The 144,179-nt window shown below is 41.8% G+C and overlaps 1 protein-coding gene across 1 annotated transcript; it reads left to right on the top strand.

Moving 5' to 3' along the window:
* Positions 1-1,611: 1,611 nt before the first annotated feature.
* Positions 1,612-103,222, top strand: LOC124721706 (RNA-binding protein 12-like). The gene is made up of 5 exons (XM_047246792.1): positions 1,612-1,742; positions 66,270-66,388; positions 89,038-89,181; positions 94,769-94,991; positions 100,821-103,222. Exons 3-5 carry the CDS (start codon positions 89,049-89,051, stop codon positions 101,185-101,187), a joined length of 723 nt encoding a protein of 240 aa, XP_047102748.1. The 5' UTR covers positions 1,612-1,742; positions 66,270-66,388; positions 89,038-89,048; the 3' UTR covers positions 101,188-103,222.
* Positions 103,223-144,179: the final 40,957 nt, after the last annotated feature.

The following is a 144,179-nucleotide window of genomic DNA, read 5'->3' on the forward strand; positions in this document are numbered from 1 at the left end:
TGGTCTCGGTTCAGCTGTGGTTGTTCCCTCGATTTTCACTTCACGATCATATCACATCACATCACTTGGGCAGGTTTAGAGGGGATTTGTTTCTCAGGTGACATTCAAAGTCCAGTCCGAATTCAAAGTAGCAGAGCTCTACTGACTGATCCATTCACCTGTTCTGATTGTGACAAATTTTACATTGGTCAGTCAGGCAGAAACATATCAGCTAGGCTGGCTGAGCATGAACGCAGCTGGAGGTTGCAGAATTCAGACTGCATTTGCTGAGCATGTACTGAGTGAGGGTCACAACTACCAGCCAGTGTCCCATGTACTTCACTTAGCAAACAAAGGCGATAAACTCAACCTGCTCGAAGCCCTGGAAATTAACAAACATCCTGCTCACAGTCCAGATCTCATCCTAAATTACCAGACACAGCTCAACACTTGCCCTCTCCTAAACTTCATATAATCATCTTCGTTGTTCATTACTTCCCATACGCTTTCTTCCTACATATTCCCATTTTCTTGTATTCATTAAGTGGTTTTGTTTTGTTGAAGCTGTCTTTGTATTCCACATAGACTGTAGTTTCAATAGTTAAGGCTTTCTTTTAGCTGGTACTTGTATTACTGTCCATGTTTAACACCCCTTGTAGTTGTCCAATCAAATACTGTTCATATTTTACTTTGCTCATTTATTTAATGAAAACTGTTACACAGCCACTGCTTTGATTGTAATGTTAATGTTAAAACGTAGTACCACCACAGTCTTAGACTGTAGGTTCCCTCAAACACCTCCATTTTCCTGCATTTATTTATTTCTGTTTATCTTATTGATATTGCTTAAGTTCCTTATGTATTCTGTATTTACACTGATAACTGTCTCTTTAATTGGTTGTGTATCACTCTCCATGTTTCATACCTCCTGATGAAGCCTTTTCTAGTACTAATTTTATTTTATCTTATTAGTTTTGTTTATTAATAGAAACTGTTATGTAGGCATGCTATTCCTATTTTGTGCTAAACGTTTTCCTGTCTACTCCATTGTTATTCATGTACAGTTCAGTTTTTACTTTTTTATTGCAAAGATGTTACTTACTGTATGTTTCTACGTCAGTCTAGATGTGTTACTTCTCTTCCAATGTTGTCTGCTAACATTTAACTTCTTTGGTGATAATACTCAGTAAATGTCTGAAGATGGCCTTGTAAGCCGAAAACCGGTTTACAATAAAAGTAATATTGTAGAACAAAACCAAACTCGTGCTTTTCATTTATTATAATGTTGTTCTACAAAGAACCGACGGAAGTTTCTGTTAATTTGATAAGTAGTGTATGTAAAAATGTAAACGTTTCCACATTTTTTTTTCGGGGAGGGTCACGACCTCCTTGCCCCTTCTTTCAATCCGCGTCTGTCTCAGCTGTGCACTAGTCCAGAGAGGTACAAGAAGATAGCTCTGAATTACAGAAGCCCAACTGTGGGCACACTTTTTCGGGACAAGGTGGTGCGCAATGTGACCTCGTGAGTGCAGCAGAGGAACTGCTTCCGCGGAAAAAAGAGAAATCATATGGCCCGACCGGCGTCGGATGCGAAGCGAGGCGTCGAGCGGAGAGCGGAGTGTCCGCTCTCATGCGGCGAGCGCAGGCTGGGAGCGCTGGAGGAATGTGTAGAGGGGAGGGCGGTCGCGTAACGGTGCCGCCGCCGCCGCCGCCGCCGTCGCTGCCGCCGTGGCCCCAGTGCAAGCCCGCGGCCACAGCAGCCGGTAAGTCGCCACTCCTACTGCCTAACTAAACCCGCTAACTCTGTGTCTCCGTTCGCAGACATTTCCCCAATGACTTCTCTCCTTGCTCATTCATCCACATACCAAACCGTGACATGTAAATATCTACGATCTCCGTGCTCGTGTTTCGGTTCTATCGAGTTTGTGGATAAAACCACACCAGCTCTACAAAATCCTATTACATCAAACGTCATTTACAAAGACATCGGACTTCTTTTTCATCATAGATATGAAGATCTTCTTCTTCATCTTTTGCTCTCCAGTGTGGCTCTTAAATAATGAAATCTATTATTTCTGGAACCAGATACTTTGTGGTTTTGATGTGAAGGGTATCGTTGCTTATTTTTTTCGGCACTGGTCATAATTTTTTCACATTTTGCTTCTCTAATATCCCAGACAAATCCTTTATTCGGAATAAATACGGTGTTGTTACTCACTTTCATCCAAATATGCGACAGTATAGCAGTATTAGTTCCTTTTTCTCACCTGCTCGCATATCGGACTTTAGCTGTTCGTAGCTGGTAGACAGTCGAAATACTACCCATCCGTGTCTCAGAATTATAGTACTTAATCTTTTTAAAGTCTTGTAACACTTTATACGGTCGGAAGTTTTGTCAGGTCAACAAACGTTCGGATGTGTCAGGTTTGTTTGTTTTGTTCTCCCGATATTTCCTGGAATATCCATGTTTCTTCTGAATTCTAAGCAATCGGTATCTCTCTTTCTGTTATGCTGGAATAAAAATTTTGCTGATGATGTTACGATAAAAAATGTTGCGTTTAGTAATGCAAAAGCAGATCACTTCCACAATTCCTATGTTGTGCTTCCATGTCGTAGGTTGTGTATAAGTGCTGAAATCAATTTGCGGCCCACTCCTCGTTGATCTTTCGTGTAGAAATTCAGAATTTCTGCTTTGTTAACCGTTACTACCACCGAATTTATGACCTTTAGTCATTCAGAACGCTTTACAATTCAGATTAACGTAGTGGATCATTACCTCCAACAACAATACCAACAATACTTCTAAAATCTTCATATGTTCTGGAACTTTTGCTATATAGGTCTGTGGCGTACTTTCTCCGTACATTAGTTCTTTGCTTAGTTAGTATCATAAATCATTTTGCACGATAAATCGTAATGACGTGCCATGAGTCATTTTAAATTCACATCAAAAATGAATTTGTAGATATGGTTACATGTTGGACATTTCTAAGTTTTTATGTTTTTTTTTTAAGAAAAAAGAAAAACGATATACAAATGTGCGTTACTAGTTCCTATCAACCACCAATTACACATTACAATAATAGAAATTCTTCTACGGAATAGAAAAAGAGCTGTCAAGCAGAAACTTTCTCAGTTTGTCTTCAAATTTTACTTTGCCGTCTGTCAAGACATTCTATATCAGTGGGTAAGTGATCAAAAAGTTTTGTTGCAGCATTGTGCAACACCTTTCCTGCTATAGACAATGTTAATGTGAAATAATGAATATCATTTTCCTGCTGGTATTGTAATTATGTACGTTATTGTTCCTTTTGAGCTGTAGTGGATTATTTATATAAAAATTCATGAGGGAATAAATATACTTTGAAGCAGTAGTCAGAATGCCCAACTCCTTAAACAGATGTCTACAAGATGATCGTGAGTGAGCACCACATTTTATACTTGCAGCACATTTTTTGAGCAATAAAGACCCTTTTTTTGAAGATGAGTTCCCCCAGAACGTTATTCCATATGACATCATTAAATGAAAACATGCAAAATATGTCAACTTACTGATTTTTCTCTCCCAAAAAACTGCAATGGTTCTAAGTGAAAACGTGACAGAATTAAGTTGTTTTAGGAATTCCAAAGTGTGCTATTTCCAGTTTAAATTCTCACTGATATGGTCATCTAAGAATTTTTAAGTTTCCTCATTACTTATAAATTCCCCATCATATGTTACACTTTTCGTTGGTGTAGTACCTGTAGATCTGCAGAACTGAATATGTTGTGTCTTTTTAAAACTGAGGGTGAGACCAATTGTAGAAAACCAGTCAATGATACTTTTAAGAGCTTTGTTTACCATTCCTTCTGTTTTTGTATGAATGTTTGAATTGATTACAATAGTAGCGCCATCTGCAAAAAAAAAAAAAAACTAACTCTGATTGTTGTATATTGGATGGAAGATTGTTTATATACATGAGGAATAATAGTGGACTTAAGATTGGGCTGTGAGTAACTTCATACATGATTTCCCCCAAGTCAAAATTATGTCCCCAGACTGTATTGGTTGAATTAATAAGTACAACTTCCTGCATTCTTTTGTTAGGTATGGCATTATCCATTGGTTGGCTATATCATCAATCCTACAAAACTTCAATTTATTAGGAGAATAGTGTGATTCACACAGTGAATAAGAAAGGCTTTTGCCCATAACTGTTTTCTAACAGTTATCTTCAATATGTTAATCAAGTCTTGAAAAAACGTTTTTGAATAGAAATTGTTAAAGTAAACAGACAAGATGTACTCATAACATTCATGTACAGAAATATTTATAGTCTAGTAAATTTCACTGTGACATTTTAAAGACATTTTATAGGGATAATGCGTTTTTGTTGATGCTATTAAGTTATTTTAGTGCCACATACAGAACATTTCCTAGGTTTGTAGGAATTATCTAAATAGAAACCCTGGCTTCTTTGACATTACTTTTAATAAACAAACATATTATTGGTAACTTAATGAACAATTTGTTCACTGATAGAAAATAGATAGCCTCACATTTACTAGGCAAGATTAATGTTGGATGTACTGGACCTAGGTTTATTCTGGACAGGTCTACAATTGCGTTTGAATTAGGCATCTTTCATGGAAATATTTATCTCTACTGTCTTGGACCATGAAAACATAGCCTTCTGCTGTTTAATAAAACATGCTATTCAAATAAAGCTCACCCAGTAACTTTACAAAAGCTGTCCATACCAAGAAGGAAAAAAATCAAATTAATTTATTTAAAAAAAGTTTGATTGTATTTCAAATACTTTATGTGACTCGTTTAGTACATGGTCTACTAGCATTACAAAATATTTCCTGTCGTCGTTGGTATATGTGAACTGTAAGCTATTCAAATATGTAAAATACGGAATTCTCATAAGCTCAATTTGATTGGTGTTTTCCATTCTCTTTTCATATAATAGTATTCCTAGTAAGTATGCCGTGTAAGTCACGAACTTGTATTGCACTTGTAATAGCAAATTAAGCTTGTCAATTAAATTAAGAACCGAACCAGAATCTTGCCATTCTAGACGACAACGCCTCGTAAAAGAGATTTCACAATAGCTCCTCCCAAGGCTCAGGCATTTCGCTGCGTGGGAGGAGCGCCGTTCCTAGTTAGGTCACTGCTAGAGCCGAATGACGTAGAGTCTTTAAGACCTCAGCCATTACTGGCTGGGGTACAGGTTTGACGACGCCAACAATTTCGACTTGGACTGGCCATCGCCGCTAGGCTGCCAACACACACCGTAAGCTCTGGGCTTGTTTTACTGCCATTAGGCACTACGATAGTCACAAAGGGTAGTGTTCGATGCTTTCTTGCGTGATTTACGACTAATAGCACTATAAAGCCTGTATAAAAACGCTACGTCGCCAGAGGGGTCAGGTCTGTATAGAAATCGTTGTCCAGGAGGGAAGCAGATTATCCGTTTTACATCGGAACTTCTGTATGCACTCATGTCCACGAGATTTGATGTTTACAATAAAAAAAAGAGCCATTGCACTTGATGCTTGAGAAAGATCCTATATTAGCTTGTGGCTGGCACCTATCACTCGACTCGCTTGAAATGTCAAATTAAAAATGGCTCTAAGCACTATGGGACTTAACATCTGAGGTCATCAGTCCCCTAGAACTTAGAACTACTTAAACCTAACTAACCTAAGGACATCACTTACATTCATTCCCGAGGCAGGATTCGAACCTGCAACCGTAGCGGTCACGCGGTTCCAGACTGAAGCGCCTAGAACCGCTCGGCCACAACGGCCGGCCGTCTCGGATCGCAGTGGACTGGAGTTGTACCCGCACAAAGGCTGTATTAAAAAAAATTGTGGTGTGAACTTGAAGGTATGCTTGGACATCTTGTACAGCGAGGTGGCGCAGTGGTTAGACACTGGACTCGCATTCGGGAGGACGACGGTTCAATCCCGCGTCCGGCCATTCTGATTTAGGTTTTCCGTGATTTCCCTAAATCGCTCCAGGCAAATGCCGGGATGGTTCCTTTCAAAGGGCACGGCCGACTTCCTTCCCCGTCCTTCCCTAATCCGATGAGACCGATGACCTCACTGTCTGGTCGCCTTCCCCAAAACAACCAACCAACCAACCAACCGTAGCAGCCGCTTGGTTCCGGACTGAAGCGCCTAAAACCGCTCGACCACAGCGGCCGGCCTTGAAATGTCGATAACAAAATTATTTTAATCGAAATATAGTGTATATTTTATAGATAAAAGTCCGCCGGCTGAGTGTATTTCGTTTTTATTTTTCATTTTTATTTTCGATACTTTTTCGGAGCGAATATGCGGATAACTTGTAGCGCCGTAGTTTGCTTTTCATTAGCGTCCATGTGTTTCTTCCTTTCATCTAATAATGTAACAACTCTCATGTGCGACAGCTTGACGAGGTCATGACAAAAAGCCTCAAATAAAAACGAAAAAAAAGAAATACAGAGAGCCACCGGATTTTTATTCATAAAGAGTATCTTTCACTGTCTCTGTACACCTCGTGAATCCATTATGGATTCGTTAGAAAAGATACTGCGTGGGCAGAGGTCTTACGACATAGCAGTTATGACGCCGTAATATCCAAGTTGTGGGGAAGCAGGGTGACATACATGGATGGCGTTACACGCGGTTAGAGCCTTGGAACATTAGAGGCTGGCTGCAGCCAGTGCGAGGTAAGCTGGCAGTTGAACGTCGCATGTAGAGGCAGTCGAGATGATTCCAAGAGGGAGGAAAAATTAAACAGCAGTACAGGCAACCCCGAGCATATGTAACAACCCAAGGATAGGACGGTTATCTTACCTCAATCCTGTGGTGCGCATGTCCTCTGCAGTGGACAACTGTTAGTGCCGCTTCTTTGGCGTTTTCAGTCAGTCCTGAGGCTACAAATGCACACAATCTACTCCAGTGGGTACTCCCTGCTTGTGCTGTGCCGTGTGCATTTGCAGCCTCAGGACTGACTGAAAACGCCAAAGAAGCGACGTTAACAGCTGTCCGCCGCAGTGGAATGTGTACCACAAGGGCCGGCCGGTGTGGCCGAGCGATTCTAGGCGCTTCAGTCCGGAACCGCGCGCCCGCTACGGTCGCAGGTTCGAATTCTGCCTCGGGATGTGTGTGATGTCCTTAGGTTAGTTAGGTTTAAGTAGTTCTAAGTTCTAGGGGACTGATGACCACAGATGTTTAGTCCCATAGTGCTCAGAGCCATTTGTGTACCACAGGGTTAAATGCCCTGAACGTCCAACGAGCACAGAACTATCTCTGACTAGAGAAGGAGAAGTAATGGATAAGGATATCAGCCATGTCCTCTTCAAGTGAACCAATCCAACATTCGCCGTTGTCGATCTAGGGAAGTCATCGAGAATTTAAATCTAGATGATCAGACAGGGATTTGAACCCTGCTCCTCCTGACTGTGAGTTTGGTCTGCTAACTACTGCGCCAGCGCATTCTGGCTAGGTATCTCGTAGCAGCCTGGCTCACGCTTACACCATCGAACTGTTTCTCGTCGCCTTCCAGAGATCGTTCTATATGCTTGGCAGCCCACAAAGTGCATTCACCTCACCAAAACGTACCACGTGATTGGACTCATGACAGGTGGATAACGTCCTGACAGCGGATTAGCCCAGTGAGTGATTCGCTCATGGTACACGTTAAAATGCAGCCAACGGTAAGTGGGCGTTACTGCGATAACACTTCGTAGTGGTCAGTACCATATTAGGCCACCGCAGCATGTGTTCAGCGGTCTATGGAGATGGAATCCTGCAAAGGTGTGTGTGGCATATGAGCCTGGCTGTTGTATGGTGCACAGAAATATCCTACCTGGTGGACGAGAACACCACACAACTAAATTAGGCAGCTCGTTCTCCTTACTTGAATGTGTTGGACAAGTATGAGGCACTGCAGACCCAAGGACTGTAGATCAAACAGCACCACCACAGACATGTACTGACTTCTAGATAACAGCTGTAAGTGCGTTACAAACCGTGCTGGATGGGCAGGACCTCGGTGTGGCGAGCTGCCATGCTTACAATATTGCCGTTAGAAGGCACCACATCCCGCACTGACGTTCTGAACACAACTGACGGAGGCGCACCACACACAGTAAATGTGGCTGGTTTTCCGAGATGAAGTGCGGTTCACGATTACCAAGGCATCTTCAATACTACGGATATAAGCAACAATGTTGACCTGCTGCGTATACGAGAGCAAAGAATGGGCAGCAAAACTCTGAAACATTTGAAGTGCGTCTGTAATTGGGTTGCCAACGGCCTTGCCGCAGTGGTAACACCGGTTTCCGTCAGATCACCGAAGTTAAGCGCTGTCAGGCTGGGCTAGCGCTTGGAGGGGTGACCATCCGGTCTGCCGAGGGCTGTTGGGAAACAGGGTACACTCAGCCCTTGTGGAGCAAACTGAAGAGCTACTTGCTTGAGAAGTAGCGGCTCCGGTCTCGTAAACTGACATACGGCAGGGAGAGCGGTGTCATGCCCCTCCATATCCGCATCCAGTGAGATCTGTGGGCTGAGGATGACACGGCGGCCTGTCGGTACCGTTGGGCCTTCCAAGGCCTGTTCGGACGGAGTTGTAATTGCGTTCCCCTTGTTAAAACAGTTATTGCAACTCAGAGTGAATGTCACGCGAAGTACATGTACCATAACAGGGTCAAGAAGGCATAAATCATTCCAGCTGTCTACGTCTAAAATATAAGTTTCAAAAGTGAGATGCAAACTAGTAATGCGTAGTTAAGGACTAGTACGTGCAAGTAGAGTTGGGTAAATTTCCTTTATAGTACGTCTGTCACATACAGCTTAGAAATGATGAATGCTGAAGTGACGAGTGTCAATTCTTTAGCAAGAAACAAATGTGAATCGCTATTGTATTGAAAATTTGGAGCGCAAGTTCAGTATAGAACTTTAACCAAGTACTGCTAAACCAACAGAACATTATCAAAGTCGTAACGCATTTTAGTGATGCCTGGTGACCGCCAACTTAAAATATTGATTTTGATATCGGAGAAACCCAACGATTCTATCAGCTAGTCACCAAGTTACCACAGCCATCCGCACATATTTTGTTGCAACCATCTTTTTCAGCACTCATTTTACCACAGGAAATCGCTGCGTCAGCCACCTGTGTAATGGAGGCAAAGATAAACCTACATCCTCTGTGCAGTTCGCTGTGTCTCCAGTCGTGAACGGGACATGGCGGCTTGTGTGCGGTGTTCAGCTTATCAACATGCCTCAAGCCTCGACTTTGGGTGCGTTCTCATTTTACGGCAAGAACAATTGTTAGCACGGGATGTTGTCCTCCGAATTATCGTAAAGCGACATTATTCCAACACTCAGCTGCTATCGTTAAACACAAAACATTGAAGACTTTCCTCGTTGTGGTCTCCCGCTCTTAAGAATACCAGCTAATGACCGCTCGTAGCTACTCCAAATAGAACGCGACATTAAGAGGCAATTGCGAGGGCTTGACAGTACGCATGAGTCACCACACGGGCAGGTGAGTCTGTGCCTTCTCATAAACAAGAGTAAAAACCTTCCATCACCGAGATACCCAAAGAAGGTGGGCAAATGAGTGAGCACCTGGAATGGGACCTGGTGGATTATTTTCACTGACTAGTGCAGGATTTTTCTGACGCCTGGTATCATCGTACAGGGTGGGGGCACAAAGTTACCGATTTGCGTCTCGGGCATGCTGTCCCATGCGTTTAGCACAGGTGGATGAGTCATACTGTAGGCTAGTTCATGTACAAAGGAAGGGCGTCTCTCATCGCTGTCGAGGGTAAGTAAGGGCTGTGCACTACCAAGAAAGGATCCTCCAATTCTTGCCATCCCTACGGCCAACATAGCGGTGATGGGTTCGTCTTTCGAAAGTATCAGCGATCAATTCACCTTGCAAGATGATAATGACCGAGCACACTGAACCCATATCATGTATGCCTCCCTCCAATAGGAAGGAATGAAGCAATGAAGAAAACAGAGCGGTTTGTGCTGACATTGAAGCGAAGAAACATAGTGTTGAGCATTAGTCAGTAGCACATTTTAATTTCACAAATGCACAAAGTTGTGCATTTTTGAAGAGTGTGGCTTTATTTTGGCTAATGTTTTTATCTCTCAGCAAAGTTTGTTTTTCACGGTCCAGTCACATTAATGTGACCACCGTCAACGTTAGACGTCATTGTGCAATAATCACTCACGGACGGCAGGTGGCAGCACTAATAGTGGAGGATATATACAGTGTGTCGAGTGGGGGTTGGGTTGTTTGGGGAAGGAGACCAGACAGCGAGGTCATCGGTCTCATCGGATTAGGGAAGGACGGGGAAGGAATTCGGCCGTGCCCTTTCAAAGGAACCATCCCGGCATTTGCCTGGAGCGATTTAGGGAAATCACGGAAAACCTAAATCAGGATGGCCGGACGCGGGATTGAACCATCGTCCTCCCGAATGCGAGTCCAGTGTCTAACCACTGCGCCACCTCGCTCGGTGTGTCGAGTGGCCCGGGAGGTGGGGAGGGGGGGGGACGCGGAAAAAGCGCGGTCGTTGTTGTATTTGGGGAACAAAGCGATATATTTGACGTCCAAAAAGGCATGATCATTGGCTTTCGAGGCAACGATGGAAGCATTGCCGAAACGGCTAAGTTTGTAAACTGATTGCGTGCCACCATGGTTAAAGCGTGCCGTGAATGGCAAAATGGCACTATCCAAAATCGACGCCGAAGCAACTGTGGCGCACCACGCTCATAGATGACAGGGGCGGACGACAGCTGCGGCGACGTGTACGGGCGAATAGACGTGCAACTGTTGAGCAGCTGACCTCCAGATGAACCAAGGGGCCACCAACAGTGTCTCCCCAACAATCGTTCAGCGAATGTTGCTGCGAATGAGCCTCTGCAGCAGACACCTGGTTCGTGCACCCATGTTGCCTGCTGTTCATTGACGACGAAACTGAAATTTGAACGCCAATACTGCAATTGAACTTTCACTGAATGGCGACAGGCGACCTTTTCAGATGAATCACGTTTTATGCCCCATCGGACAGATGGGCATTGGCGTGTACGGCCGCGCGACAATCGTCGGAATGGTCCAGGCAGGAGGAAGCATTATGGTCGGAAGAATATTTTTGTGGCGTTCCCCGGATGATCTCATCATCCTGATAGGTACAATGGATCAACGCAGGTACGCATCTAGCTTTGGGGACATGTCCATCCATACGTGCAGTTTGTTTTCCCTCGACGCGATTGCATCTACCAGGAGGAAAACGCAACGTGTCACACTACTCGCACTGTGCGTGCGTGGTTAGGAGAGCACCAAGATGAGTTCATCATACTACCCTGGTCACTAAACGCACCGGATTTAAATCCAATCGAGAATCTATTGGAATACTTCGATCGGGCTGTTCGCACCATCGATCCTCAGGAGTGAAGACTAACACAGCTGGCCACGGCACTGGAGTCGATACCTCCAAGAACCTCACTGTCACTCTACCAGTGCACCCAAGCTGTAAAAGGTGGTTATTCAGACTTTTGACAAGTGTTCACATTAATGTGTATTGTTTCGTAAGGCTTATTTTTTTTTCATCTTCTACTATCCATGAATGTAAGCCCGCATGCGTTCACGGATACGCAAGTGGTATAAAACGTTTTCTGAGCAGTTCATATTGGAATCTAAAGGGGTATAGAACACGTGGAAAAACCGGATGTTTCAGTATAGCAAAGGCCTCCATGCATCTGCTAATGTGACGCATTTTAAATGCCATGGTACCCAAATGCTTAGAGGCTGCATTTTTCACTGAAAGGAAAAATTTGAAAACTTGTGGTAAGACCTTATGGGACCAAACTGCTGAGGTTAGCCGGCCGGAGTGGCCGAGCGGTTAAAGGCGCTACAGTCTGGAACCGCACGACCGCTACGGTCGCAGGTTCGAATCCTGCCTCGGGCATGAATGTGTGTGATGTCCTTAGGTTAGTTAGGTTTAAGTAGTTCTAAGTTCTAGGGGACTGATGACCACAGCAGTTAAGTCCCATAGTGCTCAGAGCCATTTGAACCTTTTTTTTTTTTTTTTGCTGAGGTTATCGGTCCCTAAGCTTACACACTATTTAATCTAACTTAAACTAACTTACGCTAAAGACGACACACACATCCATGCCCGAGGGAGGACTCGAACCTCCGGCGGGGGGAGCTGAGCGGACCGTGACAGGACGCCCAAGACCGCGCGACTACACCGCGCGCCGCATTGAAAGGAATATTTCAGCGTTGTTGAACCTAAGAGCCTACCATTCCCAGTGTCAGTACATAAGTATTTGCTGCACAATTCGCGACCTTCCCATTTTCACAACACGTTTCACTTTACCTGCCTTCCCCAATGAGGTGCCATAGTGGTCGAAGTGTTCGGTACCAGCGAGACTCAAATCCCCGCCCAGCCACCCCTGTTTAGGTTTCCCTTGGCCTTTCTACATCATTTAAAGCGGATGCCGAGTTGAATATCCCAATAAGACCACGGCCAAAATCGTCCTCTATCGTTTTAAAACTGTCAGCTATAAATCGTCATTACGATTTTTGGTTCAAGTGGTCAGTGAAACACATAATTGAGCTAATCCCTCTTCAAGAACTACGACGTTGGCAGGACGTTCGACGCAAACCTTCATCCTTTCGTCTCCCGCCACTGTCAGGTTTTTTTCTGTGGGAAACTAACAGTGCTCGACAATTTAGCAAATGCTTTCTTGTCTGGGTCCACATATTTTGGAAGGAAGACGTTGAAGGATGGCTGCCAAAATGGATTGCGAGCAAGACTGATAGGTTACTGTACAATCAGTGGTTGTCTCCATCGTAGAGATAGTCTCCAGTATGTTGTCGATCACACATGTACATTGCACGAAACACGTGAGACATTAGTTTGACAGCCCTTACAGCAACTAAGAACCTAAGATGTGACAGTTCACCTACAACGGAACTTCCACTCTTTCGGAAGTAGGGGGTGCAGTGTCGTTGCTTGACCGAGAACAGAAGACCAGAATCGTCAAGAAGATTCCAGTATTCAATTTTTTGTCCCACAGGCTCCGCAAAATTAACTTTAGAAATGAGATCGTGTAACAACGTAACCTGCTGTTAAAAAGTGTTCTTTAATAAACGACCAGTTTCGGTATTTGACGTTTTCCAGCACAGCTTGGGTGAAGAGCAAAACTTACACTGGAATAAAAATTCGCCTGGGAACGGCCTAGGGAGTAAACATACTTATTTAATACTGAATGCTTTTAATAGCAACTTACGTTATACATGATATTAGAAGTTTGGAATATAATCAATATAAAATATTTTTCACGAAATAAATAGGTCTGTAGATTGATTTGGGTCGTGACACATTGCCAAGAAACACAGTAGTAAAGCAATGATTTTTCGTAGCATCGCCAGGCAGGGTGTAAATTTCTTCCGGCATTGTATTAGCCTACCCTGAAGAAAGACGCTAGTGAATTCAGTTTCATCTCCATTCATAGAACTCATCTCTCTACATACGCATATTTAGCATTGCCTGAGACAAGTTGTAGTACACGAAGACCCTCTTAAGGGTTGTTAGAACATCTCGTTATACACTCCTGGAAATTGAAATAAGAACACCGTGAATTCATTGTCCCAGGAAGGGGAAACTTTATTGACACATTCCTGGGGTCAGATACATCACATGATCACACTGACAGAACCAGAGGCACATAGACACAGGCAACAGAGCATGCACAATGTCGGCACTAGTACAGTGTATATCCACATTTCGCAGCAATGCAGGCTGCTTTTCTCCCATGGAGGCGATCGTAGAGATGCTGGATGTAGTCCTGTGGAACGGCTTGCCATGCCATTTCCACCTGGCGCCTCAGTTGGACCAGCGTTCGTGCTGGACGTGCAGACCGCGTGAGACGACGCTTCATCCAGTCCCAAACATGCTCAATGGGGGACAGATCCGGAGATCTTGCTGGCCAGGGTAGTTGACTTACACCTTCTAGAGCACGTTGGGTGGCACGGGATACATGCGGACGTGCATTGTCCTGTTGGAACAGCAAGTTCCCTTGCCGGTCTAGGAACGGTAGAACGATGGGTTCGATGACGGTTTGGATGTACCGTGCACTATTCAGTGTCCCCTCGACGATCACCAGTGGTGTACGGCCAGTGTAGGAGATCGCTCCCCACACCATGATGCCGGGTGTTGGCCCTGTGTGCCTCGGTCGTATGCAGTCCTGACTGTGGCGCTCACCTGCACGGCGCCAAACACGCATACGACCATCATTGGCACCAAGGCAGAAGCGACTCTCATCGCTGAAGACGACACGTCTCCATTCGTCCCTCCATTCACGCCTGTCGCGACACCACTGGAGGCGGGCTGCACAATGTTGGGGCGTGAGCGGAAGACGGCCTAACGGTGTGCGGGACCGTAGCCCAGCTTCATGGAGACGGTTGCGAATGGTCCTCGCCGATACCCCAGGAGCAACAGTGTCCCTAATTTGCTGGGAAGTGGCGGTGCGGTCCCCTACGGCACTGCGTAGGATCCTACGGTCTTGGCGTGCATCCGTGCGTCGCTGCGGTCCGGTCCCAGGTCGACGGGCACGTGCACCTTCCGCCGACCACTGGCGACAACATCGATGTACTGTGGAGACCTCACGCCCCACGTGTTGAGCAATTCGGCGGTACGTCCACCCGGCCTCCCGCATGCCCACTATACGCCCTCGCTCAAAGTCCGTCAACTGCACATACGGTTCACGTCCACGCTGTCGCGGCATGGTACCAGTGTTAAAGACTGCTGTGGAGCTCCGTATGCCACGGCAAACTGGCTGACACTGACGGCGGCGGTGCACAAATGCTGCGCAGCTAGCGCCATTCGACGGCCAACACCGCGGTTCCTGGTGCGTCCGCTGTGCCGTGCGTGTGATCATTGCTTGTACAGCCCTCTCGCAGTGTCCGGAGCAAGTATGGTGGGTCTGACACACCGGTGTCAATGTGTTCTTTTTTCCATTTCCAGGAGTGTATTATCAGAATCAGTTCACCTGTAATACTTTCAGTGAAATGATGTTGTTGGGAGACTTTTCTCGCTTTTGAAGAAGAATTCTCTGGAATGGAAGTACCTGGATGTTCACCTTGAGTATTCGAACGCTGAGGCAGCCATACACAGCGACGTACTTCACGCGTCACGCTGTGATTAATATGCTCAGTTCTGAAGATGGCCGATAAAATCCGAAACCGCAACTGTGACCGAAGTAAATAAGCATGTATAACTATCCATTCTGTTAAACTGATCTTCAATGTTCTTTTCCATCTCTGACACAATTACCAAGTCATCGGGTAACCTCAAAGTTAATTTTTTTCCTCCCTTATCTTCAATTTTCTTTCTTAAGTCGTCATTAGTTTTCTGTACTGCCTTACATATTCCCAGATTTAAAAACATAAGGGATAGACTACAAACCTGCCTCACTCCTCTCACAAGCACAGCCTCCTTTCCACGACCGTAGACTCTTTCGCTATCTAGTTAAAAGGGACGTATCGTCGCTTTTGTGTTAGTCTCCTATCCTTTTCATGACAATTCATTTGTTTTAGCTGACAATTGGGAGTCTATAAACTTAGGGAAATAACATATTCTCGTCCTCTGAGAAGATTTTATGTGCTGATTTTTACTTTACAGTCCAAACTGCAGGTCAGGAACACTTTCTCAATTATTTAAGCAACTGGTGAGTTTTCAGGATTTCATATTTGGTGGTAACCTGAAATGGCTGCCACGCTAAAGTGGACTAAGAGCGAATACCTCGTAGCATTAAACAACTTACGTGATTCCATCGTGTATCGTGGACTGCATACAGAATAAATTCGCTCTAGCTTTTAAAAGGCCTTGCTTCCCTCTTCTGTGATGACATGATACACAGATCAGCAAGATCTACGCATATGAAAAAGCAAGACGCATCCAACATGCGGGGACAGATCCGCCCACGGAGACATTCGGAAGTAACCTTTTACCTATCGTCTGCGCCAAGGCTCGTAAGCTGCTCGTAGTCATATCATGGCAACTTTTTGTGATGAGGAAGGAGCATAGGTTCTTGTCTGTTTCACAATCCCCACCAGACTGATTCGCTCTTCGCCCAATGATATAACGAATTTTTATAAGTCGATGGGAAACGACGAGTCTTTTGTTCGTCTGTTTCAAAGCGTGACCTACTGGTATTTTGTGGGACTAAGGTTATTGTCTCCAGCCTGGACTGGATCCGATTGACGTCTTGATCTATTTGTGAGATAAAGCTTATCTTAGATCTTATAGTGTACAAGAAAGACTTATCAGAGAACGTATTTTTATATCGATACATTAACTTAATTTATACGGTTATTACAGCTAGACGGTCGTCTTCACGTGGGTGCTACCTCTACTAAGAACATTTTGTCAGAAATAAGGTCCCTAATAAATTATCCGTGTTTGATGTAATATTTAATGTGACCTTGGGCGCAATGGAGCAGGTCTGATGTTGGCTGTACTTTCTTTTATGCTCTGATTCACTAAGTGCTCTTCAGTTTGTGTGATGCCAGTACAGAAAGTTGTTCAGAGTCCTCAAGATTCCCTATGAGGGCTACAAAAGCAGGGAACCGAGCTGTCGTGCTTTAATTAGTAGGTCACATAGACAGAAAGGAACTGCGCTGTGTTACGCTGCAGCCAAGCACAGCTGGGACTCTCTCTGTTGTTCCGCTGGCTGCTCCCAGCAGCCGAGAAACAGCCCCGTCTTAGCTGGAGAGGGGATGGCTGTAAGCGAGCAACACTACCAGGCCCGTATGTATGTGTCGTGCTTGCCGACGAGAAAAAGTGAATCAAAGCGACTGCAGCATAGGGTATTGTCTTGTGATTCAGGGATTCCTGTTGTGACAAGAAGCCTTTACTGGGGCAGCGTGCTAGCGTCAATGTGCCGCGTTTTATTTGAGTGTGTTATATTTGCTGCATAGAGTGCAGCCATACCACGCCTGGGGACATGGCAGTATCTTGCCTATAAAAGTCGTGGGGCTACATGCCTGGTACCAGCTTTTCAATTTGACACTGCTTCGGCAGCTAGCTGTCATTTTTGTCCCTGATTAAATCGAGCGGTTTTCCATTTGGCATTACGAACCTTTTTGAAGCCCAATCTATATCTTCCCTCTTAAGAAAAATCCGAGGTGTTCACCTGAAATCGAATCTGGGACCTCCTCGTAAGTAACCTGCGACGCTACACACTCAACTACGGTACAATTTTGTGTGGCACGAAGGAAAACAGGAAGATAAGGTTCTAACGTCCCGTCGGGGTCGTTAGAAACGGAACACAAGCTTGGAGTGAGAACACAAGCTTGGAGTGAGGACGTGTAGGGAAAAAAATCGGTGTGCGCTTCTCGAAGGAGCGGAGACAAGGTGCCCCATGGAAGTGCGATAGGACCGCCGTTGTTCTCTATATACATAAATGATTTGGCGGACAGGGTGGGCAGCAATCTGCGGTGGTTTTCTGATATCGCCGTGGTGTACGGCAAGGTGTCGAAGCTGAGTGACTGTAGGAAGATGCAAGACAACTTAGACAAAATTTCTAGTTGGTGCCATGAATGCAAGTTAATGCGGATGAGTAGGAAGAACAAATCTGTAATGTTTGGATACAGTATTACTAGTGTCCTACTTGACACAGTCAACACGTTTAAATACCTGGGCGTAACGTTGCAAAGCAATATAAAGTGGAACGAGCATGTGGGAACTGTGGTAGGGAAGGCGAATGGTCGACCTCGGTTTATTGGGAGAATTTTAGGGAAAAGTGGTTCACCTATGAAGGAGACCGCATACAGGTCGCTGGTACGACCTATTCTTGAGTACTGCTCAAGTGTTTGGGGTCCGTACCAGGTCAGATTGAAGGAAGATATCGAAGCAATTCAGAGCCGCGCTGCTAGATTTGTTATCAGTAGGTTCGAACAACGCGTAAGTGTTATGGAGATGCTTCGGGAACTCAAATGGAAATTCCTGGAGGGAAGGTGACGTTCTTTTCGAGAAACACTATTGAGAAAATTGATAGAACCGGTGTTTGAACCCGACTGCCGAACGATTCTACTGCGCGAACGATTCTACTGCCGCCATCATACAGCGCGCGTAAGGCCCACGAAGGTAAGATACGAGAAATTCGGGCGCATACGGAGGCGTACAGACAGTCGTTTTTCCCTCGCTTTATTTGTGAGTGGAAAATACAAGTAGTGGTATAGGGTACCCTCCGCCAAGCACCATGCGGTGGCTTGTGGAGTGTCTATGTGGATGTAAAATCTCGACATCTTCCTTAAGTAAATTATGGAAATAATGGAAAGCCAGCTGCTGCAGATTATGGATTTAAGAAGACTGAACATCTAAGGCCATCAGTCACCAGGACAGAGTCCATGTACCCAATCTGTCTGCGTATAGAGTAAATTCTATGTTCAAGTGTCAGAAAGTTTTCCAAATGTTTGAGTAACATGTATGTGAGGCTGTAAATGGGTACCAGCCCAGTATTCACGTAATGGGGTGTGGAAAACCGCCTAAAAACCACACTCAGGTTGGCCGGCACGCTGGCCCTCGTCGGAAACCCGCCAGGCGGATTCGAACTGGGGCTAGCTCGTCCCATCCTGGAAGGGGACACTTTAACGTGCATAGATATCTGGACGGGAGAAATAACGGAAAACCAATCTGGATTGTCAGATGGGTATTTGCTCTCTAATGCGGAGTATCTGCGGCACCACTCTTCGTTGGAAATTTGGAAATTTGTGGTAAGGTCTTATGGGACCAAACTGCTGAGGTCATCGGTCCCTATGCTTACCCACCATTTAATGTAATTTAAACTAACTTACACCAAGGACGTCACACACACCCATGCCCGAGGGAGGACTCGATCCTCCGACGGGGGGAGCTGCGCGGACTCTTGGTTGTCTGTATTTTATCTGATGATGAGATAATGGCGGCAAAAATTTATATGTCGTTGAACATCTCCTTATACACTCCTGGAAATGGAAAAAAGAACACATTGACACCGGTGTGTCAGACCCACCATACTTGCTCCGGACACTGCGAGAGGGCTGTACAAGCAATGATCACACGCACGGCACAGCGGACACACCAGGAACCGCGGTGTTGGCCGTCGAATGGCGCTAGCTGCGCAGCATTTGTGCACCGCCGCCGTCAGTGTCAGCCAGTTTGCCGTGGCATACGGAGCTCCATCGCAGTCTTTAACACTGGTAGCATGCCGCGACAGCGTGGACGTGAACCGTATGTGCAGTTGACGGACTTTGAGCGAGGGCGTATAGTGGGCATGCGGGAGGCCGGGTGGACGTTCCGCCGAATTGCTCAACACGTGGGGCGTGAGGTCTCCACAGTACATCGATGTTGTCGCCAGTGGTCGGCGGAAGGTGCACGTGCCCGTCGACCTGGGACCGGACCGCAGCGACGCACGGATGCACGCCAAGACCGTAGGATCCTACGCAGTGCCGTAGGGGACCGCACCGCCACTTCCCAGCAAATTAGGGACACTGTTGCTCCTGGGGTATCGGCGAGGACCATTCGCAACCGTCTCCATGAAGCTGGGCTACGGTCCCGCACACCGTTAGGCCGTCTTCCGCTCACGCCCCAACATCGTGCAGCCCGCCTCCAGTGGTGTCGCGACAGGCGTGAATGGAGGGACGAATGGAGACGTGTCGTCTTCAGCGATGAGAGTCGCTTCTGCCTTGGTGCCAATGATGGTCGTATGCGTGTTTGGCGCCGTGCAGGTGAGCGTCACAATCAGGACTGCATACCACCGAGGCACACAGGGCCAACACCCGGCATCATGGTGTGGGGAGCGATCTCCTACACTGGCCGTACACCACTGGTGATCGTCGAGGTGACACTGAATAGTGCACGGTACATCCAAACCGTCATCGAACCCATCGTTCTACCGTTCCTAGACCGGCAAGGGAACTTGCTGTTCCAACAGGACAATGCACGTCCGCATGTATCCCGTGCCACCCAACGTGCTCTAGAAGGTGTAAGTCAACTACCCTGGCCAGCAAGATCTCCGGATCTGTCCCCCATTGAGCATGTTTGGGACTGGATGAAGCGTCGTCTCACGCGGTCTGCACGTCCAGCACGAACGCTGGTCCAACTGAGGCGCCAGGTGGAAATGGCATGGCAAGCCGTTCCACAGGACTACATCCAGCATCTCTACGATCGTCTCCATGGGAGAATAGCAACCTGCATTGCTGCGAAAGGTGGATATACACTGTACTAGTGCCGACATTGTGCATGCTCTGTTGCCTGTGTCTATGTGCCTGTGGTTCTGTCAGTGTGATCATGTGATGTATCTGACCCCAGGAGTGTGTCAATAAAGTTTCCCCTTCCTGGGACAATGAATTCACGGTGTTCTTATTTCAATTTCCAGGAGTGTACTATCCCGTAGTAGGACGAAGAACCGGTGTTTTTCGGAAATGTAATCAACACTTTGGGGAGCGGCATGTCTGCCGGGGTAGGGGGAGGGGCGGGGGCGGCCTCGATCATCAGAGATGTGGGGAAGACCTTGCTTGCGGTTACTGAGGATGCAAGGTGCAGTCATCTGCAGTTGTGACTCATGTCGGCATCAATGACACCTATCGTTTGGGTTATGAAGCCATTCTCATTTCATACTGGTAGCTGGCGGATGTGATGAGGTCTACTGGCCTAGCTCGCATTGTGCAAGCAGAGCTTACAAATTACAGTATCGTATCCATAATTTATCGAGGATCTTTGGACTGGAACCGAGTGGATAGTCTCAGCCAGAGGCTACGTCGACTGTGTGGCGGTATTGGCTCGCTATACCTGCGTTACGGGATGAAGAATTATAGAATTCGCCTTGATAGGTCAGGGGTGCACTGCACAGAGAAAGCAGCTGTTCGAGTAGTGGAAGACTCGCCGACTGGACATGGTTTTTTTTAAAGCTCAGCGAGAGTATGGGGTCCTCTGATAAACACTGGTCAGTCGATACGTAGAGAGCGAAATCTGATCACTTAAAGAGTTAAGACACTTCGGATGTCAAGATTTTAGCAGTAAATTGCCGATGCATTCGTAACAAAGAGAATAAATTTACCGCACTCTAGGAAAGCTGTCGCGCTCAAGTTATATTCGAAATCCGTAGTAGAAAGATGGTTCAAATGGCGCTAAGCACTATGGGACTTAACATCTGAGGTCATCAGTCCCCTAGACTTAGAACTACTTAAACCTAACTAACCTAAGGACATCACACACATCCGTGCCCGGGGCAGGATTCGAACTTGCGACAGTAGCAGCATTGCGGTTCTGGACTGAAGCGCCTAGTAGTGGAAAGATCAGAAACATTTAACGAGGTATGGAAGGCATATCGAAAAGGCAGGTTGAAAGTCAGAGGAGGCCTTGGGGAGGGGGGGGGGGGGGGGGGTAGGGGGTGTTCATTGCAGTCTAAAAAAATATTGTGTCCATCGACATTGAAATTCAGTCTGACTGTGAAGTTATCTGGACACGAAGATCCGGCCTAGGTGAACTCAAGTTCCAGGCCACCCAATTCCGCTTTAATAGTTACAGAACCATTCCAAGAAACCATACGCTTATTAGCGCGTAAGTACCCCATCAAGCAATATAACAATGGAGTTCAAAATTGAAGGACGAAAGTAACTGTCGCAGGATGTGTCACTAACACGTAACATTGCTCGATGAAACTTGCTCCGTACATAAAAGAACTGCTACAGTGTAGCGCAGAAGATGACCGGAAGATATTCGAAATGAGACGAACAGAAATGACACTTTTATTCAAAGATAATAATTACTCTTATGTCACTGCAGTTTATGATGGTCCCTTTGGCATTAAAAAAGGCCGGACAGGGTTCTTAATAGGGTGTGTAACCACCACGGACGCAATGCATGCTCCCACGCTGGCCACAAGATTGGCAAGGAGATCTTGTGGTAGGGCGTTCCATTCCTCCAACAGTGTACTTCACAACTGCTGAATGGTAGTTGGCGCATGTGAACGTAATGCGATACGTCTCCCTAATTCATCCACACGTGCTCGACGAGATTAAAGTCTGGGAAACAGGCAGGCCAGTCCATTCGCCGAACAATCTCTCTTTCCAAGAGCTCCTGCGCCTGCGATGTTCGATGAGGCACTGTCGCTCATTGTCATCCATAAGTCAGCGCCGAATGCACCCCTGAAAACACGCACATGGGCAAGGAGTACTGTGGCACAGTTACGTTACCAGTGAGTGCACTGTCTTCATTGAGATGGAGGCCAGTATGACCATGCAACATTATGTCTCCCCACACCGTAACAATCGGACCAACAAGCGATCACGTTCAAATCAATGAACACGGCGCACTCATCGGTCAACGTAATTGTGCCACTGTAGTCCTTCGCCGTATGCGTGTTTTCAGGTTTTCATTCAACCCTCACTTCATTTTTATGGATGACAATACGCGACCGCAACGAACAGCGCCGGTGGAGGAGCTCTTAGAACAATCGAGCACGTGAAGGTTGCGCTGGGGAGACATATTGAAGCACGTCCACATGCACCAACAACCAACGGTCCACTAGTAGTCGACTGCGCTGCTGGAGGAATAGAACGCCCTACCACAAAAACTTCTTACCGATCTCGGGAATAGCAGCGGATCGCACATCCCATAACGAACCATGACCCACCTTTTGTAATGTCCAGGGGCCCATCAAATATCGTGGTGACTTCAGTGTAATTATTGTCTTTGAATATTTCTGTTCGTCTCATCGCGTATTTCTTTCAGTTGTCTTTTGTACGGGGTGTTCAAAAAGTCTCTCCGCAGTGCCGTATGATTGTTAGCCGCGAGTGACGTATGGTTGTTCGCCTGCCTGGGTTATTTCCCTTCAGGTGGACTCTCCCAACATTCCACTGTTTCGTTTATCTCAGCCAGCGTCAGTAGTATCGCTGGTGTGTGTCGTTACGTGTTGACGTAAACGTTTAAGTTTAGTTCCTTTGTTCGTTTGTTTCAAAAAATGGCTCTGAGCACTATGGGCCTTAACATCTGAGGTCATCAGTCCCCTAGAACTTAGAACTACTTAAACGTAACTGACCTAAGGAGACATCACACACATCCATGCCCAAGGCAGGATTCGAGCCTGCGACCGTATCAGTCGCGCGGTTCCGGACTGAAGCGCCTAGAACCGCTCGGCCACCGCAGGCGACTTCGTTTGTTTCGTTTTTGTTCAAATGGCTCTGAGCACTATGGGACTTAACTTCTGAGGTCATCAGTTTCCTAGAACTTAGAACTACTTAAACCTAACTAACCTAAGAACATCACGCACATCTATGCCCGAGGCAGGATTCGAACCTGCGACCGTAGCGGTCGCGCGGATCCAGACTGTAACGCCTAGAACCGCTCGGCCACTGCGGCCGGCTTCGTTTTTGTTACTGTTAAAATGCTAACTATTGAAGAACGTGTGTTTTTAGTCGAACAAGTGTTCAAGGCTGGCAGTAAATACACAGTTTCAGTAAGTCAAAAAAAAAAAAGAAAAGTTCAAATGTGTGTTAGATCTTATGGGACTTAACTGCTAAGGTCATCAGTCCCCAAGCTTACACACTACTTAACCTAAATTATCCTACGGACAAACACACACACACCCATGCCCGAGGGAGGACTCGAACCTCCGCCGGGACCAGCCGCACAGTCCATCATGACTGCAGCGCCTTAGACCGCTTTTTTTTCCGACATAGTTCGTTGCGTTTGGTCTGGGCGGACGCCACAAGACATCCGTTCAAGTTAATCGTTGAATCCTTGACTCAGTTTTTTTTTTATTACAGAGAGCACGCAGCCCTCTGATCGAACACGCTGAGCTACCGTGCTGGCTAAACGTAACAACGATTCGTAATGCTACCGCTTTTTTAATCTCATTTTTGTTCTGTACATTGTTCGTTCAATTTGTTCGTGGCGGACGTCCGATGACACTGGTTCAGGATGTTTGTTCATCCGTTTACTCAATTTTTTTGTTACAGAGGGTAACTATACCCTCTGACCGAACACACTGAGCTAACCGCTCGGCTAATCCCGCGCGGCAGTTCGTCAAATATTTAATTCAGTTTTCCCACATCGCGATACTGTGCGAGATTTGATTAACAAATTTCGAAGTACGGGTTCAGTGACAGAGGCACCGAGAAGTGGTCGTCCTAGCGTTTTGTCTGACGATAAACTACTCGATATTGCCGATAAAATGTCCACGAGTCCGGACAAGTCAGTAAGAAAACTCGCCCAGGAAATCGATGTTAGTGTCGGAACGGCCCACACAGCTGTAAGGAAAAAATTAGAACTTTTCTCATACAAAGCGACAGTCGTGCAAGAACTGAAAAATACTGATCATGGCAAGAGACTGCATTATTGTCAATGGTTCAAAAATGTGGAGTACTGCAAATCCATTGTGTATTCATGAGATACCACTTCATTCTGTGAAAATAGGAGTTTGGGTTGCAATTTCCAGACGTCGGATTGTGGGTCCCATATTTTTCAACGAAACAATAAACGCACAGCGATACTACAGTGATATTCTGTACCCATTCATAGGAGAACTTGTGTTAAGTGAAATACTGAACGGTTATTTTCAACAAGATGGTGCAACCGCGCATATAGCTCGCTTTTCAGTGTCACTGCTTGCTGATGTTTTTGGTGATCACATAATTTCACAGGGACTTTGTCCTCCACAAGCGCCTGACCTAACACCACCTGACGTTTTCTTCTGGGGTGCAGCGAAAGCAACTGTCTTTAAAAACCGCCCAAAATCCATCGATAAATTGAAATCTGCAATATCCACTTTCACTGCTTCTGTTACAGAAGAAATGTTACAGCTTGTGTTTGGAAACCTGATTAGACGAATTGAATTGTGTATTCAACAACAGAGGAGGGGGGGGGGGTGAGGGGGGGGGGCAATTTCAACATTTAATGTGAAAACTTGTAAGTAAAATTGAATATTCAATAAATTAATAACTTGTATTTCACTCAGTTTCATTTCAGTATATTCACTGCGGCATACGGCACGCGCGGCTAACAATCATACGGCACTGCGGAGAGACTTTTTGAACACCCCGTACTACATTGCAGTAGCTATTTCTATGTATGATCCAAGTTTCATAGAGCTATGTTACTTTGCAGTGACACATCATGTGGAAGCTAATTTGGTCCTTAGTTTTGCACACCGGAGTACAGGGTCGGATAAAATTATGGAAACGCCGCGAGAGATGTACGCTTCGACATAAATGCAAATGGTGGCCAATTCTGCAGGCTGCGATGTTGTATTTGATCACGAACGGCATCTGTGCAATGTCATCAATACGTTGCAAGCTGCGGTGGTGGTCAGAACAGTTTTCTGTGGAGTTGTGAGTGCATTATGTTGGAGCTAAGTGAATTCGAACGTGGGCAAATTGTTGGTGCTTGTATGGTTTTTTCCCTCCGTAACCAAGATAGCTGAAGTTTTGGTGTTTCGAGAGGCACCATATCGAAGATTTATACCGCATACAGGGAAAGGGGACAAAAAAAATGGTTCAAATGGCTCTGAGCACTATGGGACTCAACTGCTGTGGTCATAAGTCCCCCAGAACTTAGAACTACTTAAACCTAACTAACCTAAGGACATCACACACATCCATGCCCGAGGCAGGATTCGAACCTGCGACCGTAGCGGTCGTGCGGTTCCAGACTGTAGCGCGAAAGGGGAAAAACATCATCCCGTAAGTTACAACGTGGACGAAAGTGTGTGTTGAGTGATCGTGTCGGAAGGTCATTGAAGATGACTGAGATGAAAAATTGGAGGACGACAGCTGCATAAGTTACTGCAGAGCTGAACGTCACTCTCGCGAACTCTGTCAGCACCAAAACAAAACGAAGTGAGCTCCAAAAACAGGGAATTGCAGGGCGAGCTCTAATTCCGAAACCACTTATCAACGATGCAAATGCCTGTCACAGGAAAATGTGGTGCTGCAGCCACAGTACCTGGCCTATGGAACAGTGGAAGAAAGTAATTTGATCGGATGAGTCTTGTTTCACACTGTTTCCAACTTCTGGCCGAGTTTACGCCCAAGAGTGAAACATGACGGGGGTTCGGTGATAATTTGGGCAGCCGTATCGTGGTATAACACGGGTCTCATCGTCACTCCGCAAGTTCGCCATGGAATACTTGACCATTTTGACTGATCAAGTCCGTCCAATGGTACAATGTTCGTTCCTAAATGCTGATGCTGTATTCCCTGACGACAAGGCCCCTGTTAACACAGCTAGCGTCGCCAACATCGCATCTCCCCTTGCCACCACAGTCACCGTATCTCAATATTATTGAGCCTTTGTGGTCGTCTTTTGAGAAAAGTGTGCGTATCGGTATCCATCTCCAGCATCTTTTCAACTATTTTCCAGGAGGAGTGATAATATTCCCTTGAAAAACGTGAAGGATCTATATTTATCCATTCCGAGACGACTGGAAATTGTTTTGAACTCCAGCTCGTTTTCTGCACCGTTTTAGTCACGGTAATGTGTTGTGGTTTTCGGTGTGACCATATTTTTGCCTCTCCTGTATGTTACTTGGCAATGACACGTCACACGAAAGTTACTGTCTTCCTTAAGTTTTGCATACCAGTTTATTTCCAGTTATTCCCCTGGGACTTGAATTCTTCCATTAATCTAGGTACTACAGCAGTTACAATAATGTTTTTCCTCCTGTGGAATCATTTTATCTGTTTGTTGCAATGTATCGTGTTCATGCAGTCTATCTCGTAGATCCTTCAGCTTATTAAACAGATGAGAGAGACAAGCATTAAATCCACGCGGCTATCCACAGACAGTGGGAACACAATAACATGCAATGCAAGGTTGACATTATACGCAAATGGACGGCGAACACAGGATTCCTCCTTGGAAAGGGAAGGGCTTGTGGCCTCTGAAACAAGTGGAAGATGCACAGTTAGCAGGTACGGTTCTTGCAGTCACAATATTTCAAAGAGGCGCCTAGTCTTCACCTTCAGATGCATCTCATGTCGACGAGTAGTTTCCGCGAAACCATCCAAAGTTACGCCCGAGAACGATTCAAGCAGATAGTAATTCGAAAAATCCTCATAGTACATCAAGAACAAGTTGTGACGCCTCCTTCTGACAGTGACGTTTGTGAACGTATACGAGTTAAAACTGTGTGCCAAACCTGGGTTCGAATTCGGATCCCTATATTTCGTGGGCAGTGCATCAGCCCATCCACGCACGCTCCATGGACGACGCAAAGCCGCAGATCTTCACAGCCTCCTCTCTTTTCCTTTCGAACTCTGCAGAGATTCTCCCACCGTTCTGTTAGAAGAATTCTTACCAGCCGAAGAATAAGGGGAGAAGCCTTCAGATGAAATCTTGAGTCAGTCATTGATGGATGCTCGTATGCCCGTGAAACGCAGCGATCGCGTTCGAATCGCAATCCAGCGCAGAGTTTTGAGTTGTTGCATAAGATCAGTGTAGGCTATACCCTGCATATAATATTTAGTTTTAAATGTGACACACTACGTAATATTTGAGAGTCTTTTTACACTCAAAATCAATTTAAGACTCAAAAAAAAAAAAAAAAAAAAGAAAGAAAAAAAGGCTTGGTTAGACACTTCCGCAGTCGAAGAACGAGACTGCGACCTGAGTCTCTAGCACATGGTTCTTTTGATCATTGTCTTTTCATTACAAACAGTTTGGGTCGAAATCAAGCATTGATACCTTATCTCTTAAATCCTACATTTTTCGTTAACTTCAAAAAAGTTCTTTAGTTAACGTGGCATATCTGGTCACGGTGTGATTTGTGGGAGCACATGTAGAGGTCTTTTATTAGAACTTTCAATAACATGATGATCCACTTTACGACTGTACATATTTGTTATTTAGTTATAGAGTGCGCAACAGAATTAAAGGATCACTTTTTCGAAACCCTGTAATTGTCTCATATTGCGACGCCTAAGTCTGAAATTTGATTCAAACGTGCTTCCAACCTTCCTCCGTAACGATACAAAAGCCCAGAGCCCTGCGACGTCACCCTCGGGCTCGGCGACGTTTCAGACACCAAGATGTCGACACATGAGAGAAGGCCGCAGCTCAGAAGTTCATGCGAGCTATAAGCTGGGTTAATGACGTCACATTGGCACCAAATTTTACCACAATTCTTCCCAGCGCCACCATGGACATGTCACACGATGAGGAGGTCGTCGATGGAAAAGGTCTCAGGGGGTGGCATAAACTGTGTCAATGAAACACCCCTTCCCGTGGGGCGTTGATTGCCCCCCATTTTACGGTTGAAAACGACAGTTCGCAGTGCGATGAGCAAAAGGAAGACAATCGTGACACCCTCGGACGTTCAAACCCTTCCTTAAGGACATAGGAGTTAATCCCCACTAAACGCGATCCCACGTCTTCGGAATGCAGCGCGACACCACTTTTTGCTCTCGAATACAGGTTGGAGCCACTAGGAAACGTTCAAAACTATTGAACGAAATTTGAGCGTCATCTGAATGAGCAACGGGTACTTATGCTTTTTCAAACCTCGCGTTTTCCGCCCTCCTATGGCTTGATCACGCGGTAATGTAACATTAACATGTACTTGAATAAAACGGCAAAAAGTCCCTCTCAGACCACCTAGTTCGGCAATACCCTCGGTGCCACCCAGGAAACTTTGTTGCGCACGTTACAAATGTACCTGTCAGAAATTTTGACACCAGCACAGCCTGGCGTTTCTCCAGCTTTTTAAAGTAGGCAAACCACACCCAAGGAGTGTTGAAGGGGTTGCTTAACCCTCAGGCGCTAGAGCAGCCGCCAGGCTGAATTGGTGTTGAAATTTGTGAAGGTTCATTTCTTACGTGCTCAACGACAGTGCCTGTGTGACATCGAGGGTGTTGCCGAACTAGGAGGGGGTGGGGGGTGTGGGGTCTTACAGGGACTGTTTGCTGTTTTATTCACGCACATGTTTGTGTTACACTTCCTCCTGATCACGCCACAGGAGGGCGGAAAACACGAGGGTTGAAAAAGCAAAACCCTTTGCTCATTCAGATCACGCTCAAATTTCGTTGAATGGTTTTGAACGGTTCCTAGTGGTTCCAGCCTGTACACTAGCGGTCGCGCCGCACTCCAAAGGGACGCGACCACGTTCAGTGGGGATTAAGCCCCACTATGACCTTAGAGAAGGATTAAACGTCCGAGGGTGTCGGCAGTGTCAAAGATTGTCAATATCGTCTTCCTGGTGCTCATAGCACTGTGAACTGTCATTTTCAACCGCGAAATGTGTGGGAATCAACGCCCCAGGGAAAGAGGTGGTTTCATTGACGCTCTTTACGCCACCCACTGAGGCCTTTTCTTGTCGATTCTGAGCCGCGGTGTGTCTTTTTTTCGTCGGCCACCCATAAGAAAACAGAGTGATTTCACCGTTGAGTGTCGCGGTTCTGACCTCCATCGCAGAGACGTCAAAAAGAAGTATGAAACATCTACATCTACATCCATACTCCGCAAGCCACCTGACGGTGTGTGGCGGAGGGTACCTTGAGTACCTCTATCAGCTCTCCCTTCTATTCCAGTCTCGTATTGTTCGTGGAAAGAAGGATTGTCGGTATGCCTCTGTGTGGGCTCTAATCTCTCTGATTTTATCCTCATGGTCTCTTCGTGAGATATACGTAGGAGGGAGCAATATACTGCTTGACTCCTCGGTGAAGGTATGTTCTCGAAACTTCAACAAAAGCCCGTACCGAGCTACTGAGCGTCTCTCCTGCAGAGTCTTCCACTGGAGTTTATCTATCATCTCCGTAACGCTTTCGCGATTACTAAATGATCCTGTAACGAAGAGCGCTGCTCTCAGTTGGATCTTGTCTATCTCTTCTATCAACCCTATCTGGTACGGATCCCACACTGCTGAGCAGTATTCAAGCAGTGGGCGAACAAGCGTACTGTAACCTACATCCTTTGTTATCGGGTTGCATTTCCTTAGGATTCTTCCAATGAATCTCAGTCTGGCATCTGCCTTACCGACGATCAACTTTATGTGATCATTCCATTTTAAATCACTCCTAATGCGTACTCCCAGATGATGTATGGAATTAACTGCTTCCAGTTGCTGACCTGCTATATTGTAGCTAAATGATAAGGGATATTTCTTTCTATGTATTCGCAGCACATTACACTTGTCTACATTGAGATTCAATTGCCATTCCCTGCACCATGCGTCAATTCGCTGCGGATCCTCCTGCATTTCAGTACAATTTTCTATTGTTACAACCTCTCGATATACCACAGCATCATCCGCAAAAAGCCTCAGTAAACTTCCGATGTCATCCACAAGGTCATTTATGTATATTGTGAATAGCAACGGTCCTACGACACTCCCCTGCGGCACACCTGAAATCACTCTTACTTCAGAAGACTTCTCTCCATTGAGAATGACATGCTGCGTTCTGTTATCTAGGAACTCTTCAATCCAGTCACACAATTGGTCTGATAGTCCATATGCTCTTATTTTGTTCATTAAACGCTTGTGGGGGAACTGTATCGAACGCCTTGCGGAAGTCAAGAAACGCGGCATCTACCTGGGAACCCGAGTCTATGGCCCTCTGAGTCTCGTGGACGAATAGCGCGAGCTGGGTTTCACACGATCGTCTTTTTCGAAACTCATGCTGATTCCTACAGAGTAGATTTCTAGTCTCCAGAAAAACGTGGGTAAGAGGGACTGTGACGACCTTCTCATCGTGTGACATGTCCACGGTGGCGTTGGGGAAAATTGTGGTGAAATTTGATGCCAATGTGACATCATTAACCCACTTCACAGCTGACATGAACTTCTCGAAACGTCGCCGAGGCTGAGGGTGATGTCGCGGGACGCCACGCCTTTGCACCACTGCAGAGGAAGGCTGTAGGCACTTTTGAGCCAAATTTAAGACCTACGTGTTGCAATGGATAGCAATTACGGGGTTCCAAAAAAGTGATCCTTTAATTTTGTTGTGCACTGTATATTCATCAATCGATAACTTTACAGTGATATTAGATAAACCAGCTTACAGCAGCAATAAAGCAGAATTAAAAGTTTAAAAATACGTGTAGAGGTTGAATTACTTGGAGCCTACTTAACACTTTATTTAGTGTTACACATGTTTATACATATATCATTGCGAATCATTGCACGCTCTGAACACGCTACGCACACATCCTTTCTGCTGACATCGGGTCAATGGTGATACCCCTACCCCTCCATAACAGTCTTTGTATGTCCCCAGCTGTATGTCTGAAAAACTGAGTCAGCATCCCTCCATAATGAAGGAGATATTGAGCTCGGGAAGTTGAAAGGAGGTGAGCATTTTCCGTCATACGTCTTCGGCATTTAATTTTCCAATAACATGCATTATACTGTTAAAGTATATTGTAAAATGGTAGAGATGTTCCATTTTTTTTAAATTTTCACGAACCATTACTTTTTTATCAACTTTTTGTTGTATGGAAGTAATCCTTTACTGTATAGTATTATTTTTAAGAGACATTGTAACAATGCGTTTTTAAACATGTTTTTGTTGTTATCTGTTTCATTGCCTTCGGCAATTTATCGTGCAGCGTGATTCTCTGTTACAAAATGATATTTTGTGCTTTTGTTAATTTTTTCTAGGTAAATGTAAGTTAAGCAGGGTTTTTGTTCCATAATCATGAATAGAACTGTCAATCACTTTCTTTGCCAGAAGTCTTGGTAGAGCTATCTGTTGCTGAAATACTCGAGTTTAACGCTTTATGCTTCTCAAAAAATGTAAATGACTTTAACGACAAGGATCTGTGTTAATGAGTATTATCTCACTGCACTGGCATCACTATTGGGTATTTGTAGGTGACTCTATATTTGAAACGTAGATGTTCACGAGGAAGCGAGCGAGGTGTCACAGCCGCCGGTTTCGTATTCGGCGGGAGCGAGACTGAAATCTCTTTGTGTCATTCGGACTTGTGTTGTCCGCCATTGTCTGAGCGGCTCCAATTTTACATTGACGAAGGTCTGTTGACGAACGTCTTCTGTCGGACTCTTCTCTTACTCTGCTGAAAATATCTCCTCCTTGTAGAACAATCTGGTTCATTCCTTACTGATCGATTTGTTGTTTTTCTCGTCTAAGTAATTAGCTATTAATTGTGCTTGCCGGTTGAGAACAGTTTATAAGCTTTAGAACGCACTCTTCGATAAATATTTCTCGGTTTTCTTGCTGCATCAGATCTGTTTGTAAACTCCGCTTTTCAACGGCCTTCTTTATCGTCATCGTCAGGCGTTTAACGTCGCTCTAACATGCCGCGTGATACTTTCGTATGTAGTTGGCCGAATTATTTAATGGGAACGTCACAAAGTAAGAGACTGTACTGTGGCCGGTAACACTCACTTAAGAAAAAAAAGAAGACACTCATCCATATCTGTCACAGCGACATGAAAAACTTATTACAATATCAAACTTAAGAAAACACATTTACTGGTAAAAAACTTAAAATGTAATTTTGTAATGACGTGTCGCCCCTAAGGCGACGAATTTCAATGATACTAGTACGCATGCGGGCAGAGAGACATACTAATACGCCGTACTTCCGGCAAGACCACAGGGCAATGCTCCAGGTCAAGGGCAGTCGAGAGACACCTGCCGAGTGATGGCGGCTACTGTTCTACCGAGCACGTTTCCTGCGCCACAACTTGCGAGGATCTGAAACCGCATGTGATGTCACCCCTCACCATACAAACACTCCTTCTTATGAAGAGCACGCTTTGATCCGAGCATTACTCGTGAATTAAGATTCTACAGCCGCCCCCTGTCCTGCTTGCTGTGCCACAGGTGATCGCGCCAGCCGCTTACCACAAAGGTGCTAACTAGCCTGTCGCTGCTCAAGTCCTAATTGATAACATCGCAAGGAGTCGCTGCAGTATGACCACGTTTTCAGTCGGTGGAGAGATCTGGAGAATGTGATAACCGGGACAACAGTCGAATAGCCTCTGAATCGACGTACGAGGAGCGTTCAGTTAAGTGATGCAACACATTTTTTTTTCTAGGTCAATTTTGGTTGAAGAAATGCCTAATTTACTGTCGGACATCATGGAATATTTTCGCTTCATCCTCTGTAGTTTCATGAAGTTCCTATGGCGGCGGCGCTGCAAATAGTTTTCAAAATGGCGTCTGTAACGGAGGTGCGTTCCAAGCAAAGAGCTGTCACTGAATCTCATTTGGCGCAAAACCAGAGCATCGCAGATATTTACAGGCACTTGCAGAATGTCTACTGAGACCTGACAGTGAACAAAAGCACGGTGAGTCGTTGGGCGAGGCGTGTCACCATCGCAACAGAGTCACTCAAGCCTCTCCTAACTCCCGCGTGCCGGCCGGCGACACACGGCTGTGATTCCTACAATATTGAAACTCCACATCTTGCGGTACCCAAAGGTGTGTGCCACTGGGTTCCTCGCCGCCTAAAACAAGACCATAAAGAACAGCGAAGGACCATCTGCGCGGAATTGCTTGCACGTTACTAGGCTGAGATGACACTTTCGCTGTCGAACATCGTCACAGACGATGAAACATGAGCTCATCACTTCGAACCGGAAACAAAACGGCAGTCCATGGAGAGGCCCCGCACCACCTCTCCTCCGAAGCCGCACCCTCGGCAGTTAAAGTCACGGCGACGGTCTTCTGGTACTCTGAAGGGGTTATTCTCTTTGATGTCTTCGCTAATGGTGCAACCATCAACTCGGAAATGTACTGTGCTACCCTTGGAAAACTGAAGGAACAATTTCAGCGTGTTCGTCGCCACAAAAATGCAAACGTACGTCTTCTTCTTCTCGACAACGCAAGGCCTCACACAAGTCTGCGCACCCGAGAGGAGCTAAAAAACCTTCATTGGACTGTTCTCCCTCATCCACACTGCAGCACCTTCCGACTTACATCTGTTTGGTCCAATGAAGGATGCACTCCGCAGGAACCAGTACGTGGATGATGGGGAGGTTATCGATGCTGAAATAAACTTGAAATTCGTCTCAGAAAGTTCTTCCAACATCGGAAGCCATGTATGTTCCACGGCTGTGCCTATGCCGTCGACCCCTTTGGGATCACCAGGTATTTCTTGTCCAAGGATATCGCTCAAAACGGTTTTTGTTTCACTTACCAACCGGCCTTTTTATGGTTTTAAAAGAAACTAATCGTGAGTTTGGACCGAGAATTCGAGAATCTCTTTTTGAAACCCCAAATGTGCTTGTGACAGCATCGAAATTTCGTAAATAAATGTCTGACCAGGTCAAAAGATATTTGAAAGATATTTTCTATCCCAGTGAAGGAGAAATATCTGTGTTGTGGTTAGATTCTTTCCGTGGTCAGTGTGAAAGAACCGTTTAGAGCACCGTTCCTGAGAACAAGAAACTTGGTCACCTGATTATCCCTAAGGGCTCAACGGCTCATGTACAACCGTGGGGCCGCGCTGGATTAGCCGAGCGGTCTACGGCTCTGCAGTCATGGACTGTGGGGCTGGTCCCGGCGGAGGTTCGAGTCCTCCCTCGGGCATAGGTGTGTGTGTTTGTCCTTAGGATAATTTAAGTTAAGTAGTGTGTAATTTTGGGACTGATGACCTTAGCAGTTAAGTCCCATAAGATTTCACACACATTTGAACATTTGAACAACCGTGCGACGTATACAGATTTCGATGTTGGAAGAACTTTGTGAGAAGCTGTTCTGATCTACTTCTGTTGGATGATTATGATGTCAATCTGCTCTTGAGAAACAACCTAATCAAGCTTCAGTAATTCTTACATAATCAACTCTCTTCGCCGAGGCTTACCAATCAACTGAAACATGCCTGATACAAATCAGGATATTTTGAGGATCACCCGTGACAATTTGAAATCCTGCTGAATTCTGTTTCATATTGTCTTCTCCGTCGTGTATATTATGTGAAGAAATTTCGTTCATTTTACGCGCATGGTGTAAAAAATGTTATGTTTTAAGCATTTCTTTACAGTTTATCATTATTGTAACTATTTTCTATCATAATAATGAGTTACTTATTATTTTCAACTCATAGAATACACCAGGGGCGTAGACAACTTTTTCTTGTGTGTGTTGGGATGGGGGAATTTAGTTCTGTTGAAGGAGAAGATGTTATTCACGTAAGTATCGGTATCACAAAATATCAGCAGCTGAATTTTCATAAATTGTTTCACCGTTTAGAATTGGAACACGGGCTGCATCTACTGCAAATTCTGATCCTATGGTGGTAGCTTGGGGTGGTGGTGCTAGGTTGAGAGGTATACAACAACATTAAGGAAATATTTTTATTAATCATATAAAATCTTGACTGACAAATCAAAATCAAGAGACGCCACTCCTCCCTGCCCCTTCCCTCTCAGTTAACCATACAATACAGTACACTGATCATAGTGACCTCAAAACACGGCCATTAAAAGAAACCACAGAACAGAACAGACTTACTTACACAGAAATCTATCAAACTGAATTCTCACACTAGCCAGATACCAATGCCAGAATTAAAATACCCTAAAATCTCAGATCTATAGCGACATTTACATTCGCTTTTTTTAAAAACAATTACGCAATGTGCGTTATTATTTCGAATCCAGTTAGATTCTTACAAAAAGAAAATTCATCCTCAAACAGTTATCAGCAGATGTTTTAAGAAACACAGTGTAGTCAAAATAGGGCCACCCAAAATATTCAGTACTCAAAACATTAGGAATAAGGATGGCCACCAATTATCATCGACTGCTATTGATATAGCAACGTATGTTAACATGGAACTGATATAACGTCAATAACGAATAGAAAACGTTTGCACAATTAAAGAACATAATCATTTTTAAACTTGTCAATAGCGAAGTTTATTAGACGCGCATACACAACAAGTCCATAGCAAGCCAAAAATACAATACACTTGAGCTCCATTGCATACCAGCCAAACTGAGACAGCAGTGACCCAAAGTAATACGATAGCGGCAGGTCTTGTTGGTAAGTAAAACTCATGGGCAGGCCTAGGCACGTGAAACGCTCAAGCCGTGGTCCATCGGTGTGATGACAGACGACATTTTCTAGCTGATTGCTCGACAGGAAAGGTCACGCTAGGAAAGCCGCGCTGTTGGAACGAGCCTCGGAGCGCCCCCACAAAACTTCTCCAGCGGCACGCGCAGACCTCGCCAGAGCCGTTGGCGGTTGTTCAGATGGGTTGGTGAAGTGGCGGAACTGAACCGTCACAGACACAAATGAATGGAGATGAAAGCACCGTAGTAGAAAAATTCCGACGGATATTGATATTGATGTAAATCGCGAGTATATTTAGCGTCTATAAATTGCATTCAATACAACAGTCCACTTCAAATGCTTTTTTTTTCAGCATGGTTGTTCTGGAATGAAAGCACTTAACAAAACATGGCACGCATCTGAATAAATGAGCAATTCATTAGTCAGCCTGACGACAAGTGTTTCTGAAAAGTTTTGGAGAGCTAAATATACGAAACATTGTGCGAAGTACTGATGACGTATATATCAAGTGCGCTGTCCTCTTCTAAACCAACAGATTTTATAATTTTCCTTCCAGTTAATGATGGTTGAAATAACCGAAACCAGACAAGAACAAATTTCAAATTTAATATATACAGCTGATAGCAAACAAAACTACTTTTCTATAAATTATAGGAGTTTGGCCGCCAGGCAAGTACGGTAAATTCACCCTGGTGCTTCCCGAACCACGCTCGTACGCTGTGAGCTGTTTGACACGCTGCGTTGTCATGCTGATAGGTGCCATCATACCTAGTGAAAACAAACAACATGTAGAGGTTGACGTGGTCATCAAGGATAGATGAGTACTTGTATTGGTCCACTGTGCCTTCCAGAATGACTAGGCCACCCAGCGAATGGCAGTAAAACATCCACCAGAGCATAACGCTCCCTCCTCCTGCTTGGACCCTTCCGACGATTATTGCAGGGTGTGTGCTTTCTGCCTGATGGAGCATAAAATGTGATTCATCTGGAAAGGCCAACTGTCGCCACTCAATGAATGTCCAGTTGTGGTATTGGCGTGCGAATTACAGCTTCATCGCTGATGAACAGCAGTAAGCATGGATGCATGAACCAGGCACCTCCTACGGAGGCCCATACGCAGCAACGTTCACTGAACGGTCCTTGAAAGGACACTGTTGCTAGCCCCTTGGTTAATCCGGGCCGTCAGTTACTCAACAGTTGCACGTATATTCGCTCGTACAAATCTCCACTGCCGTCATGCACTCCTCTCACCTATGTATGGTTCGTGGTGCACCACAGCTGCCTCAGCGTCGGTTTTGGATAGCGCCATTTTGCCATTTAGGTATACTTTAACCATGGCGGCATGCGAACAGTGTACAGACTTAGTCGTTTCAGAAATGTTTTTCCCTTGTCCCGGAAACCAATAATCATGCCCCTTTCGACGTAAGATAAGTCAGATAAATTGCTTTTCCGCATTACGGCAACAACTGCACTGTCTTTCCGCATCCTCCTCCCCCCCCGCCCCTCCCCCTTCCCCGGACAGGCTCTCCACTTCCTCCGCTGCTCGCGCTGCCACCTGCCTTCTGTGAATAGTTATTGATCGTTGAAGTCGAACATAGGCGGTGCTCACATTAATGTGACTGGACCATGTATATTGTTCTGCAGATAAATAAATTAAGAATTGTGGCTTAAAATCATATCCAGTTTCTTCTCTTTCTTGTCGAGGTTGTCTATCACCTCCAGTGGTGTAATAGATACTGAACGATTTATGGACAAGAGGGCTAATCCGTTTAGTATCCTCCAAAACAATAAAACACAAGTACCAAATGGTTCAAATGGCTCTGAGCACTATGGGACTCAACATCTGAGATCATCAGTCCCATAGACTTAGAACTACTTAAACCTAACTAACCTAAGTACATCACACACACCCATGTCCGAGGCAGGATTCGAACCTGCGACCGTAGCAGTAGCGCGGTTCCAGACTGAAGCACCTAGAACCGCTCGGCCACAGCACACAAGTACCAACTTAATTCAACTGGTACTAAAGCGTACATTATTTATTTTTAGAAGTTGTAAATATTAATATATGATAATCTCATAATTGTTATACGACTTAATGTGAGGCAATAAACTTCTCTTGAATTTCGCAGATATGTCTTGATTCTCTTTATAGTGTAGATGACCCCTCTGCTGTGTCTGTAGTTACAGGAAGTGTGGCCAATGTCTTGAGATGATTATTGGTATTTGGATACATGCCTTCGTTGCATAGGTGTTTAGGTGGCAGATTCTTCTTTCACAGATTTCCTTCTCCATAAATGTAGCTCAGCAAGAATGTCTTCAACTTCACATGACATATCTTCAATGTCGAATTCAATTAAGGTCTATAACTCTTCCCGTTCTTCGCTATTTAAAAGTATTTCACTGCTCGAAATCGGGAACAGTGAAGAAACTCCAGACAGCACTTTGTTATGTTCTCTAAACTTTGACTTTATCACTGTTATACGCGTACACTCAGTTGACAAAAGTCGTGGGACAGCGATATGCGCATGTACTGATGGCGGTAGTATCTTAGTATTGCAGTGCATTGGCGGAGCTGTCATTTGTACTCAGATGATTCGTGTGAAAAGGTTTCCGACGTGATTATGGCCAGACGAAAGGAATTAACAGACTTTGAACGCGGAATGGTAGTTGGAGCTAGACGCAGGGGACTTTCCATTTCGGAAATCGTTAGGGAATTCAATATTCCGAGATCTACTGTGTCAAGAGTGTGCTGGGAATACCAAATTAGAGGCATTACGTCTCACCACGGACAACGCAGTGGCCGACGGCCTTCACTTAACGACCGAGAGCAGCGGGTTTGCGTAGAGCGTCAGTGTTAATAAACAAGCAACACTGCGTGAAATAGCCTCAGAAATCAATGTGAGACCTAAGACGAACGTATCCATTAGGACAGCGCTGCGAAATTTGGCGTTAATCTGCTATGGCAGCAGACGACCGACGCAAGTGCCTTTGCTAACAGGACAACATCGCCTGTAGCGCCTGTCCTAGCCTTGTGAACATATCGGTTGGACCCGAGACGACTGGAAAACCGTTGCCTGATCAGGAGAGTCCCAATTTCATTTGGTAATAGCTGATGGTAGAGTTCGAGTGCGGTGCAAACCCCCGAAGGCATGGACCTAAGTTGTCGAAAAGGAGCTGTGCAAGTTGGTGGTAGCTTCATAATACTGTGGGCTGTGCTTTGTGGGCTTTCAAAATAACTAAATATGTATGAAATGAAATGGCCCTCAACCACGTACCCTCAGACGCAGAGTTGAAATATTGAAAGTTTTGGCTGGTTTCGTTGTCTAGGGGCTAGGATACGTAGTTGCCGCATTACAGGCCAAAAACTTCTGAGTCTACAGTATACGATAAGAATACACACATGAATCGAAGGATTCAAATGGTTCTGAGCACTATGGGACTTAACATCTATGGTCATCAGTCCCCTAGAACTTAGAACTACTTAAACCTAACTAACCTAAGGACATCACACAACACCCAGTCATCACGAGGCAGAGAAAATTCCTGACCCCGCCGGGAATCGAACCCGGGAACCTGGGCGCGGGAAGCAAGAACGCTACCGCACGACCACGAGCTGCGGACGAATCGAAGGATCGAAGGTTTCTATCACTCGGCAACTGCGAATTACGAATGTAAAATATAAATTTATAAATAAAATTTGCAGGTACTATCTTAACGACTTTAAATGATTACTACGATAGTAGAAGTAGTTTTGAGAATACAGTATATTTCTACAAAACATTTATTGGTGTCGATGGTCCAGCAATTAAATAAAATATAAGTTGAATCACAGGGAAACCATAGATTCCTACTTCACGCAATTAGTTATGAACAACAACAAAGCTCGCGAGATATTCACTTCTAAACGCACACTACGTCTTCACTGTAGAAGCCACGGAAATCTCACAAGTGCATAAGTCAGCACTACGAAATATTTCTATCTGCCGCGACCACGCGTAAACCGCTTCACACTCTCCAAGTCCCTCTCGCGACCGTACGTCGCGCCTTCACGTCCAGCACTTCCCGTGTCGTATGCCGTACTGTCCCGGACTCCCTTTCATTCACTTCGGTAGTCGCCTGCCTTAGTAACGAGCGCTGTGATTGGCTAGAGCGCTCCCTCCACGTCTCCAAGCTAATGTACACTCACAAACATAAAACACTTTCGAAATACTGGATTTACATTTAAATAACTTGAAATTAAATAAATATTCCTACGGTTGGACGACAAACACGCTCTAACACACATTATTAAATACGTAAACAATTAAATAAACATATATCAAAAGAAAAGAAGCGAAAGGTAGGCCAGGAGTCGAATGTCTCTGTGCTTTCTAAAACACAGTAAATAATTGACCAGTTTCTTCATGAATAGCATATAGCGGATATTAACAAAGACATCGATGAATCAATATACACTCCTGGAAATTGAAATAAGAACACCGTGAATTCATTGTCCCAGGAAGGGGAAACTTTATTGACACATTCCTGGGGTCAGATACATCACATGATCACACTGACAGAACCACAGGCACATAGACACAGGCAACAGAGCATGCACAATGTCGGCACTAGTACAGTGTATATCCACCTTTCGCAGCAATGCAGGTTGCTATTCTCCCATGGAGACGATCGTAGAGATGCTGGATGTAGTCCTGTGGAACGGCTTGCCATGCCATTTCCACCTGGCGCCTCAGTTGGACCAGCGTTCGTGCTGGACGTGCAGACCGCGTGAGACGACGCTTCATCCAGTCCCAAACATGCTCAATGGGGGACAGATCCGGAGATCTTGCTGGCCAGGGTAGTTGACTTACACCTTCTAGAGCACGTTGGGTGGCACGGGATACATGCGGACGTGCATTGTCCTGTTGGAACAGCAAGTTCCCTTGCCGGTCTAGGAATGGTAGAACGATGGGTTCGATGACGGTTTGGATGTACCGTGCACTATTCAGTGTCCCCTCGACGATCACCAGTGGTGTACGGCCAGTGTAGGAGATCGCTCCCCACACCATGATGCCGGGTGTTGGCCCTGTGTGCCTCGGTCGTATGCAGTCCTGACTGTGGCGCTCACCTGCACGGCGCCAAACACGCATGCGACCATCATTGGCACCAAGGCAGAAGCGACTCTCATCGCTGAAGACGACACGTCTCCATTCGTCCCTCCATTCACGCCTGTCGCGACACCACTGGAGGCGGGCTCCACGATGTTGGGGCGTGAGCGGAAGACGGCCTAACGGTGTGCGGGACCGTAGCCCAGCTTCATGGAGACGGTTACGAATGGTCCTCGCCGATACCCCAGGAGCAACAGTGTCCCTAATTTGCTGGGAAGTGGCGGTGCCGTCCCCTACGGCACTGCGTAGGATCCTACGGTCTTGGCGCGCATCCGTGCGTCGCTGCGGTCCGGTCCCAGGTCGACGGGCACGTGCACCTTCCGCCGACCACTGGCGACAACATCGATGTACTGTGGAGACCTCACGCCCCACGTGTTGAGCAATTCGGCGGTACGTCCACCCGGCCTCCCGCATGCCCACTATACGCCCTCGCTCAAAGTCCGTCAACTGCACATATGGTTCACGTCCACGCTGTTGCGGCATGCTACCAGTGTTAAAGACTGCGATGGAGCTCCGTATGCCACGGCAAACTGGCTGACACTGACGGCGGCGGTGCACAAATGCTGCGCAGCTAGCGCCATTCGACGGCCAACACCGCGGTTCCTGGTGTGTCCGCTGTGCCGTGCGTGTGATCATTGCTTGTACAGCCCTCTCGCAGTGTCCGGAGCAAGTATGGTGGGTCTGACACACCGGTGTCAATGTGTTCTTTTTTCCATTTCCAGGAGTGTATTTATAAGCATGCTCCTACCGTTTTATCGTGTAACTGTGGAGTACTTATGGCCTGACGCGATCGATAGCAATCGGCCACTTTGACCTCCAATAACTCGTGTACTATTCAAGTTACATGCCTGCAATTCATACCAATTTAGGTTTACACTAATAGCTTTCTAAAGATACGGCGATCGACAACATGGGATGAAGCGTTTATATTTTGGAAATTCGTTGCTGGGTGTTACTTGTATAATTTACCGTCAGATACTAAACTTTAAACTAATAAAGATATTGAAAACCTGATTACACCATCAGAATCGTCGTGCAAATAATAGTAATGTCCATGTTTCTTTTTGAGGTATCACGATTCATCTGGCTACTATTAATTTCTATACGAACTGTGAAATGTCTGCCATTAAGGTTTCACAAAGTCCGTCATCTTTGGCACTCCCGACGTAGACATCTTCATCGACACCGTCCTCGTCACAGCAGAATTCCCAGCCACGCGGCTGGACCATGCGCCGGGGCTACCCGTCCGGCTAACGTTTGCCACCACGTGTTTGCTGCCGGGCCTTGGCTTTGACGCCGGCCGAAGTGGCCGTGCGGTTAGAGGCGCTGCAGCCTGGAACCGCAAGACCGCTACGGTCGCAGGTTCGAAACCTGCCTCGGGCATGGATGTTTGTGATGTCCTTAGGTTAGTTAGTTTTAACTAGTTATAAGTTCTAGGGGACTAATGACCACAGCGGTTGTGTCCCATAGTGCTCAGAACCATTTGAACCATTTGAACCTTGGCTTTGACGAGCGTCCTGTGCGGCCGCCCCAATTCCGAACATATAATATTTCCAGGGAGCCACAACACGCCCGTTACCTCACAGCTTGCAGGGTATGGACTGGGTCCTCTGGACCAACTGAAACTGTCACTGATTGGAAATGGTTATGTTCGGCTACTTGGAGACCATCTGCAGTCATTCATGGACTTCATGTCCCCAAACAACTATGTAATTTTTAGGGATGATAATGCGACATGTCATCGGGTCACAACTGTTCGTGGTTGGTTTGAAGAACTTTCTGGATAATTCGAGCGAATGGTTTGGCCACTCAGATCGTCCGACATGAAGCCCATCGAATATTTAAGGTACCTCGTCGAGAGGTCAGTACGTGCACAAAATCCTGCGCTGGAAACACTTTCTAAATTATGGACGACTATATTTCTGCGGGGGACTTCCAGCGACTTGTGTGCATGCCACGTCGAGTTGCTGCACTACACCAGGCAAAAGGAGTCCCGACAGATATTAAGAGGTATCCCATAATCCCATGTCTACTGTCACATAAGTGTAAAACTGTAGAGTCTTCAGCTACTCCCATGGCTTCTCTCAAGCACAGTGTTTTTTTCTGAAGATACATTTCCACTCTTAAATTGTTTTTTTCGCCCAACGGGTCTGTCTTTTGCAACATTACCATTATTTTTAATGCATTTAAAAGGCCAGTAGAAACAGACTATTTATGGATTTCTAGCACGCAATTTATGGTCTATTTTAATGGTAACCCCCGAAGCAGTGAATGGATGATACAAAAACTACCTTTATTGCCATGTAAGGTTAGTATGATTAAATTACCACAATTATTTAATAACACTTCTCTCTTCCAAAACATAAATAAAGGAACTTACCCTCAATTATCACATCAGGTGAACTGGACAAATAACACAACCTCAATCACTCAAAGTACAGCAACTTCCTTCTTTCTGTCAGTGTGACGAAACATTTTAAAACTTCCACAGACCCTATTCGTCGTTTAACCCCAGTGCAAACAAACACACAATGAGTTATTGGTCAGTGACCTTAAGACTCAATCACAAGGTGTTGTTATGCATTTGGGAATACTTATGTATTAGGTAAATCATTGTTACATCACTACAAGTGAAACTCAGAGACGCTCTGAGGTCTGAAGCATTAAAGCAGAAGCCAAGCTCTGTCCAGTACAGTCAAGTAAGACCATCAGGATACGTTTTATGCTGTGTTACAAGCACATAGACTGAGAGATAATGCAGGACAATAGCTTTACGGGCGCAGTAAACCTGAACAGCACTGGCCAGACAGCTGGTCCAACAAACCTGCAATGATGTGAGCTGTTGCAATTCAGACGTAAAAAGCGACGAACAAAGAAACAACATAGCTTCGAATGTCATTTAATTTTTAAAGAGAATGGAAAACTCCAGCGCTACCGCACGCATCTTAGATGACCAGACGGAAAGCATAAAATGCTCTCGTTCTCACTTATCATAGTATACTAATTGCAAACAAGAGTGATGAAACTTCCTCACTTAAACACAGAGTAATTTTTCTGTGCGAGATATGTGTGATGCAAAAGCATACTGCAAGGATTTCACGGTACTATTGAATACTGAAACTACTGAAGATATTAATTACAGTCACGTCTGGTAATCTCTTAGCTCCTTCCTTATCCGAATTTGACAAATACATTTCAGTTCTGGATGGAACTGTCATGTGCTACGTTGATAACGAGTAGGTGAACAACAGGACACACAAAGCCGCCCAGGTGCCGCATTTTCTCCTCTTTTATGACGTGCCGTTCTGTATCCCCGCCAGTGTTTGCCGCTCGGAGTAGGCGCCTTGTCACGGTTAGCTAGTCTCCCTCCCCCCCCCCCCCCCCCCGCCCGTCCTTAGCGTAAGTTAGATTCCGTAGTGTGTAAGCCTAGGGACCGATGACCTCAGCAGTTTGCTCCCATAGGAACTTACCACCACTATTACTGGCAGTGCTTGGCAGCGACGTATAAAAAAGCTGCGTGCGCTAGTTCCTGTACGTCTGGCAGCTTAACAGTCTCTTTATTTCTCGAGCCGAATCTCTTAACTTGGCTCCAGATCAGTTCTGCTGGGTTCATGTTGTATTGGAACAGTGGCAAATGTAAAAATGCAGCATTTCTATGGTGTGCTCGATATTGTGAAAACGATTGTTTTTCATGTTTCTACGACACTTCTCGCTCTGGTTCGTATGAGACTACATCTGTGGTATAAAACAATGGGCATAGCCCAAATAAAGAGTGTTTGATTTTTCATTTTTGCTCAAAAACTTACATTGTTATGTTTTCTTAATTTAAGCACTCTTTATTAACAATATTTCATAAGCTATCGATTATTAAGAATTTATATATGAAGTGGAACCAAGAATTTCGCGTGCGATATGCAATTAGAAACAAGAAGACGTGTATTATTCATAAAATATGATGATGAATTTTACAATTACGAGATGTAGGTATTTCAAATTGAACGAAAAAAGTGACTAATGCGAGACTTGAACCAACGATCCATGAACTGCACTAGGTTCTCGAAACGCTACCGATCCCGCTATATATCCAACGTGTATTTGTATCTCAACTGTATCAAATACAGTCCCGCGGAAAAATTCAAAGCCGATTTTTTTCTGTAAATTTATGAAAAGCATTAAGAACAACCTATGTCTCATTGCTTTTTAACTGTGTTCCACGCGCGTGTTTCACTATCGAACAGGAAGCAGCTTCAGGCATTTTCATACTGCGTAGTAACAGCGCGACAATCGGAACACAACAGTACAGAAACTGAGACTGTACATGATTTTTGAAATGAAAACTACACAGCTAAAGCGTGACTAAGAAATGCGTTGATGGCTGTTAATACATTTGGAATATCATAAAATTTCTTTTAGCGTAACTTAGTAATAGTATAGCTAATACATAAGTAGGACCTACTTCCAAGAGCGTAGCAACACCATTGTACGTGTGCTACGGCTTCTGACCAATCATCGCGTTTGTATATGGTTACATTTGATTTATTCTTATGCGTTTTTCCAGAACCATTTTGAAGTGTTTACATGACCACTCAGAAGCGGTATTGGGTTTACGAAATCAGATTTTGTAAGCCCCATGTAAACGGGGTGAGTGGAGCGTGACCTGTGGAAAAAAGCGGGAAGGAGAATTTCGTCGGCATGATCAGGAGGGAAAGGGAAATGAGAGGGGGGGGTCTGTTATCTGTCTGCTATAAAATAAAGCAAAACACGGAAGTAATAAGGCTGTGTGAAGGCATGTCATAGAGTTGTTCATGCTCATGTTCAAACACACTAGTTATACTATTTATTTTTCAGTTGACACACAACACGAGTTCGCACACAACGCGAGTTCGCTGCGTTACTGTAGTACTACAGCTGTTACATCACAGAGATTGGCAGCAGTTGTAAACATAACAAGTCGTCACGAAATGTACCAATAAATACCGAGAACGAGTAGGGAGCCGAAGCACAACTTACAGGTCGTGTAAATAAAGTTTCAAGTCATTTTTTCCTGAGTAGCGGTGCGCGCGCAGATCGGTCTCACCACCTGCGCGAGGTGGTGGGGGGTGTTGGCTAAGCAAGCCAAGCATCTGCACTCGCCAGCGAAATGCTGGAGGAAAAACATTGCGAGTGCAAAGCGTGTCTGTTTCGAAACGTCGTCGAGAAATCGGAGCGCCCAAAATGCAGCGCCTCTTGGAGCAGCGGTGCTCGATCAGATTTTGTGTAAAACTGAACAAGACCGGTACGGAAACGTTCGAAATGATTCAAGAGGCCTATAAAGAATACGCCATGTCACGTGCCATGGTTTTCATGTGGCACGAGTGGTTCAAAGATGGCCGCGAAGACTTGGAGAACGATGAACGCTCTGGAAGAACTTCAACGAGCAGAACTGACGAAAATCTTGCCAAAGTGCGTCAAGTTTTAAACAGTGACCGACGTCTCAGCATCAGAATGATTGCAGAAGTAGTGGGTTTGGAGTCGACTGGGTGCTTTGCCACGGCAATGCGATCGTTCACACCTACTTCGCCGTCACTGAAGTTTTGACCCTGTTCAACGTGGAAACGCTGCCGCAGCCACCCTATAGCCCATACCTCGCCCCCAGTGACTTCTTTTTGTACGCGTGGATGAAGAGAGACCTGAAAAGGGAAGGGTCTGACAGCATCGCAGCGGTCGGCACTCCGTTTAAGGGGTTCCAGGGAGCTTACCAGCAGTGGAAATCTCGTTGGTAGCAGTATGTGGAATATCAAGGCACCTATTTTGAAGAATGTTAGTCCAATGTATGAAAGTAGTCAATAAATTTTGGTTCTGACGCCAGTCTTGAAACTTTGATTACACACCCTGTAGTATGGACAACTTATACACATCATGCCATTTCTTGCTGCTGCAAAACTTTGCAATCTAAGAATCACTGTAAGAGTTCAATAGTTAAACTTTGATCCCATACACACTGCATCTAATATTTGACATACTGTTAACTTGTAACCCACATTAAAAGAAAAAAAAGGAAACAAAATTCTTGATGGCTCAGTGGGGTGAGGGGGTGTTTGAACCCCCCCCCCCCCCCCCCAATATCTACGTCCCTGAAATACACGTATGTGAAACAGTAAACTAAAAAAAACGTGAATGTAAAACATAAAATAGCAATTTAAAACATAAAACTATATAAGTAAAATAAATACTTAGGATAGTAATAAATATTTAGATATTACAATTAGGTACGTGGAAAATAGTCCGGCAGCACACTGTCTACAGCTAATTATCCAAAAATGATATTTCAGAAATCAGCTTTATTACACAGGGGTGTACGCGGATTGAAAACTTCTTTAATTAGTGTTGTAACAAAAGTTGTCATTTTTCAAAATTAATTAATGGTGGTGGGGAATTTTGCAAAATTTCAAATTATTACAAAATTTAATTATACAGTTTTTGAGTACATTAATTACATATCAACTTTTGTATGAAAAACATTATTTATGTATCATCTTTTCGAAGATATGTCCTCTAAACCCAAAGTGCCAAATTACCTTTTGGGGTGTGTTTTACCACTTAAAAGTGAAACTGGGCAGAAACAAAAAATACGGATTGCACTATTTTTCCCCTCTATACACCCGCCAAGTTTTATGAATATAATTTATTGAGATTTGAAAACATTCTCTTTCTGAACTTGCTCCCCTAGTAACAGCAGTTTATCATAAGTAGCTGGAGCAAAGAAGGATACCTAGTGGCAGGAAAAAAGCGCAGGGTCGCAGGGCAGATGCACATAATTATAGGCATATATCGCTGACGTCAGTTTCTTGTAGGAGTATGGAACATGTTTTATGCTCACGTGTTATGACATTTTTGGAAAACTAAAATCTCCTCCATAACAATTGACGTGGATTCCGCAAACAGAAATCTTGCGAAACTCAGCCTGCTCTCTTCCACAGCGCTGTAGACATCGTCGCTCTGGTTGACGTCGTGTTCCTTGACTTCAGGAAGGCATTTGACACTGTCGTACACGACCGTTTAATGAAAAAAATACGAGCTTATCGAGGATCGGACCAGAGCTGCGACTGTGTTGAGGACTTCCTTGCAGATAGAAGTCAACGCGTCCCTCTTAACGGAACAAAGTCAGCAGATGCAAAGGTAATTTGGTGGGTCCCCAAGGAAGTTTGATAGGAACGTTACTGTTTACAAAGTATATAAATGATCTAGTAGAATGCACCAGGAAAGGGACTTACATAGGATTGATGAATGATGCAGGGACTGGCAGTTGACCGTGAACCTAAATTAATGTACACTCCTGGAAATGGAAAAAAGAACACATTGACACCGGTGTGTCAGACCCACCATACTTGCTCCGGACACTGCGAGAGGGCTGTACAAGCAATGATCACACGCACGGCACAGCGGACACACCAGGAACCGCGGTGTTGGCCGTCGAATGGCGCTAGCTGCGCAGCATTTGTGCACCGCCGCCGTCAGTGTCAGCCAGTTTGCCGTGGCATACGGAGCTCCATCGCAGTCTTTAACACTGGTAGCATGCCACGACAGCGTGGACGTGAACCATATGTGCAGTTGACGGACTTTGAGCGAGGGCGTATAGTGGGCATGCGGGAGGCCGGGTGGACGTACCGCCGAATTGCTCAACACGTGGGGCGTGAGGTCTCCACAGTACATCGATGTTGTCGCCAGTGGTCGGCAGAAGGTGCACGTGCCCGTCGACCTGGGACCGGACCGCAGCGACGCACGGATGCACGCCAAGACCGTAGGATCCTACGCAGTGCCGTAGGGGACGGCACCGCCACTTCCCAGCAAATTAGGGACACTGTTGCTCCTGGGGTATCGGCGAGGACCATTCGCAACCGTCTCCATGAAGCTGGGCTACGGTCCTGCACACCGTTAGGTCGTCTTCCGCTCACACCCCAACATCGTGCAGCCCGCCTCCAGTGGTGTCGCGACAGGCGTGAATGGAGGGACGAATGGAGACGTGTCGTCTTCAGCGATGAGAGTCGCTTCTGCCTTGGTGCCAATGATGGTCGTATGCGTGTTTGGCGCCGTGCAGGTGAGCGCCACTATCAGGACTGCATACGACCGAGGCACACAGGGCCAACACCCGGCATCATGGTGTGGGGAGCGATCTCCTACACTGGCCGTACACCACTGGTGATCGTCGAGGGGACACTGAATAGTGCACGGTACATCCAAACCGTCATCGAACCCATCGTTCTACCATTCCTAGACCGGCAAGGGAACTTGCTGTTCCAACAGGACAATGCACGTCCGCATGTATCCCGTGCCACCCAACGTGCTCTAGAAGGTGTAAGTCAACTACCCTGGCCAGCAAGATCTCCGGATCTGTCCCCCATTGAGCATGTTTGGGACTGGATGAAGCGTCGTCTCACGCGGTCTGCACGTCCAGCACGAACGCTGGTCCAACTGAGGCGCCAGGTGGAAATGACATGGCAAGCCGTTCCACAGGACTACATCCAGCATCTCTACGATCGTCTCCATGGGAGAATAGCAGCCTGCATTGCTGTGAAAGGTGGATATACACTGTACTAGTGTCGACATTGTGCATGCTCTGTTGCCTGTGTCTATGTGCCTGTGGTTCTGTCAGTGTGATCATGTGATGTATCTGACCCCAGGAATGTGTCAATAAAGTTTCCCCTTCCTGGGACAATGAATTCACGGTGTTCTTATTTCAATTTCCAGGAATGTATCATACTGCGCGTCCATAGGAGAAGAAATTCACCGCTATACAACTACATCATTGATGACAAATTCATGGAAACAGTATCTACCGTAAAATATCTGAGAGTAACCACCTGGAGCGACATTCAATGGAATTACCACAAAAACCACATGGTAGGAAAAGGAGATGAGAGAATTAGATTCATAGCAAGAATCTTAAGGAAATGTAACATATTCAGGAAAAAAGCGACTTAAAAAACACTTGTTCGGCCAGTTTTTTACTATTGTTCATCACTCTGGGACCCATACCAGGTTTACTTCCCCCAACATACGTCTCGAAAAATGACCACAACAAGAACATTCGAGAAATTGCAGCTAATACAGTTTACCGACAGTCATTCTTGCCACGTGCCATTTGCGAATGGAACAGGGGATGGACTCAGTTAGTGGGCTTGCGGAGCTTGATGTTGACGTAGGTGAACCGTAGCTTCAATAGGCCACGATCCTGCCATTGTAAAAGCATAAAGCAACAAAATTAGTGCTGTTTTTGTAAAAATCGTATCTATTTGAAGACAGAACAAATAATGTTTTTTGTTCTGTGGCTTACTCCAGCACATTCAATTTGTACCCACAAATTACACTGCTTACACCGGGTTTCGAATGCGAGTATGGTTCGAGGCAGTACAAACAGAGACAATTGCTTTTCATGTAGCTGAAAGTAGGTCATTAGATTGGGTACTACTAGTAGGATGAAAAACATCTTCAGTCTTAGACCAGTATCGTTCTTCTAACAGGCACGCATGGACCCGCAGGGGAAACAAACATCCTTTGTCTCAGGGGAAAAACCAGGAAATCTGGCAACAATGCAGGCAGTGACCATAGCTTTCATCATGGTCATTAAGCCTCCCACACATAAATATTTTTGTGGTGAGTTTTACAAGCATAGTACCCAAGCAGACTTTTTCGGCTTCAGAACCATCTCCGAGAGGTCAGCCATCTTGAATACCAACATAAAAATGCGCCATTTTGGATGTTTGAATTTCCCACCAATTTATACTTAGGATGACGCCCTACTTTCACAATGATGTCCTAGGAATGGGGGAAAACCTGTAGTACAATTGTGATTTTTTTTAATTTCCTGCCAAAATTTTAATTTCCCACGATTTTATACATTGGGCAGTTGGCCTTTGTCAGGTATCTGGCAGCAGTACATGGCAAAACAGGAGTTGTGATCGGGGATGATGGGGAGGAAATCTAGCAACAATACACTCTGTGCTCGAACCTTCTGAGAATCGTGTTAGATGCGTGTATGGAGTTTCAGATCTTCATTAATAGTCCGAGGAATACTGTTAACACTTACAGCTACAGAGATGAGAGCTGAAACGACATCTGCAACTTTTCAGTGGAGCGCTTGTTCCAGACTACTTCTTCATGCCAATCCGCACTGAACAGCGCTAGTGGATAATTTATCACAGGAGAAGATATCCAATGTATAGGCTGGCCAGCAAGATCTCAGGGTCTAAATCCTACAGAGCATGTCTTCGATGCCTTGAGAAGACGTTCAGGTCTTCCTCGGGAACGACACATATTCTCATTACAGCACTTGAACTACTTCATAGAGAGGATGGCAATCACGTGGAGCAGCTACACTCTCAATTGTTTTCCTAATCCAGAATTACAAAAACCTCAAAGTTAGTATGTATTTTCCGTGAACTATAATTCCCTTTCCAAATTTCTCCTTGGTTTCCTTCATAGCTTGCTAAATGTACATATTGAATAATATAGGGGATATGCTACAACTCTCTCTCATCCCAGTCATAACTACTTCTTCCCTGCCATGTTCTCCGATTCTTCTAACTACAGTCTGGTTCCTGTACGAGTTGTAGATAGCCTTTCGCTCCCCGTGTTAAATTGAGGGTGCGGTAATACGCACACCTATCATCGCCTGCCTTATTTGGAAATGGAATTAATACATTATTTGTGAAATCTGGGGGCATTTCACTTGTCCTAAGTGACTTGCGTATCAGGTGGAATAGTTCTGTAATGACTGGCTCTCCTAAGGATCTTCAAAACTCTGATGGAATGTCTTCTACTCTAGGACCCATGTTTGGACTTTTAAGTGCTCCGTAAAATTCTTCTCGCAGTGTCATATTTCCCTTCTTATGTACATCTACCTCCTCTTCCCTTTCTAGAATATTGGCTTCGTTTCCTTTGTACACCTCTTCCAAGCATTCCTTTCAGCTTTCCCTTCTTTGCTTAGTATTGGCTTGCCATCTGAGTTCTTAATATTCAGACAGGTGTTTCTATTTTCTCCAAAAGTCTCTTCAATTTTCCTGTAGAAGACGTCTTTCTTTCCCATAGTCGTACATGCTTCAACAGCTTTCCATTTTCAAAATGGTAAAGAGAAGCAATCAGTCGTCGTTTCTGTTCTAGCTTTATTAGAGCAGATCCAGATTTCGGTCAGTAACTCGCCAAGCGCGGTTTAAGCAGTCTCTTTAGTAGACCTGTTGCACCTTTTAAGTGTTCTGCCAATGAATCGCAGTATTTTGGAATTGTTATATATGCCCTAGTACGTATACACCTGTTGTTCAGACTCTTGTCACAGTTCATGTAATTCATCTAAAGAAGCTAGAACGGAAACAACGATTGATTGCTGCTCTTTACCATTTTGAAAGTTATTATCACAGTCGTGGAGCGCATTTCACTTTCCTAGTGGAAGGTAATGTGATGAAGCTTTCCATTTCTTCTGTACCCATTCCTGATTTTCAGCGTCTGTGAATCTCATGTTTTATACATCTGTGTCCCCTTTTGGCGGCTCCATTTGATGTTTGTTACGAAGGCTAATTGTGCGGTCCTGTTCTGGGTGATAACACCCGTACTACCAGATTATTGAGGCGAAGTGCGGTGACTGCTCCTATACGTAAGCATTTTGACTCTTCCTTCGCATCGGCAGATAGATGAGGGATTCATCTACATCTACGTGATTACTCTGCGATTCACAATAAAGTGTCTGGCACAGGGTTCAAAGAACCACCTTCAAGCTGTCTCTCTACCGTTCCACTCTCGAATGGCGCGCAAGGTAACGATCACTTAAATTTTTCTGTGCGAGTCCTGATTTCTCTTATTTTATGGTGATGGTCATTTCTCCCTATGTAGGTGGGTGCCAACAGAATGTTTTCGCAATCGGAGGAGAAAACTGATTATTGAAATTTCATGAGAAGATCCCGTCGCAACGAAAAACGCCTTTGTTTTAATGATTGCTACTCCAAGTCACGTATCATGTCTGTGGCACTATCTCCCCTATTTCGCGATAATACAAAACGAGCTGCCCTTCTTTGAACTTTTTCGATGTCATCCGTCAGTCCCACCTGATGCGGATCCCACACTGCACAGCAATACTCCAGAATAGTGGGGACGAGCGCGGTGTAAGCAGTCTCTTTAGTAGACCTGTTGCACCTTTTAACTGTTCTGCCAATGAATCGCAGTCTTTGGTTTGCTCCACCCACGACATTTTCTATGTGATCGTTCCAATTTAGGTTACTTGCAATCGTAATCCCTAAGTATTTAATTGAATGTTCAGTCTTCAGGTTTGTGTGCCTTATGGCGTAATCGAAATTTAGCGGATTTCTTTTAGTACTCATGTGAACAGCTCCACATTTTTCTTTATTCAAGGTCAATTGCCACTTTTCGCAGCATGCAAATATCTTATCTAAATCATTTTGAAATTCGTTTTGGTCATTGGATGACTTTACAAGACGATAAATGACAGCATCATCTGAAAAAAATCTAAGACGGCTACTCAGAATGTAATATAGGTCAGGAACAATTGGGGGGGGGGGGGGGGGGGGGGCTATAACACTTGCTTGGGGAGGGATTTCTCTGGATGTTTCGTGTTCTCTTATTGGTGATTAGAGTGTCTTGTTGCGAAGTGCCTGTCACGTCTCTGAGTGACGATCTGCAGAAATGGCTCGCGGTGCATCGTGTTCTGTCCTTGGGTGTCGTGACCTCGCGATATCGCGAAGGTCTTGGGTAGCGAAGTCGCGAGCCAAGTGCTGGATGAGCTTGTGGAATGACTGTTCGTTGTTCCAGACGATGCTAAGATATGTACTCAAACTGAAGAGCGAGTAGGCCAATACCCACTATCTCCAGGCAGCTACGTGACAAGAAGCATCTACAGGCTGTTTCAGAAAGTTATACCGGCCTTCCACAGGGCGCCTTTAGGATCAATGGCGACGCAGTGCGTAGAACCGCTCGTTACGGTTTAATTTCCACCAAATGCGTTGACATAATGTCGAATAGAGAACTTGTAACACATATAACAAACGGAAGGAACGCTTACGAACAGAATCAACGTAAATCACCGCACAGTATTCTGCTGTGCCAGCCTGGAAACTGATTTTCAATTGTCTTGTGTGGCAGTCGTAGCGTCCATCACAAGCGGTGCTCGCTTTTCAGCAGAGAAGATTATACGTGGCTCTCGGTGGCGATACCGTGGTCTGCAGGCGGCGATGTCCCCGAGAGCCTTACGTCACGAATATGCTGTTTCCGCGAGAGGTGGCGAACGAGTCCCTCCTCGACAGGGCCGGTCCTGGTGCATGGAATGTGGCCTCCCATCTTGTAGGTCAGCATGCGTCCTCCTTAGGGCCAGGTTCTCGACTCTTTCCCGGTCATTCATAAGGTAGTGTAGCGGTTAAGTCACTGGCTGGTGAACTACTGGTCAGCGGTATCATTCCCACCTTCTACTATCATTTATCATTTGAAATTTGTGACTTACAGAACATGCTGGGAATTATTTGCAGGATATGTTAATTCATTAGAAAATTCTGTATACGCGAACAGAAAGAAATCCCAGGACCAAGAATTAGTTGTGCGAGATAAATGAAAGTTGGTAGGCGTGTTGAAACATCCCCTTAGAAAAATTAATGAATTACTGTACTGGTTAACCGCTTACGTTATTTGATTTTCAAACAGATGAGCAAAACTGAACGTACTCAGACATTTCTCTGTTTATTTATTCTGATCAACACTAAACTGACACACAATATTTTTAGCGCAACGCAATATGACTTTCTATAATCCCTACAAAAGAATGGCCCTGACTAATAATAACCTATACCTTTCATGAATCACTTACCTCAAAAAAATCTTCGTTACTCGAACTACTGCAATACAGCGAGCGTCAATACTGCCAGCTAAATAAAGGATTCTAACTACTGAGGGCACTAACTACTGATAGGCTTAGTTAGCAAATGAAAGATTTTGATAGAGAACAAACAATGTATTTACCTTAATAATGTTCAAAAGTCATCATATATATCAGTTCATACATCCAGTATTACAAATTTACTCTTTCTGATGGACACACGCCCAGATCGTCCGCTCTCAAAATTCTGCCATCTCTCTCCCACATCCACCACTGCTGGCGGCTCACCTCCAACTGCGCAACGCCACGCGCTGTTCACATCCAATTGCCCAACACTCCAATAGCGAATATTCCAGCAATGCCAACCAGCCACATACTGCACACAGCACAGCCAGTGAATTTCATACAGAGCGCTACATGGCGTTACCAACATAAAAACCTAAACAGCTTACTTACAGTGTTTCTACATCTCAAAGACGATATCTATTCAAATTTCGCGCCAGTCCCACAAGAGTGGCGCTAATAGTTTGCTTTAAATACGTGCTGTAACGACCGTGAGAATTAGTTACATTTGAGATTGGACGTAGTACGTTGATGTTAGTGAAGAAATACTTTAAGAAGAAGACACTGTTATCAACAGCTCACTGAATTTGAACGGGGTCGTATAATAGCATCACGAGAACTGGATGTTCCTTCCGCGATATTGCTGAAAGACAAGGCAGAAATGTACCCACTATACATGATTGCTGATAGCGATGGTCATAGGAGGGTATGGTAGCAAGAAGACCCGGATCCGGACGACCATGATTTCCCTAAAAATCGCTCCAGGCAAATGCCAGGATAGTTCCTTTGAAAGGGCACGGCCGTTTTCCTTACCCCTCCTTCCCTAATCCTATGAGACCTATGACCTCGCTGTTTGGTCTCCCCCCGTAAACAACCCAAAACCCCTCCCCTCCCCCCCCCCCAACTGCCGGCCGGTGTGGCCGTGCGGTTCTAGGCGCTTCAGTCTGGTCGCTACGGTCGCAATTCGAATCCTGCCTCGGGCATGGATGTGTGTGATGTCCTTAGGTTAGTTAGGTTTAAGTAGGGGACTGATGACCACAGATGTGAAGTCCCATAGTGCTCAGAGCCATTTGAACCATTTGAACCCCCCCCCCCCCCCAAACTCCAGGACGTCCGCGTGGTACTACCGAGAGAGAAGACCGTCGTGTTCAGCGTATGGCTATGGCGCATCGATCTGCGTCTGCAGCAGCAATTTGAGCAGCAGTTGAAGCCGCAGTGACACAACGAAGAGTTACAAATCGGTTACTTCAAGGACAACTCCGAGCCAGACGCCCCGTAGCGTGCATTCCAGTAATCCCAAACCACCGCCGTTTGCGACTTCAGTGGTATCAAGCGAGAGTTCATCGGAGCGTGGGTGGAGGTCTGTTGTGTTTTCTGATTGAAAGCCAGTTCTGCCCCAGTGCCAGTGATGGCCGTGTGTTGGGTAGAAGGAGGCCAGGTGAGCGCCCACAACCAACCTGTATATGTCCTAACACACTGGACCTACACTTGGAGTTACGGTCTGTGGTGCGATTATGTATGACAGCAGGAGCACTCTCGTGGTTATCCCACGCACCCTGGCGGCAAATTTGTACGTCAGTCTGGTGACTGGACCTGTTGTGCTGCCATTCGTGAGCAGCATTCCAGCGAGTGTTTTCCAACAGGATAACGCTCGCTCACATACCTCTGTTGTAACCCAACACGTACTACGGAGTGTCGACATGTTGCCTTGTCCTGCTCGATCAGTGGCTCTGTCTCCAGTTGAGCATATATGGGGCATCATCGAATGACAACTGCAGCGCCATCCACAACCAGCATTAACCATCCCTGTATTGACCGACCAAACGCAACAGATATGGAACTCAATCCCACAAACTGACATCCTGCGCCTGTGCGACACTATACATGCACGTTTGCATACTTGCATTCAACATTCTAGAGGTTTCACCGGTTATTAATGTACCAGTATTTCACATTTGCAATGCCTTATCTCTTGCTTACATTAATCTGTGAGTTTGAAACGTCAATCACTTAAATATGGTACGTAGAAAAATGTATTCCAAAAATTATTAATTAATTATTTCTTTCCGTCATTGTATAAGAGGCAGTCAAATGGAAACGAGGCAGATGGGAAAAAATAAGTAAATTGTTTATTGTTTCAATAGTAACCACCATAACTCTTAATACATTATCCCACTGCGAGACAAGATGGTCAATGTATTCGTGGAAAAATGCGCACGTTTGCCTGGTGAAACATGATTGTACCCAAGCAGGCACCTCTGCGTCAGAAGAAAATCGACAACCACGAATGCCTTCTTTCAGGACGCCAAAAATATGGAAATCGCATGGAGAGAGATTGTCACTGTATGGAGGATGAGTAAGGGCTTCCCACAGAAATTTATGCAGCGTATTCGAAACAACCTTGGCTTCATGTTGTTGGGCATTTTGTTGGCAGCCTGTTTTGACTGCGCAGCAGAAGTTTCGATGGGAAACCCTTACACATCCTTCATACAGTCTCGATTTCTTCCCATTCGATTTCCATAATTTTGGAGCTCTGAACAAAAACATTCGTGGCCGTCGATTTGCATCGGATGAAGAGATGCGCGCCTAGGTGCAATCATAATTCCGTAGGCAACCGCAAACATTTTCCATGACGGCGTGGACTGTCTTGTCTCACAATGGAATAAACGTATTAACGGTTATGGCGATTACTTTTGAAATAACAAAGTTTACATACTTTTTTTCTACCTGCTTCGTTTTTATTTGATTGTCCCTGAGGTGGTATTTGCAGTGTGAAGCGTTACTTCTCGTTGACGACTGCTCTCGTAACTGGTACTTGGGTTCGGATTCTACATGACAATAACGATCATAATTGCATAGAATGACCAAAAAAGGGCATACGTATCCAGAGACATATGACCATTCTATGCAAGCAATCGCCATTGAAGTGTAATTAGCGTTTGAACTACCTTCGGTGATGTGGTTGAAAAATCACCCAGCCAGTTGCAAATAAAGGTTGACTGGCCCTTGAACTAGTTTTCGATATTTGTAAAAATATCTTCTTCAGAAGTAATGGGCCCTAAAAATGTATACAACAAGTTACGAAATTATTTTTACAAACATAAAAAATATCAATAGAAAAGTATTTGTGAAGTAAGCGTACTCACTTGTTACATCATTTGATGGTACATTAGATTAGACGAAGCCGAGCGGCTCTTTTCATAAACTAAACTGACGAAACAAGGATTATCACAGGCCATCAGCCAGATTACATACACTATGTGATCAAAAGTATCCGGACACCCCCAAAAACATATGTTTTTCATATTAGGTGCATTGTGGTGCCAACTACTGCCAGGTATTCCATATCAGCGACCTCAGTAGTCATTAGACATCGTGAGAGAGCAGAACGGAGCGCTCCGAGGAACTCACGGACTTTGAACGTGGTCAGGTGATTGGGTGTCACTTGTGTCATACATTTGTACGCGACATTTCCAAACTCCTAAACATCCCTAGGTCCACTGTTCCCGATGTGATAGTGAAGTGGAAACGTGAAGGGACACGTACACCACAAAAGCGTACAGGCCGACCTCGTCTGTTGACTGTCAGAGACTGCCGACAGTTGCAGAGGCTCATAATGTGCAATAGACAGACATCTATCCAGTTCATAACACAGGAATTCCAAACTGTATCAGGATCCACTGCAAGTACTATGACAGTTAGGCGGGAGGTGAGATAACTTGGATTTCATGGTCGAGCGGCTGCTCATAAGCCACACATCACGCCAGTAAATGCTAAACGACGCCTCGCTTGGTGTAAGGAGAGTAAACATTGGATGATTGAACAGTGGAAAAACGTGGTCTAGAGTGACGAATCACGGTACACAATATGGCGATCCGATGGCAGGGTGTGGATACGGCGAAAGCCCAGTGAACGTCCTCTGCCAGCGTGTGTAGTGCCAACAGTAAAATTCGGGAGCGGTGGTGTTATGGCGTGGTCGTGTTTTTTTCATGGAGGGGGCTTGCACTCCTTGTTGCTTTGCGTGGCAAAAAAGTTTTGCATCACCTCGGTTCCGAGAGTTCCGGAACCTGTACAGAAAACTGGAATAGAGATCAACGTAAACATCATTTCCGCCCTTTTTATTGCTCATGAAAACCACATATTGCATGTTGTACCACCATGCAGCGAGACCTTCAGAGGTGGTGGTCCAGATTGCTGTACACACCGGTACATCTAATACCCAGTAGCACGTCCTCTTGCATTGATGCATGCCTGTATTTGTCGTTACGGCGCCTTCCATGACCGCCTGAGGCGTACGTTGGCCCCACATAATGCCACCCCAAAACATCAGGGAATGTCCACCTTGCTGCACTCGCTGGACAGTGTGTCTAAGGCGTTCAGCCTGACTGGATTGCGTCCAAACACGTGTCCGACAATTGTCTGGTTGAAGGCATATGCGACACTCATCGGTGAAGAGAGCGTGATGCCAATCCTGAGTGGTCCATTCGGCATGTTGTTGGGCCCATTTGTACTGCGCTGTATGGTGTCGTGGTTGCAAAGATGGACCTCGCCATGGAAGTTGGGAGTGAAGTTGCGCATCAGGCAGCCTATTTGCGCACAGTTTGAGTCGTAACACGACGTCTTGTGGCTGCACGAAAAGCATTATTCAACATGGTAGCGTTGCTGTCAGATTTGCTCCGAGCCATAATCCCTAGGTAGCGGTCATCCACTGCAGTAGTAGCCCTTGGGCGGCCTGAGTGAGGCATGCCATCAACAATTCCTGTCTCTCCTCCATGTACATGTCCATAATGCAAAAATTCTCATTGAATATAGTTCTCAGAATTTGCGCGAACAAAGTCATATCCCGTTTAAGATGGACTGGATAACGTTTTCTATGCGCATGCCTGAATATTTCTCCGCTCCAGAAAATCGCATTCGCTAGCTGTCATACAGTATATGAGGATGTGTAATGAGAGGTCCAGCAACGCACTGGATAGCAAACCATGTTTAATATTTTTTTTGTGTGGAATCTAAAATTTAAAAACCTCTCTCACACCGGCCTGATTTAGCTTCACTGATCAGGATAGTAAAAACATGCGTATGTTAAGGGAATTTTCATTCACAAAGCAGGCTTATCACATTCACACAGTTCAATACTGTTCTATCCTGATTAAATTGAGCTTAACTTAAATTCCATAAGGCAGTGAAGCAATTTCGAAGTCTCGGTGCGACGAAAATTGTCAGTCGATCTCCTGGAAACATTTGTAATAATTATTAACTTTCGGTGATCACATGGGGAAGACCGGAGATCTGCTGGTAAGACCGTGTTAGCATATTTATTTGAAGTAACTGGATATCTTGAGCATACAAAACGGCAGGTTCGTCCAGTGTAAATCAGACGTTCCCCACTGATCCCGTGCAACACAGCGTAGTAGACAGACACTATCAATAATAATCAGTTAAATAATACGCGAACACACTTACTTTAGTTCATGTATTAAATTCCTTCTCATACAGAATCTCATCAAGATGGCGACTAGCTCAACAATACATACATATACATCCTCCTTCTTTCACCACTAATCGGCAAGATGTCCCTCATTCTTTCCATAAGAGAAAACATAGATAGCAGAGAAGCTATTCCATGGAGTAAATGGACGCTCCAAAGAATAATTGGGCTTGAAATTACTTTGCATTGATAATCGGTAAGATAAGAAGAGATATTTCGAGATATGTACTGAGTTACATAATTTATAAAATTTCTGAAAATATCGCGTAGAGACCGCTGCAAGAGACATTACACATGCTCGGAGAGCCTACATGGCAAAGTAATTGACCAAGTGCAGACTTTATTCCTACGTGACAGTCATATCCGAGTCTAAGAACTTCTATTCTTAGTGGGACGAGAACTTAGTTGGTATTTTCACTTTTGACAGAAAACATTTGTCTTAAGGATCCCTCACAAATGTTTTGTCAATACTAAAAATGTGTACGAGTAGTGTTGATGGCTTTCAAAATATTCTCAGTATTGGCAGTACATACTGAACGTGTGCGGTCAAGTATTGACAGTTTCACAATATTCCCCATTCAGATGATGTCAGCTTCCACCATCAGCCACACGACTTTAGTGTGTACTGTTTGTTTTCAATTCGCCTTTGTTCATGTCATATGTCAGATTCAATTTTTCAAGTGGTCTTTTAACATATCACCCTTTTAATAGACTTATGCGAGGGTATTCATTGCATATACCACTTAAGGTGGTCAACGGAGGATTCTCTATGACACTGCGTACTTTAGGATAGTACAGGTTGGTGCATTACATAACAGTTTAGAAAAACGCTTCCGCTTAGAAAAACACATCGTATATATGTATTGACTTGTAAGAGGTTTGCGAAATACTTGTAAATTTCACCAATTATTACAAAACGTAAAAAAAAGTCTTATGTCAGTTGGCTGGACGTATCCTTGCTAGGCGGACATAATTGCTTCACAGATTTCCATAGAATTTTAATAATTGTGTTTGTTGATATTACAGAAATAGACTTCGAGTATTCGAATGACCTGCATGTCGCCAGAAATGTCAAAGTTACTCTTAATCTCTCGTTGACTGCGATTGCCTTCCTCATCAGCGTGACAGCTTCCCTGTTTTATCTCGTTTCAACATTAATAACTTGTTGTACCGGTACTGTACAGCACTCATCGGAAAAAAGTATGAAATCTTTCGGGTGCATGATTCTGATTATCAGTAAATTAACGTGTGGCCAACCGCTCCTTGTTTTCAATCATTCTCGGACCCATTTCCACTTTTTCGCTGTCTTCTGTTGCTTGCCAACTATAGCCAATATAATTGCAACACACGCTTTCTTTTGGGTATTCCGACATTTTAGCGTTTCTAAGACCACGTTGTCAACTGACGATTTCAGCCAATGTTATTGATGGTCTGAGGTCGCTACAGTATATTGAAGATTTGACAAACTAGTATTATCAATAAATCCTGAACGTGTGCAGGCACCTTTAGGAGGGTATAAGGAAAATATCTGGCGACGTTACTAATAATGAAGCAAAAGCAGTTCTTCCTGGAAATTAGCAAGGGGCATAGACAAACACATTAGACTGCTCAATCGCCAAATTAAAAAAAAATTACACAGATCTAGCTCCAAAGTGCGCACATGTCACCCGGTGAAGTCCCAGATAGAGCCAGTAAGGTTGAGGTTAGATGCTGTGGGTGATCACAAAAGCTCTTAATGCCCATAGAGTGCTACTCAAACAATCTGAACTCATCGTGGGAGAGATGGGATAGTGTACTGACTTGCTGAAGGAATTGATCACCTGTGAGATGCTGCAGGTGAACAAAGGGGATGCGCATGAGCAGAAAGTATGCTTCTTTATCATTTGTTGATGAGAGGCTATAGCAGGCATATCAGGCACCTCATTTCACAATATGCAAACATCCCCCACCACAAAAATACCCCAGAAATAAATTTCAAAATCTTATTCCAGTGCTAATTATTAAAAGAAAACAGTAATTGCAATTTGAGGTAATTCCTGATATCTTTTAATGAAAACAGAAAGAACTAGACCAACAACATTGTTCTGTCTGTTAAAATGAATGAAAAAAACGAAAATTTAAAATTTCTGCCTTGTTACTTCAATAATGGAACTTCTTAATTTCGTTAAATTATTCTGCTGTCCACTGGAAAGCGTGGAAAAGAAATTTTTAAAAAAATCACGTAATTTTATGTTCACATGTTAAATATAAGAAGATGTTTAACTGCAAAGGTATATGTTACATTTGAAGAGAACTCAACGCTAAGTACCTAATTAAATTTTATAAAATTTCCATGAAAATAACGCAAAATTGATAAACATTGCCATTATTTTATGTACAGTATACAACTGAAAAGGAAAACACAAATACCGGTATGTGTGTGATTCTATTAATAAAATCATGTGTAATTCTTGCAGTTGTTTAGTATATGTGCTGACAGCTTTTCTCTGGGATATATTTCCTAACCTGCAACATAGCAAAATCTTCAAAATAGAATCTGAATTGATTGACTTCAAGGTATAGTTTTCAATGGCTAAAGTTGACAGTTTACACAATCATTCTTGAGAACGGTTTGACCTAAGGTATGTTTTGAGTTTTGAAAATCTTCTTTCACCACTAGCTACAGATGTAGGTAAAGTCAGAGAAAAGGTATTGGGAAAATGGGAATAAAATTGCCTTTTATAATACAAGATAATGAGCTTTGTGGAGAACTTTCAGCAGGAAAAATGAGTGCTAAGATCAAAACTTCATTGTTTACTTCCTGTCCACTGATCTCACATATGTCATCATCACTTAACACAGTCTCAAGAGCCATCCATGTGGCTTTTAGTTTTCCACCATCCCACATCTGCAGATTGCAAATATAGGGTAGAAAGTTGAAGTTCTTGCTTTACTCTGGACTGTCTGTCCCCTGTTACATTCTGGGATAGTCAATGCCCAATTGCGATTCCCATCATCAAAATGTTGTTGCCCACAGCAGTAGTCTGTGGTTTGCAATAATAAAGATACTTCTTGTACATCATTGACACAGTGGCTCATGAAAAGCTCAGTTCATGCCAAATTACAGAGATGATTACCCATGTATCATATTCATCCACAATATTCCCATAATTAAAGACACTGATATTGTGTGTGTTTTACATCATGCCAGTTCAGGGTCTGATGACATTCCAGTCATGAATCATGCTGAACTGTTCCACTCGCAGTGGTTATGGGAATGCTGCCTTTCAAACATACCCTATGTATCAGTATTCAAGTGCTTATGAGTGTAAGTGACAGATCTTACTCCTTCAGTTAATCTGATATGGCTTTAGCAGCTTGATTATGTAGAAAAATGTGACATTTTGAACACAGTGCTTATTGTCGACAATATAAGCTAACGGACTGAACTATAATTTAATGGTACCTGTATTTCTGTTTCACTAAATGCTACACTATATAATTACCAGAATGAGATTTTCACTCTGCAGCTGAGTGTGTGCTGATATAAAACTTCCTGGCAGACTGTGTGCCAGACTGAGAGTCGAACTCAGGACCTTTGCCTTTTGTGAGCAAATGCTTTACCATCTGAGCTACCTAAGCACTACTCACACCCTGTCCTCACTGCTTTACTTCTACCAATACCTTCCATACTTCACAGAAGCTCGCCTGCGAACCTTGTAGAACTATCATGCCTGGAAGAAAGGATACTGTGGAGACATGTCTTAGCCACAGCCTGGGAGATGTTTCCAGAATGAGATTTTCACTCTGCAGCAGAGTGTGCACTGATATGAAACTTCCTGGCAGATTAAAACTGTGTGCCAGACTGAGACTCGAACTCAGGACCTTTGCCTTTCACGGCAAGTGCTCTTGGAAGGTAGGAGATGAGGTATTGGCAGAAGTAAAGCTGTGAGGAGAGCGTGTGAGTAGTGTGTGGGTAACTCAGATGGTGGAGCACTTGCCTGCGATAGGCAAAGGTCCTGAGTTCAAGTCTCAGTTCGGTACACAGTTTTAATCTGCCAGGAAGTTTCACTGTATAATTATTTTTTTAAGACACATCAATTATGTCTGACCAATTATTACCTCACCATTGAAACACAAAACAACACAAAATAACAATAAGGAATAATATGACTTTAAAATTGCTAATTTTTGAAAAATGTATTTACAGACTCATCTCTGATATTTGTAACACCTCAGATAATGCATACAAATGTAAGCAATCAGCAATTTATATTACTGAGGGCTGGGAAAAAACTGCAAAAATGATTGAGATGTTGTCTTACAATAGTTGTTATAGTCATCATCTGCAAAGGACACAATCACTAATAGGAAAGCAAAGTTCTTCCTAATATTCCACTGAGTAGTGTTATACCGACTGTAGCACTCCTCATTTACTTCAATGCACCCTGTCTTTAATCAACAGAAGTCAGAAGACTTAGGACTAGCATGTATCTGTGTCAACGACCACCAGCCAGCCTATGATGACAAACAATACTTCATGTTAAAAAAAGTACCAACCACAGTGTCATTCTTGAAAACCTGTAACTTTAATGGTGATTACTGACCTTTATTTTAGAGTTAATATTTCAAAGTTTTATCCACCTTAGCCCCACCTGTTCTGATTAACACACTAGCTTCCAAAAGTTAAACATAATCAAGAAATGATAGCATATTTCTTCAATAGAATGTCATGACACTTACGGAATAAGTGAAAGCATAACCATGAGACAAATGGCTTACATCAGTGTCAAAAACATAGTAAAAACCTGAACCAGGAGATACACTTTTATAAAAGAGAATAATAAAATTTGTAAATCTCTTCCCTAATAGGAAAACGGTTGATAGATGATATGATTACCACATATCATTAGCAGTAATCAGACATGCTCTTTCTCTGATCTTTCTAGAGCTCTACGAGCAGCTAATTACATTACTGAAAAAAAGTATGGCTGAGATATGGCAGACTGGAGTATCAATCATACACAAAGTTTTTCAGTTTCCGAGAGTCTTTGTAACAGTGCTGCAGGGCGACAAAGAAATATTAGGAAATAATTTTTTAGTTCAGAAATCCCCGTCTAGAAAATCTTGATCAATTTGCTGTGTGATGTCTTTACTCCCCATTGCCTTCCATCCTTAGCCACATTCATCACGCAAATCAATAAGGATGGATCTAAATTTCCTGCACCCCTTTCTCATCGTACCCTTACTCAAGAAGCTGTGACTAAATGATGGACCTATCCTATGTAAATCTCTCTATTTGTAAATCTCTTCCACAGCAACAAAACAGTTGATAGATGATATGACTACCTCTCATGATAGGCAGTAATCAGCCATCCTCTTTCTATGATCCTTCTAAAGTCCTATGAGCAGCTGTTTCTATTCCTGAAAAAAAAAAAAGTTGACCTATGGTGAATTTCTGTTGAAATATATTCTTTTGCTTGCAAAAACCAAACAACAATGTTACTCACATTTCTAGAAAAGTCAATAGTAGATGTAATGCAGAATGCGCAGCCACTCTTCAACTGAATAGTTGACCATAGCGGAAGAAACAGTCATGGCAAATGGGATACCTAATGCATTACATAAGTCTCCTCCTTCTTTGATATGTGTACTACTGATTGCTTTTCACATCTTGATGACGCATGCAAGTAGTGAGTAGTGCTTGTAGTATGAAATGTGTTCTGTCACTTCTTACAGGAATATGTCGAAAGTTGATGGATGGGTAGCAACTCCAAAGGAACAATGCTGGCGTGTGTACCATCCAAGGGAAGAAATGGTTGCCATAAACTGCCTTGTCTCCTCATCTAATTGAATCTGTAAGTATGCCTGTGACAGATCACCTAGGAAAAAATGTGCTAGCTAGCTCCCTGGACATGGAATGTGTATGTGACTCTGTACTGAACCTTTAATATCACAATGCAATGGGAGTTTCATACGTGATTTCACTATCTAAACAATTGTAGTTCACTGACAGTAAGATTTAAGACACACAAATGCTGTAGCCTGTTTAATCCCATTTTGATTTAATATTTGACTGTACAAGATATATTGTGTGGCCTATAACACATAACTTGATTACCTCTATGTAAGGCACTGAACACTCTGAACAGTATTTAACTTTCGGAATGAAATTATATTGTACCTCAGGTTGATCGCATGTTGTGTAAAACTGACAACGGACAAATCTATTCCAGAAATGTTTGCATTTTAGGGCTTATTGATGGTTCTTATATTTAGTTTTTGTCAAAATGTTGTAGAGGTAGCACAAAATAAATTGGCCCCTATGTAGAAACACATTCTCATCCTGAGTGCTGGGCAGTTCCATCCTGTTGTTCCAGAGGGGTGGCCTTCTCAGTTGACTGTCACCTAACAGCCAGTGCACTTCAAGCATTCTTGTTGCTATCTTTACACACCATAGATGAAAGGAAAGTTTTTCATAATCAGGCATGTGACATGACTGAATGCAGTACCAATAAATTTTTATCAGATGAGTCAAACAAGGAAGCAAAAATCTCATTAAAACTATGCTTGAGAGGCCTGAAAGAACCACTAGCTATTCCTATTACACAGTGAAGAGATTAAAGAAGGAGTGGAAAAACATTACAAGTATCTCTCAAGGCTTGAGTAGTTCAGGAAGATGTGGAAAAGGAGAAGAAATTTTACATTTAGGTAATATTGACAAATGGATTGTCAGGGGACTGACACACAATTTTCACATGGCACATAATCTTAATTTTACATTTTCAGTACTGCTGCAAGTGAGGTTGCTGCACTACATTTTTACTATCCTTTTTTGTTTTACAGAATTTTCTTCTGGGAGTGTGATGTCAGTCTTGTTTTTCTTTGGTTGATCCTTGTTTCTGCAACTATTTCTTTTTCAGTACTCCATTGAGAAACTACTGGCTTTGAACATCTATGTTTGTCGAATTATTGAATGTACTGACATAACCTGTCAATAGGATCATTTGCAGATGTGTTATCTGTAGCTTACAAGTTATGTGAGATATTCATAGGCTTCAGTTGTCAGACTGCACCTCCCCTACCATGCTGTGGCTTTCACAATGGAACCCCCATCACTACCATTATCCACTTGCTTACTGCACTGTCTGCACATGTACAGGCCTAGCTATTTAGCGCACACCCTACACTGATGTACCAGAACATTATGACAATTGCCTACTACGAGTATGAAAATGAACTCACCTGTGGCACATGGAGCACACATGGAATTTTACAGAGGAAGTTAATTGAGAAAGTTGCTGATATGTTCCATTTTGGAATAGGGAAGAATGCAATGGCATAGAAGCATTTGGGGCACATGTCAGTGAAACTGCAAGAAGTAAGATGACATTGTGGTTAAAACATTGGACTTCCATTTGGTTGAAATAGGATTCAAATACCTGCCTATCCATCTAAATTTAGGTTTTCTATGATTTCCGTAAACTGATTGAGGCAAAGGCCTGTACAGTTCCTTTGAAAAGGACACTGCAAATTCCATTTCCCATCCTCGTCTCCAGTCCAAGTTTATGCTCAGCACATGTAGAAAGAGGATGGCTGGTCACCACCTGTGCATCACAACTGAACAGTGCAGGGATGTTTACACTTAATTTCAGTGGCACTACACTTGAATGCATTTCTGCATCTTAAGCACCGTTTCACTTCACTGGATGATATACAAATGAAGTAGTGTGGCTTTCATCAGGAATTTGTCCCAAGCATAAACAGCACTGCATGCATGATAAATAGTTAAACTTTTTTCCATTTTGTAGCACATGGGACAAGATGGACTAGCTGTCACTCACTGGCACAACAGCAGTTGTTGAAGTATGGATGTTAAGTCTTGCTCTAAGGAAAACAAACAATTTAATTGATTGAATATGTGCAAAATAGTGCATGTGACTGAGGTACCAGTAATATTATCCTAATGTACAGTGATCATTGGTACGTTTCTTCTTTTTGTTTTAAATAAAAAATAAAAACAGCAGAACCAGTCAATGGTTGATGTAAGCAAAGGGCACGGACAATCAGCAGATCCCCACAAAAAAATTTTAAAGATGGGGATCCATATGCAGCATATGCACTTGAAGAAGTTCCTGACTTACTGCGTGAAAGCTGGAAGTGATAATAATGTGGCTAGGTACTTAAGACATTTCAAAAAGTATTATGATTCAAATAGAAGGACAGACAAGTCTGACCTTTGGTGTGGTACTGCATTGGTATTATTAATTTGGTGGAATATTTTGAGTGAAAAACTAAAGGTGGTGGCCTTGAAGTCCACCCATCTCTGTTATAAAATCTCATAGAACTTTGATGTTGTATCTGTTGTTAGAACAGTGAATCCTAATATTCAGTTCACATAAGTTTACAAACAATTAAATGAATTTTCTTTTCTCTGGTGTGACTAGGGAAATATAACTGCTTGTAGGATTTCTATTCTTCCCCTTGGCAAAAGTTTTCTTCTGGATGCATCACTGGAGCCCTAGGGAGCTGCTTCATTGCATTTTACATCTCATTTAATGCAGTGTGTGTGTGTCTTCGTGGGTGTTAGACAACAAATCTAAAGCTTGGAGGTTCCATCTGTGATTTTTTCTAGGGTTTTTTCTGTCACTTATTGTTTATTTCACCTCTGGCAGTTATTTGTATATAATAAATATGCTAAGTTTCACTATTGCTTAAAACCCACAGTAAAGATTAGGCCAAACTATACATGATATTTGTAAAGAATAAGTTAGTTCAAAAGTTAGATGAAGGCATGGGTGTACCACTGCCAATAGGACCGTGTCTAGTAAAGCACTGTGATCTTCAAACCAACTTTTGCATTAAGGACAGTATTAGTCATGAAAATACAGCACTAAAATGCTGTCACAGATTTTACAGTTTTCTAATAAAAATATATAATAAAAAAACTCTGACACCATCTATAACATTTTATTCAACTTCAGTTATGCCAGTTGACACTGTTGTTGTGGTCTTCAGTTCAAAGACTGGTTTGATGCAGCTCCCCATGCTCCTCTATCCTGTGAAAGCCTCGTCATCTCTGAATAACTACTGCAACTTACATTCCTTTTGAATCTGCCTACTGTATTCATCTCTTACTAAGCAAGGTGGTGCAGTGGTTAGCACACTGGACTCACATCCAGGAGGACAACGGTTCAAGCCCTGTCTGGTCACCCAGATGTATTCCAGGTAGATGCCAGGATGGTTCCTTTGAAAGAGCACGGCCTATTTCCTTCCCCATCTTTGACACAGCCTGAGCTTGTGCTCAGTCTCTAATGACCTCAGTGTTGACAGGACATAAAATCCTATCGCTCTTCCTTTGTATTCATCTCTTGGTCTCCCTCTATGATTTTTACCCTCCAGACTTCTCTCCAACACTAAGTTGGTGATCCTTTGATGTCTCAGAATGTTTCCTATCAACTGATGCCCTCTCCTGGTCAGGTTGTGCCACAAGTTTCTTTTCTCCCCAATTCTTTTCAGTACCTCCTCATTAGTTATGTCATCTACCCATCTTATCTTCAGCATTCTTCTGTGTCACCACATTTCAAAAGCTTCTATTCTCTTCTTGTCTAAACTGTGCACTGTCAGTTTTCACTTCCATACATGGCTACACTCCACACAAATACTTGCAGAAAAGACTTCCTAACACTTAAATCTGTATTCCATGTTAGCAAATTTCTCTTCTTCAGAAATATTTTTCTTGTCATTGCCAGTCTACCTTTTATATCTTCTCTGCTTTGGCCATCACCTGTTATTTTACCGCCCAAATAGCAAAACTCATCTACTACTTTACGTGTCTCGTTTCGTAATCTAATTCCCTCTGCTTCACCTAAGTTAATTTGACTACATTCCATTCTCCATGTTTTGCTTTTGCTGGTGTTCATCTTATATCCACGTTTCAAGACACTGTCCATTCTGTTTAGCTGGTCTTGCAATTCCTTTGCTGTCTCTGACAGAATTATAACGTCATCGGCAAACCTCAAAGTTTTTATTTCTTCTCCCTGTTATTAATCTCCTTCTTCAAATTTTTCTTTGGTTTCCTTTAATGCTTGCTCACTCTACAAGTTGACATTGAAAAATGTAAATCTTGAAAGTAATGCAAAAACACATTAATGTGAACACACGTGAAAAAGACTGTTTTATATGGCATCAGATATGAAAAAGCCTTTTTTAATGTTTATTTCCTGTTTCTTCACTTTGAGGATCATTAATTAGACATTTCTGTTGACATACAATAGGATTTCCTCAGTCATTCTGAGATTTTTCCCTATTTCAGATTTTTTATTTTCAGTTTTGTTCAAACATGATGATAATGTGAATAAATTATTTTTGGGAATATTTTCTAGCTTTATTTCATAACTCACTAAATTTAATCATATGAGGATGCAATTTCAGATCATTGAATTAAACAGGTGGCATCTATATTCATGTTTTCAAATTCAGTTCTTGGGACACAACACCTTTTCAAACTCACTGAATCAGTTGTATCAAAAAACTGGCAATCGGGGAAACTTGACCCTCCTGGAAAAATTTCACACACACACACACACACACACACACACACACACACACACACACACACATTTTTTCCACCGTGTGCAAACTCTAGGGATTGATCGATGAGAGTATATGGAACAAATATGGTTTAATGAACTTACATACGGAAATGCATGGTTTCCATGCTAGGGATCATTTAATCAATCATACATTGTTACAGAGACTTTGGTCTAATATGCTCTGTACCATGTTGTCACAGTTACAGTATGTGCTGAAAGTGGTTTCATTGTGTCTCAAAGTATGTATGCATGCATGCATGCATGCACCATAGCATGTTCTGTCTCACACATTAACATCGGCCCAACTGCACCTTAACAGTGTCAAAGATAGCATCAATATGCTGCTCAAGTGTCTCCACATCTGGAATGGGCTCTCCATACATGATACTTTTGAGATGACCCCATAACTAGAAATTGCAGAGATTTAGCTCCAGTGAACGAGCAGGCCATACCACTGGATCCTCTCGTCCAAGCACCATCATTTAGCAGCCACATAATTCTTTGAATAATCAATGGCACTTCTTCCAGCAGGGGACACAAAGTCACCCGCGAGAAATGCTGATAGTTCTGGCCTGTTAGGCACGTGCAAGGAAGACTGGTCCCAAAATACAGTCGCCATTTATCACAGTCCACGCATTTTAATTGCACTGATGCTGATAATTTGTTTCACCACAGCATGGGGGTTTTGCATACTATCCCACAGATGACTGTTATAAAAGTTGAAGATACTACTCCGTGTAAAGGTGGCCTCATTTGTGAATAGGATTGATGACACAAATCCTGGAACCATGGTTGTCTGGCGAAGAAACCAGTGACAAAACTGCTCCCGATCTGAAAAAATTTGTCTCTAGTAAGCCCTGCACACTCTGTAAGTGATAAGGGTAGGAACAATCGTCGTGGAGAATGTCCCACACAATTGTCTGGCTTACCCTGTACTGCTGGGTCAACTGCATGGTACTGATGCAGCAGTCACCTTCCACAGTGTCAATCATATTTTCCTCCAACTCTGATGTCCAAACATTTCAGGTACGTCCTTCATGATTTCCTGCTTTCTGAAATGACCCTGTCTCTGGCAAATGGTGAAACACTGTTGCAAATGTTGAATGCTATGGTTGTTGTTGGTGGGGATAGGTCTCCTGATACAACTTCACTGTCTGCTGCCCATTGCCATTTGTCTTTCCAGAAGCAAACACCATGTCAGCAAGCCCTTGATTCGAATATGGAACCATTGTGTACAACACTGTATCACAACCACCACAAGGTAAGTCAGCAAGAGAAGTAATTGGACACAACATTACCAATTAATATGGCAGGAGAGGGCATTAGGGCATGACGTATGAGGAACAGTACCACCCTCTAGGTGGAAACCAAACTGAATGTACAGCATATATTAGACCATAGTCTTTGTGATTAAGTAAGAGTAAATAAATGTCTCTAGCATGGTGGTTCATGCATTTCCGGACATGAGTCTTTTGCCAGTGGGGAACCAGAGCCTGCATGCCGTGCTTGTAAAAATTGGAACCAGCTGAGGCTAACCACTTCCTTACATCTTTGATAACAGCACCTGAGTCTTGAAAATGTTCAGCATGTAGTCCATCTTTCAAAGGCCCAAAGAGATGGAAGTATGAAGATGCAAAATCAGGTCTGTACGGTGGATGTAATAAGACAGTCCAACTGAATTTTGCATGGTCACAAAACTGGTGTGGGACCTGGCATTATCTTGTTGCAGGTGAAAGTTGATCCTCTTCTCTGGCCTTAGCCTGGAAATTCAGGCTTTCACCTTAGTCAGTGTCATCTTGTAGCATGCTGAATTAACAGTTTCTCCAGGCTCCAGGACATCCAAAAGAACAACACCCTGGCTATCCCTGAAGATTGTGCACATCACTTCACCTGTAGATGGTCATGTCTTGAATTTCTCCTTTGACAGATAATTCGCATGTCACCATTCCATCGACTGTCATTTGGATTCTGGCTCATAGTGGGGATACCATGTCTCATCTTTGATGATGATCTTATTCAGAAAATTGTCACCTTCATCCAGCAGGTCCCGACAAATTTCCATTCAATGAGTTTTTTGTTCTTCTGTAAGCATCTGTGGGACTCATCTCTCACAGACTGTGCAATAACCAAGATGTTCCAACATTGTTTCCATGGCGTTACAGCCGACATTCAGTTTTGCACACAATTCTCTGGTTGTTATCTGCCGATCAGCACGGATGAGTTGATCAAGATGCTGTGAGGGATGACAGCTATGCAGGGTCAACCGGACCATGGCTTATCATCCAAATGCATTTCACCACCTTGAAAATGCCATACCCATCACTTCACATTGCTGACGTCTATTCTATCATCTCCATATGCCTTTAGCAAGTGTTGATGTATCTCAGTGAGTGCAATTTTTTCAGCAGTGAGGAATTCAATCACACATCACCATTTTACACCTATGTCCATATCATTCCTCTGCTGGTGCCAACTACAGCAGAACAATGGAACCACCTGCAAATAAAAGAGGGAAGTTCAAACATTTGCATTACACCGACGACATCTGATGTGGGCATCCAAAGCTACCACAAAGAAATAAGAGGCAAAGAATGTGTGTGTGTGTGTGTGTGTGTGTGTGTGTGTGTGTGTGTGTGTGTGTGTGTGTGTGGGCGTGCGCGCATGCGCGATCATGCACACGCACGCGTGCACTACTATCATACTGTTAAACATTCAGAAATTTTTCTTAAGCTATCAAGCTAATATGATTTCAGTTAGTGTTAGAAATTAATCTCATTATTTATTACATTCTTCATACCACAGGGTAAGAAGCCCATTTTTATCACTGGATACCTCACTCATTTCTGTTCCACACTAAGACTGAGTTATAGCATAAGTCATTTCCCCTTGAATGTTACTGTTGTTTTCTAACTGTGATTGACTGTTTACAAAAAAAACTTCATAAGGTAGGAAATGTAATATGAGGCTGTTGACAGTATGCACAACTGTTAAAATAGCTGTGTACTAGAGGTTCTAGTAAGGACACTACAGTTATTCTTGTTGTTCTTGTGGTCCTTAGTCCAAGGAGTGGTCTGATCAAGTCTTCACATCAGTCTATCCTGTGCAAGCTTCTTCATCTCTGAATAACTAACTACTGCATCATACTTCCATTTGAATCTGTTTACTGCAGATATGTCTTAGTTTTCCTCTATAATTATTGCACCCACATCTTGCTCCATCACCAAACTGATGATTCTCTGATCCCGCAGGATGTGTTCTATCAACCAATCCCTTCTTTTATTCATGTTGTGCATAAAATTTCTTTTCTACTCCACTCAATTCAGTACCACTTCATTAGTTATTCAATCTAACCATCTAATCTTCAGCATCCTCTGTAGCACCACATTAAAAAATATTCTGTTATCTTATTTTCTGAACTGTCTACTGTCTATATTTTGCTTTGATACAAACCCACACTTGAGACAATTATCTTCAACAAGAGTTCTCAGCACATAAATTTATATTCAATGCTGGCAAATTTGTCTTTACCAGAAACCTTTTTTATTGACAATCTATTTTTATAGCTTTTCTGCTTTGGCCATCATCAGTTATTTTGCTGTCTGATTAGCAAACTTCATCTACTACATATAGTGTCTCTCTTCTTAGTATAATACCCTCAGCATCACCTGATATAGTTTCAATACATTCCATTACTCTTGTTTTACTTACGTTAATGTTCACCTTATAATCTCTTTTCAAGAAATTATCCATTCCATTCAACTGTATCTGATAGAATTAGAATGTCATTGGCAAAACTTGAAAGTCTGTACATTGTCTGACAAAAAAGTGAAGCACCCAGAAGAGGAGGAGGAAACAAAATGAAACTTTATGGGTGGAGAGGGTATGTGATGTTATTGTAATGATTACAAAATTGAGTCAAATTTACAAACAACTTGACAGTATGACCCCACTCATCAGTATGACATTGCATGCATTCTGATCTGGATGTATGCCCTGTTTGGGCAATTTAGTCCTGACATTTTAGGGAACAATTGGACATTTCACAAAATCTTAAGTCGTTACATATTCATTCGATTTTCAGTTAAATTAGAGGGCAAATCTGTCAGTAAAATAGCTGCTGCTCTCTTGTCTGAATGTGGAAAATAGTCTACTAAAATGTGGTGCACTGTGATCCATACACTACAAGCACCACATATTGGAGGGTTATTCTGCTGGAGTAAGAAACCATGTGTCATAGTGCTATGTGCTATGGGAAGATGAGTGAGAGAAGGACCTCATCCCATCTGCGTGGCTGGGAGGAGGTACACCATGGCCAAACTGTTGCCTTTTCTAGCTGTAGCTTATTGTCTGTCTCTTCCAGCCCCTCTTCTTCCCATCTATACATGGCTCTTTCTCTCAACAGTGAGGGATAGCATGTAGGGAGATGACAAGCTGAACTTCCTGGATATTGCGGCATGCTTCCTTGGTTGCTATAGCCATTGTTTTGTTTCCCTAATACCCACGTGACCTGGTACCAAGCAAATAGACACCTCCTCCACAGCCTTTGCAAGTGGAGAAGGGTGCTCTGGATATTCTGGACTTATTTATTTGCTGGGTACAAGTGTTGTACTGAGTTAAGAGTACTCAAGGAGTTAGAACAGATGGGGAATTTAGCAGGCGCAACACATCTCATCTGCTCCATTCCCCACAGAATTGCATGTAATTCAGCATCAAACAGTGAATTATTGAGGCAATTGGATCTTCAGGACATGATCAGGGAAACAAAGAGCAACTAACAGAGTCCCCCTATTTAGACCCATCTGTGAATACAACTATATAATTGTGGTGCTCATTTGAAATGTCATAAAATACTGTATTAAAAGCAGATGCAGGAGTGCACTTTCTCCCATACCACACTATATCTAAACTTAGTTTGGACCTCAGCAGCAATCAGAGTGGCAGTCAGTTCCAAATCTGCATTTGGGGTTTGTGCTTGCCCCATACCAAGTGTCTCCAGCACCTGATTCACATGGATGCCAAATGGTCTTGTTGCTCATGGATGATTGGAGAAAAGATGTTGCGAATGTGGATGGGAAACAGTATGGAATACTGATGAACTGGGGCAAGGATCTTGTGTGCTTGATGCACTGTCAGAAGTTGCCATTGGATGGTGAGTGATGGTTCCCCGGCCTCACTGTAGAAACTTGGTATGGGGCTGGTCCTGTAAGACTCATGGCCAGCTTGATCCCCTTACACACACACACAAACACACACACACACACACACACTAATCTGCAGAAAATGCAAATCCTGTCTTTGCAGCCCACTACCCCAACCTCTTCACTGTAAGTTGTAACTGATAAGTTGCTGTTGCAGTGTTTGAAGATGAGCAGGAAACTGCAAAGTCACCCACAAATGAAGAACACTGCACAAAACTCCTTGCCATAGATGTTGTACTGTTTATGGCTGTGGCAAAGATGGTAATACATAAAACATTTCCTTGGGGGAATATCATTGTACTGCTCAAAACTGACAGCACATCACCAACTAGGTGCCTAAAAAGGCATTTTGATAAGAAGGATTACATGAAAAATGCAGTGGTGGACACAGAAGCCCCACTGGTGGAGATGTCATAGAATTTTGTGCTTCCACATAGTGTCATAAATCATATTGATGTCAAAAATTATCCCTATACAGTACTTTTAAATAGGAAAGCCTGCTGGATAGCTGCTCCCAACAGGTTCAGGTTGCCAACAGTGGATCAACATCTCTTGAATCCACACTTAGAGAAGGTATGCATCTGCCTGGTCTCTAATATCCAGGCCAGATGATATTTGACCATTCATTCCAATGTCTTTCCTACACAATTCATTAAGGTAATGCTCCAGTAACTATTGGAATACATTCGGTTGTTTCACTATTTGAGGATAGGTATCAAAATTGCCTGCCTCCATAAGTTAAGAAAATGTTTTTTCTGCCATACTGAATTAAAACATTCCTTTGATTCTATTTGCAAGTTTTTCAGCATGCTGTATTGGATTTGGTCATGACAGGGTAGAGAATCATGAGCTGCAGGCAGTGCTGAATCCAGCTCCCAAATAGAGAAAGGGCAGTTGCTTGACAGAATATTTGGATCTGAAGTCCAATTCATCCCTTTCCATGGTCAGACAGTAGTGGTGGAACACAGGATCTTGGCTGGCAGTGGCACTAGTCATTGCAGACTGCTCTACCATTGTCTAGGCAATGTCTCCAAGGATTGTTTGGAGATACCCCTGTTTTAGTGCTGCTGCTATAGGTAATTGACTGTATTTACCTGATGGCTTCCCGTAGTTTCAGAGAACAAGTGGAGTATTTGACAAAGTCCAGGGACATATCCCATGACTTCTTCTTGGTCTCCTTGATTGGTCAAACTTCGGCTCCTGCTGCTCAAAAGGCTGTGAGGTTTTCTGTTGTTGAGCGGCACTTAAACCATCAAAGAGCCACATGCCTGACCCGGATTACTGACTAGCATGCATCAGTCCGCCAAGGTACACGATGCCTTCTAAGATGACCAAAAGACTTTGGGATGGATAAGTCAGTTGCATGGTGTGTTACTTGTGTGATACTGTCCACCCATTCCTGGATGCTGCCTCAGTGTTCGAACACAGGCCAGCTGTGTGAACAGTATCTAGTTAGCTCTGCTGATCATCAGTTTTGGTCGCTTCCAACACTATGTGATCAAAAGTATCCATACACCCCCAAAAACATATGTTTTTCATATTAGGTGCATTTTGCTACCACCTGCTGGCAGGTCCTCCATATCAGTGACCTCAGTAGTCATTAGACATCATGAGAGAGCAAAATGGGGCACTCCACGGAACTCACGGACTTCGAACATGGTCAGGTATTTGGGTGTCACTTGTGTCATACATCTGTAGGCGAGATTTCCACATTCCTAAACATCTCTAGGTCCATTGTTTTCAATGTGGTAGTGAAGTGGAAATGAGAAGGGACACATACAACACAAAAGCATACAGGTTGACCTTGTCTGTTGATTGACAGATACCACCGACAGTTGAAGAGGCGTAGTGTGTAATAGGCAGACATCTATCCAGACCATCAAACAGGAATTCCAAACTGCATCAGAATCCACTGCAATTACTATGACAGTTAGGCGGGAGGTTTGAAAATTTGGATTTCATGGTTGAGTAGCTGCTAATAAGCCACACATCATGCCGGTAAATGCCTCGCTTTGTGTAAGGAGCATAACCATTGGACGATCGAACAGTGGAAAAACTTTGTGTGGAGTGATGATACACAATGTGGCAATCTGATGGCAAGGTGTGGGTATGGCAAATGCCTGGTGAATGTCATCTGCCAGCGTGTGTAGTGCCAACACTAAAATTCAGAGGCGGTGGTGTTATGGTGTGGTTGTGTTTTTCATGAAGGAGGCTTGCACCCCTTGTTATTTTGCATGGCACTATCACAGCACAAGCCTACATTGAAGTTTTAAGCACCTTCTTGCTTCCCACTGTTGAAGAGGAATTCAGGGATGGTGATTGCATCTTTCAACATGATCGAGCACCTGTCCATAATGCGTGGGCTGTGGCGTAGTGGTTACACGACAATAACATCCCTGTAATGGAATGCTGATTTCATGCCAGGCCACACTGACCAACATCAATACCTCTCCTCAGTGCAGCACTCCGTGAAGAATGGGCTGCCATTTCCCAAAAATGCTTCCAGCACGTGATTGAATGTATGTCAGTGAGAGTGGAAGCTGTCATCAAAGCTAAGGTTGGGCCAACACCATATTGAATTCCAGTATTACTGGTAGAGGGCACCATGAACTTGTAAGTCGTTTTCAACCAGGTGTCCGTATACTTTTGATCACATAGTGTATCAAGGAATACTACATCTGGGATATGAATCCAGAGAGGGAAGTGGTCACTGGAATGAAGATAATCAGTAACTTCCCACTGAGCTTTATGTGTGTGGGCTGGATCATCCTTGTGGTGGAAGATATAGCCATGTTGCAGAGGCACAGGGGCATAAGTAAGTTTAAAATGTGTTTCTTATGAATACAAGCTCAGGGGATACTCCAGCACTAGTAGTCTGAGTTTCGTAAGTTTCTCTACATGTGCCCTGAACCCATTGATGTTCCACTGTAGTATGGGAGTCATTTTATCAGTGAATCACTTGTGTTGGGATCCAATAACAGTTGGAGACTTAATCTGGGGGCTAGATGGTTGCAGGCAGACTTCATATTTCATTGTCTCCAAAGCTGAATCATTAGAACTGTCAGATGGAATGAGATCTACATGGTCTGAAAGTTTATGGCCTGTCTTCTTCTGTGATTAGCACTTCCCATTTGGTTTGTTTGCCAGAAGAGCGTTCATAGAAATGTTTGTGGCACTAGTAGTGCCAGTGCTGGCCCATTTACTGGAGCCTGCCAGTTGAGGTACCAGAAGCTCTAAAATGTTGGCAACTGTGGCTGTTTCTAATGCTCTGGGGGGAGCTGTGGTCTTCATAATAACAGCATCTTTACAACTGCACTGACAAATGCAGGTAATAGTGTTCACACTAACAACCTACAGTTGTGGGAGGCATCACCTTCCTGAGTGAGCTTTTTAAGAGTGGAAGGAAATGAAGTAGTGAAAATAAGAAGATAAACACTGCAGTCTCTACTTTAGACAGGGTGATTCCTAGTACAATTTACACACTTCAGAGGAAGTGAACAAATCACTCCATTGTGGACCACTTTACCACATTTGCCACATTAAAAAAAATCTTTATTACCGATGGACCCAAGAACTCCCACTTTCAGAGACATAGTAAAGTTACACAAACCATAGATTTGTTTAGGACTGATTTTTGACACCATTAATTCCCTGTATTATTTGTTGGCCAAGGAACTGCAAAGTTTCTTCAGTAAACATTATAATTTTCATGCAGATTATACAATCAAGAAAAGTCAATTTAATTACACACCTTAATCAGGTAAACATAACCAACAATACAAATCTAGCAAGTCTGGATATCATAGGTATGAATAAAATGTTCTTGGTTCTCAAGCCATGTCAGTTCAAATAAAATCCTCGAGGTTTTGATGACCATCTCCACCATCGTTGTCAGGAATTCACTGACTGCCAGGGCTGCTATGGTTTCTCACTTATATAGGCATGATGACATCAGCAGCAGCCAGTCAGATAGACCCAAAGTGGCACAAGCACGTAAGTCGACCCGGGCAGCTAGCGGAGCTATTGCCCGTGGCAGCACTGATGACATCACGTGGCACCAGGGGCAGGCACCACATTTGAAAATGCTGCTCCCACATCCCGCATCTGTCTTTGGCTCCTCAAAGTGCTCCATGAAGAAATTTGCGACTGCTGGAGACAGAGGTGATCCCATGGCTGTGCTGTCCGTCATCTCATAATATTCATTGCAGTACAAAAAGTACGTTGTCGTTAGGATGTGACGGAACAACTTAATGATTCCAGATGGAAAATGTTGTGCCAAAAGATCCAGCATATCTTACATTAGCACCCTCATAAAAAGTGACAGAATGTCCAGACTAACCATTAGGTTGTTTGGGCCTGTCTTCATACTCTGTAGTGTCTCAACAAATTTCTGCGAGTTGACAACGTGGTGTTCACAATGTCCCAATTTTGGTGCTAATAATCCTGCCAGATGTTTAGCAAGTCTGTAGGTGGTCGAACTGATAGCACTAACAATGGGCCTCAGAGGAACACTTTCCTTGTGCATCTTTGGTAATCCATAAAGCCTCGGATGTCTGGCAGCGCAAGTCGTTAATTTCTTCACCATTTCATCTGGTAAACCAGAATCCTATAATAACTTTGCTGTCTTTCTCACAATTGCCTGTGTGGGATCATGACTAAGCTTGCGGTACATGGCGTCTTCTAATAAATGTAGCATCTTCAGGTGGTAGGCTGCAAAGTTCAGAACAACGATGGCATTCCCTTTGTCAGCTGGCAAGACAACCAAGACTTCATTCTCACATAATAACCATAAGCAACATCATTCCTACTGTCTAATATTAGATTTTGGTGGCTTAGCTTTCGCTAGGATGTGGCTGGTAGTTAGCCTGACTTCCTCATCTGCATTGTGCTCTATTTCACTAATTATATCCAATATGGGCAGACGTCGTGGAGCTGGAGAAAATTTGAGGCCTTTACTCAGTGCTGATATAGAGCCATCATCCAGTTGCTTGTTGGAAAGATTTCACAACTTGCTACATTGCTTTGACATTGCCTTGGATAAACTTGCATGTTGTTTTGCTGCCATGGCTACATCCACCAACTCCCAATCTAATGGTGGCAATGTTGATGACAAAGACAGATGACACTCAAGTAGGTTCCTGGCATTATGAACAAGCTTGTACCTTGTCTGTTGTATCCGCTGTCTCACTATGGCGAGTCTGGTCCTCTTCAAAAATCTGCCCACTGCAGCAGTTTGAATGTGGTGCTGACTACTGCAAAGCGAGACATTACCTCCTTGTCCCGGCGGTATTGTAAAAATGCCAAAGAACTCAGTAGATATGATCTCTTTTTCCGCAGTTTTTCTAACAGTCTCACACTACACATTATGTCCTCACCCAAGCCTATATAAGCAAGAAACCGTAGCAGCCCTGGCAGTCAGTGAACTCCTGATGACGATGGTGGAGATGGTCACGAAAAGCTTGAGGATTTTATTCGAACTGACGTGGCTTGAGAACCAAGAACGTTTTATTCAAGTATGCCATCGCGAAAGACTCCGAGGAGTCATAAGTATGTACACAAGTATCTCCATTAAAGAATCCAACTTACAGCAGCACTTCACTTAGATTCACAAACAATTAATGAATTCCTCATCTTGATCAGTCATTCTGGATCATAATTACTTTGTCTGTAAAAACATCATATACAGACAAACTGATGGGTTAGCCATGGGATCTCCCAACACCAGCATAATAGCTAATATTTACGTTAATCACACTGAACATCTTTTCCTCTCAACCTATCCCCAACACCTTCAAAGAATAGTCTGTTACAGAAAAAACATCAATGACATTTTACTTCTTTATAATGGGATCAATGCTCAGTTGCAACTTTTTCAATGTGTTTTTCAGTGAAATACACTCAAAAATCCAGTGTATATTAGAACATCACTCTGGCTTCACTCTCCCATTCCTGGACCTGGAAATAACTTTAGAAACTAGTAAAGTTTCTTTTAATGTATTCAGGAAATAAACAATGATTAGTTCTATTATTCATTGCTCTTCAAATCAACCAAAGCAGCATAAAATGGCTGCCCTCCATGCAGTGCTTCATCAAGCTATTTGAATCCCATTCTCACAACAAAATTACCAGTGTGAAGTGAATATAATTAAATTCATAGCTCATGTTAGTGGTTATCAGCCAAATGTTGTTGGTGTACTCAATCAGCAGATGTGATCGAAAGCCTCACCTAACAACAATTAATAGATTAGCCTCTCACTCATGAAGAAAGATAGCTTTGAAAAAAGCTATTGTAGGTTCCTGTATGCAGATATTATATCATATAAGATTGGTAAATGGCTTATGAAAGCAGGGATTCTACCTGACTTCTGTGTCTCCACTAAAGTTGGATACCAATTGAAACATCATGAAACTAGAGAAAACAACTGTTACACCAGATTGACTGTAGTGATTGCCCATCAGTCTCTATAGGCTAAACCAGCTGATCCTTTAATATACGTTTCAGAGAACACCAAGACCTGATCACTTGAAAAATAATAGTCATTCTATCTCAGATATACACAGATTGCAGTATTTTACATCTTCAGCCTGGAGGTCACATTTTAAATATTCTAGAGAAAATTTAAATTCTCCACAGCATTCACCATGATTGTTTGTTCACTTTGAATGAACAAACCTTTCTTAAACACACAGCCCTATTGAGAATGAGATTTTCACTCTGCAATGCAGTGTGCGCTGATATGAAACTTCCTGACAGATTAAAACTGTGTGCCGGACCGAGACTCAAACTCGGGACCTTTGCCTTTCGCGGGCAAGAGCAAAGGTCCCGAGTTCGAGTCTCAGTCCAGCACACAGTTTTAATCTGCCAGGAAGTTTCACACAGCCCTATTGATTAATGTTTCTTTCTGAAGCAGCATCCAACTTCACCCTTCCTCTTTCTAGTTCCTGATAATTATGTGCTGCATATGTACTTTTAATGGAATGCTTTCTGGCCCAAGTTGTCAGAGATGGCAGTCGTGCGTGTGTGTGTGTGTGTGTGTGTGTGTGTGTGTGTGTGTGTGTGTGTGTGTGCACGTGCAGTCTGTTCTTTCCTTATGTTGTTGATATTCCAACATTGAGTTTCCAGTGTTTAATTCCTGATTATGGCACATTACTTCAATTATACGAAATGTATAGCCACTCAATGGCATGCATTTATCACTTACGGCGAAAACTTTATGCGTAAGTTAGTTTTTATTCTGCACATTTTAATGGTTTTATGAACTTCTGATTATGGCATACTACTGTAGCCCTACTAAATAGCATGTGCCTCTCACTTGCGGCAAGAACTTTTTTTTTTTTTTTTCATTTAGGTTTTATTCTGGACAGGTCTCTCTAAGCTACTAGCTTTTTATTTAGTGGTTTTTATCACCTACCAGTATTTCTTTTGTTTGCTCATTTTAATGTGTTCATTAATCCTGTCAACTTAGCAGACAGACATACTATTGTCTCACCAAAGTTTACAAACTCAGCTTCCTCCTTCGTGTGCGCCATGCTGTGGTCTGCACTTGCTTGTGGTGGTCACCTCCACCCTATCCAATCTCGTGACACTTGGGGTCAAAGTATACAACATAAGTGTCCTGGTTCTTATCTGATACCATGCCTCTTCACCTAGCTGGTTTGTCTGTTTTATTATTAGTTGTCGCCATGGCATTGCAACATATTCCTTTCTCACTTTTCACTGTATTTACCCTAACTGCTGTTGGGCATACAAGTGTATGTAAAGATCATTTTTAGCACACTTCTCGTGTTTGTTCTCAGTAATTGCAGCTGATGATGGGCATTTGTTAGCATGAAACCAGTCGTGAATTTAAAAGTAAAAGCCTTAACTGAAGCGGTGATTTCCATGTCTGTGCACAAGTGGCTTCTGTCTTACATGCTAGAGTAGTGTACCAAAACACTTGCATTTATAACAGTGCATTGGGTAGGGGATATAAAGCCTCATGTTTCAGCAAATGAAACCTGCCTTGATATGCTCTGCAAGTGTTGTATTACTTAATGTATGAATAAAGGTATGTGATTTTACTAGTTGCCCTCTACCCATTTCATATTTTGCATGTTATTGACACCATATTGAGCCCAGTGATATTTCAGTGTCTCTTTGGAAATATCTATAATATCCCTGCACAACACAACACCTTTGTTGCAGTTCAAAGTGTTGTATAGCTTTGTTTTCATGGTATATTCCCTGATGTATTTAACTGCCTGTAGATACTATCAGTGACAGATATGGGGATCTTGCTGGCCATGGAAGTACCTCAACATCATTCAGACAGTTCATAGAAACACATGCAATATGTGGACAAGCATTGTCCTGTTGAAAATTGGCTAATGTCAAATTAGAGATAATATATAAGGAAACAGGATGTCTATGATGTAGTGTTGTGTCTCAGAGGTCCATCCACCACTACCAGCCATGAGCTGGACTCATACCTGAATGCTCCCACACAATGAACCCATAAGTAACACTGCTATGCCTATCCAAAACACCAGAATAATGGAACCTCTCCCCAAAGTGCCACCATACTTACCGAAGATGGTCATCCAGCATAGTGTGAAACCGCAATTCATCGCTGAACACAAGACAGCATCATTCATCAGCTGTCCACATTTCCTGGTCACGGCACCAATTGAAACGCAGCTGTTTGTGTTGTGGTGTCATTGGCAGCTTACACGTGGAATGATAGTTCCCTAGTCCATCTGCTGTTAGTCTCTGACCAATGGTGTGGGATGATACAGAATGCTGCAGGGAATCCATTACTTGCTATGTGGCAGGCATAGATGTGAGGCAGTTATGATGTGCTCAGTGTACAATATGGCAATTCTCCCTTGTGGCGATCAGACGTGGTCAACTGGAACCTAAATGACAAATATACTTGCCCTCACTTCTCACATGCAGTCCAACATAGGACTACAGTCACATCTAAATGCCCCACATATCTGAATATTGCTTAATTTGACCAGCTGGTCAAATTGAGACACGTAATGAGGCAACTTTCAATCTCTGTCTGGTGCTGATAATGCTGTCCTACATGAGTATGCAGTATCTCTGTGTCGTTCACAGTGATCACTCAATATCTGATGCTGTTCATGCCTCTTACATACCCTACCATGCCTAGTAACAGCACTAAACACAGACAATACTAAGGCACTCTAGAAGTTGTTCTAACTGTCACAGAGAATTGCAGCTATGATCATGGTTCTGAAGTATGTAAGCCAGTACAAAATGTGGCAAATAATTTTCCTCTAGAAAGAAGAGTGTTGGAAAATGGTAATTAGCAGTCACAACATCCATTATGGCAGAAGAGTTACAGGTAGAATAACAACTCACATATCCATCAGTGGTGTGTGTGCACAAAGTTACATTGACATCCAACCATGTCTCATGGGTGTTTCACTTTTTTTGTCAGATAATGTGTATATCCAGAACAAGAGTGCACCCTGTATTAATCACTGTGGCACATCAATAATGATTATTCTATATTCTGAAGATGCTATTTTGTTGTGTATGCTCCCTCCATTTCAAAACATGACACTGCATTCTTTTAGTTAGATAGGATGGAAACAAGTTACAAGCAAGATTTATGATGATTGATTGGTAGTGTTAATGTTCATATCACATGGCATACCATTCCAGAATTACAACAACCTTGTAGCAGTGTAGATTATTAAAGAAAACAGACAAAATGCTTGAGGTATACATACAAGGTGTGATAAAAATGTAATGGGATTTTTTTTCTTGAAGAATCTTTGTTTGTTCATCAATATCAACTTTGTCCCCTTCAAAGTAATCCTCTTGAGATATAATACACTTGTACCAGAGCTTTTTCCAAACTTGTAAACACTTCTGGAACTCACTTTTCATTATGGTTTCTAGCTCCTTTAGCAATTCTATTTTTATGTCATCAAAGGTGGCAAAATGACGTCCTTTAATGTGTCTCTTCATTCTCAGGAATAGAAATAAGTCATAGGCAGCCATGTCCTGTGAATATGGTGGCTGAGGCAACATACAGGTTTTGTTTTTTGCCAAAAAATCATGAGCAAGCATTGTGGTGTAAGCAGGAGCATTATCGTGATGCAATTTCCACAAGTGCTTTTGCCACAATTCTGGTCTTTTTATTCGAACTGCTTCACACAGATGGCACATAACGTCCATATAGTATTTCTTACTGAATGTACAACCATAAGGCAGGAATTCATGATGCACCATCCCATTGTAACCAAAGAAAACTGTGAGATAAACCATCACAATTGATTGAACTTGAATTTCTTTCAGTCTTAGTTCTTCAGGCAGTTTCCATTGGGACAACTGGGCCTTGGTTTCAACATTGTACCCATATACCCATGTTTTGTCACCTGTCATAACCTTCTTTAAAAGTTCTGGATAATTGTTGACTTCATTCAGCAATTCCTGACTGATGTCTTTGCAATATCGTTTCTGGTCAGAATTAAACAATTTCAGAACATACTTTGCTGCTACATGTTTTATGCCCAAAACATCTGAAAAAATTGCTTGGCATGAGCCAAAAGATATACCAACATAATTAGCAACCTCTTTGATGGTGATTCAGTGATTTTTTAGAAAAATTCTCTATACTTCTTCCACATTGTTGTCAGTAATTGATGTGCTAGGGCATCCAGGGTGGTCGTGGTCTTCAGCATCTTCTCGACTCTCTTTGAAACATTTATACCACTCATAAACTCTTGTCTTACTCATAGCAGGTTCACCAAAAGCCACAGTCAACATTTTGAATGTGGTGCTGCACTTTATTCCATTTTTGAAACAAAATTTAATGCGGATTCTTTGATCAATCTTTTTCAAAAGTACAAATTCATTGAGCACTAAAAAAAATTTATATCTTTTTGACTGTGAACAATAAACTAAATATTCAAAACAGCTGACAAAGCAAACATACTTCAGGAATATGTGTACCAACAAGATAAAAAAGTTTGAAAAGAAGATGTATAAAGCCTGCAAAATTTAAAAAAAAACTTTTATTAGTTTACAGAATGCAGACAGAAGCACTAATATTATAAGGGCTTGTAATCTGAGCTGTGATGTTGAATTACGTTGTGAAATGTAACGTAGTCAATCGTCCAATGTTTTCCAGAATGGCAGCTCAGCTGACCATAAGCAGTACAGGATAACACAGAAGTTGCTCAAAAATTAACATACATTTCTTTATCAAATACTAGCTGAATGCACTGTGTTGCTCAGGTATCTGTTTGCTCCAGTGTTCTCTTCTCCTCTCTCTGCCCACTTCCTCCTCCCCACCCTCTCTGTCCATTTCCTCCTTCCCCTGTGATTGTCTGTCTCCTCCTCCCACTCTCTCTGTCTGTCACCTCCTCCTCCCCCTCCTCCTCCTATCTGTCCATCTCCTCCCCCACCCTCTCTCTGCCCATCTCCTCCTCCTCCCCCCCCCTCTGTCTATCTGATCCTCCCCCCTCTGTGCCCACCTCCTACTCACCCTCTCTCTGTCCATATCCTCCTTCTCCCCCTCTCTCTATCCATCTCCAACTCCCCCATCTCTCTGCCCAACTCCTCCTCTCCTCCCCCTCTGTCCATCTCCTGCTCTCACTCTCTGCTCATCTCCTCCTCACCCCTTTCTCTCCTGATCTCTACCTCCCATCTCCTCCCCCCCCCCCCATATCTCCCTCCTCTGTCTCCTGCTCTCCCCTCACCCTGTCCATCTCATCCTCTGCTCTCTCTGTCCCCATCTCTGTCCATATCCTCTTGCCCCCCTCTCTGTCCATCTGCTCCTCTGCTCTCTGTCCATACATCTCCTCCTCTTTCCTTTATTTCTCCCTTTCACCCCTCTCTATCCATCACCCCATTTCCCCTTTCTGTCCCATTTCCCCCTCCCCATACCTCTGTCCATCTGCTCTTCCTCGTGCTCTTTCCATCTCCTCCTCCCCCTTCTCTCTCCATGTTATCACCCCCATGCCGATAGGTGGTTGCTGGCTCTTACCTCCACAGTATTTCTTTTAGGTAGTAAGTATACTAAGTTTGGATCAAATCAATTCAGGAGTTTAGGAGGGGCTTTTACCCATGACTTTGCCCATGTTCACACATGTCACATATGTTTAAAATATATTTAACATGTTGCACACATATTTGTACACATATTTCACTTGTATCTCTAGCGAATTTTGCCTTGCATTTTCGTTTTCATGCAGCTCAATGTTTATGACCCCATATCTCTTGAACTATGTGTCATACAGTGCATGCAGTGGTATATGAGAATACTGTCTGCAAAATACATTGCAAATAGAGTTAGTAGTAAAGAAGTAATAAATTAAAAGGCCATGGCTGATGCTTCAGTTTTACTGTCTGAACAGTGAAAATAATGTAGGAAGCAATAAACATTTTCCTTCGACCTTTTTTTGGGGGGGGGGGGGGGGGGGGGAGTGTCAGCAAAAAATAATCTCATAAAAGTTTGAAATTGTGTGTAAAGTTGGCTGCAAGTCACTAAATGCTCTCATTTTCAAATATTGGATAAATATACTCTGGCTATTTGTGCATCATGGGCTTCACTACTTTTTCACTTCAACCCCAATCCCTTTGAGAGGTAGATGGTTTTTACACCCACAGTGGTTCTTTCCAGACAGTAACTGATATGTATACCAAGTTTAGCTGAAACTGGTCCCATCATTTTCCCTTACTAAATTCTGTTTCAGGACCTATTACAATGATGAGGCAGGGAAGAACAAGTACGAGACCAAGGCCTCTTGACTTTGGTGACCCAAGAACTCCAATGGCTTGGCAGCATAGGAATCTCAACTACCAACACCAGAATGTATATTCAGATAACTCAGGGGCAGGTTTGTACCACTTGTCCTCCAGATAAACAGTTTTCCAATTTTTTATTACATGTGTTATGTGTAGGTTAATGAAAATTATGGAGAAGGAACTTTATGATGGAGACTGGGAGAATGGAATATTACTTTGTATGTATTCTGAACCTTTTCATTTTGAAAAAAAGAAAAAAAGATTTCTTGCATCATTCACACCAGAAAAGAGTCTGTAAATCACAGAGTAGGTGCACCATGTCACACTCTTTCATTATGTTTCATGGATTAAAACCACATGCACAAGTCACCTGCTTTCTATAATTTTGCATGTCTCAGAGCTGAAGTGGGTATAACTATCAGTATATTAAGTAATGATAGTACAACTTTCCCCAGTTTCTCATGCTTAAGGTAAGTATTATGAAGGATTTTAAGGAAAGATATGATGAAGTGTTCCTGGTAGGTTGGTAGATGTCTTCCAAAATGTAAAGTGATACCCTACCATAAAAAAAAAGAGTGACATGTGTTGTATAGAGGTGAACTGGATGTAAAAAAAATTTGAAAAAACTGATGCTTTATCAGAAAAGGTAATACAAACATGAACTTTTTTTAAATGAGAAGAGTGCAGTTCACGCTAAAACTCAGATTCAAAAGTAACAACAAAATTAAAAAAAGAAACTTCCTGCAAATTAAAACTAAGTGCCAGACCAAGAGACACACTTGGGACCTTCACTTCTCATAGACAAGTGTTCATTCAGTTAAAGTCTCAGTCTGGCACACAGTTTTAATCAGCTGGGAAGTTTCATATCAGGACACACTCCACTACAGAGGGAAACGTTTGTTCTGGAAATATCCCACAGGCTGTGGCTAAACCATGTCTCCACGACATCCTTTCTTCCAGGAGTACTCATCCTGCAAGTTTTGCAAGAGAACTTCTGTGAAGTTTGGAAGGCTGGAGATCAGGTATTGGTGGAAATATAGCTGTGAAAGGCCAAGGTCACAAGTTTCATATCAGTGCTCAGTGTACTGCAGAGTGAAAAAGTCATTCTAGAAAATTAAAAATGCACATGGACCTAGAGCATATAGAACAAACTCTAAAAAATGTAAATATTTGCCAGAAATGAAGAATCTCACCCAATATAAGATAGGGTCTGAAGGCTCTAATCTGATTATGCTAAATAAATAAATAGAAAAATATAAGAAGACTTTAAAAATAATCTGTAATAAAATTCTAAATGGCAAAATACTATTATGTTTAGCAAAACTATTAAAACTGGGTTACATATAAAAATAATATTGGTATCATTGGAAGTGAAATGAGCTAATCAAAAAGAAAGAAAGCTACCAGCAACATGGAAAAGGTGTAAATCATACACAGTGTAAATTTTGGATCACTGAAATGTTGTACATGTTTCAAGTATGGTGGGTAAGCTGTTGTATTGCAGCATTTAGATGCTTTTCACTTCTAAAATTTTTTTTGAGTATTTTGTCATGTACAAATTATGGAAACTAAAGATTTAACAAGTTAACTAATCCCATCATTCAGTATTCCAACCAAGGCTTATAATAATAATAATAATAATAATAATACTGTATTAGTATAATTAATAATAATATTATTAATATATTATTATTATTATTATTATTATTATTATTTCTTTACTTTCTCAGACGTTAAGTCTGGTTAAAAATTGAAAGTGACGCGGACCTTGATCAAGCGCCACTTCCTTTTAACTGTATGGTATGTGTTACATTGCATTTAGGAACTTTCGGGTAATTGAACATGTATCAATAATTACATATTTCTGTAGTTGTATATATAAGTTTGGATGTAGCTGTATTGCATTGATGTACTGGTGGATATTGTGTGGTATGACTCCTGTAGTTGATAGTATAATTGGTATAATGTCAACTTTATCCTGATGCCACATGTCCTTGACTTCCTCAGCCAGTTGGATGTATTTTTCAATTTTTTCTCCTGTTTTCTTTTGTATATTTGTTGTATTGGGTATGGATATTTCAATTAGTTGTGTTAATTTCTTCTTTTTATTGGTGAGTATGATGTCATGTTTGTTATGTGGTGTTGTTTTATCTGTTATAATGGTTCTGTTCCAGTATAATTTGAATTCATCATTCTCCAGTACACTTTGTGGTGCATACTTGTATGTGGGAACATGTTGTTTTATAAGTTTATGTTGTAAGGCAAGCTGTTGATGTATTATTTTTGCTACATTGTCATGTCTTCTGGGGTATTCTGTATTCGCTAGTATTGTACATCCACTTGTGATGTGATCTACTGTTTCTATTTGTTGTTTGCAAAGTCTGCATTTATCTGTTGTGGTATTGGGATCTTTAATAATATGCTTGCTGTAATATCTGGTGTTTATTGTTTGATCCTGTATGGCAATCATGAATCCTTCCGTCTCACTGTATATATTGCCTTTTCTTAGCCATGTGTTGGATGCGTCTTGATCGATGTGTGGCTGTGTTAGATGATACGGGTGCTTGCCATGTAGTGTTTTCTTTTTCCAATTTACTTTCTTCGTATCTGTTGATGTTATGTGATCTAAAGGGTAGTAGAAGTGGTTATGAAATTGCAGTGGTGTAGCCGATGTATTTATATGAGTGATTGCTTTGTGTATTTTGCTAGTTTCTGCTCGTTCTATAAAGAATTTTCTTAAATTGTCTACCTGTCCATAATGTAGGTTTTTTATGTCGATAAATCCCCTTCCTCCTTCCTTTCTGCTTAATGTGAATCTTTCAGTTGCTGAATGTATGTGATGTATTCTATATTTGTGGCATTGTGATCGTGTAAGTGTATTGAGTGCTTCTAGGTGTGTGTTACTCCATTTCACTACTCCAAATGAGTAGGTCAATATTGATATAGCATAAGTAGTTATAGCTTTTGTCTTGTTTCTTGCTGTCAATTCTGTTTTCAGTATTTTTGTTAGTCTTTGTCTATATTTTTCTTTTAGTTCTTCTTTAATATTTGTATTATCTATTCCTATTTTTTGTCTGTATCCTAGATATTTATAGGCATCTGTTTTTTCCATCGCTTCTATGCAGTCGCTGTGGTTAGCCAATATGTAATCTTCTTGTTTAGTGTGTTTTCCCTTGACTATGCTATTTTTCTTACATTTGTCTGTTCCAAAAGCCATATTTATATCATTGCTGAATACTTCTGTTATCTTTAGTAATTGGTTGAGTTGTTGATTTGTTGCTGCCAGTAGTTTTAGATCATCCATGTATAGCAGATGTGTGATTTTGTGTGGGTATGTTCCAGTAATATTGTATCCATAATTTGTATTATTTAGCATGTTGGATAGTGGGTTCAGAGCAAGGCAGAACCAGAAAGGACTTAATGAGTCTCCTTGATATATTCCACGCTTAATCTGTATTGGCTGTGATGTGATATTATTTGAATTTGTTTGGATTTTAAGTGTGGTTTTCCAATTTTTTATTACTATGTTTAGGAACTGTATCAATTTAGGATCTACTTTGTATATTTCCAATATTTGTAGTAACCATGAGTGGGGTACACTATCAAAAGCTTTTTGGTAATCAATGTATGCATAGTGTAGTGACCTTTGTTTGGTTTTAGCTTGATATGTCACCTCTGCATCTATTATCAGTTGCTCTTTACATCCTGGTGCTCCTTTGCAACAGCCTTTTTGTTCTTCATTTATAATTTTGTTCTGTGTTGTATGTGTCATTAATTTCTGTGTAATGACTGAAGTTAATATTTTGTATATTGTTGGTAGGCATGTTATGGGGCGATATTTAGCTGGGTTTGCTGTGTCTGCTTGATCTTTAGGTTTCAGATAAGTTATTCCATGTGTAAGTGTATCAGGGAATGTGTATGGGTCTGCAATGTAACTGTTAAATAATTTAGTTAGATGTGAATGTGTTGAGGTGAATTTCTTTAGCCAGAAATTTGCTATTTTATCTTTTCCAGGGGCTTTCCAATTGTGAGTAGAATTAATTGCTTGGGTGACTTCATGTTGCAAAATTATCACTTCAGGCATTTGTGGTATCATCTTGTATGTATCTGTTTCTGCTTGTATCCACCGTGCATGTCTGTTATGTTGTACCGGGTTTGACCATATGTTGCTCCAGAAGTGTTCCATGTCTGTTATGTTTGGTGGATTGTCTATCTTAATGTGTGTGTTATCTATTGTCTGGTAAAATTTCTTTTGGTTTGTGTTGAATGTTTGGTTTTGTTTCCTTCTATTTTCACTTTTTTTTGTATCTTCTAAGTCGTTTGGCCAATGCTTGTAATTTCTGCTTCTTTTCATCTAATTGCTCTATCACTTCTTGTTGTGAGATTTTACCTAACCTTTTTCGTTTTTTTTTCTGATATTTCATTTCTTATAAATTGTGTTAGCTGTCCGATGTCATTTCTCAGTTTTTCTATTCTGATCTGTAGCCTGTGTTGCCATGCTGGTTTTGTTGGTTTCTTCTGTGTGCTTGTTGGTTCTGATCTCTGCCTAGTGTGTATATTTAGTGTAGTGAGTGCTCCTATATAAACCAGTAGTTGTAACTCTTCCATAGTTGTGTTTTCATTTATTTTGTTGTGTATGATTGTGTTGATAGTTTTTATTGTTGTTTCGACTTGTGGGTTATTTGGCGGTCTATGCAAGAATGGTCTAATGTCTGTATTTGTGTCTTTGTATTCTATATATGTCAGCTGAAATTTTTCTTCTATATCTAACATGTGTGTCACTTCGTGTTCTATTTGTGCTTGTTCTGGTGGCTGTCTTAAGATTTCGTTTTCCTCTGACTGTTTAATTGATGCGTGTTGTTCTTTGTTTGTTTGCTCTGGGATGTTTGAGTCCATTACTGTATTTTCTTCTTCTTCTGATTGCACATTATTTTGTTCCAGTATTTGTTGTACTTGTTTGATGTTTTCTAATTCTGACTGGGGTGTCCTGTTATTTTTGATTATTACACGGATCTGATCAGTTAGTCATTGTTCTGTTAATTTTAATTCTGGGTATCTGGTAATAAATGTTGTGTATACTTGTGATCTGTATCCAGTTGTGTTGGTTCCTAGGTTTGTTGCTTGGTAATAACAGAACATGAGGTGTCGATTAACTTCATCTGACCGTCTCATCCTCTGTCTTTGTTTTCCTTCTAGGGTGGTTGCAGGAAGCATATCCTGCAAAACACCTCTATTTGGATTTGAATCATTTTCCAATTGGCTAGCAGTGTCGTTACCATTGTGGGCGGGCATAGGGTTCAAGCGTCGTCCCCGACCATGACGGCACTTGTCCGAGGCTTCTTTAGTTCTGTCCTGAACCAACTAATCACACTAAAAGGGGAGTTAACCCTATTCGTGGTTTGTTCTTTTCGTTGCCTTTACGACTGGCAGAACATACCGGAGGCCTATTCTTTTCCCGGGCCTCCACGGGAATTATTATTATTATTATTATTATTATTATTATTATTATTATTATTATTATTATTACTGTTCTTATTATTTTACTGTTATTATTCAAATTAGTAGGATAATATGATCTTGTTACAGTGGTAATATGAAATAAAAAATAAAATAAATGAAATAAGTAAATAAATAAACTTCCTGCTGTGATGTATCATGCTTGCTCTGTTATTATTGCAGTTCATTCAGCGAAAGAGGTAGCAGGAATTTACCGTGAACCCAGTTTAGATCCTTACACTCAAACTGCCGCAACACACAGTGCATCAAAGGACTTACACTTCATGGTCCAGCCACAAATGCAGTCAAAATCTGTTCCTCCAAGCACAGATATAAGCTCATCCAGCTCTTGCAGTGATGAACCAGACACAGAATCATGCCAGAAGTACAATGGAACTGTACCAGTGTAAGTAGATTTCCTTGATGGACTATATCATCATCTCTGTGTTGTAATTTTGAGTAACAACATTAGTAAGAAATAATTAAAATTCAAGTCAGAATTTCTCAAGTGATTATACCATAAAAAATAAATTCATACAATAAGATATTTATCTATTTGTTAGTGCAGAAAGATATTGCAATATGTAAGTTGTTCAATACAGAATGGAAAATAATCAGATTGCTTAAACTGAATAAAACCTGATGAAAATTAATTAAATCTAATGAGTAGTGCTATGTGGACAATATTGATCAAATATCAGTTAAGATTTCATGTTAGATTCACTTATGTTCATTAAGGTAATGTCTGGTATGAGGCAAACATGAACTCTACCATAATAAACAAATATAGATTCATACACCTAAATCCATATTCTGCAAACCACTGTAAACTCCACATCAGAGAGTACTTCCCACAGTACCACACATTAGAGTTTCTTTCCATTCCATTGATGTATGGAGTGTGGCAAGAATGACTGCTTAAATGCCTCTGTGCAGTTTCTGTGGGAGTCCCTGTAGGGACAGCGAGCCAGTTCTTGAAATTGTTCAGAAAATTGATGTCTTTTTCCAAGTGTCCAACAGATCACTTTTTCCAGCATTTCTCTGATGCTCTCTTGTGGATCAAACAAACCAATGACCATTTGTGCTCTCCTTTTTTGTATACATTCAGTATCTCCTGTTAGTGTTAGTTGGTACTGATCACACACACTTAAGCAATATTCTAAGATGGCACACACAAATATTTTGTAAGCTTTTTCCCAGTAGCCAGCTAGTGAACTGATGTCTGCCATCTGCTTTACTTATGACTGAGCTTATGTGCTCATTCCCCTTCATATTCCCACAAATTGTTACACTCAGATGTTTGTGCTGGTGGACAGTTAGTGACACATTGATAATGTAGTCATCTTTGCATCTTGTGAAATACACATATTTAGATTTCTGAACATGTGAAGCAAGTTCCTACTCTTTGCACCATTTTGATGGTGTATCAAAATGCGACTGAATATTTGTGCAGCCTTTTTTTTTTTTTTTTTTTTTTTTTTGTTGTATGGTGCCACTCCATGGATTGCTGTTTAGTTTCAGGCTAAAAGTGGTGAACCCATGTTTCAATCACCTGTGACAGTGTTTGGCAAGATAGTGTCACTGTTAGGCTCATAACAAGCAAGAAAAATGGCACAGATGTTCCTTCTTTTCTCTGTATGCTATGGCACAGATGCTCCTTCTTTTCTCTTTATGCTCTTCAGTTAGGTGTTGAGGAACCGAGCAAGTGCAAATTTTAAATACACAAACAAGTGTGTCACTACTACCAACAGAGATGTCAATATGTGCATTGATTTGCTTGACTGTTATTTATCAGTCACCTGGAATAAGAGTGTTCATACTTAGGAAACATTGCAGGAATTACAGCTGTGTGCGAGTGGTCTGTGTGTGGATCAGACTGACTTCTTTTCCTGGTTATGTTGACAATATATGCTTCACTGTGCTTTTATCCACTGTGCAGTGACTGCAGACATTCTGTAAATGCCTGTAATTATTAATGATGGTCTGGTTTTCTGTGAAAAGAAATTCAGTGCCTGCTCTTTGCTTGGACTGGTTATTGTGCTGCCATCTACCAGGAGTTTCTGGAAATATATGAGATGAAATAGAAATGTTTAAAGTTACAATTTTTTTAAACTAAAACAGGCCTAGAAAAGAAGTGTTGTATTACTTATTGAATGCCCCTCATATTTTGATGCTGTCAAGTGCCCTTTTGTCACCCAAATACAGCTTTTCATGGTGTGAGAAGCATACAGAATCTGGTAACTCCCCCCATCTGCTACTAACCCTTAGGGAAATGGCAGCAAGGGATATGAAAGGACACCAGGTGCTCTCAGTATCTATACCTGGGGGCTCATTCAACATGCTGAAGAGGCTATTCCAGCAGCCATTGAGGGTACAGGGTGCAAGCAGTTGCAGATTGTGGCACATGTTGGAACACATCAGAGGCTGCTACCCACGTAGCTCACTGTGTGTGGGGAGCACACAAAGGTTTTTTAGATTAGGTGACTCTCCATGCAATCCACATAGTGATAGCTGTAAGCAACCCATGAATATCAGTGTAAGATTGAAAGAAATGCCTCCACAGGCCAGTGTATTACAATCCTACTGGTTAACTGCTGAAGCATTTGTAACAGAGTGCCAGAGTTTGAAGTGCTCCTGAAAAGTGGTGAAACCTTAAAAAATACTACATGCAGAAAGCTGATTGAAAACTAAACTTGATACCAATGAGATTTTTGGGGAAAATTTGAGTGTATATGGAAAGGATAGGCTAGTTGGAAATGAAGGTGGTGTATTTGTCACAGTAGACATGTGAGATTTTCTGGGCAAGACTCAGTATCAGGGGAGATCATAAAATGGTAACTGGATCCTTCTATCACCCACCAGACTCATCTCCTGATGTAACCAAAAACTTCAGAGAAAACCTCAGTTCACTTGTACGTAAGTTCCTGTAATCATTGGTGGAAACTTTAATAATCCAACAATCAACTGGGAAAATTAAAGTTTTGTTAGTGGTGGGTGTGATAAGATAACCTGCGGAACATTACTAAACACCTTCTTTGAAAACTGCTTAGAAAAGATAGTTCAGAATACCACTCATGATGGAAATATATTGGATCTAATGGCAACAAATAGGATGTCCACATTGAAACTGGTACCACTGACCATGATGTGATTGTGGTACCACTGAATACCAGTGTACAAAGGGCAACTAAAACAAGCAGAAAAATATATATGTTCAGTAAAATAGATAAAAAAATCAGTAGTTTCAAATGTCAGTGAGGAACTTGAAACTTTCAGCATGGGGCAGGAGCATGTAGAGGTACTATGGCCCAGTTTTAAAAGAATAGTTGACCATGCACTGGACATATATGTATTCAGTAGAATGGTTCATAATTGGAATGACCCTCCATAGAATACAGCCTCTGTAAAGAAACTTCTAAAAAAACAGAGACTACTGCACAATAGGTTTAAAACAAAGCATAGAACTATGGATAGAGAGATGCTGAATGAAATGGATTTAGCTATCAAGTCAGCAGTGCATGAAGCCTTCAGTGAATACCATAACAGAATATTTTCAAATGATCTTTCACAAAAACTAAAGTAATTCTGGTCATATGTAATGGCTTTTAGTGGTGCAAAAGTTGGTGTACAGTCCCTTGCGAATGAAATGGGAACAGAAGTTGAGGGTAGCAAAGCAACAGCTGAAATGCTTTACTCAGTTTTCAGATGTTTCTTTACAAAGGAACCCAGGAGTATTGCCCCAATTGAACACTCGTACCACTGAAAAAATGAGTGAAATCAGTACTAGGGTCAGTGGTGTTCAGAAACAGCTGAAATCATTAAAACTGAACAAAGCTCCAGCACCTAATGAAATCCCTATCAGGTTCTATATTGAATTTTTGGCTAAGTTAGCCTCTCTTTTAACTATAATCTATTGTAGAACCCCAAACAAAAAACCATGTCCAGTAGTTATCAGAAAGCACAGGTAACATCTGTGTACAAGAAGGGTAGTAGAAGTGATCCACAAAACTACTGTCCAGTATCTTTGACACTGATTTGTTGTAGGATCTAAGAACATATTCTAAGCTCAAGAATAATGAGATATCTTGAACAAAATGACCTCCTCCATGCTAACCAGCATGGAGTCTGAAAACATCGATCACATGAAACTCGACTCTCACTTTTCTCACATGACATACTGAAAGTTTTGGATCAAGGCAGTCAGATAGATGCAGTATTTCTTGATTTCCAAAAAGCATTTGACTCAGTAACACATCTACTTTTATTGTCAAAAATTTGATCACATGGGGTATCAAGTGACATTTCTGACTGGATTGAGGACTTTTTGGTAGGGAGGACACAGCATGTTATCTTGGAAGGAGAGTCATTGTCATATGTAGAAGTAACTTTGGACGTGCCCCACAGAAGTGTATTTGGACCATTGCTGTTCATGTTGTGTATTAATGACCTTGCAGACAATATTAATAGTAACATCAGGCTTTTTGCAGATGGTGCAGTTATCTGTAATGAAGTACTGTGTGAAAGAAGCTGCATAAATATTCAGTCAGATCTTGATAAGATTTCAGAGTGATGCAAAGATTGGCAATTTGCTTTAAATGTTCAGAAATGTAAAACAGTGTAAGTCACAAAATGAAAAAAAGTTGTATCCTATGACTATAATATCAGTGAGTCACAGTTAGAATCTGCCAACTCATACAAATACCTGGGTGTAACACTTCACAGGCACATGAAATGGAATGATCACAAAGGCTCAGTTGTGGGTAAAGCAGGTGTTAGACTTCAGTTTATTGGTAAAATATTGGGGAAGTGCAATCAGTATGCAAAGGAAATTGCTTACAGATGACTCATGTGCCCATTCTAGAATATTGTTCAAGTGTGTGGGACCTGTTCCAAATAGGCCTAAAAGGAGATATTGAATGTATATGGAAAAGGGTGGCAAAAACATTCACAGGTTTGTTTGACCTGTGGGTGAGTGTTACAGTGATTCTGAAGTAACTGCAGTATCGGACTCTTGAATATAAATGTAAACTCTCTTGAGAAAGTCTACTAACAAAGTGTCAAGAACCAGCTTTAAATGATGTCTCTAGGAACATACTACAAGCCCCTACATATCACTCACATAGGGATCATGAGGACAAGACTTGAATAATTACAGAGTGCACAGAAGCATTCACACAATTGCCCTTCCCACACTCCATATGTGAATTGAACAGAGAGAAACCCTAATAACTAGTGCAATGGGACAGATCATCTGCCATGTACTTTAGGGTAGTTTGCAGAGTATGGATGTAGGTGAATAAATTGTTGCTTATCTGCAGGCAAAGTGTACCACTGCCGTTCATGATCCAAAAGATCTAGTGCTGGAGAAAGTCATTTGATACTTAACGTGGCCCAGGCTAATCCCAGACATGGTGGAGTTCAGCAAGCTGTGCACTGCACAAAGCTTTTCCTAGAATACATTTTTTACTGTCTGACCAGTGCACGTCTCCTCCTAGCCTCATAGGAATGATGTAGTAGTCTTCATACAACTCCATTTTGCATGTATCCATTAGGCATGTATGTACAACCATAATAAATAGACTGATTGGAATACAGTATCTGTTATATACCATTCTTTATGCAGCAATAAATAGACTGATTGGAATACAGTATCTGTTATATACCATTCTTTATGCAGCAATTTTTAACACACTGAATTTCACATATGAACACTCCCCCATACCCCACTTCACTTATTGTCAAATGACCTGTTAGTTTTGGGTAATAATGGTATGAGTGCAAAACCTCTTCTGAAATGTTGTGTTATTTTAAGGCTCCTCCTTACTTTGATTGGTGAGGATTTAAATTTGTCTCAGGGTGGTTGGCTTATTTTATAGTTTACATGATCAACAAGCCAGATGTGTTATTATTGTAACACATATTGAGCCTTCTTAATAGCTTTTAAACTTATTAACATGTAAATATCTAGTGTATGTAGTTCACACGCAAGTAAAAGTGGAAAGTTTTAATAACTGTGCTGGGTACAATTAGTGCAGGCTAAGATTCTGAAATGCTTTAAACTTTATTATTTATGTGACAGGGCACTAATGAACTCCCTGTTGAATGTTTGGATCCGTAACCATCACCATTGCCATGATCTGTAGTTAAATTCATAAATAGTCCTGAATATATGTGTTTTTTGTCTTTTATGTAAAACTGAATAATGGAGAGCTTTATGACATCCTTGCTCTAATAGGCAGCCAATGGCAACATGGGATGGTGAACCATGTCCTGTACATCACTGTCTGGGAGTGATGTCTCCACTGCCAATTGCTATGCCTGTGCCTGTGCCAGTGCCACTGCCACCTCCAGCAGTGCTGGTGCCCGCTCCACATGGGCCACATCCCTTGATGCTGCAAGCAGCCTCACCTGCACCATCCCCTGCTCCCCTGCTTCCGCTGCCCGTACGAGAACATTTGCCGGCAGTTCAATTAGCACCTACAAATAAAGCAGTTGTGAATTCACATAAGTGTGCAGGAAAAGCTATTGTACTGTGGATTGTGTTTGCTGTTGTGGTTGTTGGAATAATCTTAGCCATTATCTTGAAATTTGTAAGGATTTAGCAGGGGAACAAAACTGTTTGTTTCGAAGATCTCAGAATAGCAGGGAATAAGTAGTTGAACTTCACATCATAGATGGCTACTGGTTTACCTGATAAAAAGATAAGGTTAAGTATTGACATATACATAAGAGTGATTAATACCGAGAGCTTTTAGGCAGAAGTGAAAAAGTGATACTCGAGAAAGTATGTTACATTATAGAGAATGAGATTAATCAAAGCAAGTAGATATTTAAAAAGTATAAGATTTAATTTTCTCATTGGAATGCATATGTGACAGGAAGCTGTGGAAGACATTAGACTTGATTTCTATGCAACGTGGCAGGAAAACAAACTCCCAGGATTTCTGTGTTTATTATCAAAAAATGAACTCTTAATTTATTTGAAAATAAACTGTTTGTATGATAAGAAAATGTAGGAAACACGTCACATTTTAGAGAACTTTTGTTTATTACATTATGGACATATTCTTTTAAAACATGAAGATAAATTATAGTGATAACTTTGTGCAACAAAACAAGATCATTGTTTATGAAGTTAGACTTTAATTCCAGTGTTATATGTCATTTCTTGTGTAATTAAAAGTATTTCTGTTTTAAATTGCAGTTTTGGTATTAACTAATAAAGAGACTGAGAAGAGAATTTTTATAAGGATGTTCCATATCATGTTTGTATATTTTGTTGGTAGTAAATTAACAAATGTAGGATGTCCATAAGAAGAAAGGCAATGGGAAATAAATTATGGTATGAGGAGTCATTACTGGATACACCACATTTGCCACACTGCTTTGTACATAAATAACATCCTGGTGTCTGTATGTGTGTAAGATCTTAGCAGCAGAGTCAGTTATTTTACCTCTAGTACTGTAACACCATTGCAGTCTTTAAAATGGACAATATTTATCTCAGGTGATGTGAAAGAGTAAAAGAACTAAACAGTTAACTCCACTGATATAGAAGTTTGTAGTATTTTAGGAGTTCTAAGTAAAAATGTGAATTAACATTATCACACTTTGGTCCAACTTGATTAATTACAGTTTATATTCTTTTTACAAAATTAGTACCAGAAAGCTGTGGATATCACTGTGTTTGAATTTCTGTTGTCCAGGTGATGATAAGTAACACGCATATTTATGTGCTGTAATCTGCAGACATACAAAATGTAGAAGAGTGGTAGTGTTACTATTTGTGGCAGTTATTCTCCATTGCAAATTAAATGCATTTTCTTGCTGATAAAAATCTTCACTCATATTTTGCAGCTGACTTTTGCTTGATAATCAAACTTTTTCTTATTTTGGTTTTGGTATTATCAATGGTTGAGAGAGAGAAAAGTTTTGCATTTTTAATTTAATGGTTATTCTGTATTTCACAGCTTTAAAATATGTAGTTGTTTCCATTGACTGTGGAAAACAATAACTAGAAGTGAGATCATCTGTAAGATTGGTGTTTATAAGTACAATAAGAAAATAAAAGTCATCTTTGGTGACAGTGATTTTCTGGGAACTAGTTCATGGTCTAAAACATGTGCCCTTACTCATCTTCTGCAACTGCCTTTTTTAATTACACAGTGCAGGTTTCCACAGCTGGTATTTAGATCTTTAGTGATATTGGTTTTCTAGGAATCAGGCCAACAAAGATATAAACACCAGCTGTGAATACCTGCATTGTGTGATCAAGTAAGTCAGTTGTCAAAGATGAGTGAAGAATTTTCATCTGTAGCAAAATTGTTGAAGATACATGAAGACAGGCATTTGATTTATTAAATTATGATTTATATATTTTAATAAAGACCCAATGAAGCAGTCACAAAATGTACTTTATTTCTTGAACCCTTTTATTCTGTCAATAAAATACAGGTAGTTTACCTTGATAACTGTTAGAGAGTATGTAGGCAAGCAGTTTTATTGGTGAACTGTTTTCTCTGCTCATGCAGTACTTGTCAGCATAATAAAGAAATTAATTGTTTGTTACCTGCAACATGTTACATGTAACTTACAAATCATTGTACTGTGTGGTTATAATGTCAAGATTAAAGTTAAATTCAGACTGATAGTTTCATGAGAAACTTATTTCAAAAGTAACACATTTATTTGCATATAAATTCAAACCAATGTGCTTTAGGTTTTAATGTACCTAGGAATTTCATTAAAAAAAAGTGACAGACAATGTGTTTAATTGTGGCCCTGATACCATGGATTGAAGAGAATAAAAAATAGAATTTATGGCCATTCAATAAATCAGTATGTAATACTGTAGTTACAATGTTACTTATAATCTGTCTTGATTGAAAAATGTTTATTCACATGACAGGTTTCAGTTCCTGTAGAACCATCTTCACATCTGCAATTTCGGTTACAGGAGTAACCCGTCCACACATAACAACCTTCACATGCTACGTCACACATTTTTTTATGTGAAGCAGCATGTGAGGGTTGCTGTGTGTGGACAGATTATAAGTAACATTATATAGCCAGTGAGTGTGGTATCCCATCAGACATTATGTCTGTCTTAGAAAAATACTGTAGTTAGGATATTAGTAAAATGAATTGCTTTGGCATTTACATCTACAAGGAGTATAACAGAAGATGTCTGTACCACAGTTTACAGCAACAGGAACTTAGCCATCGTAAATTCCAGAACCAAACAGGAAAATCATGCCCAAGGATAAGTTTATAATTTAGACCTGAATATATGAAAGACGAGAATACAAACATTAGGATTTAATGTCATGCTGACATTGAGATCATTAACGATTCAGATTGGGGAAAGAAATCAGCCATGCCTTTTGAAACAAACTATCCTGCCATTCACATTAAGAGATTTACATAAATCATAAAAAACTTAAATCTGAATTGCCGGATGAGGATTTGAACCACTGGTCTGCCAAATAAGAGGCAACTGCCTTGTCAATCAACCATCTTGTCTGGTCTGCGTATATGAGGGCAGCCAGTAACCCTTTCCACTACTGTTAAATCTGTCAGTAATAATTGCTGTTGTATAATGCCTTATTTCATTTAGATTTAAGGTGTGTAGTTTGAGTCTGGAGTGAGTGACTGCAATTTTTTAACTGAGTGGATACTCAGCACATTTGTGAGAGAGTCTTCTTTGTACACAGTGGGCTGTTTGTGTTTAAACAAGAGTTCACATGAAAAAGATGTTCACTGGTTTTGAGATCCATCTTATATTGGGTGTCTCTTCTAAGATTCATCATGTGCATTTTCTCTGGTGTTTCAGCAGATATTTGCAATTTCGTTTTTTGCAGTGTGTGGCTGGAGTGAGACCAAACAAATATTGCTCATCACATCTTTCATAGGACGCCCAGCATCAATGGAAAGTGTTGGTTTGTTTCCCATTAGGAACAAAATGATTCATCAGGTTACCTTCCATTCAAAAGGCTGTTGCACGCAGTGACTGTTATATTGAATTGTAAATAATAGATTTCAGCTATCAGTCGTCCTTTTTAAATTTTTATTGGCAGATCTAGATTTCAGCTAGAAACTAGCCATTCTCAATGCACTATGTTTTTGATCAATGCATGTAATGCCTGTTGGTTGGGCTTCATCCGCAGTTCATTGGATACTACAGAATCATAATGCATTACATGCATTGATCAAAAACAATAGTGCATTGAGAATGGCTAGTTTTTAGCTGAAATCTAGAGCTGCCAATAAAATTTAAAAAAGATGATTGATAGCTGAAATCTATTATTTACAAAAGAAAATGATTTTTAAAACAGAATTTTACACACCCATTTGATAGAGCAGTCCCAGATTAGTCCAGTGCAGAATTCATTTTATCAATATTAAAGCAACAAATAAACAGTATTCCCGCAGTGACTTGCGTGCTGCCGTGTCTCACACTGATTGCTACTACCATGTAGCAGTGCTGCTCAGTCATTGCTGGAGTACCTGTTATTCATTGTGTTTTAATGTTCTTGGTAATACACACTGATAAAACAAATGTCACACTAAACCAATTTGGGGCTTACCCTAGTGAATACACATGTAAAATTCTGCTTTAAAAATAATTTTGTTTGGAACAGGCAACAGACTGATGCTTTCTGTTGACACTGGACATCACATGAAAGACATGATGAGTGGTATGTGTTTGGACTGACTCCAGTTACACACTGCAAAAATGAAATTGCAAATATCTTCTGAAACACTAAACAAAACGTGGCTGACTACTCTTAGGAGGGACAACCAGCATATAGTCACAAGAAAAATAAAAAAATCGACTCATAAACCTCATTTTTCTTCATATGTAAGTTGAAAGGCTTCCTTCCCACACATTCCTTTTACTCTCTGCAGGGCCTCCCCCCCCCCCCCCCCCCCCCCCCCCCCCAGAGTGGTCGAGAGGTTTTGTAGAGTAAAGCAGTCATGAATCTAAAGATTGTTTTGAACACCATAGTGCTTCCCTAGGCACGATCCTGTTGGAGGTGGTATGCCATTGCCTTCCTTCGACCTTTGAACTGACTTACCTGGCCAGTTATTGGGGCACCTACAATGTAACGTAGATTCCAGACGACAGTGTAATGTGGCATATTTAGCATCAATAAACATTCACCATCGAGTCACACTGATGTAACATAATATACATATCTATACAGTATGTTGTGACAAATCTTTCTCTCACCCTTCCAGCATTCTGCAAACTATATATTTAGTGGCTAATAACATGACCAAATAGCTTTGGTTTAACAATCCTAGGGTCTCTATAGAGAGAGGAAAAAAATGGGAAGCAAAGTTTGCAAATGTATCACACACTTGTCTGATCACGCTTTTCTGAGAAAGCTTTATACAGATGAGGTGCATACAAAAGACTGAAAATGTTGCTAAGTTTTTGGACAATGTTCTTCCTTAGAACTAACTGACTAACAAAAGCACACACATACATATGCATGGCTATGTTGTCCTGCATGTCTACACTGTCTTGGTGCTGCAGTCCGACTAGGATGAGGAAGTGGAATGTGGAATGTGGGAGGAGACAGCGAGTAGACAGAGGGATAAAGGGAAGAGAGGCTGATGGCTGTGAGGAAGAGGGAACAAGTGAACAGACAATGATAAAGTGTTGTTTGGCCACACATCAGAAAGGTCTTTAGTGCCCTTACAAAAATTTAATGAGACGAGCGTTGGTAAAACATTACACATGTATTCAGAGGTAAAACGTGTAATAAGAAACTGAAATTCTTTGGAAAGGATTAAAATAATGCAACATATAGCTTTGGCTGGATGATCACTGGAATAAAAAGGATGAGCCAGTCACTCTCCAATACAACGAACTCTCCAGCTTAAAAGTTTAGGCTGGATTCCAGATACTTCATAGAAGTTTAGAAGCTTTACTCCATTTGTCTCGTCATTGGCTAAAACAGGGGGCTGACCCCACCTAAATTTGTTTTTGCATTTTATCACAATATAAAACGCACAAGCATCACAGAGTGGGGGAGTTCTCATGACAGTGTATTAAGCCATGTGTCGGGGGACAATGTCCTATTCAGAGGCAGGTCAGGCTCACTACATCCCATTGGAGTGACTAGATAAGGTACAGCGCAGCCAGATATTTGGCTTCATGGACAATAGTTTATTGTTCATCACTGCCAGCCACTCCTTCTCTCATAGTTGGCTGGGTGTCTGACTCAATGGTGAAAACACAGCCTGCAGGGGCATCATGTCACTTTAAGTTCCCTACAGGCCTCCTGGACTGTTCTGTTTGCTTGCACATTTCCCCAGATCCCCTAGTGCTCTCGTACCCAGTAGAATGATATGTGGTTCCCATATTCTTTAAGGAGGGGTAGGTTGTCAGATATATTTTGTGTCATTTTTTCTGCTGGGTACATTTACTGCAGTGCAACACTAAGATAACATGAGAAACGTCTTGCTCTGAAGAGGCCCCTACTGCTCTAGCGTCTTTAGGATTGCATGGAGCTCTGCAGGAAATATGGTATATTCATTAGGAAGACAAATACTGAAGACATAGTTGGATAATATGAATGAGCAGCCTAAGGAGAACCCTCGTTTTGAGTCATCAGTGCACTCAACTTCAAGACCATGATACCTATCTAAAATGTTATAGAACAAAGATGTACAGGTTAAATCTGGAGTGCAACCTTTCTTAAAATTTTCCATATCTAAAATAATTCTGGGCTTCTTTAAGATCCAGGTGGAAATCTGCTTCAGCCTTGCTTTAAAACTTTAAAATTGCCCACACTCATTTCCTAGAGACAGCCCTTCATGTAAATGCCATAGGACCTCATTGCTCACTATTGATTAGAAAAAAGCCTTTCCTTTGGTGGGTGAGCAACAGTATTGTTTGCAGATGTTTGTGGAATGTAGGTCTACATCTACATCTACATGATTACTCTGCTATTCACAATAAAGTGCCTGGCAGAGGGTTCAATGAACCACCTTCAAGCTGTCTCTCTACCTTTCCACTCTAGTACAGCACGCGGGAAAAATGAGCACTTGAATTTTTCTGTGCGAGCCCTGATTTATCTTATTTTATCATGATGATCATTTCTTCCTATGTGGGTGGGTGCCAACAGAATGTTCTTGCAACCAAAGGAGAAAACTGGTGATTGAAATTTCATGACAAGATCCCGTCCCAGTGAAAAATGCCTTTGTTTTAATAATTGCCACTCCAATTCATATATCATATCTGTGGCACTATCTCCCCTATTTCGCAATAATACAAAATGAGCTGCCCTTCTTTGAACTTTTTCGATGTCATCCGTCAGTCCCACCCATTGCGGATCCCACACCACACAGCAATACTTCAGAATAGGGCTAGGACAAGTGTGATGTAAGCCATCTCTTTAGCAGAGCTATTGCACATTCTAAGTTTTTTGCAAATGAATTGCAGTCTTTGGTTTGCTCTACCCACAGCATTATCTATGTGATCATTCCAATTTAGTCAAAACTAGACATGATTGTCTTAATGGAATTTCCGCAATCGTTCATTAAATAAAAATATGGCATTTCAGTCTTTTGATTGCTATTTTTTATTTTCAATGACTGGTTTCAGACTAGCTGCCCATCTTCAGAATATATATTGCAGTTACAGGGTAACTTGTCACTACAGAACTATCGGTTCTATGTCATAACTAACTATCTGAAAATGGGCAGCTAGCCTGAAACTGGTCATTGAAAATAAATAAATAAATAAATAAATAAAAAAAAATAGCGATCAAAAGACTGAAATGCCATATTTTTATTCCAATTTAGAATATTTGTAATTGTAATCCCTAAGTATTTAGTTGAATTTAAAGCCTTCAGATTTGTGTGACTTATGATGTAATAGAAATTTAGCAGATTTCTTTTAGTACTCATGTGAATAACTTCATACTTTTCTTTATTCAGGGTCAATTGCCATTATTCGACCATACAGATACCTTATCTAAATAATTTTACAATTAATTTTGGTCATCTGATGACTTTACAAGGCGGTAAATGACAGCATCATCTGCAAACAATCTAAGATGGCTATTCAGATTGTCTCCTAAGTCGTTAATATAGATCAGGAACAATGGAGGGCCTATCACTCTTCCTTGGGAAACGCTGGATATTACTTCTGCTTTACTCGATGACATTCCATCTATTACTACGAACTGTGACCTTTCTAATAGGAAATCACAAATCCAGTCACACAGCTGAGGCGATATTCCATAAGCATGCAGTTTGGTTAGAAGACACTTGTGAGGAATGGTGTCGTAACCCTTCTGGAAATCTAAAAATATGGAATCAATTTAACATCCCCTATTGATAGCACTCATTATTTCATGAGTATAAAGAGGTAGTTGTGTTTCACAAGGACAATACGTTCTGAATCTGTGCTGACTATGTGTCAATAAATCGTTTTCTTCGAGGTACTTCATAATGTTCAAACACAGTATATGTTCCAAAACCCTACTGCAAATTGTGTTAGTGATATTGGCCTGTAATTTGGTGGATTAGTCCTACTTCCCTTTTTGGGTATTGGTGTGATTTGAGCAATTTTCCAATCTTTAGCTACAGATCTTTCTGAGAGCGAGCAGTTGTATATAATTGCTAAATATGGAGCTATTGTATCAGCATGCTCTAAAGGAACCTGACTGGTATACAATCTGGACCAGAGGCCTTGCCTTTATTGAGTGATTTAAGTTGCTTTGCCACACCGAGGATATCACTTTTATGTTTCTCAACATGGCAGTTGTTCTTGACTGGAATTCAGGAATACTTACTTCATCTTCTTTGGTGAATGAGTTTCTGAAAACCGTGTTTGATAACTCTGCTTTAGTGGCACTGTCATCAGTGACTTCACCATTGTTATTGCGCAGTGAAGGTACTGATTGTGTCTTGCCACTGGTGTGCTTTATGTATGACCAGAATCTCTTTGGATTTTCTGCCAGATTCTGAGACAGAGTTTCATTGTCGAAATTATTAAGTGCATCTCACATGGAACTACGTGCTATATTTTGAACTTCTGCAAAACTTTGCCAATCAACGGGATTTTGCTTTCTCTTAAATTTGGCATGCTTTTTTCGTTGCTTCCGCAACAGTGATCTGACCTGTGTACCATGTGGGATCAGTTCCATCACTTATTAATTTATGTGGTATATATCTCTCAATTGCCATTAATACTATCTCTTTGAAATCATTCCACACCTTTTCTATGCTTACATGATCAGATTGGAACGAGTGAAGGCTGTCTCTTAAAAAGGCGTTAAGAGCATTTTTATCAGTTTTTTTAAATAGGCATACTTTGTGTTTATTTTTGATGGGTGCAGGTGTTACGGTATTCAGCCTAGCACCAACTGTCTTGTGGTCACTAATCCCTGTATTCATCATGATTCTTCCTATTTGTCCAGGATTATTTGTTGCTAAGAAGTCAAGTATGCTTTCACAACCATTTATGCTTTGAGTGGGCTCACGAACTAATTGTTCAAAATAATTTTCTGAGAAATCATTCAGTACAATTTTGGATGATATTTTATGTCTACTGCCGGCTTTAAACATATAATTTTTCCAGCATATTGAGGGTAGATTAAAGTCACCACCGACTATAATTTTATGAGTGGGGTACATTTTTGAAATGAGACTCAAGTTTTCTTTGAACTGTTCAGCAACTATATCTCCTGAGTCAGGGCATCAGTAAAACGATCCAGTTAATAGTTTAGTCCAATTGTCAAGTATGACCTCTACCCATACTATTTTGCAGGATCTACCTACTTCAATTTCACTACAGTAAACTACGTCTGAGAGCAATAAATACTCCACCACCAACTGTATTTAATCTATCCTTTCTGAACACTGTTAGATCATTTGAAAAGATTTCAGCTGAACTTATTTCCGGCTTTAGCTGGCTTTCTGTACTTATAACTATTTGAGCTTCAGTGCTTTCTATTAGGGCTTGGAGCTTTGGTTCTTTCCTGGCACAGCTACTACAATTTAGCACTACAATACCGATCATTTCTACAACTACCTTACTGTGCTTTACCTGCCCCCTTTTAGAGTGACACCCTTTTTGTGGTCTCCTGAGACCCTCTAACCTAGAAAACCACCCAGTCCCTTCCACACAGCCCCCGCTACCCGTGTAGCCACTTTGTGTGTGTAGTGGACTCCTGACCTATTAAGCGGAACCCAGAAACCCACTACCTGATGGCACAAGTCAAGGAATCTGCAGCCTACATGGTCACAGAACCACCTGAGCCTCTGATTCAGACCCACCACTCAGCTCTGCACCAAAGGACCACAGTCAGTTCTATCAACAATGCTGCAGATGGTGCAATCCACCTTAATCTCACAAGCAAGATTGGCAGTCTTTACCATTTCTGCTAGCCACCCAAAACCAGAGAGAACTCCTCCAATCCAAAGCGACACATGTCATTGGTACCAACATGAGCCACCACCTGCAGTTGGTTTCTTCCTGTACTCTTCATGGCATCCGGAAGCACCCTTTCCACATCCGGAATGACTCCCTCCAGTATGCACATTGAAAGCACACTGGCTTCTGTCTCCTCTTTGGCAGCCATGTTCCTAAGAGGCCTCATTATGTGCCTAATGTTGGAGCTCCCAATTACCAGCAAACCCACCCTATGTGAATGCCCGGATCTTGTGGGCCGAGAAGCTTCCTCTGGAACAGGGTGGACGACGCCAGCCACAGATAACACCTGAAGCCTGTTCATCATACGAACTGGGGAGGCCCTACAATTGGTCCTTCAGACTTTGGAATGCCTGCCAGACTTCGGAATGATCTCCCACTCAACCACAGATGAGGGGCCAACTTCAGTGTAGGCAGTAGCCAGGGCAGCCACAGCAGTGGACCAATCAGGGGACACGTGGGATGTGCTCAACGTCTCTCGCATCCCTGCATCTGACCCCCCACAGTGATGCCCCTTGGCAGCAGCCTCAAGCTGTGTGACAGAAGCCAACACAGCCTGGAGCTGTGAGTGAAGGGTCACCAGCTTAGCTCTCATCTGTACACAGCAATCTCTGTTCCTGTCCATTACTTAAGTTGCTCCTGTTTGAAGCTCGTAAAAAATATGTAACAAATGAATGGTGTACTCAGCTTATTAGCAGCAGGAATTCAAAGTGCTCTCTCACTGGTGACCTAATCAACACTGAGATACACTAACCAAAACAAACAAAAGCCTGTATGATACGAGGGACGATAACAACAGCGGTACTGTACATTACACTGTTATTAAAATAAAAGTTTGTGCCTAGTAAGCACTCAAACATGGAAGAAATTACAAAAATAAACTAGTAACTACACAGGTACACTATGTGATCAAAAGTATCCAGATACCCCGAAAAACACACGTATTTCATATTAGGTGCATTGTGCTGCCGCCTTCTGCCAGGTACTCCAGATCAGCAACCTCAGTACTCATTACGCATTGTGAGAGAGCAGAATGGGGCACTCCAGGGAACTCACGGACTTAAAACATGGTCATGTGATTGGGTGTCACTTGTGTCATATGTCTGTATGCAAGATTTCCACACTCCTAAACAGCCCTAGGTCCAGCGTTTCTGGTGTGATAGTGAAGTGGTAACGTGAAGGGACACATACAGCACAAAAGCGTACAAACTGACCTCGTCTGATGACTGACAGAGACCTCCAACAGTTGAAGAGGGTCATAATGTGTAATAGGCTGACATCTACGCAGACCGTCACACAGGAATTCCAAACTGCATCGGGATCCACTGCATGTACTATGACAGTTAGGCGGTAGGTGAGAAAACTGGGATTTCATGTTTCAGCGGCTGCTCATAAGTCACACATCATGACAGTAAATGCCAAATGACACCTCACATGGTGTAAGAAGTGTAAACATTGGATGACTGAACACTGGAAAAACATTGTGTGGAGTGATGAGTCATGGTACACAATGTGGCAATCCGATGGCAGGGTGTTGGTATGGCGAATGTTATCTGCCAGCGTGTGTGGTGCCAACAGTAAAATTTGGAGGTGAAGGTGTTATGATGCGGTCGTGTTTTTAATGGAGGGGGCTTGCAGTCCTTGTTGTTGTGTGTGGCACTATCACAGCACAGGCCTACATTGATGTTTTAAGCACCTTCTTGCTTCCCACTGTTGAAGCGCAATTCAAGGATGGTGACTGCATCTTTCAACATGATTGAGCACCTGTTCATAACGCATGGCCTGTGTCAGAGTGGTTACATGACAATAACATCCCTGTAATGGACTGGCCTGAGTCGAAACAAGGCCCCGGGAGTAGACAACATTCCATTAGAATTACTGGTGGCCTTGGGAGAGCCAGTCATGACAAAACTCTACCATCTGGTGAGCAAGATGTATGAGACAGGCGAAATACCCTCAGACTTCAAGAAGAATCCCAAAGAAAGCAGGTGCTGACAGATGTGAAAATTACCGAACTGTCAGTTTAATAAGTCACAGCTGCAAAATACTAACGTGAATTCCTTACAGACGAATGGAAAAACTGGTAGAAGCGGACCTCGGGGAAGATCAGTTTGGATTCCGTAGAAATGTTGTAACACGTGAGGCAATACTAACCTTACGACTTATCTTAGAAGAAAGATTAAGAAAAGGCAAACCTACATTTCTAGCATTTGTAGACTTAGAGAAAGCTTTTGACAATGTTAACTGGAATACTCTCTTTCAAATTCTGAAGGTGGCAGGGGTAAAATACAGGGAGCGAAAGGCTATTTACAATTTGTACAGAAACCAGATGGCAGTTATAAGAGTCGAGGGGTATGAAAGGGAAGCAGTGGTTGGGAAAGGAGTGAGACAGGGTTGTAGCCTCTCCCCGATGTTATTCAATCTGTATATTGAGCAAGCAGTAAAGGAAACAAAAGAAAAATTTGGAGTAGGTATTAAAATTCATGGAGAAGAAATAAAAACTTTGAGGTTCGCCGATGACATGGTAATTCTGTCAGAGACAGCAAAGGACTTGGAAGAACAGTTGAACGGAATGGACAGTGTCTTGAAAGGAGGATATAAGATGAACATCAACAAAAGCAAAACGAGGATTATGGAATGTAGTCAAATTAAATTGGGTGATGCTGAGGGAATTAGATTAGGAAATGAGACACTTAAAGTAGTAAAGGAGTTTTGCTATTTAGGGAGTAAAATAACTGATGATGGTCGAAGTAGAGAGGATATGAAATGTAGACTGGCAATGGCAAGGAAATCGTTTCTGAACAAGAGAAATTTGTTAACATCGAGTATAGATTTAAGTGTCAGGAAGTTGTTTCTGAAAGTATTTGTATGGAGTGTAGCCATGTATGGAAGTGAAACATGGACGATAACTAGTTTGGACAAGAAGAGAATAGAAGCTTTCGAAATGTGGTGCTACAGAAGAATGCTGAAGGTAAGGTGGGTAGATCACGTAACTAATGAGGAGGTATTGAACAGGATTGGGGAGAAGAGAAGTTTGTGGCACAACTTGACTAGAAGAAGGGATCGGTTGGTAGGACATGTTTTGAGGCATCAAGGGATCGCCAATTTAGTATTGGAGGGCAGCGTGGAGGGTAAAAATCATAGAGGGAGTCCAAGAGATGAAAACACTAAGCAGATTCAGAAGGATGTAGGTTGCAGTAGGTACTGGGAGATGAAGAAGCTTGCACAGGATAGAGTAGCATGGAGAGCTGCATCAAACCAGTCTCAGGACTGAAGACCACAACAACAACAACAATGGACTGGCCTGCACAGAGTCCTGACCTGAATCCTATAGAACACCTTTGGGATGTTTTGGAACACCGACTTCATGCTAGGCCTCACCGACCAACATCGATACATTTCCTCAGTACAGCACTCCATGAAGAATGGGCTGCCATTCCCCAAGAAAGCTTCCGGCACCTGACTGAATGTATGCCTTCGAGAGTGGGAGCTGTCATCAAGGCTAAGGGTGGACCAACACGATATTGAATTCCACCATTACTGATGGAGGGGCCACAAACTTGTAAGTCATTTTCAGTCAGGTGTCCAGATACTTTTGATCACATAGTTTATCTGTAAATAAGTCACTCCTGTTGGAAGCTTGTAAAAATATATAACAAACGAATGGTGTACTCACCTTATTGGCAGCAGGAACATGAGGTGCTCTGTCACTGATGGTCTGTCTGACATCTTATTATGTCTGCACCTAAGAAGTAACCACCTGGGGTCAAGGCTCAGAGCAGAAGCTTAGTATGGGGCTTGTTCTAAAGGCTCCAGGGGCCAGTCTTAGTTTGTTCACAGTCCACCACATCCAACATTTTTAAATAGGAGGGTCTTGCAGACCCATACACAATGCACCCATCAATCACAATTACAGCGGGAAGTAACTTGCTGTATGGTGGCATTAAACAATGTTCCTGTTTACATGAGAATATCACAGTTCTCATTTACCACAACGCAGTTCAAATTCTACATAGTCTTTTAGTAATTTGTTAAATACAATTTCACTTCAGTGTTTCACTCATGACGGTCCAGAACACAAATCACTGAGTATAACAATATTTTAATGTGATGACAATGATAGTTCATAGTTCTTTTTGATCACATCACAATTCAGTCAAAATGTTAGTTAATTAGAGGTACCATAATCCTGCAAAAGTTTTTACACATTAAAGTTCTTGACTTTCATGATGAACAGAGTGCATATTCTCACATACAGAACATACATAATACTGGTTTGAGTCAAACAATGGGCGTGCCTCTTATATAGATGTTAACTTTTAACTTGCAAGCTGCAAACTGACTATTTTGGGTAATGTCTGACTACTTATAGATTAGACTAAGAACAAGCTGCTATTTTGAAAAGTACACAATGCTTTGAAATATGGCTAGGTCAGAATTTACTGTTATTGTTGACCTACAAACAGTAATATAATTTTGGTTCATATAAAATGATGCTAATCAGAAATTTATAAAATTACATAGACACTATTTTTCTTCTGCAATGTGATTCCCCTCATTTACATGAATGAGTGCCACATTGTAAGTCAAAATGAATTACAATAAATTATTAATTAGTAAATTGAATAATCAATGCTGTATGTTAGATGGTGCAAAACAATTAAGGTTACTAAAGTATGTAGTCAATGTTCAGAATCTAACAGTTGTTGTGACAAAATCTGAGACAGAAATTGGTAAGGATGGTAATGAGTTGTAGGTAATTTAAAATAATTTACAGGAAAGCTGGACTGCTTAACTTCCAAGTGGTGTAGATCATATTCTCTGAGTGTAAGTATTAGCTCATGGGTTTTTGTTTGTAGTGAACTGTTGTGCTAACTTCAGTTCAACTTATTTCTCTCCAGGAGTTGGGAAAATGCCCTGATGTCCAAATCAAATTAAAAAAATAATGAGGACTTATTTGTTTCACCCTGTGAGGTGCAATAACATGGCGTAATAGATCCTATTATGATTAGGTGATGTGCCACAAGGTGCAGATAACGCTGAATCCAGCTCTCACGTGAAAAATGGGCAGTTCCATTCCTCATCATTGGTGGGACTTAAGTCCCAACTGCCCCTCTCAGTGCACACTCTGTAGTGCCGGAAAGCTGACTAATGACTGGTAACTCTGACAAAATATTCCACCATTGTCTGAACAGTGTCTAATTGGGTGGTCTGGACACTTGTGTTTTGCATTACAGCAGTCACTGGGCATCTCCCACCCCTCCAGGAAATCCTCCTGATTGTCACCCATATGACTGTATTTTAAGTAGAATGGTTTCTGGTATTCAATAATGTCAGTTTCAAGAAAAATCAGTCAGGAATTATTAGAACTCATCCACACCTTACGGAGCTGGAGTATTACATCATACAGAAGTTTAAAAATAAATTTTTAAAATTTCATACACATACAGAAAATTTCAACTTAATCAGATAACAGAAAGTGGAAAATATATATGGTGCATCAAAAAATGTATACACACTTTGAACTGTCATAGACAATTTATTTCCCATTCTACAAGGTTAAATATCTGTGAGAAAGTAGTGTTATGTGTCTTCAACAGGTGGCAGCAGTGGCAAGGAAGTAACAGCAACATGGCAGATGTCCGTTTGAGCTTTGAAGCACGGAAGCAGATAATTAAGTGGTACTGGAAGTTTGAGAATGTAGCTGCGGTTCGAAGACAGTGGAGAAGTGAGTATGGTACAGAACCACCTTCAAGGTTAACAATTACACGTCTACGAGACAAATTCGAAATTCATGGAACAGTGTGTGATGTGCATAAAGATCAATCAGGACGACCTCGTACAGCTACATGTGATGATTCCACAACTTCTTCACTTTTGAAGGCCAGACATACCAACAATTAAAGGGAACAGCCATGGGTACCAGGATGGCCCCCTTGTACGCCAACCTATTCATGGGTCGCTTAGAGGAAGCCTTCTTGGTTACCCAGGCCTGCCAATCCAAAGTTTGGTACAGATTTATTGATGACATCTTCATGATCTGTACTCACAGTGAAGAAGAACTCCAGAATTTCCTCTCCAACCTCAACTCCTTTGGTTCCATCAGATTCACCTGGTCCTACTCCAAATCCCACGCCACTTTCCTTGACGTTGACCTCCATCTGTCCAATGGCCAGCTTCACACGTCTGTCCACATCAAACCCACCAACAAGCAACAGTACCTCCATTATGACAGCTGCCACCCATTCCACATCAAACGGTCCCTTCCCTACAGCCTAGGTCTTCGTGGCAAATGAATCTGCTCCAGTCCGGAATCCCTGAACCATTACACCAAGAACCTGACAACAGCTTTCGCATCCCGCAACTACCCTCCCGACCTGGTACAGAAGCCAATAACTAGAGCCACTTCCTCATCCCCTCAAACCCAGAACCTCCCACAGAAGAACCACAAAAGTGCCCCACTTGTGACAGGATACTTTCCGGGACTGGACCAGACTCTGAATGTGGCTCTCCAGCAGGGATACGACTTCCTCAAATCCTGCCCTGAAATGAGATCCATCCTTCATGAAATCCTCCCCACTCCACCAAGAGTGTCTTTCCGCCGTCCACCTAACCTTCGTAACCTGTTAGTTCATCCCTATGAAATCCCCAAACCACCTTCCCTACCCTCTGGCTCCTACCCTTGTAACAGCCCCCGGTGTAAAACCTGTCCCATGCACCCTCCCACCACCACCTACTCCAGTCCTGTAACCCGGAAGGTGTACACGATCAAAGGCAGAGCCACGTGTGAAAGCACCCACATGATTCTGCACTTCCGCCTCGACTGACATCTCTGCCCAAACTCTGTGTCTTTGAATATGTCTGCTTGTGTCTGTATATGTGTAGATGGATATGTGTGTGTGTGTGTGCGAGTGTATACCCGTCCTTTTTCCCCCCTAAGGTAAGTCTTTCTGCTCCCGGGATTGGGATGACTCCTTACCCTCTCCCTTAAAACCCACATCCTTTCGTCTTTCCTTCCCTCTTTCCTGACGAAGCAACCGTTGGTTGCGAAAGCTAGAATTTTGTGTGTATGTTTGTGTGTCTATCGACCTGCCAGCGCTTTCGTTTGGTAAGTCACATCATCTTTGTTTTTAGATATATTTTTCCCACGTGGAATGTTTCCCTCTATTATATAGACACACACACACACACACACACACACACACACACACACACACACACACACTTGTAATAAAAGATAAGATGATATGAGTTTCCATTAGCTCTAAGGAGGGATGCAGGCTCATGGGAAGTAGTTATTCAGTAAGTTTCAGATCAGTTTGTGCCTTATAGTGATCTACTCCATTGCTCTGAGATAACCCAATATACCTACTACAATTACAAGGGATGGGCAAAAATGATGAAATACACCACATTACTAAGCCTAATATGATTCAATTTGATTTAGATTAGATACAGTTTTCGTTCCATAGACCCAAAAAATGACATGATTCTCATGGGTGTGGAACATGTCAGAAAGTATAACATAAAACATCTGAATACAATACTTACAACCCAGATCATTTTTCAGGAGATTGTCAAAACAGGTGAACACAGTGTGGTAAACTGGAACAGCTAATATTTACAGACTTAACATGCAGTCAGAATGAAACATTGTTATGCACTATTAATAAATTTATCGTACAAAAAATACCTAATCTTGACTGTTGTGACCAAGTGCTGTCAAAACTGAAATCTAACAGACATTTTTACTTAAGCTGACTTAACAGCCTCTGTTAAGATATTCATCTATAGAGTAGACGGAGTTGCGTATCAAAAAGTCTTTCAAACTTTGTTTAAACCATGCATTATCTGAAACCAAGTTTTTAATTATTGCTGGCAATTTATTGAAAATTTGTGTTCCTGAATATTGGAACCCTTTTTGGACCAAGGTTAGTGATTTTATGTCTTTATGTAGATAGTTCTTATTCATAGTACTGATACTATGTATTGAGCTATTGGTTGGAAATAAAGATATATTACTTGAAACAAATTCCATTAAGGAATAAATATACTGAGGTGCAGTGGTTAGAATACCAAGTTCCATGAACAGGTTTCTAGGCAATGTTCTTGAATTTACATCACAAATGATTCTTATCACACGCTTTTGCATCCTATCATCACACTCACTATCATCGTAAACCACTACAAAAGTAATTAAATGTCATGAAAAAAAAAATCTTACTGCCCCAAATACACTAACACTTATTCTGACCCTCCCCCCCCCCCCCCCAAAAAAAAAGTAAAATAAAATCCTATGTCCACGGACCACGGAAAACGTCTACAATGTAGCTTGCCAGGAGCCATACTCGAAAAAAAAACAAAAAAAAAGAGCAAGAAAATGTCCAATACTCAAAAGAAAACTGGTCAAAACTCATCACATCTTGTGTATGTAATGTGGGCGGTAGGCTCGAACATCGTTCTGGACAGACGATGTCCACTATTTGGACACCAAATGTAGTGGCGACTTCTACCACCGAATGTATCAGGATGACCAAATGTAGTGGGAAGAGGTAGAAGGTACCATATTAATATTCATCTGAGCTATTCAAGTGATTTATTGTTTCCAACTACAGTGCCCTCGTACACCACAATCTGCGTCACAGAGCCCCGCAATGCCTGAGGAAGCAGCCCAGAAATCAAATGCTGTGTCAAGCCTTGTATGCCAGCAGAGTTGCACTTTGGTCAGGATGCCGGCAGTTGACTCAGCAGTCTGCGTCCCTTCCAACTCAGCGCTGCTCGGTGTGAGCCGCAGGCATCCAGCTGCATCCTTATCGCCGGGGCGGCAACAAGTGCCCGCAATCCGGCGTCCGTATATGTGGCCCTCGCCTCGGGATGCCTCCAGTGTGTGTTGGAAGCCAGGATGACTGCCCGCGGTAGCGATCCGAAGAATGGCCCGCCACTGGCTGCCTGGCTATGGAACCCGTGTCGGCCTCAGAGGGTCCAATCAGCGACCTGCTGTGGGCTGGAACGCGGGCGCCCCATCTGCTGCCGCATGTAGCTGGTGGTGTGATATGCCCTGCTGTCCAGGACAGCTGCCACACTTGAATGACTCTTGTTAGAAAATGGCACCTATTTATACTCGGCTGTGCACCCCTATTTTGCTAACGCTCCGCTCTGAGTCATGTACTAACCACAATGAGCTTGCGCCAGGGGACCCCTTCTGCCTGTAACTTGCGCCATGCATACTGCTGCATTTACTCATTTCAGCGGTTCGATGGCCCTGTGGCCTCCATTCTACTTCGCAACCGCTGGTCAGCATAACTGACTGTCAACCAGCCCGCACCTGGCTGTAGCTTGTGCGCCCAGAATATTGCACAAAACTAACTTTCCCTATCCTAAACGGTGGTGGCGCTACAATAACTTATAAACCAGTGTTTAGGACCTGATGTGCTCATGATGTTATGCTTCTCTGAAGCTTAGATAAGTAGCTCATACCAAACTGCATATACTGCTGTCCATATCCAACCAGACCAAAAAATAGTTCACAAAATTGCTGTAGACATCAACAGTCTCTACAATAATTTATTCAATTTGTGTACTTTGGATGTCCAATTATTTCATTTTAATATTTCATGTGTGACCACACCAGAGCACCCACACAGAACTATGTGTTTGCATCCGCATCATGTTCCAGGAATGGAAACAGGAGAATCAGAAGTGTCTTATCAGCACACTCATGTGAGAGCTTCACCATGCAGTAAGATATGCAATTGCACTTTGGGTGCAAAACCTTTTGAAATGGGTAGTTGTGAATTGAGGACCATTGTTGGTCACTTATGTGGGAGTGAACTCTCTATTATGGAGATCTGTGTCAAGGCTTTCAATGTGGATATGCTGCTGTTTGCTCCAGGCACGCAACATATGGGAAGTGGGAGCAGGAGTTCATAATGATTAACCACATGGACCCAAAGAAAGGGCCTGCAAAGTTGGCATGAATTTGGTCTCATGGCTGTGATGGTGCTGGCCATGGAGAAAATGACTGGGGTGGGGCTGGATGGTGTGCCTGGTGAATAGGACACTGTTGAATCACCCATGCAACATTGTTGTCCACACAAGATCCACAGACGTAGTTCCATTCTAGGTATTTCATCCTGGAAATCCCCAGTGGGATTGATGCAGGAGTTGTAGCACTCTACATCAGAGTGAAGACAGCACCATTCATCAGCTTCTGTATGGAGCACCACAACTTGCTGATTCTGATGTTGGTGCTGCCAGTGAAAAAACAGTGAAAGTCAGAATGTTCTGCACTGGAGAGCTCATTAGGCTAACCCTACAAGATATACTGCAGGATCTGTCCATGGAGCAGATCACGACTAGACGAATTTATAGGGAACTCATTGAATGATTGCTCCAGTTGGCTGTCTAACTCAAAACAAACTGTCCCCTAATGGTCAAATTCAGGATGCATACTTGCTGTAAGGTGAGAGATCATATCCACAACAGAATGTTGAGCAAACATGTGATAGTGAATGGAATACTGGAAATTTGGTCAGATAGTCCATCAATGAAGGCATTGTGTTATACTCTGACAATTTTGTCTTGGGTCCAAAAAGGTTTGGTTCAGATGCAAGTGAATTGCAACAATTCATGCACATTTTTTGCATTTATTACCTGTAGAAAATTACACAGCAGTGATGCAAGAACATTATGAAAACTGTTAAAACAAGACTGACATGTTTCTAAACTCTGCAAGTGCTCAGTGCTTAATGAATCAGGCTTTGTGTGCAGGGCCTGTTTGAAGATGTGCTTAGAATTTTTTTTACAAAATAATAAATTGCACAGCTATTACATTTTACATAGTAATGTAACAGCAAGGAAGATAGATAATAATGAACAATAAACAGCAATGCTACTCTGACTAACAATTAGATGAATGTCCTTACATTAATTAAAACAATGGTTCTGTTTTATATAGCAGAAGTTTTGAATATGCACCAAAATTTACAAAGCCCACCAAGATTTTTCTAGAAACTCAAATTTTCTAATTGAGATACTTCATTAATTAACATTTTTTCTAATAAAACTATACATTTTGTGGGAAAAAAGGATCAGGGCAACAATACTATGACACCAGGTTTTTGAGAGGATTTAGTTTTTAGGTTCGAACATGCTGGAAACCGATGATTTTGAATAAAGATAACATTTGAAATACTCAAAAGATAAGAGTTCCTTTAGAAAGTTGAGGATAAGGGCTTTGAAATAAGGTATTGTGATCCTAAAACAAAGCATTATTAGTGGGTTTGAATTTGGAATAGCATGTGGTTTTAGTTTATTGTAAATTTTGAATATTTCTTTAAATAATATTGTTCTACATGACCTATCAGCAGGCTGAAAACTAAATAATGACTAATGAAGTTTACAAAAATACATTTGGAATAATAACTTGGATAATTCATATGTGTATTGCACATGTAACAGTGAGAAGAAAATATATATAGTGGAGGTATTCTACCTTGCCTTAACTACATATTTCATTTTCAAATCAGTAGTTTGATGACAAACCTTGTCCACGATTTACAGATCATTTATGGTGGATATTATGGTCTCTCAATAGAAACACTTTTACTGATTTCCAAAACTTACTGAATTAAAATGTCTTGGAAGTAAACATGAATAAATGTATCACTTACTTCATAAGAAGCATATTACCATAAACATGAGTCATATGTATGTGATCACATGTTCTGCATATTAGAGTATGAAACTTGTAATGGATACTTTCATAAACATTAATATCAGCTAGTTCAATTATAGAAATCTGCCTAACTTCCAGTTACATCATATCATATGCTGAGTGAGAGTGCGTTGCATTATAATATACAGACTGGTTATCGACTGAGACTGATGCACTAGTGTCAAAAATAAAATTCCGCGCAATGTCTTGTACACTTGCATGTAACAAAATTTTGTAGGATGCCGGCATGTGATCATTATATGAAATGTTATTAATTTGAATTTGTTGGGACTGATGTATGGTGCCTGCCATGCTATGGAATACTCCTGAAATATGTTCTCTACATAAACACTTACAGCACCTGCCCTTGTACTGCAGACATTCCCATCTGTGCTACAAGTAGAAACAGTCCAGGAAACTTGGAAATGAAGTGTATTGGAGAATGAGGCCCAGTTGGCCACCAATGAATGGAAGCTGTTTACCATTTTAGAGACTTTTACAGAAACCGGCTTCACTGTATCACTACAGCTCTGGGTCACATGTGAGACATCAAAGTCTGCTGAAAATATTTGTTGTGCTGCCTGCAATACTGCAGATGTACATGCAATCTGCAGCACTGCAGCCAGGGAGGAGTCAGACTGTCTTAAGGCCTGTGTGTGGACATCCTTATCCAGGACTAAGTGAATCACTACATCACGTATTAATAATAATTCTAACTTTGCTGTATCACATGCATTTTGTCAGAAATATGTTTGGATAATAATGACTTTTTGTCGTACAATACTAACATAGATTGATCTGACAATGTGGCTTACTTTTGCACCAAGTAATATGCTGTGGATTTGTAGAAAGCAAAAAAGCCTGGTGATGATCTGGACACTTGAGATTACTCACCTGACAGCACATTGTGTTTTTGATATACTTCCCAACCTTCGTGAACCTTGTTAAATGGCTGAAATGCTGGAGTAGCTCTCAGTGCCTGTGACTGAGTGTAGTGTAGTACTAGTTAAGCACTAAAATAATTCCTGATGCTAGTTTAGCTGTTGTTGCCAAAACTCAAAAAGTTTGTATCCACAGTAGTGCTTGGTGAACCAGAACTGGGACCTGTACATCACCAATAGTGTAAGCCTTACTTTACTCCACAGCCGGCAAATGTTGATTGAACACAAAGTCAGCATTCTCTAACAAGAAATTAAATTGTTCAATAGTCTATAAAACCAAACAATAATAGTTCCTGACTGAAATTAATATAAGTCCAAGCACATCTACTTCACTGTGAATGTGTACTGCAATTTTAATACTAAGCACAGTTACAAATAAGTCTTAAGGTGGCAGAAACCAGATTTTCGTCAAATAGAAGCTCTATAGAAAAATGTTATAGCAGTTCACGGAGTGCAGATAACACACCCATCACTCTAGCCACACAGTAAATTGGTAATCATGGCAGTCTGTTTCCAAACACAACTTTCATCCAGTCCAAGTAAACAGCAGCATTAGTTCATTTTGTAGAGCCAGAGTCAGATAACAGCAGCTATTGAAGGAAAAAGTGAGAGTGAGCCAGCTGCTGGGTAGCCTTATCCTCTCTCACTGTGGAATTTCATAGGACTGGCCTATGATGTCAGTGGCTTCCCTGCTAGACAGGCCCTTGCCAGACAGGTGCCACATTACTTATATTGATACATGTGCATCTACCAATTGCATGTCCAGTGTGCTTGCTAAAGCCATCGTATCATCCTCTGTCAATGACATCTCTGGATGCAGTATAGACAAGCAAGTGATCAGCATATTGCTTTCCCAGCTACCTACATCTACATATACATCCATACTCCGCAAGCCACCTGTGGAAATAAGGATTGTCGGTATGCCTCTGTGTGGGCTCTAATCTCTCTGATTTTATCCTCATGGTCTCTTCGCGAGATATACGTAGGAGGGAGCAATATACTACTTGACTCCTCGGTGAAGGTATGTTCTCAAAACTTCAACAAAAGCCCGTACCGAGCTACTGAGTGTCTCTCCTGCAGAGGCTTCCACTGGAGTTTATCTATCATCTCCGTAATGCTTTCGCGATTACTAAATGAACCTGTAATGAAGCGCGCTGCTCTCCGTTGGATCTTCTCTATCACTTCTATCAAACCTATCTGGTACAGATCCCACATTGCTGAGCAGTATTCAAGCAGTGGGCGAACAAGCATACTGTAACCTACTTCCTTTGTTTTCGGATTGCATTTCCTTAGAATTCTTCCAATGAATCTCAGTCTGGCATCTGCTTTACTGACGATCAACTTTGTATGATCATTCCATTTTAAATCACTCCTAATGCGTACTCCCAGATAATTTATGGAATTGACTGCTTCCAGTTGCTGACCTGCTATACTGTAGCTAAATGATAAGGGATCTTTCTTTCTATGTATTCGCAGCACATTACACTTGTCTACATAGAGATTCAATTGCCATTCCCTGCACCATGCGTCAATTCGCTGCAGATCCTCCTGCATTTCAGTACAATTTTCCATTGTTACAACCTCTCGATATAACACAGCATCATCCGCAAAAAGCCTCAGTGAACTTCCGATGTCAACTTTGACCTTGCAGTTGCTAGTTCTCCTTTGTTTGGCCTATCTGGTCCAGTTCTCCCACCAAACAAATATGGCTGACAGCAATAGGGTGGATGGCTGTCAAAGTGAAACAGTCATTACTGGGTGAGCTCTGTGACACCTATTGCACCCCAGTTGTATTAAGCTTGCTCAAGAAAGCACCCCAGTTGTATTAGGCTTGTTCAAGTAAGTTGGAATCTGGTTCAGTTACATTTTAATGGCCTAGTTGTTGTAAGAGAGTGGTTTCCAATATATCAAATAAGAATATCCCCAGTGGGATGAGTACACCATCTGCGAACAGTAATATACACTAAATGAAAAGATTTTTAAATAGTTGTCCAAGAACTTTTTCGACAAATATTTTTAACAGTTGCACCAAACATTTCTACTCCCTTCTACATACAAAAATGGCTCTAATGCATAGCATGTAGTTTAAAGTAAGTAAAGAGTCTAAGAAATGAGACACTGTTAGCAGAGTCAGCAAGTTCCTGTTAGGATGCATAAATACAGATTGCAGATGTATTTGTCAAGTATCCAAAAATTATCAAATTCCATCAGCCCTTCAAGTTCAACATGGTTCTGGTCTCACACAGAGGATTAATGCAATTTGAGATTGAATAGTTAAAAGCGGAATGGAATGGGGAAGGCACTATTGATGAAACAAATATGATTAAAATGGTACATGGTGAATGTGAGAAAACTGCAACACTTACACTGAAATAAATAACAGCTATTTTCATAATCCTTTGGGAGTGTATCTTGCCTTATATCTCATATCCAATATATTTTCTCTATGGACACACATTCATTATATGCTAAGGACAGGCTGTCTTTGCGAAATGTAGATAAACTGCACATGAAGCAGGGACATCCTTCATGTAGTGCCAAACAAGGGAGTGAACTGTTTGGATTATCCAGTCTGGAATCATGGATTAACTGAAGGACAGAAGATACAGGTGATAAAGATTTAAAAAAGAAATGCATTATTCTGAAGCCATAGAACTTTTAAAGGTTGAAAACAGCCTGTGTTTGTCACATCCCATGTGTATGTGGCTATAAAGCATCTGAGATGAAGTATTTCCGTAATACAAACTCTTTTAGCACACAGAATGAGTTAGGTGCTGTCTTTAAGGAGTCTGAAATTACTCTGACTTCTATCAAGTGATTGGAAGCTGCTTCAAACTGATGTATTGGGCAAGTGTGACATCATAAGCGCGTGACTGCGTGTGAGATCGCTCTCTAAGTTTTCATCTATTTTTAGGTTGCAGATATATATTTTAACGGTTTTTGTGATAATATTTACTATATAAGTGACTTATTAGTGGTTTCTTCATTCACCTCTGCCTTTCTTGTGTTGTGACCTGATATTTGTGAGTGTTTCGTATCGAGCAACTTAACCTCTTACCTGTGTTTACATTCTGCGCTGACCAGTTGCAGCTGTAGCGGCGCATCGAAAGCTAAGTACTAATTAATTGTTTGTGTATAGTAGTTTATTTAGGAACTTTAGTAGTCTTCAACTGGTGTTCTTGGTGTTTTCCGGTGAAATAACTTCAGTAGAAATTTTTGCGAACTGCTTTCAGTTTCGTTACTGTCTTTAGACGTTTGATTTTCTTTATGTGTTAGTATTTTGTTATATTCTCATTTGTTGTTGATTAATACTGTCAATAATAGTAGTTACTTTCCTTGTAGAGCAAATTTGTGATTATTGTAGTCAGTTTTTAACATCTTCATATTGTAGTAGCAGAACTTAGATAAAGTTGTTTTCTTGTTTCAATAACTGTAAAATTTTACCATGAGTGAGAAGTGTGGGCTTTGCCGTAGGTTCGTGAGTAGTGGATTGCGGTGTGAGACTTGTTCGAAGTATTTTCACTGAGGGGAATGCAGTGGGGAAGCCAGTGGGCATTCTGGTGAGATCCTCTCCTGGAACTGTAGGTTATGTAGCAAGAGTAAGTTGATAGAGGAGCAGGAGCATAAGATCTGTGCCCTTCAGGTGCAGTTGAAAAATGCACAAGAGGAGCTAGATAGGATGAGGAGGGAGAAGGGGGTTGGGGAATGGGAGCTGGCTGTTGGCAAGAGATCTGCTAGGAGAAGGAGATTTTCAGATAGTTTTACTACTGGTGTTTGTAATAGATATGACCAACTGTCAGAGTCTAGTGGAGAGGAATCTCTAGTAGCTGTAGATGTAGGAAGTATGCAACAGACCTCAGCAGTTACGGTGGCTAGGACAGTTGCAAAGTCTAAGAGAAAGAAGAAGGTTCTGCTGTTAGGTAGTTCTCATGGTAGAGGTGTAGGCCAGCAGTTGCAGGAAGTTTTGGGGAGTGAGTACCAGGTCACCAGCATTGTGAAGCCTAATGCAGGATTGGCTCAGGTGACTTTTAACATAGGGGGGTTATGTAGGGATTTTACAAAAGAGGATCAGGTAGCGATTGTGGGTGGGGCTGGTAATAGTATTGATGGGGATGGGGAGTATGACATAGATGGTGACCTGGAAAAGATAGCCACTCAGACTGGCAACACGAATGTGCATTTCGTGGAACTGTTTCAGCGTCACGATCGGCTTCATCTTAATACAGCCGTCAGGTGTAATAACATGAGACTTGGGGGTGTGCTAATGACAGAAGGCATGAGTCACATTTCAGTGGTGTCGGTGGAGTCTATCAGCAGGACGGGTTTCACTAGACATGGCCTGCACCTCAACAGGTATGGGAAGGGGAGGTTGGCAAAGCTTATAGGTGACAGCATAGGTGGGGGTGGTGGGATCACTCATGGGAAAATTCTGGTAGTTGTGGGTGTTAGAGCTGTACCTTTTTTAGATTGAAGTCAGCTGACAGGTATTCCTGCTTAAGGGAAGTCTCTCTAACAAAGAAACCACTTTCGACAAAGCTTAGGTATCTGATTAATGAGGGAATTAAAATATTTCACCAAAACATACAAGGTATTAGAGATAAAGTTAGTGATCTGCTTATAGATGTTGACTCTGAAATTATTGGTATATCTGAACACTTCTTAAATAAGGAGATAATTCAGAGGCTTCCTTTACCAGGATACAGGTTGGCTGGCAGCTTTTCTAGGAGCTCTTTGCGGTCTGGGGGAGTAGCCATGTATGTGAAAAACGGTATCCCATTTGAGTCAATTGATGTTTCAAAGTACTGCTCTGAAAAGGTGTTTGAATGTTGTGCAGGTGTGGTTAAATTTAGTGGAGCTAAACTTCTTACTGTTGTTATCTATAGATCCCCAGACTCCGATTTCACAACATTTTTGCTAAAGCTAGAGGAGGTTCTTGGTTCACTTTATCGGAAATCCAAAAAGTTAGTTATATGTGGTGACTTCAATATAAATTGTATAAGTGATTGTACAAGGCAAAGGATGCTGGTAGACCTCCTTAATTCATATAATTTTATGCAAACCGTATTCTTTCCAACGAGAGTGCTAGGGAACAGTAGAACAACCATAGACAATATTTTTGTTCATTTGTCATTACTAGAAGGGCATTCTGTTAGCAAAATGGTGAATGGCCTTTCAGATCATGATGCACAGATTTTAAGTCTAAAAGATATTTGTGCTGCAACACATGTTAAATATAGTTACCAACTTTTTAGGAAAGCTGATCCAGTTGCTGTAGAGACTTTTGTAAACCTTATCAAGGAACAAGAGTGGCAAGATGTTTATAGTGCTGATACAGTAGACGATAAATATAATGCTTTCCTCAAGACTTTTCTCGTGCTCTTTGAAAGTTGCTTTCCGTTAGAACGTCCAAAACAGGGTACTGGCACAAACAGGCAGCCTGGGTGGCTGACTAAAGGTATAAGAATATCTTGTAGAAAAAAGTGGCAATTATATCAAAACGTTAGAAACAGTCACAATCTAAATGCAATAGCCCATTACAAACAGTATTGTAAGGTGCTTAAAAAAGTTATTAGGAAGGCAAAAAGTATGTGGTATGCAGATAGAATAGCTAAGTCTCAGGATAAAATTAAAACCATATGGTCAGTCGTAAAGGAAGTGGCTGGTCTGCAGAGACAGGTCGAGGATATAGAATCAGTGCGTAGTGGGAATGTGCGTGTTACTGATAAGTCGCATATATGTACAGTATTTAATAATCACTTACTGAATATAGCAGGTGAACTAAATAGAAACCTAGTCCCAACAGGGAATCATATAGTGCTCGTAGAAAAAAGTGTTCCGAGACTGTTACCTGAAATGCTCCTCCATGATACTGACAAGAGGGAGATTGAGTTAATAATTAAATCACTAAAGACCAAGAACTCTCATGGATATGACGGGGTATCTAGCAGAATACTGAAGTATTGTTCCATGTATGTTAGCCCAGTACTTAGCCATATCTGTAACTTTTCCTTTAGGAGTGGTCGGTTTCCTGACCAATTAAAGTACTCGGTAGTGAAGCCACTTTATAAAAAGGGAGACAGGGATAATGTTGATAATTATAGACCTATTTCTATGCCATCGGTGTTTGCTAAAGTTATCGTGAGGGTTGCACATACAAGGTTACTGCAGCATTTAAATTCACATAATTTGCTGTCAAATGTACAGTTTGGTTCTAGAAATGGCTTAACAACTGAAAATGCTATAGTCTCTTTTCTCTGTGAGGTTTTGGACGGATTAAATAAAAGGTTGCGAACGTTAGGTGTTTTCTTTGATTTAACGAAGGCTTTTGACTGTGTTGACCACAAAATATTACTGCAGAAGTTGGAACATTATGGAGTAAGGGGAGTAGCTTACAATTGGTTCGCCTCTTACTTTAAGAACAGAAAGCAGAAGGTAATTCTCCGCAATATTGAGAGTGGTAATGATGTTCAGTCCCAATGGGGCACTGTTAAATGGGGCGTTCCCCAAGGATCGGTGCTGGGACCACTGCTGTTTCTTATTTATATAAATGATACGCCTTCTAGTATTACAGGTGATTCAAAAATATTTCTGTTTGCTGATGACACCAGCTTGGTAATGAAGGATCTTGTGTGTAATATTGAAACATCATCAAATAATGTAGTTCACAAAATAAGTTCGTGGCTTGTGGAAAATAATTTGATGTTAAATCACAGTAAGACTCAGTTTTTACAGTTTCTAACTCACAATTCAACAAAAACTGATATTTTAATCAGACAGAATGGGCATGTTATAAGCGAGACGGAACAGTTCAAGTTCCTAGGCGTACAGATAGATACTAAGCTGTTGTGGAAAGCCCATGTTCAGGATCTTGTTCAGAAACTAAATGCCGCTTTATTTACCATTAGAACAGTATCTGAAATAAGTGACATTTCAACACGAAAAGTAGTCTACTTTGCATATTTTCATACACTTATGTCATATGGTATTATTTTTTGGGGTAATTCTTCTGATTCAAAAAGGGTATTTTTGGCTCAAAAACGGGCTGTTCGAGCTATGTGTGGTGTAAGTTCGAAAACCTCTTGTCGACCCCTATTCAATAGTCTGGGAATTTTGACATTGCCCTCACAGTATATATTTTCTTTAATGTCATTTGTTGTTAGCAATATTAGCTTATTCCCAAGGGTTAGCAGCTTCCACTCAGTTAATACTAGGCAGAAATCAAATCTGCATGTGGAATGCACTTCCTTAACTCTTGTGCAGAAAGGAGTGCAGTATTCTGCTGCATCCATTTTCAATAAGCTACCACAAGAACTCAAAAATCTTAGCAGTAGCCCAAACGCTTTTAAGTCCAAACTGAAGAGTTTCCTCAAGGCTCACTCCTTCTACTCTGTCGAGGAGCTCCTGGAAGAGCTAAAAAATTTAGCAAATTCCAGTGTTACATTCTTGATTTTCTTTATTTAAACTAATGATGTGTCGCCTGAATATGTTTCTTATATTTCATTTTATCTGTTTCTACAATCGTGTTGTAATTTCATGTATTGACTCGTTCCATGACCATGGAGACTTCTCCTTAATGTGGTCCCACGGAACAATAAATAAATAAATAAATGCTGAGAGACATGTACCAAAGATCTTCAGTGGATGCTGTCTCCTCTGCAGGAAGTACAGGTCTGTCATTGCTTGTCTATTTGATTTGACTGTGAATAGAATCTTAGAGGTAGGTCTAGAGGTCCTGTACAAGGAAGGGAGGGACCAAGGAACTCCAAGGTCTTACACCCATCCCCTAACCAACATGTATGGCATGCTGTCTTCCACTGAAACTGAGTAGTGAGACACACTACACCTGTTGAGAAAACTGTTGTGTCCTATGTTAACGGGAGACAACCTCCAAACCCCCCGTTCTGTGAAGAGCCATGGACATCCAACCATCCCAGACGATGAAATAGCTCACTTCCATAAGAGAACCCCACAGTACTCCCAAGGCCCTTAACTATTGTCAAAGGCACAAAATTATTATGGGAATGTGATACTTGCCATAAAAAAGCCAGCAGATGACAAAACAATACTTAATGCTAAAAATAAAAGCAAACCAGTCTGGAAGGTTGTAAAATAAGAAACAGAAACTTAATCTTAATAATTTACATAAAGGGTTTAGGCAAAACTATGGAAACACCATGAGAAATGCATGCTTGAACATAAATGCAGATGCTAGTCCAGTATTTGCCGACAAACGTTACCTGTGCAATGCCCTTAATATGTGCAAGTGTCAGCCATGATCAGAACAGTTTTCTCTGTAGTGCCTTCTGTCAGAGCTAAGTGAATTTGAATGTGGATAAATTGTTGGTGCTCATATGGTGGGTGGCAAGGTAGCTACAGAGTTTGATCTTTCAAGAAGCAGTGTGTTTACACTGGATACAGGGAAAGTGGAAAAATATTGTCCTTTAAGTCACAACACAGACAAATGTATGTGTTGAGTAATCATGTCAGACTGTCACTGAAGAGGACTGTGATGAAAAATAAGAGGACAGCAGTTGCAAAAGTCACTGCTGAACTGAATGTTGCACTCGCAAACCCTTCAGCACCAAAACAGTTTGAAGAGAGCTCCATAAGCAGGGAAGTACAAGGTGAGCTGGAATTCCAAAACTTCACATCAGTGATTAAAATGCCTGTAACAGGAAAACGTGGCGCCAAAGCCATAAAATCTGGATGGTGGAGTAATGGAGGAAAACCATTTGGTCAGATGAGTCTCATTTCACACTCATTCCAACTTCTGGCTGAGTTTATGTTATAGAGCGAAATATGATAGGGGTTCAGTGATGATTTGGGAAGCCATATCATAGTGTTCCTTGGGCTCATGGTTACTCAACAAGGTCAATTACTGCCAAAGATTATGTGACTGTTTTGGCTGATCAGGTCCATCACATGGTACAATGTTTGTTTGAACAGTTCTCGGGTATCCGACCGGGTAGCGTCGTAATTTCTCCACAATATTTTGGCAGACATAGACGCTGCCATCTTCATGTGGTTTCTGATGAATGCTGTGCTGTTCCTCTCGGCGCCCTATATATACTAGCCATTACCCCCTCCACTGTTCCTCTCCTTGTGCCTTCGGTGCGGCCGGCGCTGCGGCTACTGCAGGTGGTGGGGGAAGTGGTGCCTGGGTCTGAACTGGGGTTTGCAGTCTCCCTGCTGCCGCCGTCAGGGGCAGTCCTCGATCTCTGGGACCGCATCTTTCTCTCCAGGCTGAGTGCAGGGTTCCAAGCCTGACTAAGTTGAAGGCCACTGTCTTTATTAATTAGATCATCCTGTAATCAGATCTCGATGGCCTATTTAGTAACGCAGTCCCAGAAGTAGGAGGATTGACAGAGTATTTTTGTTTTTTCATAGTCCATAATATGGCCAGTCTTTATACAATGGTCAGCCACAGCCGATTCAGTGGCCTGGCGTAATTCGGTATGGCGCTTGTGTTCGCGGCACCTTTCTCTATAGTGCGGACTGTCTCCCCAATGTATGATTTTCCACACTGATAGGGAATTTGATAAACACCTGGTTTTTGAAGGCCTATGTCATCGTTCACTGAACCCAGTAGAGTCATGGTTTTTGCAGGGGGTTGGAATACACATTTAACATTTTGTTTCTCCAGGATTCTACTGATTTTTCTTGAGGTGTTTCCGACAAACGGAATGCATGCCAATAACTTGTGTTCTTCTGTTTCTTCTTCTTGTTCTCGTGGTGCAGACTGTCTGAGTGCGTGTCTTATTTGCTTCTGGTTTTACCCATTTTTCCGAAATGTTGTCTCGAGGTGCTGCAGTTCTGCTGGAAGGCTCTCCTGATCACAGATCGATCGTGCCCTGTGAACAAGTGTGCGCAAAACGCCTTCACACTGGGAGTTGTGGTGGCAACTGAAGGCATTTAGGTACAAACCTGTGTGTGTAGGTTTTCTGTATACAGTGTGTTCCACCCTGCCGTCAGGTTTCTGTTTCACCAGGAGGTCACAAAATGGTAGGGCACCATCCTATTCCACCTCCATCATGAACTGTATGTTGGGGTGCAGCGAGTTGAGGTGTTCGAGAAATTCTTTTAAGCTGTCCCGTCCGTGTGGCCAAACAACGAATGTGTCATCCACGTAGTGGAAGAAACAAGTTGTTTGTTGTTTGGCTTGTTCTAATACCTTCTCCTTGAAATTCTCCATAAAAAAAGTTGGCTACAACCGGTGAAAGCGGGCAATCCATGGTGACGCCATATGTCTGTTCATAATAATTTCCGTCGAACAGGGAGTATGTTGAGGTGAGCACGAATTTGTAGAGCCTTGTTAGGTTGCTGTCGAATTCCTTGCTTATCAGGTCAATGGAGTCTTTCAGTGGTACCCCAGTGAAGAGGGACACTACATCGAAGCTCACTAACAAGTCGCTATCCTGGAGCTGAAGTTCTTGTATAGGTTGCACAAAGTGGACGGAATTGCGGATGTGGTGTTCGCATTTTCCCACAAATGGACTAAGGAGACCCGTCAGGTGTTGGCCCAGTTCATAGGTTGCTGCTCCTATGTTGCTGAGGCTTTTTGCGGATGATGCTGTGGTATATCGAGAGATTGTAACAATGGAAAATTGTGCTGAAATGCAGGAGGATCTGCAGCGAATTGACGCATGGTGCAGGGAATGGCAATTGAATCTCAATGTAAACAAGTGTAATGTGCTGCGAATACATAGAAAGATAGATCCCTTATCATTTAGCTACAATATAGCAGGTCAGCAACTGGAAGCAGTTAATTCCATAAATTATCTGGGAGTACGCATTAGGAGTGATTTAAAATGGAATAATCATATACAGTTGATCGTTGGTAAAGCAGATGCCAGACTGAGATTCATTGGAAGAATCCTAAGGAAATGCAATCCGAAAACTAAGGAGGTAGGTTACAGTACGCTTGTTCGCCCACTGCTTGAATACTGCTCAGCAGTGTGGGATCCGTACCAGATAGGGTTGATACAAGAGATAGAGAAGATCCAACAGAGAGCAGCGCGCTTCATTACAGGATCATTTAGTAATCGCGAAAGCGTTACGGAGATGATAGATAAACTCCAGTGGAAGACTCTGCAGGAGAGACGCTCAGTAGCTCGGTTGGGGTTTTGTTGAAGTTTCGAGAACATATCTTCACCAAAGAGTCAAGCAGTATATTGCTCCCTCCTATGTATATCTCGCGAAGAGACCATGAGGATAAAATCAGAGAGATTAAAGCCCACACAGAAGCATACTGACAATCCTTCTTTCCACGAACAATATGAGACTGGAATAGAAGGGAGAACTGATAGAGGTACTCAAGGTACCCTCCGCCACACACCATCAGGTGGCTTGCGGAGTATGGATGTAGATGTAGATCCTTGAGGACCTTTGGTAGCCCATACAGTCATGGCGGTGCAGCCGCTTGTGGTCAAAGTTTCTTGACAGTTTTTCCATCAAAGGTACTGCGAAGAAGTTCAACGGTTCTTCTTTGAAGGCGACTTGTCGGGTCTCCTTCTATCCTTCTGTACGTTGTGTCATTGAGAAGTTCCTACATTTTTCTCTTATATTCTGAGTGCAGATTAAAACTGTGTGCTGGACTGAGACTCAAACTCGGGACCTTTGCCTTTCACGGGCAAGTGCTCTACTAACTGAGCTACCCAAGCACGACTCACGCCCCATGCCAGGAAGTTTCATATCAGTGCACACTCCACTGCAGAGTGAAAATCTCATTCTGGAAACATCCCCTAGGCTGTGGCTAAGCCATGTCTCCACAATATCCTTTCTTTCAGGAGTGCTAGTCCTGCATGGTTTGCAGGAGAGCTTCTGCAAAGTTTGCAAGGTAGGAGACAAGGTACTGGCACAAGTAGAGATGTGAGGACGGGGCATGAGTTGTGCTTGGGTAGTTCAGTTGGTAGAGTACTTGCCCCTAAAAGGCAAAGGTCCCGAGTTTGAGTCTCGGTCCAGCAAACAGTTTTCATCTGCCAGGAAGTTTCATATCAGCGCACACTCCCTGCAGAGTGAAAATCTCATTCTGGAAACATCCTCTAGGCTATGGCTAAGCCGTGTCTCCGCAATATCCTTTCTTTCAGGAGTGCCAGTCCTGCATGGTTCGCAGTTTGGAAGGTAGGAGATGAGGTACTGGCGGAAGCAGAGCTGTGAGGACAGGGCGTGAGTCGTTCTTGGGTAGCTCAGTTGTGTAGAGCATTTGCCCGCGAAAGGCAAAGGTCCTGAGTTTGTGTCTCAGTCTGGCACACAGTTTTAATCTGCCAGGAAGTTTCATATCAGCGCACACACCGCTACAGAGTGAAAATCTCATTCTGGTACCCATTGCACAGGTCATGCTATATTCCTGAGCTATAGTTGGAATCACAAACAATGATGATTGTCGAATCATTCCATGTAGGCTTTCACGGCCGGCGTCTTTATCAGTAAACTCTTCCGGGCTAAGTTGCCATGGTCGATCTGTAGAACTTCTTCTCCCTTACATTTCATTCTCAACTACGGAGAACATCTTCCGAGGTTGTCGACTCACCTCGGAAGATGTTCTCCGTAGTTGAGAACGAAACGTCAGGGAGAAGAAGTTCTACAGATCGACCACGGCAACTTAGCCCGGAAGAGTTTACTGATAATGATGGCTGTGTTTAAGATCATTCTGCACACCTATTCCACACATTCTCTGACAGCCAATGAGCGTTTAGTAGCATTTTGAGTGCTCTGCTGTGAACGTCATTGCCACTGCAAGCATTAAACGTGATTGTATTGTCATGTAGTGCATTTTTATTCCATTTATTGTGTGTTGTCATCGTTGATGTTGGTGGTGACAAATTCTACGCAAGCAGTTGAGACGTAATTTGCTGTATACATGCTTTCTTCAAGTACAAAGCATGTGTGCAAACATACTGCAACTTCACTTCGAACCAGCAACAATGGAATCCATGACTATGCCTTGACCTGCGCAAATCACTATCGTTTGTTGAATCAGACTATGCAAGTCCATTATGATGACATGTGAACAGATACATAAGGATGGCACAGATTTAGCAATTTTGGCAGAAGGAATCTTGTTAGAAATTATGAGTTAAAATTTCATTGTAGGTTTAGTGATGTTAAACAATACATTAAATGCTGTCTCAAACTTTAAAGTTCTGCAAAAAAAAGTCACTCAAAATTTCATAACTCCCTGTATTTATTCTTGGAATTCTGGAATATTTAACACACACTGACTGCCTTTGTGATTCCAATGAAAATAGTGCAGAAAATGAAACAGTAAATAAAATTAAAAAATTACAAGTGGATGTAATAGAAATTAAAAGTGTGCTATCACAGAGGACAAGTAAGTAAGTCAGTTAGTTAGTAACATGTTTCATGGATTAATCTGCACAAAAGAAATTCTTTTATAGAATAGAAGTTGTCAAGGAGAAACTCGTTCAGTTTGTTATCAAATTTTACTTTGCTGTCTGTCAGACATTTTATACCACTGGGTAAATGATCAAAAATATTTGTTGCAACATTGGGCAGCCTTTTTTGTGCTGAAGGCAACCTTAATGTGGAGTAATGAATGTCATTTTTCCTTTTGGTATTGTAATTATGTACCTCATTGTTCCTCTCGAACTGTAGTGGATTATTTACAACAAAATTCATGAGAGAATAAATATACTGTGAAGCAGTAGTCAGAATGCCCATCTCCTTAACCAGATGTCTACAAGATAATCATGGGTGAGCACCACATATTACTCACACACCACATTTTTGTGCAATGAAGCTTTTCTTTCTTAAAGATGAGTCACCCCAGAACATTATTCCATATGACATTATCGAATGAAAATATGCAAAATATGTCAACTTCCTGATTTTTCTCTCCCCAAGATTTGCAACGATTCTAAGTGCAAATGTGGCTGAGCTAAGTTGTTTTAGGAGTTCCAAAATGCGTCTTCTTCCAGTTTAAATTCTCATCAATATGGACTCCTAAGAATTTTGAAGTTTCCACCCTGCTGATTATTACCTCACCATGTGTTACACTTATTATTGGTGTAGTACCTCTAGTTGTGCAGAACTGAATTCAGTGGCTCTTTTTAAAATTGAGGATGAGACCACTTGCAGAAAACTAGTCAATGATACTTTTAAGAACTTTGTTTACCATTTCTTCTGTTTCTGTACATATGCTTGGACTGATTACAGTACTAGTGTCATCTGCAAAATGAACTAATTCTGCTTGTTGTATACTAGACGGATGATCATTATCATATATGAGGAACAGTAGGAGACCTAAGATTGGACCTTGGGGAATCCTATATGTAATTTCTCTCCAGTCAGAATTGTGTCCCTGGACTATATTGCTGGAATTACTAAGTACAGCTTTCTGCATTCTTTTGGTTAGATCTGGTATTATCCATTGGATGGCTATACCATGAATCCCATAAAATGTTTATTTATCTAGGAGAATACTGTGATTCAAATAGCAAAAGGCCATAGAGAGTTCACAGAAAATACTAACCGGTGCTATTTTATTATTTAATGCATGTAAAATCTGGTGAGTGAGAGTGTAAATGGCTTTCCCAGTAGAGCAACCCTTTTGAACCCAAAGTGTGATATGCTAAAGATACTATTGTTGGTAAGGTGAGAGTCTATTATAGAATACAGCACCTTCTCAAAAATTTTGGAGAATGTTGTCAGCAGTGAAACAGGTCAGTAATTATTGACATCTCTCTTATCACCTTTCTTAAAGAGGGATTTAACAACGGCATATTTCAGTCTCTCTGGAAAAATGCCTCGAGTTAGTGATGTATTACATATTTCGGATAAGACTGGGCTTATTACATGGGAACAAATTTTTTGTACTCTATTGGAAACACCATCAAAACCATACAAGCTTTCATTTTTGGGAGAATTTATAATTTTCTTAATTTCAGAAGGAGAAGTTGGTGATACATTCATATGATTGAATTTTATGAAAGTTATATTTTCAACATACTGCTGTGATGTTCCTCTTGAACTCTTTGTCCCTATGCTTTCTACTATATTTAAAAAATGATTATTAAATGCATTTGGTACTTGTGACTCATCATTCGTAGCCCCTCCATTCAGTTCAATAGTGCTGTTGTATTGTTCTGTGACTGGTTGTCCTGTCTCTTGCTTCACTACATTCCATATTGCCTTAAGTCTGTTGTCAGAAGTACTGATTTCTGACAGTATGAGCATGTTCTTTGATTTTTTAATAACTTTTCTTAGTAATTTTGAGTATTTTTTTTAGTGTGCAACTAATGCAGGATTCCTGTTCGTCCTTTCTGAAAGATACATTTCCCTTTTCCTTTCAAAAGATATTTTAATCCCTCTAGTGATCCATAGTTTTCTACCAGGCTGTTTAGTGTCCTTTCTGATTAGCTTATCCGGAAAGCTATTTTCAAATAATGATATGAATTTATCATGGAATTGATTAAATTTTATGTTAGCATTTGGTTCATTATAAATTATATCCCACGTCATCTCCTGTAAACTACTTTAAACACATTTGCTCTGGAGTCATTAAGTATTATAACTGATTTCCACCATAAGGTGCTATGTTATTTATCCGAACTAACTGTGCATCATGATCGGAGAGGCCATTTGTTACTGTGTACACAGCTATTTTCTTACTTTGAGCCTCATCAAAGAAAATATTATCAATTAGGATCCTACTGTCTTTATACATCTGTGTTAGAAAGTTAATTACTGAGACAACATTGTAAGATCCAAATAAGGTTTCCATATCATTTTTCCTATCAGAATCCTTTATAAAATCTACATTGAAGTTACCACAGACTATTAACTGTTTGCTGCTGTCTGGCAGATAGCACAATAGTTCAAAATTTCTCAGTGGGGATCTATATACAGTTACAATTAAAAATGAACTATTCTTCAGCATTAATTCATGAGCATACACTTCTATGTGCTGATCACTACAAAATCTACTTGTCTCAATGTTTTTGAACTTGTACTCTGTCTTAATGTATGTAATGACTCCTCCTTTTCCTATGTTATTTATGCAGGAGTCAGCTGCAATAGTGTAATTTTTTATAAATAACTCATCTAACCTTGTGGTTATGTGGTGCTCAGACAGGCACAAGATATCTATCTATTCAGAGCTCTCTAAATTTTCCAAACAGATAAGAAGCTCTTCTACCTTATATGGTAACCAAATTATGAAAAACATAAGGAAATTTGTGAAAAGTTTAATGAATGAAACTGAGAAATGGTTCAATGACATGGCTGTGAAAGACAGAGAACTAAGTTTTTACTTGGAAGTTTTAAAACATTTCAAGAATTAAGTGATAATGATTGTAAACAACTGTGCATGATGTTAAGAATCAAAAATGTTGACATTGTTGTTGCAGACCTGCATTATTTTAAGTAAGCTGCTCATAATAAATCAGAAGATTCACTTTCTGATGATTCTTTTATCTCAAGGGCCAACACTGGTTATCAGGTACTAAGGACACTCACTGAATGTGTGCTGTGCATTTCTGTTTCTACTTTCCAATGTAGGAAGGTCTTTCAGCACAAGGAATAGGGTGATGGTAAAATTAAGAAATAGGATGGGTCAGGATATGCTTCAAGCTTGAACGAACATGTCAACAGAAGGGGACGAGTAACTCACAGAAACTTTCATTGAAGGTGTCATAAACAATTATGCTGTAAAGAACTGATGATGTATAGTTTGCTGTAAAAGCAATTCATTGCATGCAATAAATACAGTTTTATTGATTCTCATAATTTTATTCTTCAAGATAATTAATTAACTTATGCTGTACCCACTTAGTAGTTACACACAGTTTAATTAAATATTAGAGATGACGGGAAATTTTTAAATAACTGTTCTGTTGCTAATTTTTTAGTACTGTGCCACTAAAATTTGAAGTATATAACCATCCCTCACGCATCAAGCTTAATACCACCACTTCAAGAAAAGCAGCTATATTCATCACTGAATGTTCCTCAGTGAAACAGTTTTGAAAAAAGGCTTTTAGTATTTAGGCCTTCTCCCTGTGATCCACTGTTGCAGTGTCATTGTGGTCACTGAGTGTCTGGACAGATGGCTTTGATACATTTACTGATTTCACACAAGACCTGCATTTCTTAGGATTTTCTTTCATGTCTGTAGGTAGAATTTAATGCTAACTGTTGAACAAAAATTACAATAGTATGACCTGTCACGGTGTTCATTTAACTAATGTGACTAAATTATGACATTTATTTAACAAGAGAAACTTAAACACAGAATTACTGATGTCACTTACAAGGGGACTGTGCCTACTAGTTATCACCCATATTTGCGGTATATCCTGGGCTTGGACAGAAATGAGAGTGACAGAATTGGGAAATTCATAAGGCCAAGCATTTAGGGGGGAAAAGCCCATTCAGCATGGGTCAGGTGGGATATGAGCTATTTATGTTAGCACTGTTTCCAGGCAGCAGTGGGAAGAGTACAGAATGGGCAAGGGTCATGTGGTCAAACCCTATGCAGAAACTTGTTTTTTAATTTTCAATTGTTATGTTGAGTATATAGAGGGTCTATACAAGGGTGATGTACTTGAGGACAATATTATGGAAATGGAAGAGGATGTAGATGAAGATGAAATGGGAGATACGATACTGCGTGAAGAGTTTGACAGAGCACTGAAAGACCTGAGTCGAAACAAGGCCCCCGGAGTAGACAATATTCCATTGGAACTACTGACGGCCTTGGGAGAGCCAGTCCTGACAAAACTCTACCATCTGGTGAGCAAGATGTATGAAACAGGCGAAATACCCTCAGACTTCAAGCAGAATATAATAATTCCAATCCCAAAGAAAGCAGGTGTTGACAGATGTGAAAATTACCGAACTATCAGCTTAATAAGTCACAGCTGCAAAATACTAACACGAATTCTTTACAGACGAATGGAAAAACTAGTAGAAGCCAACCTCGGGGAAGATCAGTTTGGATTCCGTAGAAACACTGGAACACGTGAGGCAATACTGACCTTACGACTTATCTTAGAAGAAAGATTAACAAAAGGCAAACCTACGTTTCTAGCATTTGTAGACTTAGAGAAAGCTTTTGACAATGTTGACTGGAATACTCTCTTTCAAATTCTAAAGGTGGCAGGGGTAAAATACAGGGAGCGAAAGGCTATTTACAATTTGTACAGAAACCAGATGGCAGTTATAAGAGTCGAGGGACATGAAAGGGAAGCAGTGGTTGGGAAGGGAGTAAGACAGGGTTGTAGCCTCTCCCCGATGTTGTTCAATCTGTATATTGAGCAAGCAGTAAAGGAAACAAAAGAAAAATTCGGAGTAGGTATTAAAATTCATGGAGAAGAAATAAAAACTTTGAGGTTCGCCGATGACATTGTAATTCTGTCAGAGACAGCAAAGGACTTGGAAGAGCAGTTGAATGGAATGGACAGTGTCTTGAAAGGAGGATATAAGATGAACATCAACAAAAGCAAAACAAGGATAATGGAATGTAGTCTAATTAAGTCGGGTAATGCTGAGGGAATTAGATTAGGAAATGAGGCACTTAAAGTAGTAAAGGAGTTTTGCTATTTGGGGAGCAAAATAACTGATGATGGTCGAAGTAGAGAGGATATAAAATGTAGGCTGGCAATGGCAAGGAAAGCGTTTCTGAAGAAGAGAAATTTGTTAACATCCAGTATTGATTTAAGTGTGAGGAAGTCATTTCTGAAAGTATTCGTATGGAGTGTAGCCATGTATGGAAGTGAAACATGGACGATAAATAGTTTGGACAAGAAGAGAATAGAAGCTTTCGAAATGTGGTGCTACAGAAGAATGCAGAAGATTAGATGGGTAGATCACATAACTAATGAGGAAGTATTGAATAGGATTGGGGAGAAGAGAAGTTTGTGGCACAACTTGACCAGAAGAAGGGATCGGTTGGTAGGACATGTTCTGAGGCATCAAGGGATCACCAATTTAGCATTGGAGGGCAGCGTTGAGGGTAAAAATCGTAGAGGGAGACCAAGAGATGAATACACTAAGCAGATTCAGAAGGATGTAGGTTGCAGTAGGTACTGGGAGATGAAGAAGCTTGCACAGGATAGAGTAGCATGGAGAGCTGCATCAAACCAGTCTCAGGACTGAAGACCACAACAACAACAACATGTTGCTTACACTGCAAATAAACCAAAATAATGCTAAATATATTGTATTTGCTGTGTACAGGAGAACAAATTTCTTCTGTTAATTGAATCATAGGGGAGACAAACATATTCACAAATAAATGTTGAGATTTTTCAAGATGAAAGATGACTCCCACTGTGCAGTGTTAAAATAACACTCCCCCCCCCCCTCCCCCAAATGCACTTCTCTTGTGCAACGTTACAATGTCCAGTTGTTACGTCAGCTAAAGAATTTGAATAAAAAGCTTCAAAACTGCTCCAATCGTATTGAGAGAGAAAAAGAAATTACATCCTAGAAAGACTATCAAAACACATTCCACTGAGCATCATCACATACCATTGCCAGTATTAGTAATTGATAGTAAAAATGCGGCATTTATAACATGTTAAAGATGCTGAAAAAATTACTACTTTCCCTTTTTTTTACAATGGATATCACCCCAACATGTGTAAATTGTTGACAGTAAAATAACAAAAGCAATTAATTTTACATATAAAGTTCTTGTGTATGCCTTTTAATCCATTCCTGGACATTTATTGACAATCCCAAATTTTCCTTTGCTTTTTATGTTTGAAAATCTTAATAAATACAATATACTAAGCATTATTGTGTTTTCTTTGCAGGGTGAGTGATGTAAAAATTGAAAACAAAATAAAATTAGCATATGGACTCGAACCCATAATCTTTGGATTACCATTCTGTTCTTTTCCCACTGCACCAATCACTGTCTGCAGAACACACTAATGTAAGTGGTTCAAGCCACACCTGACCTGTGCCAAAAATGCTTTTTCTAAATGCTTGGCCATCTAGAGCTACACTTCTGTCACTTTCATTTCTGGGGAAGCCCTGCATATACTATAAATCTGGACAAAATTGGTAAATATCTGGTAAATAAATATTTGCACTCCTTGACAAAGTAATTAGTGGTCCTTAGTGTATCAACACTACTCTCTGAACTCAATTTCTAAATCCTCAACAAACAGTGAAAGTTGGCAATGATTAGATCACCAGGAATGAACATCTTAAAACTTACTCATGGTCTGTTAGTGATTTAACTTGTATTGCAACAGAGGTCAAGGCTATATACAGCTGTTTGTCACTCAAGTACCGGTATTAAGGGTGGAAAAAACTTTGAATTAAAATAAAGAGGTAATCTGTGATGCTATTTTACAAAGTTTTAGGTGCTGTTACTATATACAGGGTGGGGCGTATGTCAGTGGTCACTACCAATCCTTATATGTTGTTTTACATAGAGTTGTAGTAGTTAAGTCGTGAACTTGGTTAATGCATATTACCCTTAAGTCAGTTGACATTACCAGTTTGAGGTTA

The sequence above is a fragment of the Schistocerca piceifrons genome, chromosome X (genome assembly GCF_021461385.2).
Source record: "Schistocerca piceifrons isolate TAMUIC-IGC-003096 chromosome X, iqSchPice1.1, whole genome shotgun sequence".
Taxonomy (NCBI): domain Eukaryota; kingdom Metazoa; phylum Arthropoda; class Insecta; order Orthoptera; family Acrididae; genus Schistocerca; species Schistocerca piceifrons.

What these genes read in the sequence shown, in the direction of transcription:
- LOC124721706 (XM_047246792.1), top strand. Translation starts at nt 89,049, where the DNA reads ATGATGAGGCAGGGAAGAACAAGTACGAGACCAAGGCCTCTTGACTTT. An exon ending in TTCAGATAACTCAGGGGCAG is followed by an intron (nt 89,182 to 94,768) that starts GTTTGTACCACT and finishes TTATTATTGCAG; the next exon opens with TTCATTCAGCGAAAGAGGTA. An exon ending in TACAATGGAACTGTACCAGT is followed by an intron (nt 94,992 to 100,820) that starts GTAAGTAGATTT and finishes TTGCTCTAATAG; the next exon opens with GCAGCCAATGGCAACATGGG.